This window comes from Lactuca virosa, chromosome 5, assembly GCF_052849685.1.
Source record: "Lactuca virosa cultivar CGN04683 chromosome 5, Lactuca_virosa_CGN04683_v6, whole genome shotgun sequence".
Lineage (NCBI taxonomy): Eukaryota > Viridiplantae > Streptophyta > Magnoliopsida > Asterales > Asteraceae > Lactuca > Lactuca virosa.
Window position 1 is genome coordinate 146,109,967 of NC_136430.1, and position 144,179 is coordinate 146,254,145.

The window sequence follows — 144,179 nt, forward strand, 5'->3', positions numbered from 1 at the left end:
CGTCTATCACGGAGTCATCTTCTCTTGACTGAACTTCTCCAAAAGCAATTCCTTTGCCCTTAGAGGAAGGTGTGACAGCTTGTTCCTGAGCAAGATGCATGGCCAAACGCACAGAGGCTGCATCGAAATCAGTTCTTGGAGGAGAGAATCCTGGTGGAATAGAAGAGCCACCGGCTTCAAAAAATGTGCTAGTGCCTTCACGTACAGGTTCCGTAGTTACAATTGCAGGAGTGGTAGTTGGAGTAAATGGCAAGCCCTGAGACAAGTTAGAATCCAGATGCTCGAATCTAGGATCTCGTCGTCTTCTTTTGAACGGAGGCTGCGAAGTCTGGTTTGTTGAGAAATCACCCTGAAGTGGTTCAGATGTAGGTGAGACAACGTCAAGGGGAGGAATCCCTGATACTGTCACCATTGGAATTGTAGAAACAACCACTTGTTCTGTAGTTATGGGTGTTGATTCGAGAACATCTTCTGTATCCCTACTCTCCGTTGTCGTGTGAGCAACATCACTGAGATTATCTAGCAGCAAGTTGAGGTTGACATTTGACAGAAAGTCATCATTGGTTCCAAAATTAGTTGGGATCTCATCTCTATCGAAACCTGTGAGATCAAGGTCTTCATATTTATTAGGCTCAGTAGTATTCTTGGAAGACCCTTCGTTGTAATCTCCTTCAACTTGGACTGTTTGTAGGTCATGCTCCTCGGCTACTGACACAGCAGGAGCAACAGTCTCTTCTCCTTCTTGATCTGACACAATGATCACATCTCCTTCCGAGATCACTTTTTCTGACGAAGTGGGCTCCGATGATATCTTATCTGAAGATCTGTGTGACTCGGTTGCTTCATTTGGTTCAGCAAATCGTCCGAACTTAACCAAAGGATACAACCCTTGAAAGATCACCTTCCCCCTGCGATTTTGTTTGATGAGCCCAATGGTGTGAGGGCCCAATGACTTCATATCGAGCGTTTCTCCCTCCTTTACCAAGTAAGGAAATTGTTTATTGATGAAGAGCTGAACGAACCGAGGGTACATTAGGGAGGTATCCCGAGTAGTGGCATTAATGTTGACCACAAATTCGTCCAGGATAAACCTAGAAAATTTGAAGCCGATCCCCGTAGCAAGAGAAACTATAGCGCCAGTGTTTCTCAGGGATATTTCATCAGCACCGGACCTTCTGCCGGAGATGCAGCTCACGAACACGTGGGCTAGAAATCTCCAATAGGGCGGCAGAAGCTTCTTCATTGTAGGTGGAGAATCACCTTCGTACCCCATCTTCTTTAATATCTTCTGAGCATCTTCAATACCAATCTCCGTGGGAAAGCTTGGAAGGTCATTGATCAGCAAGGTCTCTCTCACAAAAGGCTCATCGATAACAATCTTGCATCCTTGAACGATCGCATCCACAGTCACAGCTCCATCATCGTCTCTTGTCATTTTGACAGTCTGCCAGAATTCCCGAATGATTTTCTGATAGACAACAATGTTCATAGTGATGGCAGAGGCCAGACAGCATTCTCGTAATCCATGAATCATTGATTTGAAGTCTCCATGAGCCACCGGAGGATCAGCGAGAACCATCGCCAGGTTATGCATATCTGCAAATTTTAATGTTGCCATTTTATCTACACTAAAATACACCAAGTAAGAGAAGAGAAAAATTTGAGCAAATAATATTTTAAATAATTTAATTTCGAGCCCAAAAGTGAAATATTAATTTTTAAAATTAAATTTCAAGTCAATGGGGAGTTTACGGTCAATGAAAGTTTACGGTCAACGGGGAGTTTACGGTCGTAAACTCGTGACCGTAAGCCTGCGGCCGCAAACTGAGTTTACGGTCGTAAGCTCTTAACGACCGTAAGCTTGGGCTGTAAACTCCGACAAACCCATTTTCGTCGATTTTAGGCTCAAAAATCGTTTAATCTCTGAAATAAACACATATCCACGGTCGAAAACATGATACCTTCGAAGCTATCGGAGCAATTTCACGAAAAAACAAATTTTTTTTCGGAGAGAGAGAGAGAGAGGAGGAGAGTTTGCGGCCGGAAATAGGAAAATGATGATGATTCCGGCTGTAAACTCCTTAAATACCCAAGAACCCTTTACCGTTTGGCCACACAGTGTAAGACACAGTCCAAGTTTTTCAAAAATTTTAAAAACAAATCTTTTTGAGGATTAAAATTAAAACTGAAATTAAAAATAAAACAAAATAAAATAAAATACAATTAATCTGCAAAATTTAAAAATTAAAAAATAATCGTTAAATTTTAACAGTTAGTTAAATAAAAATAAAAATAAGATTAAAAATTAAAAAATAAAAATAAAAATAAAAATAAATAAAAGTAACATCAAATAAAATATATAACTTAAAGAATTTAATTACTGAGAATAAATTTGTGACGCTGGGATCAAAGTTGTTGGACAACCCTATTCCACTTGTCGATACCCTTATTTTCATGTCTTCGTCTGATCGATCGCCAGTATTGTGGTCCACTTAAGCACGAAACATTTGTGACATAATTTTGGATAATTTACCAATAACATGACATTTTTAGCCCTTATTCTTAAATAAATTTCCTAGGGACCATTTAGTTGACGACGACCAGGGATATTGTTGTCCACCTAAATTGAGCAGCGAGATCTACAGACAATCTGTATGTGTTCAATTTTAATTGTACTAGAACGTGTTTCCCGCTTCCTGATATGCTCCAGCCATCAAGGACTTCCATAATACTCCTTACACCGGGTGAGCAGACAATTATTAAGAGAGAAAAAAGATTTAGAGTGCATATGTTATACATCCAGGTCGGATCTCTTCCAATCACGCAGAGGATGAAACATATGACTAACTGAAGTTTTAGAGGGATTGAGAAGAGAATGATGCATATACTGTCTACCAGGTCGGATTATGAGTCACGCAGAGGAGACAATATATGGCTAACAGATAGAAAGAATTGCATAGAGAGAAGATGCAGAGATATAGAATTGCATATGTCACAGTCCAGGTCGGAACTCTCGATCACGCAGAGGAGGCAACATATGACTAACAGACAGAAAGCAAGAAAATAACCTTCTACAGACCTAGTTTATCGGAATTCCCCAGTCACCCCATCAAAACCGGAATTAAGGACAGAATCCGCTCATCAAGGAAAAGTGAATCCACAGTTCTAGATACGGGTTCTTTAGTGTGACCAGTAGATTCCCGTGTATATCTCCTTGCTCAACCTATCCGAGCGTCGCAATGTCAGGCTAAACGGATCTAACTAGGTCAATGTTTGTCAAGTCCTAGAATTACTTAAGTTCAACTCTCCCTAGTCAAGTCCATTTAAAATATTTCGTGCCTACTAGCGCATCGAGCATAGAGCGTAGACAATTCAATTTAGGTACGTTACGCAGTTTTAGATTTCCCGTTATCACTTGCTAATATCATTTCCCGTCACAACACCTGCAAACAAGACTATCAGCAATATTTTATATATTCTGATTTTTTTATGTTTATGGATTTTTGAAATTTTTATTGTTTTTGGATTTTGATTATTTCTCCCCCTAAATTTGTGCATGGGTGAGAATAAAAATAAAAGGAAATAAAATGAACAAATTTAAATTATCCAACCTACAGAAACAGAAATAAATTTAAAAAATTAAGAAGAATTAAGAAAACAGGAAAACAAAACAAAAAAAAACTTAATCCTCAAAACGAATCATTTTCAGAAATCCCACAAGCACATCGAAACGAGCTTTGTTAAAAGGCTTAGTGAACAGATCCGCCACATTGTTAGCAGTGGGAACCTGTTCCAGCCGGATTAGAGAACGTTCATAACAATCTCTGATGAAATGGATTTTAATATCGATGTGCTTGGTTTTAGAATGTTGTACTGGATTTTTGGCAATTTGAATTGCGGCCTCATTATCACAGTAAATGGGGGTTTCTAAGTAATTCAAACCGTAGTCCAACAGTTGATGTTGGATCCAGATAACTTGAGAACAACAGGCAGATGCAACAACATATTCCGCCTCCGCTGTTGAGGTTGAGACAGTGTGTTGCTTCTTGCACTGCCAAGAGACTAGTCTGTCACCAAGATATTGACACCCTCCTGAAGTAGATTTCCTGTCAAGCTCACAGCCTCCATAATACTGTCAGCAAAAGCATATAAATCAAATTCAGAATTCTTCGGATACCAAAGACCCAATTTTAGGCTACCTTTGATATACCGAAAAATTCTTTTGACAGCAATAAGATGTGAAAGTTTTGGATTAGCCTCATAACGTGCGCATTGACAAACTGCAAACATAATGTCTGGACGGCTTGCAGTAAGATACATCAACGATCCGATCATCGATCTGTAGAGAGTCTGATCTATGGAGTCGCCATCAGTATCTGGAGTCAGAAGAGGTCTTTCAGCCATTGGCGTCGATGTATATTTAGCGTCGTGAAACCCGAACTTCTCAAGAATATCCTCCACATACTTGGCTTGATGTAGCAGGATGCCGGTTGAATTTTTTTTGACCTGAAGCCCCAAAAACATGGTCATTTCCCCCAATGAACTCATTTCGAACCTCTTTTTCATAACATCTTCGAATTCCTTGCAAAGCTACGGACTGGTCGACCCAAAGATAATGTCGTCAACATAGATTTGAACCAGAATCTGATCACTACCGACATGCTTGATAAACAAAGTTTGATCGATAGTGCCACGAGAGTAACCATGCTCGAGCAAGTGCTTTGTTAGAGTCGCATAGCATGCTCGAGGAGCTTGATGTAACCCATACAATGCCTTGTCCAACTTGTAGACATGATTAGGAAATTTCGAGTCAACGAACCCAGGGGGTTGATCAACGTAGATTTCTTCCTTCACCTTGCCATACAAGAAGGCAGTCTTGACGTCCATTTGGTAAACGGTGAAGTTCATGTAAGAGGCATATGCAAGGAAGATACGAATAGCCTCCAAGCGAGCTACTGGAGCATAAACTTCAGTGTAATCAAGACCCTCGACTTGTCGAAACCCGCGAACCACCAATCTAGCTTTATTTCGCACTATAACCCCTGAATCATCCTGCTTGTTTCGATAGACCCATCGTGTGTCAAGAGACTTTTTGCCCTTTGGCAACTCAACCAACTTCCAAACCCCGAGTTTTTCAAATTGATGTAATTCTTCATGCATTGCATCTACCCAGCTGGGCTCATTCAGAGCCATTTCAACATTATTGGGCTCTATTTGAGAGATAAAGCAAGAGTAAAGACAAGTATTGACATCTCCACTCTGACTTCTGGTTTTAACGCCGTCTCCCAGCTGACCAATGATGTTTTCGATCGGATGATCGCGTTGAATCCTGGAGGGTATCTCTTGGCTGATATCATTAAGCGAGACAGGAAGATTATGAATATTGACACCTCCTTCATTTGCTGATTGAGCTGCGCCAGACGACTCTGCCACAAACTCATTTGAAATATCTTCAGGAAAGAGTAGCTCCATAAAGGTTGAAGTAACAGCGGAAGCATCTCTAGACATGAAGTCTCTTTCTATAGGAGTGAGCGGTGTAGTTTCAGCATTAGGAGTATCACTCTGAACTGGAGATTTTGGACTATCATGATGTACAGATGAGTCCCCCTCAGGCGAAGCAGAGGACTCCCCCTCAGGCGAAGCAGGAGACTCCCCCTCAGGCGAAGCAGAGGACTCCTCCTCAGGTTGTGAAGAGGATACCGTTGGATGTCTGTAGACAACTTCTTCGTCTTCGTCTTCGGAAACATTCTTCGAACCGGAGACAGATCCAGATGAGCTACCTGAAAACACATTTATGTGTTGGATAAGGTGTATAAGTCCATAACTATTTCTGGTATGTACTTGACCCGACCCGGCATGGTCCATTTGGGTTGCATGGCACCATGCAATTGGATAAACTAAAATGAGAGAAATAACACTTATGGTTTATTAATATATTATAAGTTCTAATATATTAATAATATTATTTAATTAGTTTGATCAAGAATTAATTTAGAATTAATTAAGTGATCAAAAGATAACTAATTAAATATATGGGTAGATTATGTAAATCTTCCATATCTTATATAGTGGGCTAAGAGGCTCCATGGATTATCAAGTTGGGTTCCACCCATAGGATGCTCCATGGAGGCTCCATGGGAGTTACAAACCCATGGGTCATGGAAATGAAGAGTCATGCCACATTAGGGTTTACATGGTGTAACCCTAGATGTGACACACTATATAAGCAACATGTTCTCCACCAAAATCGGCAACACTAAGAAACAAGAGGGCTAGAGCCGATTTTGCAAGTGTAAGATTCTCTCAAAGTTTACTCCTTTGCATTTGGTGTTGTGTGAAGCATTTGAGGCATCACACTTGGGGTGCTAGGCTCACAAGGTTTCAAGGATCATAATCAACAACAAGGTAAGTTATTCTATCTTTCATTCAAGTTAAAAATGTTCCCCATGTATGCTAGATAGGAATATAACCTTGGAATTCAACTTTGCATGATTATTAGACAAACATAGATCCAAGGTTATTAGGGTTGCATGTACACTTAGGAAGTGTTAGAATGCTCAAAACCCATCAGTGGTATCAGAGCCTAGGTTTGTTTGTTGTTGTTTTTTTTTTGTGTGCAAACAGCTTGAAAAAAAATCGTTTTTCTGTTTTCTGCTCGTATGAAAGTTTGCACATTTGTTGCTGGAAATGGACTAGAAACATTACCCTAAACTGTTTTGATGTTTTAAAGCTTGTTTTAGATGGTGTAATGTTTATGCTAATCCATTTACAATGGCAATTATTAAAATTACAAGTTTTTTTAAGTGTAATTTTTTATTCTTGAAAGTCTTCATATTCATGTTCTTGAACTTATGAAGATTATATGATCATAGGAATTGTTTGTAACCTTCATGGTAGTTTAATTCATGATCATAATGTGTTTTAATGGAGTCCATAACTTGTCCTCAAGTTATGAAAAACCAAAAGTCTCACTTTTATTAAAGCCATTAAAAGAACACAAGAGTTATAAAAATGAAGAGTCTTCATTTTTATTACTCAATTAATTCATAAGTTATAAGAAATGAAAAGTTTTGGAAGTTTACAAAACTTGCCCTCAAGTTTTGGAACATGTAAAGTCTTGATTAAAACTTTAGTTCCAACCCTTAGAATTTTAAAAGTTAAAATTCAACCCTTATACTTTATAATACTATAAGTTACTAATATATATATGTATAACGTCAAGTCGTCTTACCGCCAGTACGCCTCATTCACGAAGCCGGTCTATAAGGGGGGGTATAAGGTTGTTGCCTATAAAATGGCAACTTAATGGGTGTCCACTCTCACCCACCGCTTCCTTGATCGGTGGAGGGTCGTTAGCCGAACGGGTAAGATAAGGACTTATAAATTCTCATTAAAAGTATGATGAATATTATAAAGTAACTAAATGCTTTTATTAAATTCCCAATCTTAGTTACTTTAGGAAAATGTGAATAAGGTGCTAATCCATGAAATTACACTTTACACTTTGTTTAAGTCGTTGGTGGAGCGTGTGTGGTTAACCGGCACACTAACTTGGACTTAACAAGGTAGGTAAAGGGTGACTTAAAGTTTATTATAGGTCGGTGGAGCTCGTGTGGTTAACCGGCACATCGATTGAGTAATAAACATTGAGTGTACCAAGTGATTTGCATGGTTACTTCACACCTCGTTTTGTGATCCTCGGTATCCCAGTCACAAAACTTGGAGGGCACACTCGAGATTGAAACATGCCTTTGAAAAGTTCATTGAATCTCAAAAGAATCTAGGAATTTCTAAGAACCAATTAAAAACCTAATATTTATATTTCGTTTTTCATGGTGGAAATTGGTGAATCGTCATTCACCTACCTTTCAAATATGTTATAGCTTAGATTACGACATACCTCTTCTAAGTTATAATATATTGTGATTGGATCCTAGCCTTAATATTACATTTGGGTGTTTTATTAAGGACTCTCTTAATATCTAAACTAATCTTGTCCTCTTCTTTCAGATGTCTTCAAACAATGCTGCTTCTGGCTCTAATCCTAATGGCTCCTTTACCCTTATGAACTTGTGTGGGAAAGTCACTTTTGATGGATCCAACTTCAATGAATGGATCAGAAACATCAGGATGATTACCCGCTACGAGGACAAAGAATATGTCCTTGACAAGGAGCTTAAGGAGATTGATGAGACCACTACAACTCCCCAGGAGATCGCTGACTTCCGGGCACATGAAAGGGATGCTACAAAGGTGGCATGCATCATGTTGGCCACCACGACAGCGAAACTCCAAAAGTCCTATGAGGAATTCTACCCTTTTGAAATGCACCAAGATCTGATGGAAAGATACCATCAAAGTGCACGACAAGAGAGGTATGAAATCATATGCTCTATCATAACAACCATGATGAAGGACGGGGAATCCGTCACGAGCCACATGCAGAAAATGCAAAGGTATGTAGATCGGTTGCTGAAGCTTAATGTGAACTTCCCTGAGGAGCTTGCAATAGATATCATTTTGCACTCCTTACCATCGTGCTATGATCAATTCCGCATGACATATCACATGAATAAGGAAGAGGTCACATTCAGCAAACTTCAGGGACTCCTCAAGACCGCAGAAACAGGTCTTAAGGGTAAGTCGGTTGTTAACACTCCTACTCCAAACTCCGCCCCGGTTTTGGCAATCGGGAAAGGTAGAGGGAAGAAGAGGAAGAGCTCTTCGAAGGGTACCAAGGCTAGGACCCTTGATGGCTCTTCTTCAAGTGGAACCAAGAAAGGTTTTGTCACTCCTTCTTCTGACCCTAAAGAGGCTGAATGCTTCTATTGCCATGAAAAGTCACATTGGAAGCGGAACTGCCCAAAGTACCAGCAAGATGTGAAGGATGGGAAAGTTAAACCCAACCATGCAGATATTTACACTATCTTATCTAATAACTCACCCCATTCTAACTCTTGGGTCCTTGATATCGGTTGTGGTATTCATATATGTTCTGATTTGCAGGGACTAAGAAGAAGTGAGAATGTGGAGCATGGAAGAATAAACTTAATCATGGGGAATAGGAAAGCTTTACCTGTCACCAAGATTGGAGTTTATACTTTATCGCTAAGTAGTGAGTTTAGTTTAGATTTGAATAAATGTTGTTATTCGCCAGAAATGGCAAGAAATATTATTTCCTTTCATGCATTGTATAAAGAAGGTTTCACCTTTTCATTTGATAATGAAGTTGGTTCGATTAATGCTTTCTTTAATAATGTTCTTTATTTTAAAGCATTACCTTGTGATGGTGTGTATGAAACTGTATCTGTGGTTGATAACTTAGGAAATAATGTATTGTGTATTGATTCTGTTAATGATAATAACTTGGATAAAGCATCATTACGGCATTGTCGTCTTGGACATATAAGCAAGAAACGCATAGGCCAACTCCAAAAGGATGGAGTATTGGAGTCATTTGACCTAAAGTCAGATGATAGTTGTGAATCATGCTTACTTGGAAAAATGACAAAGTCACCCTTCACAGGTTCTTGTGAGAGGGGTGAAGGTTTGTTGGATCTTATACACACGGATGTGTGTGGGCCCTTCAAACATGCCACAAGGGATGCTAATCGTTATTATTTGACTTTTACTGATGATTACAGTAGATATGGATATGTCTACTTAATCAAGCATAAGTCAGAGACTTTTGGAAGGTTTAAAGAGTTTAAACAGGAAGTCGAGAATCAATTGGGCAGGAACATTAAGATGCTTCGATCCGATCGAGGTGGTGAGTATCTTAGTTCAGAGTTCCTCAACTATCTTAGGGAATGTGGGATTGTCTCACAATTGACACCTCCCAGGACACCGCAGTTGAATGGTGTAGCTGAGAGGCGTAATCGAACCTTGTTGGATATGGTTCGTTCCATGATGAGTCGAGCTTCGCTACCAATCTCATTTTGGGGGTATGCCTTAGAGACTGCCGCCCATATCCTTAATCTAGTTGCCACAAAGAAAGTTGCCAAAACTCCTCATGAGATGTGGACTGGTAAAGTACCCAAACTAGACCACATTAAGATTTGGGGTTGCGAGGCTTTCGTGAGACGCGAGACTCATGATAAGCTTGAACCTCGAAGTGAGAGGTGTATTTTCATCGGCTACCCACATAAATCCTTTGGTTACCTCTTCTACAGACCTAGTGAGAATGTGGTCTTTGTAGCTAGGAGGGCTTTCTTTCGAGAGAGAGAGTTCATAAGCCAAGGAGACAGTGGGAGGCAAGTTGACCTTGAAGAAATTCAAGAGTCAAGTGGTGAAGGAACTTCAAACCCTAGCACTCAACTTGAGGAGGAAACTCCTGTTGAGCCAATTGACAAGTCTGTACCTATGAGGCGTTCCACAAGGGTTAGGAATGCACCTGAGCATTGCTATGGATTCCATATTACTGCGGAAGGTGATACACTTATTAGTGATGAGACACTGATAGGTCTGGATGAACCGACATGGATGGTAATGTACACACTTATAAGGCACGACTGGTTGCAAAGGGTTTCTCACAAACTCCGGGAGTTGATTATGATGAGACCTTTTCTCTAGTTGCCAAGATTAAGTCTATTAGGGTTCTGTTAGCCATAGCCGCATTTCATGACTATGAAATATGGCAAATGGATGTCAAAACCGCTTTCCTTAATGGAATGTTGGCTGAGGATGTTTACATGAGTCAGCCAGAGGGTTTTGTCAACACAGAGTACCTAATAGAGTGTGTAAGCTTGAGAAATCCCATTATGGGTTAAAGCAAGCACCTCACAGATGGAATCTTTGCTTTGATGAGAAAGTCAAGGAATTTGGCTTTTCTAGGAGTATAGTTAGCTTTTTGGTATTGTATGTGGATGACATACTACTCATAGGAAAGGACATCCCAACTCTGCAGGAAGTTAAGTCCTGGCTTGGGAAGTGTTTCTCTATGAAGGACCTAGGAGAAGCTGCCTATATTCTAGGGATAAGGATCTTGAGAGACCGGAGTAAAAGACTAATTGGACTTAGTCAGAGTACTTACTTGGATAAGGTGTTGAAGAGATTCGGCATGCAGGACTCCAAGAAAGGAGAGTTACCCATCCAGAGTAATGCCAGATTGAGTAAGACACAAAGCCATAGTACTGAGGCTGAGATAGCAGAAATGAGTCGAATACCTTATGCTTCGGCTGTAGGATCGATCATGTATGCTATGACGTGTGCTCGACCTGATGTAGCCTTTGCTTTGAGCATGGTTAGCAGGTATCAGGGGAACCCTGGCAAGGCACACTGGACTGCGGTATAGAATATCCTCAAGTACCTACAGAGGACTAAGGACTGGGTCCTTACCCTCGGTGGGAGTGAAGACTTGAGAGTTGTAGGGTATAGTGATGTTAGCTTTCATACTGATAGGGATATTTTCCGCTCTCAGTCAGGCTGGGTCTTTACCTTAAATGGAGGAGCAATTTCTTGGAAGAGTTCCAAGCAAGAGACAGTGGCTGATTCAACTTGCGAATCAGAGTATATAGCAGCTAGCGAGGCAGCAAAGGAGGCGATATGGCTGAAGAACTTCATTGGAGACCTTGGAGTTGTACCAGATATTAAAGAGCCAATGGAAATTTTCTGTGATAGTGAAAGTACAGATGCCTTAGCCAAGGAACCAAGGGATCACGGGAGATCCAGACACATCGACAGAAAATACCATTTCATCAGACATCGAATAGAAGAAGGACTCCTCGTGGCAAAGAGGGTATCATCGGATGAGAATCCAGCAGATCCCCTCACGAAGGGACTGACTCGGGTTAAGCATCTCCAGCATGCTCGGAGCATAGGGCTGAAGGATGATATTAGATTTAGTAGTTAGATAACCTTGAAATTTGTAAAGTGTAATTGACATTAGATGATGAATAAAAGGTGTTTTATTTATGAGTAAAGTGTTGCTATCTCTTGTCGTTCGTTTACTATATTTCTTTTGCATGTTTTGACTTCCAGAATAATTATGTTTGGTATATCATATTATTCAAACCTCCGCAGTCGGTAATATGTCGGAAGTAGGTATGAATCAAGACTGTCATGATTGGTTGCAGAGGTCTAAGTTGTTGGACATGGCTACAACACTCATGAGTGCTCATAAGTTCTGAGCATTGGACTCAACCCACGCTCACTGGAATCACTTCATGGAATTTATCTCGAGTGATCGTGAGACGGTAATATCATATAAGTCTTCAAACCTAGAGATATGATTTGTTACTTATGAGTTGGTTATGCATTGATTGTACGTTAACGCATTGGTAACTCGATGTTATAAAACGTGCTTTTGTGTATAATTCAATGAGTGGTAGAACAAACATATGAGTCGAAGTTTATCTGTTCCTTCTTGGATTAGAAGCTGATATCTGGGCCCCTCGATGATTTTGTTTTGACCTATGTACCGGGCCCAGTCAGAACTAAGTTGATGTGTTCAATTAAGTTCTTTGTCAAACAATTCGGAAATCGGGAAACAAACTGCTGGACAATAAGTAAGACATTGTTCCATGTATTTGTCCGGCTGATATCTAGAACAGAGGATTATATGATCACTTATCTTAAATGGCGTATCATCATCTTCTCAGTTCCGAGAGACCTTGAAAGAGCTACGATTGCCGATCGGTCATGGAAACCCATGGGTCATGGAAATGAAGAGTCATGCCACATTAGGGTTTACATGGTGTAACCCTAGATGTGACACACTATATAAGCAACATGTTCTCCACCAAAATCGGCGACACTAAGAAACAAGAGGGCTAGAGCCGATTTTGCAAGTGTAAGATTCTCTCAAAGTTTACTCCTTTGCATTTGGTGTTGTGTGAAGCATTTCAGGCATCACACTTGGGATGCTAGGATCACAAGGTTTCAAGGATCATAATCAACAACAAGGTAAGTTATTCTATCTTTCATTCAAGTTAAAAATGTTCCCCATGTATGCTAGATAGGAATATAACCTTGGAATTCAACTTTGCATGATTATTAGACAAACATAGATCCAAGGTTATTAGGGTTGCATGTACACTTAGGAAGTGTTAGAATGCTCAAAACCCATCATTATGGACTTGAAAAGAGATGTGTAATCAAACAACCAATCCGGACCTACTCGAGCATCCGTCTCATTTTCTTCCAACCAGCGCACGTCATAAGATTCTACAACCTGCTTTGCCTTCTTATTGTAGACCCTATCAGCGGTGCGAGCAGCATACCCTACGAAGTAACAATCACCGGCTTTGGCATTAAACTTCGGGTTGGTTTCGAAGTGAAGAAGGGTGCAAGGGCAGCCAAATACACGGAAATGACTGACTGAAGGCTTGTGACCATATAGAATCTCATACGGGGTCTTCATCTGAGCTTTGTTGATCAACACGCGATTCTGAACGTAGCAAGCAGTGTTTATCGCCTCGGCCCAAAAGAAAACTGGTAGTTTGGAGTCACACATCATTGTCCTTGCAGCGTCTTTTAAAGTTCTATTTCTCCTCTCAGCAACACCATTTTGTTGAGGTGTGTGAGCGGAGCTGTATTGACGCATGATACCCTTTTCTGCGCAAAATGATCGAGTACAGAGTTCTTGAACTCTGTTCCGTTGTCGGTACGAAGCGCCTTCACCCGGTTGTTAGTTTGGTTCTCAATCAACACAATGAATTTCTTAATTAGATCAGCAACTCCAGCTTTGTTGGACAGAAAGAAAACCCACGTAAAACGAGAGAAATCATCAATCACAACCAGACAATATGAATTTCTGTTAATACTGAGAACGTTGACTGGTCCAAACAGATCCATATGTAGCAATTGAAGCACCTGACTAATTGAGTTGACCTGTTTTGGCAGGTGTGGTTTTCTGTGATGCTTACCTTGGGCACATGACACACACTTTTCAAATGTTATAAAGTCTTTGACAGGCAAACCACAGACCATCTTATTTTTTGCAAGACGATTCAAGTTCTTCGCGTTAGCATGACTGAGTCTTCGGTGCCATAGCATTGCATTTTGTTCTGAGATCTTTGAAAAGAGGCACGTAACTTGTTCTGCAAGATTGCTATTCATATCAATGATGTAAGCATTTCCATCCCTTTTAGATTTTATAAGAATCCACTCTTCTGGGATGACAAATCCTGGCTTGAGAATCATGCATTCCTTTTCAGTGAAATGTGTAGAGTAGCCTTTGTCGCATATCTGAGACACACTCAACAAACTATGCTTCAATTCGGGAGCAAAGTTGACATTCTCGAAACTTAACACCCCATTTGTGACGGTTCCTCTTTGAGTGATTTTGCCACCTTCTCCACCCGCAAAGGAAATATATCCCCCATTAAAAGATTGAATGTTATGCAGTTGGGTGATATCTCCTGTCATATGCCGGGAGCAGCCGCTGTCGACGAACCAAGGTCTGACGACATTCCCCCGCAACTGTCCCTGCAAAATGTGCGGGTTTATTTAGATTTGGGAACCCAGGTCATTATTTTCCAGGGTTGTCCCGATGCCTTTTCAGATCTATCATTATTTAATAACCTTTCAGAGGACACAGATGATGGATTGGAGGCTAATTTGGGCAACCATTGATAATTAGGTTTTCTAACAGTCCCGGGTGGTTTTGAAATTGGATTTTTATCAGTTTGCTTGGAGCACTTGGGTTTTCTACCAGAATTGGTTGAAGACCCATTGCTGCTTCTTGACGAAACCGACCTTGGCTTGGCCATGTTCGGTTTTGGCAAACTGCTTGGGACTTTGTTATGAATAACCTTTATATACTTTTGAAAAACAGCCCGTTTTCTACTCCGATCATCCTTCCAATCATCATTCCGAGAACGATTTCTAGAGGACTTTCTAGTTAAAGACCTTCCTCTGAACGATTTCTATAGGACTCCGATCATCCTTCCACAATTGAAACAAATCTGTTTGTTATTGTTAAAACTTGTACTGCATTGTTAAGATTTGTTTTCCATACCAACACCCTTTCTTCTCTCACATGAACAAGAACAAGAATTAGGTTGTGAGACAAGTGAGGGTGCATTAGATGGAGAAACTTGTGAAACTGGTGGTTTTTCATTATTAACATCACAAACATTAGAATTTCCAACCACATCATCAAACACTTTAAAACCATTCAAAAAGGTATCAGAAGATGTAGAAACATCACAAGAAACATTGTCACTAGCAACATCAGAAAAATTAAAGTCTTTATTTAAAACTAAAACTTCAGGTTCAGACTCAGTTTTATTTTCAGAAACAGATCCTTCAACTTCGTGCTTTGACTGATTTAAGGATTGATCTGTAGGAGACGTAGAAATGTTAGTACTTTCAACATTAATAAATCCTCCCGAAACAAAACCGGATGGCTTGCCATAAACCATTGATGGTTCATTGGCAATCTCTTCCTTGGACAAAGGTTGAAACTGATATGAATGATTGAAAGGAGGAGGCACTTGATTATACCCTAGACCCTTTGACTGATTACGTTTAAATTGCATGCAGTGGTCTATCATATTGGCAACTACCTCACTTGATACATCATATTTTCGAAAATCAAAATCAGCAGTTTCAAATTTGCCCTTTAATGTTTCAATTTCAGTCACTAACTCAGCGTTCTGTTTCTTTATGAAGTCATAATTTTCACATTTATTACTATAGTCTTCCTGAAGTTTCGTAAAGTCCTTTATTTTAGATTCTAACTGGGCCTTAAGAGGTTTTTGTCCTTTTCTAAGTTGGTAACCCTCATACCTAAGGTCCTCTACTTCCCTACGTAGTGTCTCAATTTCCTCATGGAGAATTTTAACATAATCAATACAAGCTTGAGAGCATGAGGGTAGACTTACCTCGTTTTTATTTGGTTCATGAGAAGAAGATAACATCAACGCAAACTGCAGCTCCATAATTTGATCTTCAGCTGCAACAATCTCTGCCGGAGCATCGTCACCAACCTGTGCGAAATGAGCATTTTCAGGTCTTGATATGTTCAGGGCCTGCATCTGATCCTGTGACAACCGTCAAAATTCGAGTTTGTTCTAGATTTGAATAAACTTAGTAGCACATATAGGCACGACACATAATAGACTTAGTAACTAGAAGCTAAGTTATAACCTACTAGAAACTTGGAAACAAGTAGGATCGAATGATAGTGTACTTAGATTTCACATTGATATGTGAATTCTACTACTACTTAACTGTAGTGACTATCCATATTTGGGTCACTCTTTGACTCGAACACCTTTTCATGAATCATATACACACATCAGGCACTTGACCTAGAAGTAGAAATTAGGTCAAAGTCTCATAGAAACTTAAGTCAAAGTTGAAGACTAGGACTAGTATACTTGATTCCTCAATTTCGCTTGAATCTCGGAATCACTACATAGAATGCCAATAAACCGATAAAAATAAATTACAAACATTATTTATAACTATAAAAGAGTTATAATACCATAAGATAATTTAATGTCTCAAATATTCTATTTATTTTGATATCCAAATTTTTACAAACTCTCAAAAACCCTAAAAACCCTAAAACTTAAATTTTATAAAGTTTAACATCAAGAATTCTATAAAAATAGTTATGAAACTTATAATATGATCTTATAATAATTAAAATTATGAAAATGCATTTAAGGAAATGGTATCAGAGCCGAAGGTTATAGAGAATACCGGTTATCCTTTGGAGAACCACAACTATAGCCAAAAAAATTTCAAAATGTTTTTAAAATACCGAACATACTACTAGTATAACTAATTCGAGTACGCATTATTGGACTTTAACTAAGTATAACCTGGCCAACTATGCTTAATTAAGGAAACTTAATGCGAGGCTTGAAATGGTTATAGTAGAATTATGTTCATTGCATATTATAGGCATTCATCTAGATACACTTAGAAACTAAGTTCACTGTTATATCAATGCCCTTATTTAGAAATATTCTTATCCCTTATCAAGTGCTAGGTTAACCACTTAGGTTATATCACTAGCCACTCTAAGAGCAATGCACATAGTACTGATAATGGGTATTCCTCGGTAGCTATTGACTTTAGATATAAGGTTAGTAGTTATATATACACTAGTAATAATCTTAAGTCGAAACCAATACCAATTATTCCTCAATACCTCTTCATCGTCTTTGTACTAGAGTTACAACTAGGAAAGCGTTCCGATACTGACACGGATGAAAATTGGAGCATCGCGTAAGGAGGTAGATGAGTCGTTTCTAAGTAATCACTTGGATACCATTGGTGGGCATTCCGGATTCGACTCACAAGGAGACACGGAGGCCTAACGCATACGTGAGACCTTATTACTATGCTACGATTTAGCTCTACGTTGTTTCCACCTTGAGCTTAAAACTTAACATAGGATGTCCCTTTGACCTCTATAAAAGGTCGTAAACTGCATTGACACCATAAAACGTTTTTCAAACAATTTCTTGCCCTTTATCTTAGGGAAAAAGACATCGGTACTCGTCTTATACTCGCCTTGTACTCGCCTTAGTATTTAGGTACGATCAACTACACTAATATACTTATTCCTTACTTCTTAATCTTCTATCGAAAAATTATTTCGCTTCATCGGTTTTATTTATCATCAATGAAATATTTTATAACCACTTCAATCAACTTAGTAGACATTTGTTAACAATGTAAGCAATATTCTCGCTAAAAATCTTTTGACAACTTGCTTTAACTTAACACTTTTCTTCAAAAACTCAATTTAACCATTATTGGTTTTAACCTCGCTATTTTAATTTTATTTCAAATCCATTTCAATGCATAGATGTGTTTTTAAGGGCATATAAACCATTTTAAACCTTGCTTACCATTTTGACACGTTTTCGAAAAACTTAGAAACATTTTCTTTTATAAAAGTGTTTAAACTCTATTCTATAAAACTTAAACATATAACATTGAAGTCCTATTATATGTAAAAGCGTCCTCGGATTTTCCAAACCACTTTTGCTTTGACACATTTAACCGCTTTCTCATTTAGGAATTGTAATTTACTTTAATGTGTTTTCTCGAAAACACAACATGATATTTATGCAAATGTCTACTTCAAACATGTTTATAAGACATATCTAACGCTTGTAATTCAAAACACACCTTATTTGTTTATTTTATTTCAAATTAGTTTTATAATTTGTGTTTATAAAACTTACAACATTGCAAAACTTAGTGTTCACTTTTAAATTTCCAGTGACACCTTCAACAATGTATAATTACTCTTCTAAATCTATTGAGTCTTTACCTTATATGTTTTAACTATTATTGAACTTCATTCTAAAAAGTCAAATTGTCAGATTTTCAACTACCGTCTGTAGTGCTTCTTCTTTTTCACAAATGGAGTTTAACTTAATAAGGTAACTCGTGATTATTAGCAAACATTCTAAGACTCTCACATGTCTATTTAATCATCAATATACATCAAATATTAAAGTTTGAAATATATCTCAACCTGGTTTTAATCTACCTATAGGTATTGTTCTTATAATTTTAACAATAACAATCATTGCCGCCGCTACCTTCCTTTTTCTTTCCCCCGCACTTGATTTCTTGCTCTCCTTATGACTTTATATCTCGCACACCCATAATAGTAACATAATACATTGTCTAACTTTGTTTCTGTCTATTTTGCTTCTCCTGGTATCATGTTTGTACACATTCATAGACTAGAAGTCTACCCTTTCGTTTTGAGCGATTAATACGTGTATAATCATGAGGCATACTTTAAGTTTAGTCAACTTTGATATGTTCAATTACGCCTTTTATCATATACATCTTGTTTTTATTTTGAAATCTACTATAAACAAGTGATCCTTATTTACATTTGCTCTTTCGTTCTAAATTCAAAAACATGATATAAAATGCAATTTTCATTGTATTTTTCCTTATAATTAATACACAAGATGAATACTCTTATGCTTATAATTTTTCTATATCCGAAAAATATATGTTGAGGATATGTATTCTTATGCTTCTTCTTTTCTTTAAATACATCAAAAGTCTTGAATTTTACTATTACATATTCTCTAAATGATTGTTTTTGTAGAAACACTAAATTAAGAATCCACTATTTTCAATTATCGATATTTTTACACGTTTCTTAAAATAGCATTCTAGTTTGTAATTTTCAGTGAGTTCCTAAATTCTCCACTTTGTTTTCATAAATATTCTGACTCATAAGCTTGAACTTGTCCTAACTTAGACAATTGGACAATTTCCCAAAAGTTTAATATAAATATTTCTATACAAATTCCTTTAATGACGACTTAAACCTTTAACCTTAATTAATCTTTATATTATTTTACTACTTTGTTGGATCGCCACACATGTATCTTCATTATCTTGGAATTATTACACATTTTGATAATAGTAAGATTAATTATCATTTCTAAACACACATTTTGATAACAATGAGATTTTTAATCACTTCTAAACACTTAAAATGCTATATACACAATGTGATTTAATTTATCATAAATTTTCATCGCCTCCATTTGCACCAATGACTCTCTAAATATATTTATTCTTCGAATAAGGTTTTATTATTGTAAGAGTAACCGTAGTAGTAATTATAGCCTCGGAGATCCTCAATCATTTCGTAACTTATTTTGTAGACGACACTTAAAAAGCCTTTACATTCGAGAGGTACCAAAACTTCGTTGCCTACCCTTAGTACGTATCTTTAGGAACTTACCCTTGATCATTTATTTTCATTCGTGCTACCCATTCTTATTTCAAAATATATCTTTCCCAGATGTAGTAGCCAACCCGGAAGTGAACAAATTGTTCCTAATCTCTTCTCTTTTTTTTAAGCGGCGAAGTTACACTTAATGCTAATTTTGAATGCAACTTAAAGATCAATGCGGATTTAATGCTCAGTGCAGTTGGTGCATCATCGAAACTTATACCGCTCTCTTAATTCAGATAATATCTAACTAGATAATCTTTTCAACTAGGTCGCCATGGTCGGATCATGATTTCCATGTTCCTAATTTCTCGCAATCTAGGCTGTAGAACTCGAATTAAGGAAACACTAAATTGTATTCGACTGAGTTCTAATAGAATACGTCACGAATTGAATTTCGGGGCGAAATTCTTTTAACCGGGGGAGAATGTGACAACCGTCAAAATTCGAGTCTGTTCTAGATTTGAATAAACTTAGTAGCACATATAGGCACGACACATAATAGATTTAGTAACTAGAAGCTAAGTTATAACCTACTAGAAACTTGGAAACAAGTAGGATCGAATGATAGTGTACTTAGATTTCACATTGATATGTGAATTCTACTACTACTTAACTGTAGTGACTATCCATATTTGGGTCACTCTTTGACTTGAACACCTTTTCATGAATCATATACACACATCATGCACTTGACCTAGAAGTAGAAATTAGGTCAAAGTCTCATAGAAACTTAAGTCAAAGTTGAAGACTAGGACTAGTATACTTGATTCCTCAATTTCGCTTGAATCTCGGAATCACTACATAGAATGCCAATAAACCGATAAAAATAAATTACAAACATTATTTATAACTATAAAAGAGTTATAATACCATAAGATAATTTAAAGTCTCAAATATTCTATTTATTTTGATATCCAAATTTTTACAAACTCTCAAAAACCCTAAAAACCCTAAAACTTAAATTTTATAAAGTTTAACATCAAGAATTCTATAAAAATAGTTATGAAACTTATAATATTATCTTAAAACAATTAAATTCAGGGAAATATAATCAAGGAAAATAAAAATTTAAGTCATTAACATTCATCCTTAATTTATAATTCAAAAATCAAAGTTTCATGAATAAAAACTTGATTTTAGTGCACATTTTATATAAAATTTAGATATTTTATAAAATAACTTAAATTTTATAAAACAAAATGAATGAGAAAGGGTTATTATACTCAAAATTTCGGACCCCTCTCTTCCCATATCTCTCTCTCACACTCTCATTCTCCAACACACACATCTCTCTTCTTTCTCTCTCTAGAAAACTCTCTCTACCTTCTCTCTAATTTTTTTTTCTCCAAACACCACAACCACAGCCTCTTAACCACGAAATTATGGAGATTCATAAGGGTTTTTCAAGCCACAAATAAATTTAAGGTAAAGAACATACATCTCTTGAAGATCCACAACAATGATTTAAGCCATGCATGTGCATTTTACTTCAAAAACCGACTTCTACTTCTTCATCTTCTTCACACTTGTTTTCTTTTTGTTAAAATGGTTTTTAGAACATCATGGATGTATTTTAACACCATGCATGTATGATAAACAAGGTTGCATGTTCATGATCTTAGTGCAAAAATCGATTTTAAGGATTAAAACATCAAACTCAAGTTAAGAGTTTTTGAGAAACAAAATTTTGTTCATAAATGAATGTATACATTTTGATAAGTTTTAATCTTTTGATCTCTGGAAACATGACTAGAATATAAGTTTATCATGATATCTTTTAAAATATTTCAAAAGATTTACTTAAAGAAATGATGAAAACTCATTTTTCTAACCAATCACCATGCATGCAATCTGCCAGATTTCTTTACCTGACTTTAAACTGTCATATCTCACTCATTTCGTAACCAAAATTCGGGATTCTTTTTCTGAAATATAATATTTTGAGTTAGCTTTCAAACCCATCTGACCTAACTGGAAAATTTAAATATTTCGATTTTTAGCAATTTTTACAAAACTGTTGCTCAATCAGCACCTTTTTGTGAATACTAGTTTTGTATTGCATGTTCAAAGATCTTATTCATCACTACAAATCAAGGAAAAATTAACTTGAGCACTTAACATCATGTATTAAGAGGTATAAAAATATCTTGATTCAAAAGCCTTTGGAACATGTTACAAAAATTCTCAATGTAACATCAATAATTTTTACCAAAATCACAAGAATCAAGTTTTCTCTATAATTGTTTGAGCCTTTAGGCATGTTTTTCGACATCAAAAATAAGAAAACAATTTTTCATTGTTATTAAATTGTTTGAAGTTGCATTCTGGAAATTTTCAGCTCAATATATATTTTCTTTATTTTTACATGAAAATAATAATAAAATAGAGTGTTAAAGCATATAAAATACTTAAACTTGTAAATAAATTCTGGAAATATTTGTAGATGACCCTTTTAGTTAATAAACATCTCTCATAAGGTTTCATCGATTTTTGTTACTGTTTAGTATGGTTTTTAATTTTCTTTTTATTTAGCTCTAATAAATCATAACACCACTTTAGGGAATGTGAAAATATTATTTCTTATTTTTCGCAGCTTGTACCTTATATTTAAGACTCCGAAAAATATTTTGGGAATTTTTGAAAATGTATATCTATTTTTCTTGAATTTTTGTGTTTATAATGGACTAAAAACAGGAAAAATAGTTTTACTCATCCAAAATTCATGAAAATTTACCAGAAACTCTTATAATATGTTAGGATGATACATAAAAATTTTGATGATTTTTATCTTCTGTATGCTATTTTTCTTCTATTTTCCCAAGAATTAATACACTTAAATGTACAAAAATCAGAAAAATTGTGTTAAACTTTTTGAAAACACATATTAATATTTTTCCTAGATTATGTACACTGTAAAATAGTTACACAAAAATTACAAGAATTTTTCATGATAATTTACTATTTTTCCATGATCTTATGGTTATTCAAGAAACTAAAATCGTGAAAAATAGTCAGACAAATCAAAAATTCAAGAAAATTTATCTTGAGGTCTTTGACTTCAATTAAAACTGAAATGCAAACTTTGGGAAATTTTAGAACTAAATTGATTTAGTTTTTGAATATTTAATCATTGGAACGCCTCTTAAAATGTTAAATATTAGCATTTCAATAATGGGAAATTTCCACTTAAATTGTTATATAACAATTGATTCTTTGAAACTAAATTTCCACAGGAAAAATGTTTGTAACTTATAAATATTAAATTTTGACACATTATTGGCATAATTCTATTGTAGTAGTAAGTATACTAGTATTAGATTTCAATTAGAGACTCATTAGTGTGTAACATCGTTGTAGGAAAACGATAGTGGTACGAGTGGAGCGTAGATCAAGGCATCATTTGCATCATCTCAATGCATTGTGAGTATTCACCACTCCCTTATTTTCGGTTTTTACGTTTTGGGGTGGAAAAGCATGTCCTAAACTATTTATGTTCGTTGTATTTATTTGACTCGTATAAACTTGGTTGCTATATTTTGCATATTGTGAGTATTCACCACTCCCCTATTTTCGGTTTTTAAATGTTTTGGGGTGGAAAAGCATGTCCTAAACTATTTATGTTTGTTGCATTTATTTTACTTGTATAAACTTGGTTGCTATATTTTGCATATTGTGAGTATTCACGCACTCCCCTATTTTCAGTTTTTATGTTTTGGGGTGGAAAAGCATGTCCCGAAAAACTATTATCTGAATGTTGTATTTAAATTGATTTGTATCAAACATGATTGCTATTTTATTGCTATGTCTCTCTATGTATGTCTATGCAACACGGAACATAAGAACTTATCGTACTAAGGCCCTTCCCTTATCTCTAACCATTAACTCTTTGAGCCAATGGTCATTATGGATAGCGCTATTAGGAATTGACAACTCCTCACTCGCCCTATTGCTGGAGTGCATGATACCATATTCATCTATGGAACGATAAGCATAGATCTTGATAGGGCTTCAGTCATAGGTTTGGTTGAGACTCATTGTTTGCTCATACACATACAAACTCGTTTCTCGTTATAGCAATAAACTTGTTATTAATTATAGCAATGAACTTTGTTTCTCATTACAACAACGAACTTTTATTACTGAAAACTTATATACATGTTTTAGCAATGAAATTGTTTGCTCCTTGTAGCAACGAAATTGATTGCTCATTTTAGCAATGAAACTTGTTTACTCATTTGAGTAACGAACTTTATCTTCCATGAGAATATGAATGTTGCATCTTATTTGGGCAACATACCTTATCTCTCATGATGACAAAGAACTTTGTTTTTACAAACTTATTTACTCATTTTAACAATATACTTTTATTATTGGAAACTTTTATCAAAACTTTGATTTCAATTCATGGAACCAGTAGTATTTTGTTTATCTGTGAGTACTCACCAACTATTTTTATAGTTGACGCTTGTTTTACATGCTTTTTCAGGAATCATCGAGTAAGTGGCACTTAGGGACACTTCACTTTTAGGAGCATTCGCATGTGTTGTATTTCAATTTACATTGTAATTTCTTTTAAAAGTTGTTCAAACCCATTGTAAAATTGTAATGATTTTTAATACTATGGTTGGTGTTGTCTTTCAACTTTTGCTATGAAACCCTTTATACTGCCACGCCTCGTGTTTCCGCTTTAGCGGGGTGTGACAGATCCTCCCAGTCAAACGATTGCGCAACCATGGCCTTCTCGCTGTTGACCTGAGCACCGCTTCGATTGTTCCCAACTGCAACCATTGTCCGGTCATTATTCAATCTTCTATCCGGCTGCGGAAACTCACGAGCAAAATGCCCTGGTTCGTGGCAGTTGAAACAACGCAGCTTTCCCTTACTGAACCCAACCTTCTTGTCAGCACTCATCCCCTAGTTGTTCTTTCCGGTCTTCATGGCAAACTGTTTCGCCCAGAATACTGCCATGGCAATTTTCCATGTGATATCCATCTCTTCTACGTCTTCATGGTGAATCTGATCGAGATCGGCAAATGACAATTGGGGCGGAAGATCTCCAGCTACAAGTGCATTGTAGCAGTTAACAAGCCCTGTAGCAAGAGCGAGATTTTCATCACCCTCCTTTCCTTTTGATGAGGAAGCCACATTGGAGGAAGAAGCAGCTTAAGCAGCCACGAATGATTGGTTCTGAGCTTGCTGAGCAGCAAAAGGTTGACCTGCAGAAGAAAAAGTGAGAGATGAAAGAGCATTGTTAGAAGAGATCCCAAGGTTTGCAGCTGAGTATGAATTCACATGATTTATCTCCCGCTGCTTGTCATCAATATCACAGGCCTTGATGACTGCCATCACTTCAGCAAGAGAGAGCCGGCTTAGATCCTTAGTCTTCTTTATAACAGCCACATTCATGTCCCATGACTTTGGGAGAGCATTCAGTAGCTTCTTGTTTATCTCAGACTTGGTGTAAAAGATCCCGGCTACAGTCATCTCAGTGGTAAGAGTTGTGAATCGCTGCAGCTGTGCTTCAAGAGTTTCTCCAGGAACGTAGTTGAACAGGTTAAACCGTTGTCGCAGCATATCTTGGCGACCCTCCTTCATGTCTTCATTCCCTTCATAAACCTCGATTAGGGCTTCCCACAAATCCTTAGCAGAAGTGTACTCCCTAAAACCTTGAGCTACATCAGGAGATAGGGCCATAGTCAGAGTGGCGAAAGCCCTTTCTTGCTCTTCAACCTTCTCGAAGTCTTCATCTGTGTAATTCTCAATCTTCTTGTCAACCACTTGCCCTGCAACAGTGGTGGTTATTCTGACAGGATCTTTTATGATGCTTCTCCAAATTTTGAAGTCCTTCATCTTGATATACTTCTCAATCTGTACTTCCATTCAAGGAAACCTTCAGCGGACAGCAGTCTTGGAATTCGAGTGGTTGTGCCCATTACAGAATCCAGCTCGTGGTGGTGTGTTTGACTTTGTGAATCCATTAATATTAAATAGAAATTAAATTATTAAAAATAAATTAAGTTTCCGGTCAGACACAAGTTCACAGTCAAAGGAGAGTTTGCGGCTGTAAACTATGTTCACGGTCAAAAGAGAGTTTGCGGCCATAAACTCTGTTCACGGTCAAAAGATGTTTACGGTCGTAAAGGTGTTTGCGGTCTAAGTTTGCGGTCTAAGAATCCAAGTTTCCGGTTGTTGAAAAATCCTTATTCACGGCCCAATAACCAAATTTACGGTTCAAGAACTTATTTGAGTTTGTGGTCGTAATCTAAGTTTACGGCCGTAAGCTATGGCCGTAATCTCCCAGAAACACAGTTTTTTGAATTAAGCTTGAAACCCTTTCGCAGCAAACACCAACTTCAATCGTAAATAAATAAGAACACGGTCAAAAATTCGATTGTAGGATGCCTTGACACTGGTTTTGCTATGATACCATTTGTAAGGTCCTGAAACGGATCTTACCAGTGATCAAATAGCAAACACAATCAATAACAATAAAGAACAAGTAGAAAGAAGAATGATAACAACCTTGCACACACTTTCTATTAGGAATAACGTCTGGTACAACTTGTGGTAATAGCAGCCGTGAACTCTGTGGCATCAACAACTAACAAAAGACCTAGCACACCTCTATATATACTGGACCTGGGCCGGCGTTGGGTTTACGGCCGTAAACAGGCTTACGGCCGTAAACTCATTGTTGGGCCGTAAACTACACACAATCTACCAAAAACTATAAATTGACTCAAAAGAACCTATTACATAGAAAGCCTAGACCAAACCACTAATTAGACCCTTCATATTGGGAATTTATAAGTGTTTCGTTACTTAGTATTTCGTTATACTTTTAATGAGAATTTAAATGTCCTGTCAAATACGTTCGACTAACGACCCTCCACCAGTCAAGGAAGCGGTGGGTGAGAGTGGACACCCATTAAACTACCATTTTATAGGCAGTAACCTTATACCCCCTTATAGACCGGATTCGTGAATGAGGCCTACTAACGGTAAGACTGACTTTACTCTTATACATATATATATACATATTAAACATATAATATTATAATAGTATAAGGGTTGAATTTTAACTTTTAAAACTCTAAGGTTTGGAACTAAAGTATTCAAAAGGTGAAACTTTACAAATTCCAAAACTTGAGGGGAAGTTTTGAAACTTGTCAAAACTTTTCAAATCCATAACTTATGAGTTTAATATAGGTTTTAATGAAAAGACTCTCGAAAATCCATAACTTGAGGACAAGTTATGGAGTTCATAAAACCATTTATGTGAAAAAGGCTCTTCAAGTTCATAACCTATGATTTTAATGATCTCTTTAAAATAAAAACTTTTCATTTTCCATAACTTGAGGACAAGTTATGGAATTCATCAAAACCATTTAGATAAAAAAATTCTAACAAGAAAATCAATAAATTGTCTATGATCTAAATTAAACTCATAAGAACAAGACAATTCATATCAAACAATATAAACTAATACAAAACATGAAACTTTGAAAATTATCTTTTAAATTGGATTAGCATGATCATTACCACATCAAAAATAGGTTTAAAAGTACAAAAACAATTTAGGGTAATGGTCCTAGTCCAATTCCAGCTTTAAAACTCGAAAATCTGCATCCAGGAGTACCAACTCGTCGAGTGCATGAACTAACTCAGCGAGATGGTCAGATTATGTCACACCCCCAAACCAGAACGACGGAAACGTTCGGGGGCGGAGGACGTCATGGAAGTATCACAACACATGCAATATAGTAATCAAAGTACAAACAACCATTGCATTAATAAGTATAAGTTTTACATAAGTGTTTAAAGATTACATATTCAAACATCAAAGTAGATACAGCAGAGACAAGAGTCGCAGTATGGTACTAGGTAGTTTTCTTAAAAGCTTCGGGAGTGTACCTGTCTACTGGATTCCTGAGAATACAAGTTATTTTGAAAGAGTAGATCAGCATTTAAGCTGGTGAGTTCATAAGTATTTTAGTTATATAAAGTATACTCTAAGTTCTTGGAAAAGTTCGCTAGTTCCTCCAGAAAATCTTATATTTCCTGATGTGATAAAATGATAACCTTAATAATTCCCTCTGCAATTACTTAGTTTATACTAGTTATATATAACCTAATATCGAATGGACAGTTAAATGGGTGAATCTGCCCTAAGCCCACAACCAAACAAGGAACAGGAAGTAAGGCGGAAGTCACACATTTCACTGTCAATCGGATATTACTTATATATATAACTCTGATGTATAAACTAAGGTATTATAGAATTAGCCACTAAAGGTCATTTATGTTATACTAGTTTAAAGAGAGTGAATGACTAAGTTCCATCTGATAAGTAGTTTTAAATCCCCATAAAACCGTTCTGATAAGTTGTTTTAAATCCCCATAAAACCGTTTCTGAATAGTAGTTTTAAATCCCCAAAAAACCGTTTCTGAATAGTAGTTTTAAATCCCCATAAAACCCTTTCTGATTAGTAGTTTTAAATCTCCATAAAATTGTTTTTGAATAATAGTTTTAAATCTCCATAAAACCGGTAAGTTTTATTTATGCAAGGAGATTAATACAGTAGTATTTCTTAAAAATAAACTACCGATGAATAACTACCCTAATATTAACCTAGTTAATTAGAGTTTAAAATGTGATAAAGTTGTAACCATGCTGGACTATAATGAACACGACGACCTACTGGTGTCGAAACTGAATATGTGACATTTTTCACCCCATGGCTGGTCTGTCGGACTATAGCTAGCAGTCGGGATGTGGGATTGTCAGTCCCGTATAGATCTATACACACAATGTCCGCTCATCCTCCAGGAGACTCTGGTTACAAGGATGTAACATAGCAAGTATTGCTATGTCCTGAAATTAAGTCTAAGGCATACTCACGGACGAAGGGAAAAGAGGTAGATACTTATGTTTCTGATGATCCTCATGCTGCCAAGTGAATTCAGGTCCTCGTTATGCATCTTAGTGGATCTTCACCAATGGGGGTAAGGATCTGATTAGTTCTAATGACATTGCTGTCGAGGATTTCCACATATTCATCCACAAAGTTGAGGTTCTCGTTTACCTAAATCTAATCGACTGGGATAACAAGAGTCTCGTCGGGAAAACAGGTTGAAAGATAAGGACATGGAAGATAGGGTGTATGTTACTGAATTTTCGAGGTAGTCAGGGTTTATACCTTACTGAATCAAATCTAGTATGAATCTCGAATGGTCCTATGTACCTCGGATTTAGTCTTCCACACTTTCTTAAGCGTATCTTGCCCTTCCGGGGTGAGACCTTCATATGACAAGGTCACCAACCTGGAATTCCAAGTGTTTTCTTTTATCGAAAGTGTAGCTTTTCTGTCTGACTCTGGGAGTTTCTCGTCGCTCCTGGATTTGTACTCTCTTCTGGGTAGTCTTTTGGAAGAATTCCGGTCCAAGGAAGGTGCTATCTGGAAATTGGACCACTACCTAGTTGTGTGTCACCAACTTTAGTCTAGTGCAGATAAGATTTGCACTTGCGACCACAGAAGGTTTCGAATGGAGCAACTTAAATGCTAGCATGATAATGGACTTGTCTAATTGGTAAATGGGTATCCCAAACTTTACCAAAGTCGATCACCTATGCTCTCAGTATGTATTTTAATGCTTGAATCATTCTCTTATTTTGTCCGTCGGTTTAAGGATGGTATGCTATGCTCATGACAAGTCTAGTTCCTAGAGATTTATGAAGTGACTGCCTGAACTGGGAGATGATTCTATTATCTCAATGGAGATAACATATATTGGAACACCGTGCATTCTGACTAATCTCTCTAACACATGTTCTAGTTATCTTCTCTATTTTCCTGTTTCTTCAAAATTGTAGGAAGTGCGCGGACTTGGCTAATCTGTCGACGATCACCCAAAATGGAATCAAGTCCACCTGTTGCCTTGGTAACTTGATTATAAAGTGCATTGTAATCCGCTACCACTTCCACTCAGGTATCTCCGGTTGTTGTAGTAAGCTTGCGGGCTTTTGCTTTGAAGTTTACGATAAGACTCATACTTGGCTCATCCATCATCACCTCGTGTATACGATTCGTATATAATTTAGATCGACAAAACATTCGGTTGGGTGGCTCTGCCCAAAGTCCACAACCAGACAAGGAACAGGGGATAAGGCAGAATCATACATCCTAAATCTTGTTAAGTCTAAATTATATACCACTCTTACGTATACACCTAACAGCGATAGATTAACCTAATGAGTTCTTAGTCTCTATTCTTGAACTTCACCTGCGGTACAATGATTTTCCTATGAGATCTATTGGGGTACTTCGGTGGTTACTGACTTCTGAGACTACTTCGGTGATTTTCGTTTCAAGTTCCTATCTACTGAGTAGACTAGAAGGGCATGGTACCCCTCGCATGGGTACTTCTGAAATTTTGAAGTGAGAGGTGATATAAGGGTTTTCGTTATGGATTGGAAGAATTTCATCTGACAGTTGGTTAAGGAAGAAATTCTTTTACACAGCATAAGAATTTTGCATGGTAAGGACCAAGCCAAACCATGTCGGATGATGATATCGGAACTTCTCGATGAATTTGATATTAAGTTGATCTGGAAGGAATGATTACTAGGATAATGAGCTATCCTATGTCTTTCGGTTTTATTCTGTTACTATTGCTACGAGCCCCCTTTTTAATTTGAAATTGGCGGGTACTACCAATACGAGGGTTCTGATAATTTGAGATAATGAACTTTCATGAAATGGTCCTTACTAGGTCTCTCTATAATCGCTTGGTGTACACAAGTCGTGTATAATTAAGATTGGTAAGACTGTTGACTGAGAAACCCTGCCCTAAATCCACAACTAAACAAGGAACATGAAATGAGGCGGGATTACTCACTCAGAATCTACAAATCTTAATTATAACCGACCCTAATGTATACTCTAAGCCATCATAGCTTACCTGTTAGGGTTTCAAATTTTATATGAATTTTGTGATTTAATTTGAACGAGAGAGTAATCATAATTATAAATAATTATTGGGGTTTGGAAGCGTACCAAAAATATAGTCGGGTTCTTTGATGCCTTCCCATGCATTGGGGTCAAACTCCTCCCGCTGCCCCGTCGTTCTTCGCTGTTGGACAGTCCCTCTTGTAATGTCCTATTTCACCACAAAGGTGACATATTGGACTGGTTCCAACATTGGTAGTTGAAGTGATGAACTCAACCGGAGTTCTACAGATGCGGGCGGTGTGCCCCTTCATGTCGCATCTATTGCAATGCAGCTCTCGACAAACTCCATGATGATGGTAGTTACACTTGCTGCAGTGTGGAGGGTTTCCTCAGTACGGCGTGGTCGGTGCTGGAATAACAGGGCTGATGGGGGTATTGACTGCCCCAGTTCGTTGCCCTCTGTTAGGTTCTTGAGTTGAACAACTCTCTTTCTCGTTCTCGAACTTTCGTTTCAGGATATTAGGTTTGAGGTTTGAAGTGTCCTTACAAGTAGGCACTCATTTCTGAAATTGGTTATCACCACGATTGGGATTGCCGATAACATTTTCGCTAACCTTTGCGTTATTAGTATTAAGATGGACCATGACAGCTGTTACGACTGTTGTGACTGCAACTTGAAACGTAGTCGCATCTATCATAAGGATTGGTGTTTTGCTGGTGGGTTGCCTACGTTTCTTCGGAGGCATGATTCTGTTATAAGATGAGAACATGAGCTCGTGAGCAACAATGGTTGGCTCTAGATGTATTCTAATCATTTATATGAATATAAATTTTTCATTTTTTTATACTGATCTCAAAGGTTCGACCTACATCCCTATGTTGCAGTCCTAGTAAAGAGTAGAAGTGGTTTCTAGAATAGTTATCAGACGAGCGTTACCCGAACTGAGTTATCTTTGGTTGGTGGATATCATGTTCCGACTTTCGAAAAGATCTGAAAGTAATTCATAATAGAGTCTACATAAAATAGACATATGAATTTGAGAAGTAGTCACACTCAATTGAGATTTCGTGATCCGATTTATTGTTAATAGTCGTGACAGGAAAAGACGATAAGCTCAAAACCTAATGTGAGTAATGTAAATACTAACTCACTAGGTTGAATCGATTTATTAGTTATTAAAGTAACGAAAGGACACTCAAACACTTCGCATGTAATACGCATGGTTTTCTTCTGTTCTTAGTTCTATTCTGGGCGGTAATGATTTGTTTTCTCCTGGTATTTATATGGTGTCCTTCTCCTCCGTAGGTATATGGAATTTTTTTGTTGTCTTACTTCCGATTCTGATACTGATCCCCATTACTTCATAATGGAGAGTTCGAATCCCGAAAATTCATGCGAACCTCCCATAGATGTCCTTAATAAGGCAAAGTCACTTGGTGGTTTCTATAGTTTCTTTTACTCTGCAACTGTTTCTTTCTCGGAATCCTCTTAAAATATCTCTTATGGATCTTCGTTGATTCCTCTGTTGGTGGTTATGGTGAGGTGGCTACATCTATCTAAGTGGTTAACACGAGAATATGAATGTCTAAAGAATCTATGAGATTAATAAAAATTAAATTTTTATGAGGAGGATTCTTTCCGGTCTTTCCATGATCACATAGTATGTACCGGTTATATATAATCCAGATCAAATAGACCTTCGAATAAGTAATCCTACTCTAAAACCACATCCAAACAAGGAAAAGGAAGTAGAGTGAAAATCACATATTCTATGTCTATAAAATCTCAACTATATATAACCTTATCGTATTTACTTAGTAATTATAGACTTACCAGAAAAGATCTTTTTAACATTTCCCAAAAGTTATTTATGGTAACTAAAATACTTTCATGGTATTTTAATTATAAGTTTGATTCTTGGATTTCTAGATATAAGAAGTTGATAACTTTACATTTTTCTTGTTATAGCATCCTCAAATACTCCTATAGTATTTTAATCTTTTAATTTGGTTCTAGAATTCTTCTGGTACCTAGGTAAGTTTTAGATTTGTTGCAACACTACATGTACTTTAGTTGATCATATCTCAAATAAATATAGTTGATCAGGCTATATTGATCCCATATATGATTACGTAACTGTCCAGGTTTAACAGTAATGTCCAACATCCAAATACTTTTGTTTTGTTCTTCTTGTGATACTCATTCTAGCATATATATTCTGCATGTACTTATACTTTTATAAAATATTGTTATATTTTTAAAGTATAACTCTTGGTCAGAGTGTTTTTATCCCAATGGGTTTATAGTTGTACATCTTTTATGAGTGATATACTGAATTCACTATAAACAATACTCTGATACCAATCTGTCACACCCCCTAACCAGAACGGCGGAAACGTTCGGGGGCGGAGGACATCATGTAAGTATCACAACGCATGCAATATAGTAATCAAAGTACAAACAACAATTGCATTAATAAGTATAAGTTTTACATAAGTGTTTAAACATTACATATTCAAACATCAAAGTAGATACAGTAGAGACAAGAGTCACAGTATGGTACTAGGTAGTTTTCTTAAAAGCTTCGGGAGTGTACCTGTCTGCTGGATTCCTGAGAATACAAGTTATTTTGAAAGAGTAGATCAACATTTAAGCTGGTGAGTTCATAAGTATTTTAGTTCCTCCAGAAAATCCTATATTTCCTGATGTGATAAAATGATAACCTTAATAATTCCCTCTGCAATTACTTAGTTTATACTAGTTATATATAACCTAATATCGAATGGACAGTTAAATGGGTGAATCTGCCCTAAGCCCACAACCAAACAAGGAACAGGAAGTAAGGCGGAAGTCACACATTTCACTGTCAATCGGATATTACTTATATATATAACTCTGATGTATAAAGTAAGGTATTATAGAATTAGCCACTAAAGGTCATTTATGTTATACTAGTTTAAAGAGAGTGAATGACTAAGTTCCATCTGATAAGTAGTTTTAAATCCCCATAAAACCGTTCTGATAATTAAATTTAAACCCCATAAAACCGTTTCTGAATAGTAGTTTTAAATCCCCATAAAACCGTTTCTGAATAGTAGTTTTAACTCCCCATAAAAGCGTTTCTGAATAGTAGTTTTAAATCCCCATAAAACCGTTTCTGAATAGTAGTTTTAAATCTCCATAAAACTATTTCTGAATAGTAGCTTTAAATCTCCATAAACCCGTTTAGTTTTATTTATGGAAGGATATTAATATAATAGTATTTCTTAAAAATAAACTATCGATGAATAACTACCCTAATATTAACCTGGTTAATTAGGGTTTAAAATGTGATAAAGTTGTAACCATGGTGGACTAGAATGAACACGACGACCTACTAGTGTCGAAACTGAATATGTGACATTTTTCACCCCATAGCTGGTCTGCCGGACTGTAGCTAGCAGTCGGGATGTGGGATTGTCGGTCCCGAATAGATCTATACACACAATGGCCGCTCTCCCTCCAGGAGAGTCTGGTTACAAGGATGTAACATAACAAGTATTGTTATGTCCTGAAGACGTACCATCACATTTTAGTTTGAGTAAAGATTGAATTATAACCTTTTCTTGAAAAAGTAATTTAGATCTCGTATACTTATCTAGAAAATAGATTTCTCGTGGTTTTCATGAATTATACCTATTATAATTTATACGTTCTATCTGATTAGCATGATCTATCCTGAAAGTACCCCTTTTCTCAGCATGATACAAAGGTAATGATACCGACTGAAGTAAGCTTTTATATTTCCATATGTATAATATATATAATTAAGAAGAAAACGACCTTCGGACAAATAACACCACCTTCAGTCCACATCCAAACAAGGAAAAGGAAATAAGACAACTCATTAGTCCTAAGCCTTTTATGTCTTATATATATACTTATAGAAATATGAACATGCTTTTGACAATTATAAATTTAAAGAGTTATAAACACATTTAAAAGAGTTTATCGGTATTTTAAAAAGAGTCTATGTGATTTTGAAAAGAGTATACATGACTTTAAATATTTTACATGACTTTAAGTCATTTTGGAAGCATTAGGTAATCTTTTATTATAAAATCAATAATTAAAAGCATAAGGAAATCGTTTATGTGATTGATATCACATGTAATTATTAACACAATTAGCTTGTGTTCAACTTGTATTCCCCTCTAAAAACCATTTAAAACCATTAAAAAGGTACATTATAGGGGTATAAACTCACCTGATAAAGTAGTAATGCGGGTAACGTTTCGTTTCTATAAATGATCTTTCTCGAAGAAACTGCGAGTTTTTGATTAAAACCGGGCTTTAAGCGGGCAACACTTCGACTGGAAAGAGGTTAGCTTCTCGAGAATTTCGGGGCTTCGGGGCTTGCTTCGGGTGTTAGATATGATACCAGGGCTTCGGGGGGTTGTAAGGAGTTTTACGGGGGTGAAATATGTGAAAAAGGGTGAAAATGGTGTAAAAATGAGTTAAGAACCGGAGGATCTCGCACCTCCTTTTATACCCTGCGAGGGTCTTCGGCCGAGCGGATAAGAAGGACACGCGGAGGCTTAGGATGCGAGGGGGAGCCCAGGCGTCGGTTTCGGACGCTACACATGCTTCGCATCTCGGACGCTGCCACAGACGCAACACACGTCAAAACCGGGTTGGGCCGCGTCTTCGATCGAATCAGCAACGGACACGAGGCGGACACGGGGAGATCTCGCATGCGAGGTGACGTGTCCGGATCGCAGCCATGTGAAATTTCCCGGTTTTCAAGATTTTTCAAATTTTGTGCGCAAAACTTGAGAAATTCATAACTTTCGCATACGAGCTCCGTTTCCGACGTTCTTTATATGCACGCGTAGGTGAGATTATACTCTACGACTTTCGTTGGCTAATTTTGACTTTATTTTTAATATTATTATTTTTAACAGACCGAGACAGGAAAATCCGTTAAAAATTCATAACTTCTTTATTCGAAGTCCGTTTTCGTCTGTCTTTTTACCGTTGTACTACTATTGACGTGACCTTCGATTATCATTTATGTTGTGTCGGTTAAAAATCATTCGAAATTTATTTCGAGTTTTTAGTTGTATACTGTTATACTGAACTTTAGAAAAATCATAACTTCCTCATACGAAGTCAGATTTTGACGTTCTTTTTATGAAAGTTCTCGGTTTAACATATTCTACAACTTTCATTTAGATTGTTAAGGCTAAAAAGAATTTTATTGAGAACTCACTTTTTAAGCTGAAAAGTGTTTTGTCGGTTTTGTCGCGGTTATTCGATTGATCATAACTTCTTCGTTATAACTCGGATTTTAGTGTTCTTTATATTTTTGGAAACCTTGATAAAATATCTAACACTTTGTTCATACCAATTAATATTATTGAACAATTTATTTTTAAGCTAAATTTGACTGGTGTTATAGATTATAGGGTGGACTCGTCAAGTTCCCCAGTGGACTCGGCGAGTCCACTGTCCAGACAGTAGAAAATCGATTTTTTAGCTTTTGAAAGCAAGTAGCATCAAGTATATTGGAAAACAACCCTAGTCTCTGATACCACTATTGGGTTTTGAGCATTCTAACACTCCTATGGTGTACATGCAACCCGAGATTCTTTGGATCTATGTTTTCTCTAATATACATGTAAATTTTCAATTTCCAAAGCATCATCGTAACTAGCATGCAATGGAGTATAAACAACATGAAATATAAGTTAGATGACATACCTTTTAGTGTAGTTGGAAATCTTGGACCTTTAAGAACTTAGTGCCCCAAGTGTTGCACCTCAAATGGAATCACACAACACCACCAACAATGGAGGAACTTGAGAAGATATTCCTTGCACACACAAAATTCGGCTAGCCTCTTGCAACTCACTTAGGTCCGATTTTGGTAGCTATGAGGCTTCTTATATAGTGTGACACAACTAGGGTTACACCATGTAAATCCTAATGTGCATGACTTTCCATATTCCTTAGGCTCTATGGGTTTTAACCTCCATGGAGTATCCATGGGTCACCTCATGGGTTTAGCCGAACATAAAGAACTATGGATCATAAGCCGACTTTATAAGAATGAATGATTTACACAATCAATCCTCATATATTTAATTAGTCTCTTTTGATCACAAAATTAATTCCAAATTAATTCTTGATCAATACTAATTAAATAATATGATTTCATATTAATATATTAGAACTTATAATATATTAATAAATCATAAATAACCTCTTCTTAGTTATCCATCCTTCAGATTGTTCCCGTGCCATGTGTGACAACCGTCAAAATTCGAATCAGTTCTAGATTTGATAAACTTAGTTGCACATATAGGCACAACACATACTAGACTTAGTGACTAGAAGCTATGTTATAACCTAGTAGAAACTTGGAAACAGATAGAAACAATGGATGGTGTACTTAGATTTCACATTGATATGTGAATTCTGTAACTACTTAACTGTAGAGACTATCCATATTCGGGTCACTCTTTGACTCGAACACCTTTTCATGAATCATATACACACATTGTGCACTTGACTTAGTAGTAGAAATTAGGTCAAACTCTCATAGAAACTTAAGTCAAAGTTGCATACTAGGACTAGTATACTTGATTCCTCAATTTCGCTTGAATCTCGGAATCGCTACATAGAATGCCAATAAACCGGTAAAAATAAATTAGAAGTATTATTTCTAATTTGAATTAAGGGTTATGAAACTCAAAAATAATTTAAAGTCTCAAAGATTCAATTTATTTTGATATCCAAAGACTTACAAACTCTCCAAAACCCTAAATGCCCTAAAAACCTAAATTTATGAAATTTAACCTTAAAATTTCTATAAACATAGTTATGAACCTCATAATATGAACTTATAATAATTAAAATTATAAAAATTCATTCAAGGAAAATAAAATTTAACTCATTAACATTTACCCTTAATTTATAAATCAAAAATCAAGGTTTTATAAATAAAAACTTGATTTTAGTGCACATTTTATATAAAAATTGAGATATTTTATAAAAGAAATTAAATTTTATAAAAGAAAATGAATGAGAAAGGGGTATTATACTAAAAAATTCGGATCCCTCTCTCCCCATATCTCTCTCTCACACTCTCATTCTCCAACACACACACATCTCTCTTCTTTCTCTCTCTAGAAAACTCTCTCTACCTTCTCTATAATTTTTTTCTCCAAACACCACTCCATTCTCTCTTCCTCCCTCTAAGAACCATGAAATTTTCCAGAAAACAAACCCAAGAATACTCCTCAAACTCGAAATCTTCATCATCTTGTGGTGTTCTTGAAGGTAAATCGATTTCTACTTCACTATTCTTTCAAGTTTTGCTATTTTTCTTACACTTTCTCCTTCTTCATCTTCTTCAAACTTGTTTTCTTTTTTGTTAAAATATTTTTTAGAACATCATGGATGTGTTTTAACACCATGCATGTATGATAAACAAGGTTGCATGTTCATGATCTTAGTGCAAAAATCGATTTTAAGGACTAAAACATCAAATTGAAGTTAAGAGTTTTTGAGAAACAAAATTTTGTTCATAAATGCATGTGTACATTTTGATAAGTTTTAATCTTTTGATCTCTGGAAACATGACTAAAATATGAGTTTATCATGATATATTTAAAATATTTCAAAAGATTTACTCAAGGAAATGATGAAAACTCACTTTTCTAACCAATCATCATGCATGCAATCTGCCAGATTTCTTTACTTGACTTTAAACTGCCATATCTCACTCATTTCTTAACCAAAATGCGTGATTCTTTTTCTGAAATAAAATATTTTGAGTTAGCTTTCAAACTCAACGGACCTCACTGGAAAATTCCAATATTTCGATTGTTAACAATTTTTACAAAACTGTTGCTCAAACAGCACTTTCCTTATGAACATTTGTTTTGTGTTGCATGTTCAAAGGACTTATTCATCACTAAAAATCATTCAAAAATTATTTTGAATCCTTAATATCATGTATTAATAGGTACAAAAAGATCTTGATTCAAAAGTCTTTGTAACATGTTGCAAAAATTCTCAAAGTAACATCAATAATCTTTACATACATCACAAGAACCAAGTTTTCTCTATAATTTATTGAGCCTTTAGGCATGTTTTTCAACATCAAAAATAAGAAAACAATTTTTCATTGTTATTAAGTTGTATGAAGATGCATTCTGGAAAATTTTCAGCTTTTCCTTTATTTTTACATGAAAAGAATAAGAAAATAGAATGTTAAATCATATAAAATACTTACGCTAGTAAATAAATTCTGAGAAAATTCTTGGATGATCCATTAAGTTAATAAACATCTCCCATGAAGTTTCAATGACTTTTGTTACTGTTTAATATGGTTTTGAATTTTCTTTTTGTTTATCTCTAATAAATCATAAAACCACATTAGGGAATATAAAAAGGGTATCTAAAAATTTTTGCAGCTTCTACCCTATGAGGAAGACTCAGGAAAATATTTTGGGAATTTTTAAAAATGTATATCTATTTTTCATGATTTTTTGTGTTTATAATGGACTAAAAACAGGAAAAATAGTTTTACTCATCCAAAATTTATGAAAATTTACCAGAAACTCTTATAATATGTTAGAATGATACATAAAAATTTTTATGATTTTTATCTTCTGTATGCTATTTTTCTTCTATTTTCCCAAGATTTAAATACACTTAAATACACAAAATCGGATTCCAATAGATAAAAACCACCTTTGGGATTTTTCCCAGATTACTTACACTGTAAATGAACTTTACAAAAATTTTGGTAATTTACTTTAACTGTTTAATAATTATTCTCCAATTAATGATTATTTAAGAGGATAAAACAAAGAAAAATAGAAAGACTAATTGAAAAATATCTTTTATATTTTTCACAGCTTCTACATGTATAATAAAAGTGTTACAAAAATTTTGGGCAATTTTGGAAACTGTTTCCTATTTATTTTAATTTTTATTAGAATAAATGCTCAAAAATCATAAAATTTCATTAAACAGTTTAGAAATCAATTTTTATATTTTTCCCAGCTTAATAATGTTTAATAACAGTAATACAAAAAGTTTGGGTAATTTTGGAAACTGATTTCTATTTTTCATGAATTTGTATCTATTTAGAGAATTAAATATATGAAAAATGGTTATACATATTCATAATCCATGAAAATTTATCTAGAAGTCTTTTAGTACATTTAGAACCAAAATCTGAAGTTTGGTAATTTTTATTAACTGTTTAGTATTTTTCATGATTTTATGGTTATTCAAGAAGCTAAAATCGTGAAAAATAGTCAGACAAATCAAAAATTCAAGAAAATTTATCTTGAGGTCTTTGACTTCAATTAAAACTGAAATGCAAAGTTTGGGAAATTTTAGAACTAAATTGATTTAGTTTTTGAATATTTAATCATTAGAACACCTCTTAAAATGTTAAATATTAACATTTCAATAATGAGAATTTTCCACTTAAATTGTTATATAACAATTGATCCACTGAAATTTAATTTTCACAGAAAAATGTTTGTAACTTATCAATATTAAATTTTGACACAATATTGGCATAATTCTATTGTAGTAGTAAGTATACTAGTGTTAGATTTCGATTAGAGACTCACTAGCGAATACCATTATTGTAGGAATCGGTAGTGGTACACGTGGAACGTAGTTCAAGGCACCATTTGCATCATCTCAATGCATTGTGAGTATTCACGCACTCCCCTATTTTCGGTTTTTATGTTTTGGGGTGGAAAAGCATGTCCCGAAAAACTATTATTTGAATGTTGTATTTAAATTGATTTGTATCAAACATGATTGCTATTTTATTGCTATGTCTCTCTATGTATGTCTATGCAACACGGAACATGAGAACTTATCGTACTAAGGCCCTTCCCTTATCTCTAACCATTAACTCTTTGAGCCAATGGTCATTATGGATAGCGCTATTAGGAATTGACAACTCCTCACTCGCCCTATTGCTGGAGTGCATGATACCATATTCATCTATGAAACGATAAGCATAGATCTTCATAGGGCTTCAGTCATAGGTTTGGTTGAGACTCATTGTTTGCTCATACACATATAAACTCGTTTCTCGTTATAGCAATAAACTTGTTATTAATTATAGCAATGAACTTTGTTTCTCATTACAACAACGAACTTTTATTACTGAAAACTTATATACATGTTTTAGCAATGAAATTGTTTGCTCCTTGTAGCAACGAAATTGATTGCTCATTTTAGCAATGAAACTTGTTTACTCGTTTGAGTAACGAACTTTATCTTCCATGAGAATATGAATGTTGCATCTTATTTGGGCAACATACTTTATCTCTCATGATGACAAAGAACTTTGTTTTTACAAACTTATTTACTCATTTTAACAATATACTTTTATTATTGGAAACTTTTATCAAAACTTTGATTTCAATTCATGGAACCAATATTATTTTGTTTATCTGTGAGTACTCACCAACTATTTTTATAGTTGACGCTCGTTTTACATGCTTTTTCAGGAATCATCGAGTAAGTGGCACTTAGGGACACTTCACTTTTAGGAGCATTCGCATGTGTTGTATTTCAATTTATGTTGTAATTTCTTTTAAAAGTTGTTCAAACCCATTGTAAATTTGTAATGATTTTTAATACTATGGTTGGTGTTGTCTTTTAACTTTTGCTATGAAACCCTTTATACTGCCACGCCTCATGTTTCCGCTTTAGCGGGGTGTGACACCATGCAACCCAAATGGACCATGCTACTCTCGAGTGAAGTACATACCAATTATAGTTATGGACTTAGACATTAATCCAACAAAACCTCCATTTCCTTTTTGATCTAAACCATAAACACTTCATTTTTGGGAGTATAGGACCGTAAACTCAAGGTCTAAGGCCCACTAAGGCCGAAAACCCTACATATATATAACTGTTTTGGCAGTAAACTCAATTCATTTCTCACTTTTCCAACCGTGAACTCCTTCAATTTGCTCTCAAAAGTCATCCGAAATCCTCTCAAATTTTTAGATTTGGTGTCTAAGCCCATAACTATAACTGGTATGTACTTGACCCGATTGTAGCATGGTCTCTTTTTGGGTTGCATTCACCAGTGCAATTTGATAGGAAAGATTTTTGAGAATAAGGTTATTTGTAATTTATTAATATGTTACAAGTATAATATATTAATATTATTTAATTAGTATTGATCAAGAATTAATTTGGAATTAATTTTGTGATCAACAGAGACTAATTAAATATATGGGGATTGATTATGTAAATCAATGATTCTTATAATATGGCTAATGATCCATGACTATATGATTGGGCTAAACCAACAAGATAATCCATGGAGGTTAACCCATGGAGCATAAGAATTTGAAAAGTCATGGAGCATTAGGGTTTACAAAGTGTGACCCTAGTGTTTGCCACATTATAAATAGTGCCCCAATAAGCCAAAATCGGCTACACACTCTTTGGAGTCAAGCATCTTATTCTCCTAAAACCTCCTCTTGAATTTTGGTGTTTGTGAACAAATAGAGGCATCACACTTGAGGTGCTCAAGCTTTCAAAGGTCAAGAACTCTACTCTACTCAAGAGGTAAGCATCCAAACTATGTTTTATATTAGATAGCTTCAATTGTATACGAGTTAGGGAGAATGCTTTGGAAAAAGAAAATGCATGTATAATTAGAGAAAACATAGATATAAAGCATTTAGGGTTGCCTGTGCACCATAGGAGTGTTATAGTGCTCAAAACACAACAGTGGTATCAGAGCCAAGTTGTTTTCTATTATATTTGATGCTTACTAGCTTTTCAAAGCTGAAAAAGTCTAAATTTTGGCCTCTGACTGGGGAACTCCCCGAGTACATGAACATACTCGACGAGTCCACTCAATAAACAGGGCAACTCGGCGAGTCAGTTCATGTACTCAACGAATTGAAGGCCCTGTTTGTAGAATTTCAAGTTTCTTGGCCTGGTTTGGATTAGGAACACTACCACAAACTGTTTTGGATCATTGGAAATGTTTTTTTTATGATATGACAGTGCTTTTAATCATCAAAACACAAGGTAATTGTCAAAGTTTTAAAATAATTGTTCTTTTTATATGATAAACAAAGTTGCTTTCAAATTGTTGACTTGAAAAATTATCTTGCCTATGAGTTTAGTTAGATCATGAATTATGTGATAATTTGGTTGTTAGAAAAATGATGTAAATGATGTTTAATGACCTCCATAACTTGTCCTCAAGTTATGGAAAATGAAAGGTCTCATACATTAAAATCAATTAAACTCATAAGCTATGAATGTGAATTCAAAACTAACCCTCAAGTTTTGGAATTTGTAGAGTCTCACTAATGAAACTTTAATTCCAAACCCTGGAGTTTTAAAAGTTAAAATTCAATCATTATACTTTATAATATTATAAGTTTACAATATTAGTAGGCCTCATTCACGAAGCCGGTCTCTAAGGGGGGTATAAGGTTACTTATTATAAAATGGTAGTTTAATGGGTGTCCACTCTCACCCACCGCTTCCTTGACTGGTGGAGGGTCGTTCTAACAACCCAATATTTCAAGCCAATATAATTGTCTAAAGTTAATTATTGTAACCTACTTCTGAGATAATACAAATAACGTCAATAATGAAATCTTCAAAAATCTCAATTTGGATGTAATAAGTGGTAGATATCGTAACAAGGTTTTTAAAAATATAAAGAACACTAAAATCCGAGTTATAACGAAGGAGTTATGACCAATTGAAGATCCGCAACAAAACCGATAAAATACAGTTAAGCGTAAAACGTGAAATTTCAATAAAATACTTTTTAGCCTTAAGTATCTAAATGAAAGTCGTAGATATCATTAAACCATAAGCATACATAAAAATAACGTCCAAATCTGACCTCGTATGAGGAAGTTATGATTTTTCTGAGTTTCAGATATAGCAGTAGACAGCTAAAAACTCGAAATAGAGATCGAGCAACTTTTAGCCGACACGACCTAAACAAGAATCGAAGATATTTACAATAGTAGTGCAATGGTAAAAGGTCAGACGAAAGCGGACGTCGGATGAAGAAGGTATGGATTTTTAACAGACTTTTCCAGTCCCGACTTGTTAAAAATATAATATTAAAAATAAATTCAAAATTAGCCGACGGAGTCAAAATGAAAGTTGTAGAGCATAATATCATCTACGCGTGGATATAAAGAATGTAAAAATCGGAACTCGTATGCGAGAGATATGAATTTATGAAGTTCGAGTCACGAAACCCCACACTGTCAGGGAACTCACGATGTGAGCCAGAAGCTCACGACGTAAGCTTGTAACTGATAGGTGCCATAGAATTGCTATTGGACGTCGAGTCTATGGAAGGGATAAGATAAAAACTCACGACGTGAACCACTCCAAGTTCACGACGTGAACCACCCCAAGTTCACGACGTGAACTCCAAAAATTCCCCTATAAATAGAAACTGAAGGTCTCGGGTTTAGGCTGCTCAATTCTACTCTCCTTTCTGCTTTTACTATGTGTTAAGCATCCCGAGACTACCCCAACGCCCCGGTTACGTGTCCAAGGCCTGAAGGAAGCCCGAAGTCTCGAACTTCCTGAGAAACTTGCTTATTTCCAGTCGAAGTGATGCCCGAGTTAAACACCGTCTTCATCAAACCTTCATTCTTACCAAGTGATTTCATACCCCTATCACTACACTTTCAAATGCTTTTAAACACTTTTAGGGGAGGGGGGGGGGATACAAGTAGACACACGGTTAAAATCGTGTGAAAACATCAATCTTTTACTATAAACTCCTTGTTGTTGTTATAACTATCATACGAAAATGTTAGCATGCAAAACATCTTACGACACCATTTTACCCTATCGAGATAAAATGTGTTTATAAATAATAACATGCTTTATTTATATGTTTGCATAACATATCATGACAAGGGTAAACATTTTCAACTATAACATTACGTATATATAAGAAAATAGATATCATTATTATGCCTTTATCAACATAGTAAAAAGGGTAATCATTTCGGACATAAACACATTCATTTCAAAAATACGTGACTTAATTGAGAATATGTGAGTCATTCGTCTTCATCGTACCTATCAAGGTATACAAGAAAGCCCTGTTTTATAACCAGAGTCTCCGTCCGGAGAACGTGATAAGTGTGTATAAATCTATACGGGACTGATGATCCCGCACCCTAGCTGTTAGCTACAGCCGGACCGGCTGGTTAAGGGTGAAATGTGTCATAACATTTCGACGCCTGAAGAACGTCGCTACAGGAAAATCCTGTTCGATTAATGTCTAAGTCCATAACTATAATTGGTAAGACTTGACCCGACCCGACATGGTCCATTTGGGTTGCATGGCATCATGCATTTGGATAGACTATAATGAGAGAAATAACACTTAAGGTTGGTTAATATATTATAAGTTCTAATATATTAATAAGGTTATTTAATTAGTATTGATCAAGAATTAATTTGGAATTAATTAAGTGATCAAAAGGAGACTAATTAAATATATGGGTTGATTGTGTAAATCATTCATTCTTATATATGTGGGCTTGTGATCCAAGATTCCTTATGTTGGACTAAGTCCATGGGGTGACCCATGGATACTCCATGGAGGTTAAAATCCATGGAGCATAAGGAATGGATAAAGTTATGAGTTACATGGTGTAACCCTAATAGCCACCATATAAAAGAATCCCATGGCTCAAGAAATCGTGCACTAATGTGTGAGTGTGAGGGCTAGACGATTTCAAGGAGTGTTTAAGTTTCTCTCAAGTTATTCCAAGTGAATTTGGTGTTGTGTGAACCATTTGAGGTGTCACACTTGGGGCACTAGGCACTCAAGCTTCATGAAGACATTCTACATCAAAGAGGTATGTATTCTATCTTGTTATATTTATTATTTTGTATGCTAGATTAGGATAATACCTTGGATGTTCATAATTGTATGTATAATAGAGAAAACATAGATCCAAGGTATTTAGGGTTGCATGTACACTTAGGAGTGTTAGAATGCTCATAACCCAACAAATCCATCATAGTACGGTTATGAAAACTCACAGGATAGACAATTATTATGGTATTATGTTTTTACGGAAAAAGTAATATTACAGTTATTTTTACGTGAAAATACAAGCTTCCTATAGTTTTCCTCACTAATAAAACTATACATCATCATTTTAAGCATGAAATATTTACTTACAAGTTACAGTCTTGGGCATTTAAGACTGCTTCTCACTTATAGGAAAATATAGGATTTTCCTGGTTCAATACATTTCTTTCATACAAAAAACGATTCATAACTCATTTTATAAGAAAAATATCGGATTTTCTGGAAAATAAACGTGAACTTTCGAATGGCATACATTTACACAAATAACTACTTATGAACTCACCAACTTAATTGTTGACACTTTTTCATTGAAATAACTTGTATTCTCAGGGAATCGCTGAGCACCAAGTTAGCAACTGCTTTTGGGGACTAATGCTCTAGCGTTAGTAACATCTTTTGGAACATCATATTGTATTTGACTTTTGAAACATGTGATACAACAATCATGTAAAGTTTTCAAATATATATTATGGTGGTGTGTACTTTCTTTACTATTTAATTGTTATGATATTGTACATGACGTCCTCTGCCCCCGAATGTTTCCGCTGTTCTGGTTTAGGGGTGTGACATATTGGTATCAGAGCATTGTTTATAGTGAACTAAGTATATCAAAACCATTTTTGATAAACAACTATAAACATGACTGGGGAAAAACACCCTGATTAAGAGTTATACTTTTAAAAATATAGTTTTATTAAAAGTATACATGCATACATTACATAACAGTAACAGTATCATAAGGAAAACAATATAGAAGTATTATAGATGAGTTGTGCACTACAGGTATGCCTTGGAATATGTAATCGGGGTTGGGATAAATATAGCCTGATCAACTATATTTATCCGAGAGCCGACTAACATATGTCAGAGAATATTTGCAGTAGAGGACAAGTCTAAAACTTACCAAACATATAATCTTTAGAATCAAACATAACATTTAGAATACTATAGAGTATTTTGTAAATGCAATAGTTTAACCTTGATGTTCAAATTTATATGCTTTAGTGTTTAGACAATTCTCATATCCCTATGCTCGTACAGACACAATGGGCGGATTTCACTTACCAGGGGACCCGTACTACCCGAACCAAGGTAATGGAGGCTGGGTGGAAGATGATCCAGAAGAGGATCCCGAGGATATTGTGGATGAAGAGGAAGAATAAGAGGAGCCCATGGAAGAAGAAGAAGAATAGTCTGAGGGGACCGATATAGAACCCGAAGTGTACAATCCCCCACCAGCCGTCCGACCTCCTACAACCAAGAGAGGTTTTCAAGGACCGACTCCGATTTGGGGAAACCTCATTCATCACTGGAGCCGACAACAAGGAGTGCGCCCTCCATATGGGATGTGCCGATACTTCTACAATGTTAGTAATGGAGGTTCAGCTGACAGGGCACTCCCTATCATCGTGGAAAAGATAGTTAACCAAATCGATCAGACGAGGATTTCGACAACCCGAATCTGGGAAGTCATTGCAACGGAACTAAGCAATACTGCCGATATTTTTCTCCTGGACGAACTACATGATGAGACCCGAATCCACACCAGGGCACTCTAGGGCCAAATAGATGCAGCCCTCGCTGAAATAGGGAAAATAAGGGAGCAACAAGCCATCCTTGAAAGGAGGCTAATAGGAGCCAAACACTCGGACGCGGAGTCTAGTACTAAGTGCAGTACGTGTCTCAAGTAGTGCTTGCACAACTCCAAATTTTGTTATAGACTAGGACCACGGCTAAATGTTTTACTTTTGTTAACTTTCGGTACTGTAGACCTGTAGATAAGGTGGAATTTTCCCAACATTACAATGTATCCACTATATATATATATATATACATATATATATATATATATATATATATATATATATATATATATATATATATATATATATATATATATATATATATATATATAAAACTCAAATTCATAGGTTTATCTGTTATTATATAAACTACTATTATGAATCGAAGACAAATCACTGTTTAAGTCGAATCTTAATACATGAAGAATCTAAAATAGTTAACTTTTTAACACTCGAATTTCAATCATCAAAGACTTATTGTCTTTCATTGTTAATTCTTTGGCAAAAAGATGCCTCCTCGCAGATCTGGCCCACGCGTCAACAATGCAACAAATACACCACCGCCACCACCTCCACAATATGATCCCATCATGGTACAGGCTGCTATCACTGCAGCAGTAGCAGTTGCTCTTATGCAACTAAACACTAACGGAGCTGGCGGAGCTGGAAGTAGTACCAACCACTTGAATCATGGCACTAACCATGGTCATACGAGGGAATGCACATACAAAGAATTTTCAAATGTGAAGCCAAAGACTTTAAACGGGGTAGGAGGAGTCATTTTCCTTTATGTAATGGTTCGAGAAGACCGAAACGGTCTTCGATATCTGTGCATGACCGGAAACAAGCAAAGTTAAGTTCGCTGCTTGCAGTTTCTCTGATCGAACCCTCACCTGGTGGAAGGGCCATGTTAAAGCCATATCTCTCCCAGTTGCTAATTCCATGAGATGGGAAGATATCAAAATCTTGATGCTGGAAGAATACTGCCCGAGGGGTGAAATCCAAAAGTTAGAGTAGGAGTTATGGAACCTAAGGCTAATTGGATCGGACCTAGCCACTTACACGGCCAGGTTTAGTGATTTGTCAGCCTTGTGGCCAGGTATGGTAAACCCGAAACCGAAGGTGGAAAGGTACACTTGGGGATTGTCACCCCGGATCCAAGGGTATGTCCTGGCTTCTAACCCAATCACGTTTAATGGCACGGAGCGCTTGGCTCAACGATTGATTAATCATGGTGTTAAACAGGGTACTATTACCGCTGTTTCTGAACCACCAAAGGAGATAAAGGACCGAAGGAAACCCTGGAACAAGAGAAAGGGGCAAACCACACAGGAAAACCCTAAGAAACAACAAATAGTGACAGCCCATGCTGTTACTGTCCCGACCACCCCAACACCAACAAAGCCGTACATCGGCAACCTGCCGAAGTGCAATAGATGCAACTTCCATTATCACGGTCCCTGACGTGAAATGTATTGCACTAAGTGCAAAAGGAAGGGACACACTCTCCGCTTCTGCAAGGAACCGACCCAACCGGCCGCTCCAGCCACAAATGTCAGAGTAGGTCGTACATGTTACGAGTCTGGAGCAACGGGGCACTTCCGAAGGGACTGTCCGAAAGCAAACAACAGGAATGCTGGTGGAGGGGGCAGAGTATTCGCAATGGTCCAAGAGGAAGCCGTCGCCGATCCCACGGTGGTTATGGGTACGTTTCTACTCGATAACTCTTATGCATGCATTTTATTTGATAGTGGAGCGGATAGGAGTTTCGTGAGCCATAATTTTAAAAATCTACTCAAATAAACACGCCAATCATTAAGCGAAACATTTATAGTATAAATGGCTAACGGAAAGACAGAAGGCGCTAAAGAAATATACTTAAACAGTACCCTCACATTAAACAATAATTCTTTTCCAATCAACCTCATGCCAGTTTCAATAAAAAGTTTCGACGTTATCATAGGCATGGACTGGCTGAGTTCTCATCGTGCGGACATTTTATGTTATGAAAAGGTCGTCTGCCTTAATCTCCCAAATGGCGAAACCCTCGCTATTTATGGCGATAAACCTAGTATCACTCTTCGTATCATCTCCTGCGTCAAAGTTCAAAAATATTTACACAAGGAACGTCATGCGTTCTTGGCACACGTCGTAGATGTGAAGCGAGGAGTAGAAGACATCAAAAGCATGCCTGACGTCTGTGATATTCCTGATGTCTTTCTCGAAGATCTTCCAGGAGTACCTCCTGTAAGACAATTCGAATTCAGCATCGACTTGATTCCTGGAGCCACCCTTGTAGCCAAAGCACCGTATCGTTTAGCCCCAACAGAGATGCAAGAATTATCCAGTCAACTGAACGAACTGCTCAGCAAAGGATTGATCAGACCAAGCTTCTCACCTTGGGGAGCACCAGTTCTGTTCGTGAAGAAGAAAGACGGATCATTCAAAATGTGTATCGACTACCGAGAGCTAAACAAACTCACCATTAAGAACCGGTATCCCCTGCCGCGAATAGACGATATGTTCGATCAACTCCAAGGGGAAACTTACTTTTCAAAGATCGATCTGAGATCGGGATATCACCAGCTACGAGTCCTGGAAAGTGATATTTCTAAGAGGACTTTCCGAACAAGATACGGTCATTGCGAATTCGTAGTGATGCCTTTCGGACTAACCAATGCACCCGCCATGTTCATGGACTTAATGAATCGGGTATGTTGTTCGTTCTTAGATAAATTTGTGATTGTGTTCATAGATGACATACTTATTTATTCAAAGAGTAAAGAAGAACATGGTCAGCACCTCAGACAAGTCTTGGAGACACTATGAGCAGAGAAGCTTTACGCAAACTTCTCGAAGTGCGAGTTTTGGATTAGGAAAGTGGACTTCCTAAGTCATGTGGTCAGCGAAGAGGGAATGCATGTAGACCCTTCCAAAATCAAGGCAATCAAGAATTGGTCAGCACCGAAGACGCCAACCGAAATTCGCCAATTTCTAGGCCTTGCTGGCTATTACCGCAGATTCATACAGAACTTCTCCTGCATCGCAAAACCCCTTACCGCCCTGACTCAGAAGGGTGTAGCTTTCAGCTGGGGAGAAAAGCAAGATGCTGCATTTCAAACTCTGAAACAAGCCCTATGCAGCGCACCCATGTTGTCTCTTCTAGAAGGGACAGAAGACTTCGTAGTATACTGCGATGCGTACAATCAAGGGCTGGGTTGTGTGCTGATGCAACGAGGAAAGGTTATTGGCTACGCCTCACGACAACTAAAAACACATGAGGTCAACTACACCACTCATGACCTAGAGCTTAGAGCAGTAATGTTCGCTCTGAAGATTTGGAGGCACTACCTATACGGAACAAAGTGCACCATTTTCACGGACCATAAGAGCCTTCAACACATATTCGACTAGAAGGAGCTAAATCTGAGACAATGGCGTTGGGTCGAACTACTCAACGACTACGAATGTGAAATTCGTTATCATCTGGGTAAAGCCAATGTAGTGGAAGATGCCCTAAGTCGAAAGGAGTACTCTGGTCGAAGAGTGAAATCGCTAACCATGACAATCCATTCACACCTGTCAACACAAATCAAGGAAGCCCAACTAGAATCCTTGAAACTAGAAAACATGACAGGTGAAGCACTCACAGGAATCGACAAGAATCTGGAAATCAAGTGTGACGGAGTTCGTTATCTCATGAATCGAATCTGGACACCGAAATTTGGTGGATTCAGAGAGGTGGTCATGAATGAAGCACACAAGACTCGATACTCCATACACCCAGGTTAAAATAAGATGTATCTGGATCTCAAACAACTCTATTGGTGGCCAAACATGAAAGTAGAGATTGCTACCTACGTTGGCAAGTGCTTAACTTGTGCCAAGATCAAGGTAGAACACCAAAAACCCTCAGGTCTACTCCAGCAGCCCGAAATACCTGAGTGGAAGTGGGAGCAGATTGCCATGGATTTCAAAACCAAACTACCCAAGACGCAAGGTGGTCACGATACCATTTGGGTGATCGTTGACAGGTTAACCAAGTATTCCCACTTCTTGCCAATCAAGGAGACCGATAAGATGGAGAAACTGACAAGAACTTATATCCGGGAAATCGTGCGACTTCATTGAGTGCCGATATCTATTATCTCGGACAGAGATATCAGATTCACTTCACGGTTCTGGCAATCACTACAGAAATCCTTGGAAACTAGGCTAGACATGAGTACAACCTATCACCCACAAATTGATGGACAGAGCGAGAGAACTATTCAAACCCTCGAAGACATGTTATGGGATTGTGTAATGGACTTCGGTAAAGCATAGGACACCCACTTACCATTACTTGAATTCTCGTATAAGAACAGTTATCACACTAGCATCAAGACTGCTCCATTTGAAGCCCTTTACAGCCACAAGTGCAGATCACCTCTGTGCTGGGCGGAAGTGGGTGACACGCAGTTGACGAGAGGCCTAGTCCCTGAAAGCACTCTCATTGGTCCGGAAATCATTAGAGAGACGACTGAGAAGATTGTTCAAATCCGTGAACGACTGAAATCCTCACGAGACAGGCAAAAGAGCTACGCCGACAAGAGACGAAAACCCTTGGAATTTCAGGTTGGTGACCGCGTTCTACTAAAGGTCTCTCCCTGGAAGAGCATGATACGCTTTGGGAAGCATGGAAAACCAAATCCAAGGTACATTGGACAATTCGAAGTTACTACAAGGATTGGTCCAGTAGCTTATAGACTCCAACTACCATCGAACATAACAACGTACATCCTGTGTTTCATGTGTCTAATCTGAAAAAGTGTATATCTGATGAAACCCTGGTAATTCCACTCGAGGAAATCAAATTGAATGAAAATCTTAACTTTATGGAAGAACCCGTTGAAATCATGGATATGGAAATCAAACGAACAAAGCAAAGTCGCATACTAATTGTGAAGGTTCGCTGGAATGCTAAGCGGGGACCTGAATACACTTGGGAGCGAGAAGATCAGATGCACCAAAAGTACCTGCATCTCTTCCCTAGTACATAAACACTTACTTTGTAAATAATTTCGGGACGAAATTCCCTCTAACGGGGGGATGATGTAACAACCCGATATTTCAAGTCAATATAATGATCTAAAGTCAAGTATTGTAACAGAGTTCTGAGATAATAAAAATAACGTCAAAATGAAATGTTCAAAAAATCTCAATTTGGATGTACTAAGTGGTAGATATCGTAAGAAGGTTTTCAAAAATATAAAGAACACTAAAATCCGAGTTATAACGAAGGAGTTATGACCAATCGAAGATCCGCAATAAAACCGGTAAAACACATTTAAGCATAAAACGTGAAATTTCAATAAAATACATTTTAGCCTTAAGTATCTAAATTAAAGTCGTAGATATCATTAAACCGTAAGTGTACATAAAAAGAACGTCCAAATCTGACTTCATATGAGGAAGTTATGATTTTTCTATGTTTCGGATATAGCAATAGACAGCTAAAAACTCGAAATAGAGATCGAGCGACTTTTTGCCGACACAACCTAAACGAGAATCGAAGATCTTGACAATAGTAGTGCAATGGTAAAAAGACAGATGAAAGGGGACGTCGGATGAAGAAGTTATGGATTTTTAACGGACTTTTCCACTCCCGGCCTGTTAAAAATATAATATTAAAAATTAATTTAAAATTAGCCGACGGAGTCTAAACGAAAGTTGTAGAGCGTAATCTCACCTACGCGTGGGTATAAAGAACGTAAAAATTGGAACTTGTATGCGAGAGATATGAATTTCTGAAGTTCGAGACACGAAACCCCACATTGTCAGGGAACTCACGACGTGAGCCAGAAGCTCACGACGTGAGCTTGTGATTGATGGGTGCCAGAGACGGGCTATCGCACGTCGAGTCTATGGAAGTGATAAGATCAAAACTCATGACTTGAACCACCCCAAGTTCACGACGTGAACTCGAAAAATGCCCCTATAAATAGAAACCGAACGTGTCGGGTTTAGGCTGCTCAATTCTACTCTCCTTTCTACTTTTACTCTGTGTTAAGCATCCCGAGACTACTCCGACGTCCCGGTTATGTGTCCAAGCCCTGACGGAAGCCCGAAGTCCCGAAGTTCCCTAGAAACTTGCTTATTTCCAGTCGAAGTGATTCCCGAGTTAAACATCGTCTTCATCAAACCTTCACTCTTACCAAGTGAGTTCATACCCCTATCATTACACTTTCAAATGCTTTTAAATGCTTTTAAACACTTTTAGGGGGGGGGGAAATACAAGTAAACACACGGTTAAAATCGTGTGAAAACATCAATCTTTTACTATAAAGTCCTTGTTGTTGTTATAACTATCATACGAAAATGTTAGCATGCAAAACATCTTACGATACCATTTTACCCTCTCGGGATGAAATGTGTTTATAAATAATAACATGCTTTATTTATAAGTTTGCATAACATATCATGACAAGGGTAACCATTTTCAACTATAACATTACGTATATATACGAAAATACATCTCATTATTATGCTTTTATCAACATAGTAAAAAGGGTAATCATTTCGGACATAAACACATTCATTTCAAAAATACATGACTTAATTGAGAATATGTGCGTCATTCGTCTTCATCGTACCTATCAAGGTATACAAGAAAGAACTGTTTTATAACCAGAGTCTCCGTCCGGAGAACGTGATAAGTGTGTATAGATCTATACGGGACTGATAATCCCACACCCTGGTTGTTAGCTACATCCGAACCGACAGGTTAAGGCTGACAAGTGTCATAACATTTCGACGCCTGAAAAACGTCGCTACAGGCAAATCCATCATAGTTCGGTTATGAAAACTCACAGGATAGACAATTATTATGGTATTATGTTTTTACGGGAAAAGTAATATTACAGTTATTTTTACGTGAAAATACTAGCTTCCTATTGTTTTTCTCACTAATAAAACTATACATCATCATTTTAAGCATGACATATTTACTTACAAGTTACAGTCTTGGGCATTTAAGACTGCTTCTCACTTATAGGAAAATATAGGATTTTCCAGGTTCAATACATTCCTTTTATACAAACAACGACTCATAACTCATTTTATAAGAAAATATCGGATTTTCTGGAAAATAAAAGTGAACTTTCGAATGGCATACATTTACACAAATAACTAATTATGAACTCACCAACTTAATTATTGATACTTTTTCTTTGAAATAACTTGTATTCTCAAGGAATCGCTAAACACCAGGTTAGCAACTGCTTTTGGGGACTAATGCTCTGACGTTAGTTACATCTTTTGGAACATCATATTGTATTTGACTTTTGAAACATGTAATACAACAATCATGTAAACTTTTCAAATAGATATTATGGTGGTGTGTACTTTCTTTACTATTCAATTGTTATGATATTGTACATGACGTCCTCCGCCCCCGAATGTTTCCGCCGTTCAGGTTTGGGGGTGTGATAGTCGTTAGCCGAATGGGTAGGATAGGACATTAATTCTCCTTCATTAATGAGTATAATGATAAGTATAAAGTAACTATACTTTTACTAAATTCCCACTCTTAGTTACTTTAGGAAAAATGTGAAATGGTGCTAATCCATGAAATTACACTTTGCACCTTGTTAAGTCGTTAGTGGAGCGTGTGTGGTTAATCGGCACACTAATCCGGGACTGACAATGTGTGGCAAAGGGTAACTTGGTGTGAATCATAGATCAATGGAGCGTGTGTGGTTAACCGGCACACTGATTAGGTTATTTGTAACATTGGGTGTACCAAGTTAATTTGCATGGTTATTCACTCCTTGTTTGTGATCCTCGGCATCCCAGTCACAAACTTGAAGGGCACAATCGAGATTTAAACATGCCATTGCAAAGTTCAATGAATCTCAAAGATCTAGGAATTTCAAATCCAATTAAAACTTAATCTATTTCGTTTTTCATGGTGGAAATTGGTAAATCATCGTTTACCTACTTTCAAATATTCTACAATTGGATTACGACAACCCTCTTCGCAATTGTAGAATATTGTGTTGGGTCCTAGCCTTAATATTTCATATTCGGTGTAATATGAAGGATTATCATCTAATCGAAACATTGTTCTTCTTTTACAGATGTCTATCCCAAACAATGCTTCCAACCCAATCCATTCAGGCTCTTTCCCCCTAATGAATCTATGTGGGAGGGTCATTTTTAATGGCTCGAATTTCAATAACTGAATTCGAAATATCATGATGGATATTCGTTATTAGGAGAAAGAATATGTCCTAGGTAAAGAGCTCAAGGAGATTGATGTCACCAATGCTACTCCTGAACAAATCGTTGAACACACTACTCATGAGAGGGATGCGACAAAGGTGTTGTGTCTTATGATTGCAACCATGACTGCTGAGCTGCAGAAGTCCTATGAGGACTACTATCCTTATGAAATGTATCATGATTTGATGGAAAGAGACCATCAAAGTGCTCGGCAGGAGAGATATGAGATCATTGCCTCCATGATCACAACCAAAATGAAGTATGGTGAACCCATCACGACCCACTTGCGGAGAATACAGAGATTCATGGACCGCTTGCTTAAATTAAATGTTAATTTTGATGAAGAGTTGGCCATAGATATTATTCAACACTCTTTACATTCTTGTTATGATTAGTTTCGTATGACCTGTCATATGAACAAGGAGGAGGTCACTCTTAGCAAGCTTCAAGGTCTTCTTAGGACTGCAGAAAGAAACCTGAAAGGCAAGTCGGTTGTGTATACTCCTACTACTACTTCTACCCATGTTCTGACAATTGAACATGGGAAGGGAAAGAACAGGAAGGCTCCCTACAAGAGCCGCAAGGGAAAGTCTCTTGATGGATCCTCTTCTAGTTGGACCAAAGCTGGTTCTGTTAATCCCTCCTCAAATCCGAAGGATGCTGACTGCTTCCATTGTCATGAAAAAGGGCACTGGAAATGAAGCTGCCCCAAGTACTTGCAGGATATAAAGGATGGCAATATCTAGCCCTCCTTTGCAGGTATTTACGTTATTCAGTCTAATAACTCATCACATGCTAATTCTTGGGTCCTTGATATAGGTTTTGGTATTCACATTTGTTATGATTTGCGGGGACTAAAAAGAAGTAGGGATGTGGAGCACGGCAAAATCAACTTAATCATGGGAAAGAGGAAAGTTTTGCTTGTGACCAAGATTGGAGTTTATTCTTTATTGCTTAGTAATGGTCTTAATATAGATTTGAATAATTGTTACTCGGCCGATATGGCGAGAATTGTTATTTCCTTTCACAGTTTGTATAAACAAGGTTTTAGCTTTTCCTTTAATAATGAAAATGGTGGTATTTATGCTTATTGTAATGGTGTATTTTATTTTGAAGCATTACCTTGCAATGGTATATATGAAACTGTGATGGTTGTATACAACTTAGGAAATAATGTGTTGAATATTGATTCTTCCAATGATTTGGATAAAGCATGCTTGTGGCATTATCGTCTTGGACATGTCAACAAGAAGCGCATAGCCCAATTCCAAAAGGATGGAGTTTTTAGTCATTCGACTTGAAGTCGGATGAAACTTGCGAATCTTGTTTACTTGGAAAAATGACCAAGTCACCCTTCACTGGTACTTGTGATAGGGTGAAGATCTGTTGCATCTCATACACACTGATGTGTGTGGACCATTCAGAACCGCCACAAGGGATGCTAACCGCTTCTATGTGACTTTTACTAATTATTATAGTAGATATGGGTATATTTACTTAATCAAGCCTAAGCCAGAAACTTTGAAAATTCCAAAGAGTTTAAGCAAGAAGTGGAGAATCAATTGGGCAGGAAGATAAAGATGTTGCGATCCGATCGAGGAGGGGAGTATCTTAGTATCGAGTTCCTTGACTATCTTAAGGAATGTGGAATTGTTTCACAATTGACGCCACCTAGGATACCATAGCTTAATGGTGTGGCTGATAGGCGCAATAGAACCTTGCTAGACATGGTTCGTTCGATGATGAGTCGAGCTTCATTACCTATCTCATTATGGGGGTATGCCTTAGAGACTGCGGCCCATATCCTTAATCTAGTCCCTACCAAAAAGGTTTCCAAAACACCTCACGAGATGTGGACAAGGAAAGTTCCCACTTTATACCACGTCAAAGTTTGGGGTTGCGAGGTTTTTGTGAGAAAAGAAACTCACGAGAAGCTCGAACCTCGGAGTAAGGGATGTATTTTCATCAGCTACCGACAGAAATCCTTTGGATATCTCTTCTACAGACCAAGTGACAATGCTGTCTTCATTGTGAGGAGAGGAGTCTTTTGCGAGAGAGAACTAATACGCCAAGGAAACAGCGGGAGGCAATTGACCTTGAAGATCTTCAAGAGTCAAGCGGTGAAGGAACCTCAAACACTAGCAATCAACGTGAGGAGGAAACTCCAGTTGATCCAATTGACGAGTCCTTACCTCTGAGGTGTTCCAGTAGAGTTAGAAATACACCTAAGTATTATGGTTTCCATATTACTACTGAAGGTGATACATTTATCAATGATAGCACACTAGTAAATCTGGATGAACCTAAAAACTACAAGGAAGCCATGGCAGGCCCTAGTTTGTAAAATGGAAAGAGGCTATGGATAGCGAGAGTCAGTCCATGTATGACAATCAAGTTTGGAACTTGGTTAATAATGTACCGAGTCGTAAGACAGTCGGGTGCAAATGGATCTTCAAGAAGAAGACTGACATGGATGGGAATGTACACATATATAAAGCGCGACTGGTTGCGAAGGTATTTACTCAAACTATGATGAGACCTTCTCACTAGTAGCGAAGATTAAATTTATAAGGGTTATGTTGACCATAGCTTCATTTCATGATTATGAGATATGGCAAATTGATGTCAAAAGTGCTTTCCTTAATGGAAAGTTCGCTGAAGATGTTTACATGAGTCAGCCAGAGGGTTTTGTCAATGAAAAGTACCCTAATAGAGTGTGTAAGCTTGAGAAATCCATTTATGGATTGAAACAAGCATCTCGTAGATGGAATCTTTGTTTTGATGAGAAAGTCAAAGAGTTTGGATTTTCGAGAAGCGAGGATGAGTTATGTCGAAGCTAGTGGGACTATAGTTAGCTTTCTGGTATTTTATGTAGATGACATACTACTCATAGGAAACGACATCCCAACCTTGCAGGAGGTTAAGTCCTGTCTTGGGAAGTGTTTCGCTATGAAGGACCTCGGAGAAGTTGCTTATATCCTAGGCATAAGGATATTGAGAGACATGAGTAAAAGGCTAATAGGACTAAGTCAAATTACATACTTGGACAAGGTGTTCAAACGTTTCACCATGGAGAACTCCAAGAAAGGTAACCTACCTATCCTAAGCAATACCAAACTGAGTAAGACTCAGAGTCCGTGTACAGAGGCTGAGATAGCAGAGAAGAGTTAATATGCCATATGCTTCCGCAGTTGGCTCGATCATGTATGCTATGACTTGTACTCGCCCTGAAGTGGCCTTTACTTTGAGCATGGTAAGTAGATATCAAGGGAATCCTAGTAAAGCTCATTAGACTATGGTTATCAACATTATCAAGTACCTGCGGAGGACTAAGGACTGGATCCTTACCCTTGGTGGGAGTGATGATTTGAGAGTGACAGGGTATATCGACGCTAGCTTTCAGACCAACAGAGATAATTTCCAAGCAGGAGACTGTAGCTAACTCAACGTGTGAATCAGAGTAAATAGCAGCAAGTGAAGCATCGAAGGAGGCAATATGGTTGAAAAACTTCATTGGAGACCTCGGAGTCATTCCATGCATAAAGGAGCCTATGGAGATTTTTTGCGATAATGAAGGGGTTGCCTTAACCAACGAACCGAGAGATCATGGTAGATCCAGAAATATCGACAGAAAGTACCACTTCATAAGACATCAAGTAGAAGAAAGGCACCTCGTGGTAAATTGGATATCGTTAGAGGACAACCCAAAAGATCCTCTTACAAAGGGACTGGCTTGGGTTAAGCACTTGCAGCATGCAAGGGGCATTGTGCTAATGGACGATACTAGTTTTAGTGGTTAGATAAATAGAAACTTGTAATAGCTAAATTGTAATTGACATTTGATGATGAAATAAAAGGAGTTTTATTTATAAGTAATGTTATTGTCTTGTGCCAATTATTTACTATTGTTTCACTTTGCATGTTTTGACTTCCAGAATAATAAAATTGTGATTATTATTATTCAAAGTATCCACAGTCGATCATACGTTGGAAGTAAGTCTGAAAGTAATCTGTCATGAGTTGGCTTGTAGATTGTCTAAGGAGTTAGGCATAGCAACAATTTGCTACACCATTCATGAGTACTTCTGAAATAAGATTTGAGTATTGGATCAACCCGCGCTTACCTGAATTGCTTCATGGAATTTATCACGGGTAATTGTGAGACGATAATATCATATAATCTTCAAACCAAGATATATGAGTTGTTGATTATGAGTCGGTTGTGTATTCATGGCACGAAAACACATCAGTAACTAGATGTTATAAGACGTGTCGTTGTGCATGATTTGATGAGTAGTTAGTACAAGCATATAATTTCGAAGTTTATCTGTTCCTTTTATCCTAAGAGGTTTAAAACCGATATCTTGGGTCCCTCGATGATTCTATTTTGACTTATGTGTCGGGCCCGGGCACAACTAAATTGATGTGTTCAGTTATGTTCTATATCAAACGAATCAAAAATCGGTAAAACAAACTGCTGGACAATGAATATGACATTGTTCCATGTATTTTTCTAGCTGAATTCTAGAGAATAGAGGAGTATATGATCACTTATCTAAAGGATGCGTCACTGACTGGGTCAGAGTTGACAGCGGCTTTTGAAAGCTTACGATTGCTAAGTCGGATCCTAAAGTTAAATTGGCAACTATAGTTATTAGACTTATCCAAGTGGGAGACTATTGGATTTGGTGTCTAACCCATAACTATAATTGATATGTACTTGACCCGATTGTAGCATGGTCCCTTTTTGGGTTGCCTTCACCAGTGCAATTTGATAGGAAGGATTTTTGAGAATAAGGTTATTTGTGATTTATTAATATATTACAAGTATAATATATCAATATTATTTAATTAGTATTGATCAAGAATTAATTTGGAATTAATTTTGTGATCAAAAGAGACTAATTAAATATATGGGGATTGATTATGTAAATCAATGAATCTTGTAATGTGGGCTAATGATCCATGACTAAATGGTTGGTCTAAACCAATAAGATAATCCATGGAGGTTAACCCATGGAGCATAAGAATGTGAAAAGTCATGGAGCATTAGGATTTACAAAGTGTAACCCTAGTGTTTGCCACATTATAAATAGTGCCCCCATAAGCCAAAATCGGCTACACACTCCTTGGAGTCAAGCATCTTATTTTCCTAAAACCTCGTCTTGTATTTTGGTGTTTGTGAACCAATAGAGGCATCACACTCGAGGTGCTCAAGCTTTCAAAGGTCAAGAACTCTACTCTGCTCAAGAGGTAAGCATCCAAACGATATTTTATATTATATAGCTTCAATTGTATTCTAGTTAGGGAGAATGCTTTGGAAAAATAAAATGCATCTATAATTAGAGAAAACGTAGATCCAAAGTATTTTGGGTGGCATGTGCACCATAGGAGTGTTATAGTGCTCAAAACCCAACACAAATATCATACGTAATCATCAAATCTTCATAGGATTTTGTCCAGATCTTCATTCAATATTCAAATCTTCATACTTTTCCCTAGAACATTCATAATCCCCTTCATATCTTCAAGTGTTTATCCAAGAGCACAAGAACACACCAAAAACCCTCCCAGGCTCACCGAAAATGCCTTGCAACACTTCAAATAATTCCAAATAATTTTGTAAGTATTCCTTACATAATTAACGTGTTGTCTAACACTTTAATTATTATTTAAATCACTATTTAACCTATTATTTGAATTAATATCTTATTAATTTAAATACGACGTCGAATATAATTATTTTAGGGTAACGCTATTCTCATGTACGCTATGCCGAGGATTGTCTCTACAGTTTGCTATCTGAACGCGATCATACACTAGAGGTTAGTTCGTACCCCTACATTTTCACTATTTTTCCTTGTTTTTAGGGGGGGATACAAGTACAACATAAGGAATTTTTGTATTAACATCCAAATAACTTCAGTTAATTATCTACGTTTTCCATAATTTCAAACTGTAACAAGCTTTTCCTAAACTATTTCAATCGCTTCAACTATTGATTTTTACCAAAACATATTTACATATTTATATATGACTTATGGATATTTGAATACAAAACTATAAACCTTTGTAACATGTTGAGCAAAGGAGGATTTCAGAACTATTTTCATTGCTAACGGAACACATTTATAAACTATAATGGGTATAGTTGATGGAGCATCCTTACCATTATACAAATTCATGAAACAGTACAAGAACACACTTATAAACTATAATAGGTATAGTTTATGGAACGTTTATATCATTACTACTAAGTACAAAGATACCATACAAACGAACATATAAACTATAATTGGTATAGTTGTGGAATATACATACTATCTTACTAATAACACATTTTATTACAGAAAGGGAACATATAAACTATATTAAGTATAGTTTATGGATCATATAAACAGTTTTTTAACACAAAGGATTTTCAATTATTCTACACGTAACCGTTAGTATAACTTTGTGAGACATCCTTAAAGTACTTACCTAAGTACCAACCAAGGCCTGAAATGATAACCAGAGTCCACCTGGAGGGAGATCATGAGTTTGTGTATGGATCTATACGAGACTGACAATCCCGAACCTTAACTGTTAGCTACAGTTAGGCCGACAGGCTTGGGGTGAGAAATGTCATATCGATTCTGACGCCTGAAGAACGTCGTTTCAGGCCACCCTAGGTGATCAAGTATGGTTATAATAACTCACAATTTGGTATTGAACAACATGATTAGTGTATGAATAAGTAAACAACTTCACAGAGTTTTATTATTAATGAAACTACAACATTGTATTTTACAAAACATCTAGTAAATCCAGGTACTTACAGTTACAGAGTTTTTATACAAGTATAAATACAGGATACTATCCTAGCACAGAGAAAACATACTTTTTACGGTTTTATGTGAATTAAAATTGCATTATACTATCTTAAAGTACAGTAACATTACAACAGAAGATATAGGATTTTATGGGAAAACATACTTACACTTTCAAGGAACATCACACAGATTTCAAATATAAACATGCTTATGAACTCACCAAATTAAATGTTGATACACTTTCAAAATCACTTGTATTCTCAAGGAACCAGTAGACAGGTACACCCACAGGTTTTTGAGAAGACAGAGATTCGTAGATTCACATCTTTTATACTTTTTCTATACACCTTTGATGTCATACAAAATATGTATTGAACAGATGTAAATAGCATAATTTATCAATATAATGGTTGTGTTTGCTTTGATTACTATTATGCAATTATTGTGATACTATACATGACGTCCTCCACCCCCGAACGTTTCCGCCATTACGGTTTGGGGGTGTGACACCACCCCCATATAGGAAACGATTAGGAGCAGGGCGTTACAGCTCTCCCCCACTTAAATTAGAATTCGTCCTCGAAATCACTCCTTACCACCCTCTTGAGAAAATGTTTTTAATTTATTATTCAAAATTTTCGAAGAAAATGTTTTTCATTTATTATTCAAAATTTCATTGTCATAACTGATACAAAACATAAGCATAAAAAAAATCATTACAGGCCTTACATTAAGTTATTGTACTAATGGCCTAAACTCCTCGAATCTCTCAGTGGATTGTACTTGCATACCGTTACCTATGATACAAAGAAACTTACTGGGTCAGGCTTGGGAGCCTGGTGAGCACATAGAGTATTCAACCCACAATATTGTAATTATATCTTTTTTACATTAATCAATTAGCCCGATTACACATTCCCGTTATTCTCACTCTCTGATCCCTAAGTCCTAATCTCAGGAGACCTATCCTAAAGGATCTCTGTGAGTAGACAATATTGCATTGGGGAATCCATAGCACTATGTGTCAATAAGGCAACCATCAGGGGGATAGAGTATCCAAATAAACAAATTTCCTTTTCCTGAAAAGTATGATCATTAACCTATAGGTGGCGAACCTACTACTATTCCAACTGACTACCTAGAATAGTCAGTGGTCATCATCTATACTTTGTAAGATTTTTGGTCGCGGTAATATAGATAGTATAATGCATGGCCTCTCACCATTATTTTATTTTCCCATAAACCCTTTACTACCCAATGTAAATTTACATATGATAAAGTAATTTATACAGTAAAATAATATCATATTATTGCATATAGCACAGATTTTAAGAACACAGATAATAAGAACATATAGCGTATAAAGATACTTCATATCTATGTGTAAGTTGAAAGTAACTATGCAGTCCCTGATTTTTTTTCATTTCCGATTCAGCCGTCTGTTACAAGTTGTGGAATTGTGTCAATTTCGTCTACATTTTATTCAAGTGATAAGTCGAGATGAACTCATCATAAGTATGAGGTAAGGAGTTAAGGACCATCTCAATGGGTAACTCCTTATCATACAACACATTGAGCTTTTCCAACCGCTCCACATATCTTGCCATTCTTTGCACATGAGTGCAAACATTTTTCCTTCCTTTAACTTGCATGCCATGAGATACTTCACCACTTCGTAGAGTTCTTCTCTCACTTTCTTGTGAAACATTTCATTAAGATCAAATCACATTTCATATAGCCGGTAGTCTTCATAGAACTTCTGGAGCTCAGGTGCCATGGTTGCAACCATTATGCAAGCGACCTTTGTCGCGTCATCATTATATTTGTTATAGAAAGTTTTTTCGTCTGGAGTAGCAGTCGACTCATCAATTTCAACAAGAGTTTTCTCGAAGACATACTCTTTGTTCTTGTTGCAAAGAGTCATCTTCATATTTCGCATCTAGTCCATGTAGTTTGGACCTATCAGCTTTTCCTTTGACGGAATTTACAAGAGAGTGAAGTTGGAGTTTTGAGAGGAGGTTTAAGCAGTAGGAGTATCACCGTTTCCAGAAATCTATAATAAGAGAGATAGTTTTAGTTAGTTGATATAAACCCTTGATATTTTAACCCAATTTAATATTCAAGGCTAGGATCCAAAATACAATTCAAAATTGAGAAGAGGGATGTCGTAATCTAATTACGATTTTATTAAGGTAGTAAAACAATTTACCAATTTCAATCTAATATGAAATTCCTAGATCATTTGGGATTCATTGAATCATATCAATGACATGTTTAATCTTAGATTATTCTCTTCAATATTGTGACTGGGATACCGATGATCACAAACAAAATGTGAAAAACCATGCAAACCCGCTTGACAACCTCGATGTCATTTATTATCTCAAATTGACGTACTCGTAAACCATACACGCTCCATCAACAATGATAATTTTCGAGTTGTTCCATCAAGTCAACTTTATAATCCCAAATAGTGTACCGGTTAGCCACACACGGTTCACTAACGATTTATAAATAATGATGTGTGTTTTCATGGATAAGTATAAATTTCATATTTTCCCTAAAGTCACTAGAGTGGGATTTAAAAGAAGGTTCTAGTACTTTATATCATTATACCTTTATTGAGATTATGTCCTATCGAACTCTTTAGGCTAACGACCCTACACCACAAAAAGGAGCGGTGGGTGAAAAGGACACCCATTCAACGATCATTTTATAGGTCATTTTCTTATATTCCTTTTATAGAATGGTTTCGTGAATGAGACCTACTGTTTATTCGACTGACCTTTTAGTGACACATATAGTACTAAACGTTTTAATATATATATATATATATATATATATATATATATATATATATAAGGGTGTATTTTAAAACTATTTAAAACACATGTTTAAATATTAATTATCTAAATTAATCATATAACTTATTAATCAATTTAAACCTATCTGGATTTGTAATTATCTTTTAGTTACTCTTATAATTAACTTAATTATTAAATCCATGAGGATAAGTCAATTTAATTAATCTTATAATTAAATATTATCTCATTCAAGATTATCTCTTAATATTTAGGGTTTTTATTTTAATTATCTATGGTATGCAAAATCAGATTTTGGCAGAATTCAAATCAGATAATTATCAAAAATAATCACATAAATCAGATTAGGCAGAAATTTTCAAATATTTTGTTTTGAACTGAACTTACATAGTGATGGAGGCACTATCACGTCGTGAGAAAAGATTTTCGAAAAAAAAATTGTTCGATTCAACATATGCACGTTCAATGTTTAGACAACCAGATAGATCTGATACCACTGATGGAATCTATAGGTTATAACTACATGTCCAATGTGTAAAACACTTAATAATTAAGAAGGACACATTCAAGCTATAAGGTGTTGGATTAAGTGTCTAAGCTCATAACTATAATTGGTATATATTTGAGTTGATAGTAGCACAGTCTTTTTGGGTTGCCCTCAAAGCTAACAATTGGACAAGATTACATTTTGAGAGAGAGATTAACTTATTATGTGATTAATAAATTAATATAAAAAGTTTATTAATGTTATATGAAAATAATATATTAATTAGAAACAATATTATTTAATAATTAATCAAAGTTTAATTGGAATTAATTTCGGGATTAAAAGAATTAATTAAAAGCGCATGGTCTAAAGTGCAATTGTTCAATAGTTGAAAAAAAGTCTCCAGAACCTTCCACATGTAGGCTGGATGGTTTCTTAAGGGATATTCTAGGGTTTCTAGAATATCTTATGTGGATAAATAAGAAGTTGGATAATTACCAATTTGAAATATTATTATTATATTCTAATTAGCGTTATCCAAGGCTTCCTTGCACCACTATATAAAGGACCCTAAGGTCTCTAATTTTCGGCCACTCCATTCCAAAGAGAGATATCCAAAATTTCAAGCCTCCCCCACCTCTCTCCTAACTCATTCTCTTACTAGTTTGGATGTGATTCCAAAGAGGCACGAGAATTGTGGTGCTTCCTTCCAAGAGATCTTCAAGAAGGAATCATTGTTATTTACTACAATATCAATTAAGGTATGCAATCCTAAACCCTAATTTAAGATTTTCGAAAATTACCTAGGGTTCTTAGGGTTTCCTATTTGATGTTAATAGTTATAGGTTCAATAGTGACAATATAGATCCCTTTAGGTTGCATGTGAATTTAAGGGTTTTAAGTTGATTTGTTTTACCTAAATCCCATCAGTGGTGTCAGAGCATTTTGGTTTGTTTGCAATTGAATTTGCAATAATTGTTGAATTTGATCAAATTAGGGTTTATGAAAATTAAATCGTAAAAGGCTTAAAATTTCGACTACGGTTAGGGTTTTTCGAAACCCTAGCCCATCCCTTGAATTTCGAAATTAGGGTTAGGGTTTTGAAACCCTACCCTTCCTCCCTAAGTTTCGAGAATTGTATGTGGTTAGGGTTTCCTATTTTTTTTTATAATTGTTAGTTTAATTTGATTAAAAGGGATAATTATAAATTTGGATAAATTCTATACCCATTATTTTTGAAAATTTAGAGAGTAAGGATTAAGATTAAATTATTTGATTAATGTAATTAGTTAATCCTTAATTTATTTAATATTATTAATTAAATCTTAATTTATAGATAAATATTAAATCATTTGGTTTATTTTTTAAATTTAAATTAATTGTTTATTAATTTCGAAAATTTAAATAGAATAAACCAATTATTTTGAAAAGTTTAAAATACACCTTATATATATATATATATATATATATATATATATACATATATATTATTAATTGTTAATATACTATAGGTATAAGACTAAGTTAGTCAAATTGCTAGTATGCCTCATTCAAAAAGTCGATTTATAAGGGGGTATAAGCAAACTACCTATAAAATGGTAGTTGAATGGGTGTCCCCTCTCACCCACCGCTTCCTTGATTGGTGGAGGGTCGTTAGCAAAACGGACTTGATAGGACATTAATTATCATTAAAAGGATAATGATATTAAAAGTAATAGAACCTTATTTATTAAAATCCCAAATCTAGTTACTTTAGGAAAATGTGAATTTGTATGCTAACCCATGAAATTGCACACTACACTTCATAAGTTGTTAATGGAGCGTATGTGGTTAACCAACACACTAATAGGGACTAATAAAGATTTGTAATGGGTATCTCATAAATTAGCATTGTTGATGGAGAGTGTGTGGTTTACCAGCACATCATTTGGATGCTAAATGACAATGATGTTGACAAGCACATTTGCATGGTTATTCACATCTTGTTTATGATCTTCGGAATCCCAATCACAAATAGAAAAGCATAATCTGATATTAAACATGTCATTGAACAGTTACAATGAATCTCAAAAGACCTAGTAATTTCACTTAACATAATTTCTTTTAAATTTCGTTTTCTGTTGGTGGAATTGGTAAATCGTCATTTACCTACCTTTATAAAATTTACAATTAGTTTAGGACGTCCCTTTTCTAAGTTGTGAATTATATAATTGGATCCTAGCCTTAATATTTTATTTTGGGTTTCTATATTAAGGATTATTGTTATCTAACTAAAACTACCTTCATTTTGAAGATTTCTACTCCAACTAAAGCTTTTGCTTCCTCCTCTTCCAACTACCATAACTTATCCTTGCTTTCTATCTGCTCCAAAGTCATATCATATAGTTCCAATTATAATGATTGGATCCGAAACATTAAGATGGACCTTTAATTTGAGAACAAAGAGTATGTTCTCGAAAAGGAACTCATTGAAGTCGAAGAAGGCAAAGCTACTCCAGAAGAATACGCCTTCTACGAAAAGCAATATGATGATGCAACAAAAGTTGTTTGCATCGTACTAGCAACCATGACCCCTGAGCTGCAAAGGATTTATGAGGATTACTGGTCATACGAGATGAATAAGGACCTTATGGAAAAGCATCATAAGTGAGTTCATCAAGAAAAGTACGAAGTGGTAAAGTCCCTCATGGCGTGCAAGTCCAGTTATGGCCCTAATGGAAAGTCCAGTTCTGATCATCCAGCCTCTTCTGATCCCAAAAAGGTTATTTGCTTTTACTACAACGTCAATGGGCATTAGAAAAGAAGTTGCCCGAAGTACTTGCAAGATATCAAAGATGGAAAAGTAAAGCCAACTTCTGTAGGTATACACACCATTTTATCTAATAACTCATCATCTTCTCGTTCTTGGGTCCTTGATACATGATGTGGATTTCACATTTGTTCTGATTTGCAGGCGCTAAGAAGAAGTGAGGAGGTGGATCATGATAGAATTAACTTGATCATGTGGAATAGGTGATCTTCTCCTGTTACCAAGATTAGAGTTTATAGTCTAGTACTTAGTAATGGTGTTAGTTTAGATTTAATAAATTGTTGCTACTCGTCATAAATGACAAGAAACATTATCTTTTTCCATGCATTGTTCACACAAGGGCTTAGATATTCATTTAATGATTTAAATGGTATTATTTGTGCTTATAAAAATGATGTTTTTTTATTTTGAACCTTTACCTTGTGATGGTGTGTATGAAACTATAACGTGTGTTGATAATTTAGACAATAATGTGTTTCATATTGATTTGTCTAATAGTGTAGACAAAACGTGCTTGTGGCATTATCGTCTTGGACACATTAACAAGAAATGCACCGCCCAACTCCAAACGGATGAAGTGTTGGAATCATTTGACCTAAGGTCAGATGATACATGCGAATCTTGTCTTTTGGGAAATATGACAAAATCACTGTGACAACCGTCAAAATTTAAGGTAGTTCTAGATTTGAGTAAACTTAGTTGCACGTATAGGCACGACACATGCCAGACTTGGTAGCTAGAAACTAAATTATACCCTACTTGAAAATTGGAAACAAGTACAATTGAAGGATAATGTACTTAGCATTCACAATTATACGTGATTTCTATAACTACTTTAACTGTAGTGACTATCCAAAGTCAGGTCATTCCTTGACTTGAGCATCTTTGCATGAATCATGTAGACACATCATGCACTTGACCTAGTAGTAGAAATTCGGTTCTAGACTCGTAGGAACTTAAGTCAAAGTTCAAACTATGACTAGTATACTTGGTTATTCAATTTTACTTGAATCTTGGAACTACTACATAGAAATGCCAATACATCGACAAAAACAAATTACAAACATTACTTATAACTATAAAAGAGTTATAAGAGTCTAAAATAATTTGAAGTCTAAAAAATTCAAATTATTTTGATATCCAAAGATTTATTAAATCCCAATACCGTAAAACCCTAAAAACCTAAATTGTATACATTAAACCTCAAATTCTACAAAAGTAAATATGCACCTTATACTAATATCTTATAATAACAAAAATTATGAAAACATAATCAAACAAAATATAATTTAAAGTATCAACATATATCCTTAATTATTAGTTTAAAAATCAAAGAGTTTTACGAAGGAAAAACTAGGCAAATATATATTTTATAAAAGTTTGGATAACTTTATAAAAAAGGGGGAGCGAGAGGGAGCCTCTTTCATTTAATTTTCGGCCTCCCCTCTCCCAATGCACTCTTCCACTTTCCAAAACACATAATCATTTCTCTCTTCGCCACACTCTTCACCTCTTCATTCTCTCTCACACTCCAACTCTTCCACCACTCAATTCACTCTTCCTATCTCTTCTATCCACGAAATGTTTGAGAAAAATAAGTCTCAAGACACTCTTTAACTCGAAATCTTCATCATCTTGTGGTGTTCTTGAAGGTAAAAATGATTTCTCTTTCACTTTTCCTTCAAGTTTTACTATTTTTTCTTGTATTTTCTCATTCTTATACTCCATTCTAATGAACGTTCATGAACACAGAGACATACACACATACAGTTTTGATGATGATGGTGGTAGGATTTCACCCAAAAACAATGTGCATGTTGCAAATGGTGAAGTCTCATGACCTAAAAAGAAGTCAAATTCAAGGAAATGTACTTTTCTACAAGTTTTGGTGGAAAATGATCACATACACCCTAAGTTTTCTTCAAAAACGACTTTTGAACACTTCTAACACCATGCATGGTCCTTGAACCGACATGCATGTGATGATCTTCAAGCCTAGATGTTAGATGTTCAAAGTTCATTGCTAAAAGCATTCAAATGTGTTCATCAAGGATTTTATGTACATAAAAATACCCAAATCTCATTTTCTGCCCAAATCTGATTTTTCCCAGAATCCCACCAACATAATGAGATGTTCTCGAAATCTTCAGAAAATAACTTACTTTTCTCGACTTATTATAATTATTGAAAGAAAATATAGTAATAATTCACATAAAATACTTTTTATGATCAATAAATTTTGGGAAACTTCTGATATGACCCATACACTGAGTAAAGACGTTCCATTAAGTTATATACATTTTTATGACTGTTTTCTGTTGGTTTCGAATTTATTTTTATTGAAGAGAAATAAATAGTAAAATATAATTATGAATGTGCAAAGCCATATTTAATAATTCTCACATCTTAAGGACATCATATAGACTCCATGCAAAAAGTTAGAGATATTTCCATGATAATTTCTTATTTTTCCCGTTTTAATAAATGTTTAAGGGATTAAATTGATGAAAAATAGCTACACTTACCCAAATATTATAAACCTTTTGCAGATTATCGTATATTATATATGAATCGTAAATACAAAATTTGGTGAGTTTTGCTTACAGTTTGAAAATCACTTTTAATACTTTTCCCAGTATATAAACATTTTATAACAGTTGTATAAAAAGATTGGAAATTTCTCTTAACTTCTTACTATTGTTCCATGAATTTGTGATGATTCAAGTGGTTAAATATGGGAAAAATAGCTATACGTATCTAAAATTCCTGAAACATTTTCTAGAAATCTTTGACTATATGTGGAACATAAATAAAAAGTTTTGTGATTTTTTATTACTATTTTCTATTTAATTAGAATTTCTTGGTGTAAAATACAATTAAATTACAAAAACCAGGTTTTATTGATCAAAAGTGACTTTTAATAATTTTCCCAGTTTAGGAATACTGTGAAACAGTTACACAAAAAATCTAAGAATTATTCATCATGATTTACTATTTTTCTATGATTTTGTGATTATTCAAGAAATTAAAATGGTGAAAAATAGTTAGACAAACCAAAAATTCAGGAAAATTTATATTAAGGTCCTTGACTTTAGTTAAAATTGAAACACAAAGTTTGGGAAATTTAATAACGGTTTTGGATTAGTTTTGAATATTTAATCAATTGAAATACCTTCCAAAATGTTATAGTTACACTTCAATTGACATTGCCAATAATGGGATTTTTCACTTAAATTTTTTATTTAACAAATTGATCCATGGAAATATGAATTTATATAAAAATGTTTGTAACTTATCAATATCAAAAGTTTGACTAAATATTGACATAATTCTATTGTAGTAGTAAGTATACTAGCGTTAGATTTTCGACTAGCGACTTACTAGTGTGTAACATTGTCATAGGGAATTGGTAGTAGGACGTGAGGGGAGTTAGCTCAAGGCATCACAAATACCTTCACGCATTATTGTGAGTATTCACGTTTTCCCCTACTTTCGGTTTTTAAATGTTTTAGGGTGGAAAAGTATGTCCTAACTATTTATATTTGATGTATCTATATTGAAATGTATCAAACTTGATTGTTATATTTTGCTATGTATTTGTATGTAAATTGAAACTTGTGGCCTTATCATCCTAAGTCCCTTCCAGCTTACTCCAACCATTAACTCTTTGAGCCAATGGTCATTATGAATAACGCTATTACGAATTGACAACTCCTCACACGCCAGATTGCTTGAGTGCACTTTACCATATTCATCTGTGGAACGATAAGCACAAATCTTGATAGGGCATTAATCATAGGCTTGTTTGTGAACTCATTGTTGACAATATTGTACACACAACACTTATTATACACATACAAAACTTTTTTACTCATTTTAGCAACGAACTTTGTTTCCCATGAGAATATGAACTTTTCATCTCATTTGGGCAACATACTTTATTTCTCATGATGACAACAAATTTTTTTTATCCAAACTTATTTACTCATTTTAGCAATGTACTTTTATTTATGGAAACTTCTACAAAACTTTAATTACAATTCATGAAACAAATATTTTTGTAAACCTGTGAACTCACCAACTATTTTTATAGTTGATGCTCGTTTTACACGCTTTTTCAGGAATCATCTAGTAAGAGGGACCTAAAGACACATCACTTGTAGGAGCATTCGCATGTGTTGTCTTTCAAGTACATTGTAATTTCTTTTAAAAAGTTGTTCAAACTCATTGTAAATTGTAATGATTTTTAATACTATGGTTGGTGTTGTCTTTTCACTTTTTCTATGAGACCCTTTATACTGTCGCGTCACGTGTTTCAGCTTTAGCGAGGTGTAAAATAATTAGTATCAGAACCACAGGCTATAGAGAATACAATTTTTCCTTTGGAGAACCACAACTATAGCCAAAAAATTTCAAAACGTTTTTAAAATATTGAACATACTACTAGTATAACCAATTCGAGTATGCATTATTGGACTTTAATTAACTATATCATGGTGAACTATGCTTAATTGAGGAAAATTAATGCGAGGCTGGAAACGGTTATAGTAGAATTATGTTCAAAACAAATTTCAACTTAAACTTTTGAAAAACAAAATTTTTCGGTGTGCGTATGGGCATTAAATATTATAGGCATTCATCTAGATACATTTAGAAACTAAGTGCAATTTTATCACAATGTCTTTATTTAGAAATATTATTATCCCTTATCAAGTGCTAGGTTAACCAGTTAGGTTATATCACTAGCCACTCTATGATCAATCCACTTAGTACTGAGAATTAATATTCCTCGGTAGCTATTGACTCTAGACGTACGGTAAGTAGCTAGATAGACAGTTGTAATAATCTGAAGTGAAACCCAACACCAATTATACCTTAATACCTCTTCATTGTCTTTGTACTAGAGTTACAACTTGGAAAAGCATTCTGATACCGACACGGATGACGATTGGAGCATCGCGCTAGAAGGTAGATGAGTCGCTACAAGTAGTCACATCGATACCATTGGAGATCATTCCCAATCCGACTCACGAGGATACATAGAAATTTAACCCATTGCTAGTGATACATGAGGCTTCTTTTCTATGCTACGAATTTAGATTTAGGTTGTCTCCACCTTGAGCTTAAAACTTAACATAAGATATCTCTTTGACCCAAAAGCTTTTCTTTAGGTAGTTGTTACCCTCCCATCTTTACTTCGCATACCCGAATTCAAGCATAAACCATTCCCCCTTATGGAAAAATTTACAAGTCTTAGTTCGAGACACCCAGATGCACTAGTAATCATCCCAAGTATACCATAATCTTACACTTCCAAATTTCTAACATGCTTCATGCCCAACCTTCAACCTTAAATTTTCATGCCTGATCAAACATTATACTACTTTGTTGTATGAATTTCTTCCTATAATTTTATGTAATGCTCAATTCCAAGTATCAAATTAATCCTAATTTGTTTGTGATTTCCCTTTGAACATGACGTGTTGAATCCTCAACACAGCGTGGTGATGACTTTGGCCCGCGAAGTTTAATGGACCAACAAGGCATGTTGTGGTATCTAAACACGACATGTAGGTAGCTAGGGAGGAAACCCTAATTTTTAGGGTGTTGTACCATATATAAAGGCCTTAAGTCCTCATGACGGGCCTCCTTACCAGCCTCCATTACCTCTAAAAACCTAAATTGAACCGTGAGCCTCTTTGTGGTGTTCTTGAGCGATTAAGAAGTCCTTGGTGCCATTTTTGTGCTTTTGTGAAGGAAGTATAGAAGTTGAAGTTGCTTTGCTTGGTGAGAAGGCTTTGGATCCATAACCATCTTCCTTTGTGCAAGTTTTCTGATGTATCAAGTTTAAAACTTGACTTATAAATGTTTAGATCTCCTAATTTTGTGCTATGTTATGCTTTTGGCTCCTTTTTCGTTTGTTTGAGGAGTTAAGTCGTTTTGTGGGATTGCTCTGTTAGATCTGAGCTTCATATGGTCTCCTTTAGCAAAAAGGTGCAAGCTTTATGAGATTCTTGGTCAAATGCATGCATTAAGTTCCTTATTAAGCCCCTCGTACACTTAAGAGCTTCATTTAGGCATGTATGAACGTAAAGTTGGCAACTTTACGTGGTTTTCCAGCTCAAGGGAGTCACATCTATGTTTTGGGGCTATGTCTTTAAAGATTAAGTGCTTATTGGTTAGGCCATCACTCTATTAAGCCCATGGTTTTGGTTTTTGACCCATTTTGGTAGTTCCTATGGGTAAAGTTGGAAACTTTACCGTTCTAAATGTTATTTTGGTTTAGATCTGAGCTTTGGAGCTCTTGGAGTCGAAAAGGTAGCTTAATGTATTAAGTTGTTGGAACTCAGGAAAACACGAGATGTTTGAAAGTCAACATGGCGTGTTGGATGGGATTTTCCCCGACTGCTTGGATGATGGGGAAACACGGCGTGTTGGGTCAACATGGACTGTTGACCTTGACCTTGACTTTTACCTTTAACCAAGTTTGACCCTAGGGGAGGGTGTTTAGGTATTTTGAGTTATATCTAAGGATTTGTCATTGTTTAGGCGTCGGTGCAGCTGATATTCGTAGCCGAAACCTACTTAGCTATCATTTAGATTCAGAGGTGAGTTTCCTCACCATATATAGCGGGTCGAAGGCACCAATGCCGACCCAAGATTTGATATGTTAGAATCCTCATTGTCTGTGTGACATTAGTATGTGTATGTGGCGGAATGCTTGCTGAGCGGGTCCCGATGATTATCTTGTATGCTATTAGTTGTTATGTGTTATGATTTGTATGTGGGCGGGGCCCGTTATGCGAGTTAGGGCGGGGCCCGTTATACCTATTGGGCGGGGCCCGTTATGCGAGTTAGGCTGGGGCCCATTATACTCTTCGGGCCGAGCCCAGTATATGTTATGTATGTATGGTATGCAGTATCTTGGGGGAACTCACTAAGCTTTGTGCTTACGGTTTCAGTTTTTGTTTCAGGTACTTCCGGTTCCAAAGGGAATAGCTTGGGTTGACTGCATCGCACACACCATATGGATTCCGCATTTGAGATTTCACTCTAATTTTTTTATGATGTTTGATACACTTATTTATTCGGGATGTATGGATATTGTTGGAATACTGTTTTTACTTAAATTAAAAATTATTTTTTGGGATCATATTTTAGGGACGTTACAAGTTCTTATCAGAGCCCTGGTTTGAGGGATTTGGGTACACTCTCAGGTGTGTCTGAATTCAAACTGGGGGTTTGGTAAAGTTTTGCTTTCAAGAATAAATTATATTTTAAGAAAAGGGTTTTTCTAAAATACGATGGGGTGTGGAGCATGCAATCAGTCGAGCTCAAGTAAGTTTTCCTAAAATACCCATACATGTTATCTATTATGTTTTTGATTAGTGAATCTGTGAATTGCATGCTACTTAGGGCTAAGGATTTGCTCAGTTTTTTTGCATGTTAGAATGCTAGGAGAGATGCCTTGGCATGCCTATTTGTTGGGACATTAATTTTTGGTTTATACTTTGCTTTTCAAAGCTTTTATAGTTCTCGGTTTTGGACGAAATCTCTATGATCTCGGTGGTGTTTGGACCGAAATCACCATGTGATTTCGGTTAGGTTATTGGGTTGGGCCTTTGTAACTAGGTATTAGGTATTAGGTATAAAATGTTTCCTAATTAAATCTCACTGACACAAGGAATGGTACACTCAGCTGAGATTCAGAAACCGTTGAACGTATCGCTAAGGGCCAAGCTAACTTGTTAACTTGAAAAAATGTATTGAGATCTTTGATCTAGGATATGCAGGGGATAACATCAAAAATAGGCACGTGTAGTTCTTTGATACTCAACAAATTACAGTGCGTTCCTCCGTGTTCACACAAATACTGCGAGTAGTCTCCTTCTAAGCCAAGGTTGGGTCCTTGTGACAACTCGTTATCTCTTTTTAATAAAAACTCTAAACTACTAAGTGTGATTATTTAACATATATGCAAGATTATGGAGAAACCATGTTGTAATAGGGTAGTATAAACTTCATACATAACATAGACTTATACTAAAAAAATCAAATGTACACTAGTGCAAGTTAAGGGGGGTTAAACTTAACATTTAAAGGAAATTATGATATATATATATATATATATATATATATATATATATATATATATATATATATATATATATATTTAGAAATCGGTTTTTGGAATCAAAATTCAATCCAAAACCGAATTCCCTTAAATGATATAAGGCATGATCAAATTCCCACCATCTTTGACCAAGGAAACCGAATTCTCTTTTGGCCATTGACTAGAAACCGAACACTCTACTGTTTGATGACTTTAGGACCGATTTCATGAAGGAATTCGGTCTTAAAGGACCGAACAACCATCACTTAAGGCCCAATAAGGTCGAACACCCCCTATATATATGTGTGTTAGGCCGATTTCCCAATTCAGTTCCCTCTTTTTTACCGAACTCTTGCAAAAAATTTCTCTCAAAAGTCCTAAGAACTTTACCCAGATCTTCATATCATCTTCAAATATTCCACTGAGTTCATCAACTGATTTCATCAAACCACATTTAAATCTTCAAATATTCAAAGTCTCACCAAGAACACCATCACACAGAGTTCATCCAATTTCCCCACCGAAAACTCCAATTCCACCGAAAACACCCTTCCCCTTTATTTCAAATATTCCCAAATTAATTTGTAAGTATTATTTACTTAATTAATTATTCAATTCACTATTTAAATTAATTTATTATTAATTTAAATATGACAACGAATACAATTATATTTAGGGTAACGTTATTAGCGCGTACGCTTACCCGAGGATCATTTCTACAACACGTTAAATTCTGACGCCAACGCACATTCAAGGTGAGTTCATAACACTACATTTTTAACGTTTTTAATATTTTTAGGGGGGGGGGACAAAAGTAAAAGACAATGTCTATTGTGTTACACAAATATTTTTTAATATTTTAAAAACCTTTGAAATTGTTTCATAACAAGTATTCACTACATTTTATAAAATACATTATATATTTAACCCTTTTGTAGTATGTTGAGTATAAGGGTATTTCAAATTCATACAATTTAATTGCAAACGTTTTCAGTACACTACAGAACAAAACGAATAAACTATAATTAGTATAGTTTGGAATTCACTACGCTACTTTACTAAGGATAATGCACAAAAACAAAACATCTATTCAAACTATAATAGGTATAGTTTGGGAAACACTACTCTATTTCATTACTACAAAGATACACTACTAAAATAATTATTTAAGTATAATTATTTTACACTACAAGGTACTACATACAGTTTCTAATACAAAAGAGCAATAAAACACTACATCACTACACGTAAACTAGTTAATACAGGGTTTTGAGGCACTACTTCGCTAGTATCCATTAGGATACAGAACTAAGTCCTATAAATTATGACCAGAGTCTCCTAGATGGAGAGCGTGAGATTTGTGTATAGATCTATACGGGACTGACAATCCCACAACCAAACTGCTAGCTATAGTTAGGCATGCATGCATGGAGGTGACAAATGTCATAAATACCGACGCCCGAAGAACGTCGTAGAGGCCACTAGGTCATGTTAGCATGGTTATATGAAACTCACAACAGTATCACTAAAAGATTTGTTTACGAGATTAACACTACTTCAATGTTTTATTTTCATTAATAAAACTATGGTTCACTACTTTAATCTACAGCTGGTAATAACCAGGCATGCATACATGGTTTTCATGCAAACACTATTACATTACACTACTTTCACTACAACTGGTGGTATCCAGGAATACATACAAGGGTTTTTCATACAAATACATATACAATACACTGTTTTCTAACACAGAGTACAATAATATAGTATACAAATACTAGAAATATACATGACAACACTATATTCACTATAGAAAATATTATATTTTCTTGAGTAACACACTAACATTTTCGAAGTTAAAAGACAAGTTTTCCATCACTAAAACATACTTATGAACTCACCAACTTAAATGTTGATACACTTTCAAAATCACTTGTATTCTCAGGGAACCGATAAGACAAGTACACCCGTAGGATTTTGAGAAGACAGAGCATTTTAGAGTCACGTCTTTTATATTTTTGTTATACATTTTGATATCATACAAACTATGTATTAAACAGATGTAAATACTCTACTTTATCAATGTAATGGTTATGTTTGCTTTGATTCCTCTTATAGAATTGTTGTGGTATTGTACATGACGTCCTCCGCCCCCGAACGTTTCTGTCGTTTCTGTTCGGGGGGGGGGGGTGTGACAGTCCTTGAACAACTGTGGTGAAGGGTCTTTATGACTCTATGATCCACATGGACTTTTTAGTCATGGTTACTTTTAAGACACATCTATGATCGAAGAAGAATATTCATTCAAAGGAACAAGAAGTGAAGATTATTTTTCAACACACAATCTTTCAACCCCAGGAGCAAGGTGAAGCTGTTTTTGAAGTTATGTGACTAATTGCATTGAAGCCTCCTCAATCAATTTGCTGCTATCTATGAACTTGCTTAAGTGATCCAGAAGAATCAGTTTCTCTGTTTTTATCTCTGATGTTTCTAAAAGCTGAAAGCGTTGATTTACAAGAAGCCTATATACCCAATGTGCGTTCAAAGTCAAATTTGAAGGAAGTCCAACTACTGAAGATGAAGTTCTTCATGTAGAAGATTCATATGTACATCTTGTAGTCAAGTCATGAAGAGATCGAGGAAAGATCTGAAAGTCAAGATCAAGGAAGACTCAAAAGAAAAGAAAGCTATAAACCAAGGGGGAGATTGTTGGGACATAAATTTGTGGTTTATACTTTGCTTTTCAAGGGTTTTATAGTTCTCGGTTTTCGACCGAAATCTCTATGATCTCGGTGGTGTTTGGACCGAAATCACAATATGATTTCAGTTGGGTTATAGGGCTGGGCCTTTGTAACTAGGTATTCGGTATAAAATGTTTGTTATCAGCCTGTTATAGAAGGTTATTTTTCGAGAACTGACAGAGAAAGAGAGAACTGAGAGAAAAAGAGAGAACCGAGAGAGTAATTGTGAATCTTATGTACTAGACTATTATAAATATAGTGTGCATTGAAGATTCATCATTGTGTTCTTATTTCATATTTATGATTTTATGGCATTCAATTGATTGGGATTCCCCACCAATTATAGTGATTTCAATTTGATACGTTGAGATAGGGTCTTACACTATTGTATTAGCTTGTAGAATTGCATGCTAGTGTTGATCAGTCGGTGATAGGATGGCCTGGTTAGGTGATGATTGGTTCTGATTACTTGATGCTTGAATGCTGCCTGATTTGTTCTTTTAGGAGTTCTAACTAACTTTAGCTAACTAGTCAGAGAATATGCTAAGTTACATATTATGGGAACTAGATAATTTTAGAAGGTTAGGCTTTAACTCTATTGTGCAACTCTTTTTTGAGTCCAACCGTTGTAGTGTGAGACCTCTCATTAGAAGAATTATCTGGTCTTTGTAATATGTAATTGTATTCGTGAGATAGTTAGAGGAAGTTATTGGAAGTTCCTTCTACAGCTGATGGCGGAGAGTAGTGAGAAGTTTGCCCTAGGAAAACCTAGGATGAGATCTAGTGCTGGGAGCCTTATCTGCGAGGGGAATTGTATGGATATAAAGTGACATGGTAGAGTCAAGGCGATACTTGAGGAAAGTACGGATAGATGTGGAAGGTAGTATGTGAAGGTATTGAGCACTCTAATAACCTTATGGTGCACATGTAACCCTAGATGCTTTGGATCTATGTTTTCTCAAACTATACATGCGTTTCATTTTCCAAAGCATACATATTCTAGCTAGCATGCAATTAACAATTGAACAATACAAATGGTTTGAAACTTTACCTCTTGTTGTAGCTAGTTAACTTTGGCCTTTAAAAGCTTAGCACCTCAAATGTGATGCCTCAAATGCTTCACAAAACACCACCAACAATGGAGGACTTGAGAGAGAGTTTCTTGCACACAAAAATCGGCTTCTATGAACTTAGTACATCATGTATCATAAGCCCAAACCATATATATAACTAATTTATACAATTAGTCCCCATTAATTTAATTAGCCTCTTGTGCTCACTAAATTAATTCCAAATTAATTCTTGATAAATACTAATTAAATTATATGATTTCTCAATATATCATACTTATAATATATTAGCAAATCATAAACAACCTCTCAAACGTCCATTCTTACATATTCTTTTGGTGAAATGCAACCCAAATGGACCATGCTACTCTCGGGTCAAGTATAAACCAATTATAGTTATGGGCTTAGACATCTAATCCAACAGTCTCCCACTTAGATAAGTCTAATAACTATAACTGCAAGTACAACTTAATAAACCGAGTAGCAATCGTAGCTTTTAAAAGCCTTTGTCTAAGTTTGACATGCCATTTACATAAGTGATCATATAATCCTCTGTTCTTCAAAATATCAGCCGGACAATTACATGGAACGTACTCATACTTATTGTCCAACAGTTTGTTTCCAGATTCTGATTTGTTTGACATAGAACTTAATCGAACACATCAATTTAGTTCTGACCGGGCCCGGCATGGCACATAAGTCAAAGAAAAATCATCGAGCGGCCTAAGATATCAATTTTAATCCTCCAAGAAATAAAAGGAACAGAGAAACTTCGACATTATATTCTTGTACTAACCACTTGTTAAATCATACACAACAGTGTGTTTTATAACATCAAGTTACTAATGCGTTTTTGCACTATCAATGTACAACCAAATGATAGTCAACAACTCATATATCTTGGTTTGAAGACTTATATGATATTATCGTCTCACGATCACTCGTGATAGATTCCATGAAGTGATTCAAGTGAGTGTGGTTTTAATCCAATAGTCAGACCTTATGAGCACTCATGAATGTTGTAGCAATCTCTTGCTATGTCTAAAACACACTCAGACAATCTACAACCCAAATTCATGACAGTCTTGCCTCAATACCTACTTCCAAAGTATGATCGATTGTGGACAGTTTGAATAATATAATTATTATGGAAGTCAAAACATGCAAAATGAAACAATAGTAAACAATTGACACAAGATAGTAACTTTACTTATAAATAAAACACCTTTTATTTAATCATAAAATGTCAATTACATATTATCTATTACAAGTTTCTAAATAGCTATCTAATCATTAAAACTAATATCATCCTTCAGCCCAATGCTCCTCGCATGCTGCAAATGCTTAACCCTACTCAGTCCCTTAGTGAGGGGATCTGTTGGGTTCTCATCTAATGATACCCTCTTTACCACGAGGAGTCCTTCTTCTATCCGATGCCTTATGAAGTGATATTTTCTGTCGATGTGCCTGGATCTACCATGATCCCTTGGTTCCTTGGCTAAGGTGACCGCACTCTCGTTGTCACATAAAATTTCCATTGGCTCTTTCATAGTTGGTACAACTCTAAGGTCTCCGATGAAGTTCTTCAGCCAATATCGCCTCCTTCGATGCTTTGCTTGTTGCTATGTACTTTTATTCGCATGTTGAATCAGCTACAGTCTCCTGTTTGGAACTTTTCCAAGTTATTGCTCCTCCATTTAAGGTAAATACCCAGCCCGAATGAGAGCGGAAATTGTCTCTGTCGGCCTAAAAACTGGCGTCACTATACCCCATCACTCTTAAGTTATCACTCCCACCAAGGGTAAGGACCCAGTCCTTAGTCCTGCGTAGGTACTTAAGAATGTTCTTTACCACAGTCCAGTGAGCTTTACCAGGGTTTCCTTGATATCTGCTGACCATGCTCAAAGCAAAGGCCTCATCAGGGCGAGTACAAGTCATAACATACATGATCGAGCCAACTGCGGAAACATATGGTACTCAACTCATCTCAGCTATCTCAGCCTCTATACTCGAAATCTAAGTCTTACTCAGTTTGGTATTGCTTTGGATAGGTAAGTCACCTTTCTTGTAATTCTCCATGCTGAACCTCTTCAACACCTTGTCCAAGTAGGTACTTTGACTAAGTCCAATTAGTCTTTTACTCCTCTTTCTCAATATCCTTATCCCTAGGATGTAAGCAGCTTCTCCAAGGTCCTTCATAGTGAAACACTTCCCAAGCCAGGACTTAACCTCCTACAAGCTTGGAATGTTATTTCCTACGAATAGTATGCCATCCACATACAGCACCAGAAATCTAACTGTGCTCCCACTAGCTTTACATATACACAAGACTCATCCTCGCTTCTCGAAAATCCAAACTCCTTGACTTTCTCATCGAAACAAAGATTCCATCTGCGAGATACTTGTTTCAATCCATTAATGGATTTATCAAGCTTACACACTCTATTAGGGTACTTTGCATTGAAAAAACCCTCTGGCTGAATCATGTGAACATCTTCAGCCAACTTCCCATTAAGGAAAGCGGTTTTGACATCCATGTGCCATATTTCATAGTCATGAAATGCAGATATGGCTAGCGTAACCTTTATAGATTTAATCTTCGCTACTGGTGAGAAGGTCTCATCATAGTCAACTCCATGAGTTTGAGTAAAGCCCTTTGCAACCAGTCGCGCTTTGTATGTGTATACTTTCCCATCCATGTCGGTCTTCTTCTTGAAGATCTATTTGCACCCGATTGTCTTACGACACGGCACATTGTCAACCAAGTTCCAAACTTGATTGTCATACATGGACTGAATGTTGCTGTCCATAGCCTCTTTCCACTTTGCAGACTCGGGGCCTGCCATGGCTTCCTTGTAATTGTTAGGTTCATCGAAATTTACCAGTATGCTATCATTGATAAATGTATCACCCTCAGATGTTATATGGAAACCATATAACAGAGGTGGAACACAAACTCTACTGGAACGCCTCAGAGGTACGAACTCATCAATTGGTTCAACATGAGTTTCCTCCTTAGGTTGATCGCTAGTGTTTGAGGTTCCTTCACTGCTTGACTCTTGAAGCTCTTCAAGGTCAAATTGCCTCCCATTGTAACCTTGGCCTATGAGTTCTCTATCGCGAAAGACTCCTCTCCTTGCAACAAAGACAACATTGTCACTCGGTCTATAGAAGAGATATCCAAAGGATTTCTGTGGGTAGCCGATGAAAATACACCGCTCACTACGAGGTTCGAGCTTGTCGTGAGTCTCGCGTCTCACGAAAGCCTCGCAACCCCAAACCTTGATGTGTGCTAACGAAAGAACCTTCCCTGTCCACATCTCGTGAGGTGTTTTGGCAACCTTCTTAGTTGGGACTAGATTAAGGATATGGGCGGCAGTCTCTAAGGTATACCCCCAGAATGAGATAGGTAACGAAGCTCGACTAATCATGGAATGAACCATGCCTAGCAAGGTTTGATTCCGCCTCTCAGCGACACCATTACGCTGTGGGGTCATAGGTGGCATCACTTGTGAAACAATTCCACATTCCTTAAGATAGTTTAGGAACTCGATACTAAGATCATCGCTATATTTAGGATGAGGGCGCTTCTGGTTCTGCAGTATATGGTGGATGAGGAAATGAAGAAGGCCTAGTACCATGAGATGTTGAGGAATGGCATTTGGCAGTTTGTGAGCCGATCCAGTTGCAAGACACTTGAAGACATGATGACAAGGGCTAGAGAGAACATATATTTATCTAGAGATGGATATGAAGAGGATGCCGAATGAGGTTCAGGTATCAGGAGGTTCGGGCAAGAGGCCCAAGGTTGTTGATACAAGGGGGAAGGGACAGTAGGGCCGAGGCCGCTGCGGCAAGTGCGGAAGGTCGCACTACGGGGCATGCAGGGTGGGTGGTTTTGGCTGCTTCAAGTGCGGCCGGACTGGTCATTTCAGTAGGGATTGTACTGCTACCATCACCATCACCCCGGTATCTGATCTGATTTTCTTTCAATGCAATATTAGGGGCCACAAAAAGGCCCATTGTTCGATTTTGGATGTAGTAGGACCGGTGTCAGCACCTGTCCCTGTGACTCTTCAGATTACTTACGGCCGCTAGGGCTGGGAAGACACGCCTGTGGAGAAGAGCAGGGCTTTCCAGTTGACGGCTGAGGAGGAGCGTGCAACTCTCGATGTGGTGACGGGTATGTATCTTCTCCTTATCTCTTTATTTATATTGAATTTGTTGCTTATATTTATGTTTTTTATTTTAGGATCGTTCCTTGTGAACAATATTTCGGCATTGGTATTGTTTGATTTGGGGGCTACCCGATCGTTTGTATCGCTTGCACTTAGCAAGAGATTTGTTGGTGCTCCGAGGGAGCTGTATTGTCCTCTCGACATCGAGATTGCTGATGATAGGTATGTTCTCGTTGCGAGTGTCCATCGGGGTTCTACTCTCAAGTTATTCAACGAGAAGTATCCGGTTGATTTGGTTCCCATTCGTCTACGTGGGAACAAGGTTATTGTGGGCATGGATTGCTTCAGCCCTAACAGAGCAATGATCGACTGCAAGTAGCAGTTAGTTTGGGTTCAGACCCCAAGTAGGGGAGAGTTTGTGATTCATGGTGACAGACTACAATATGGGCCGATTATGTGTTCTACACTAAGGGCGAGACACTATCTTTAGCAGGATTGTGTGGGTTATGTCACTTATGTGATGGATACATGGGATAAGGGTAAGGCGACCCTGGATGATGTGCCGATTATGTCGGATTACCCAGATGTATTCCCGGAGGATTTGCCTGGGGTGCCTCCGAAGAGGTAGGTTGACTTCAGGATTGATCTAGTTCCAGGTGCAGCTCCAATAGCCAAAGCATCGTATCGGTTGGTTCCTCCCAAGATGCAGGAGTTTTCTACACGGCTGCAGGAGCTGTTAGACATGGGATTTATTCGACCGACCAGTTTTCCCTGGGGAGCACTGATTCTGTTTGTGAAGAATAAGGACGGATCTCATCGCATGTGTATATATTATCGGGAGCTGAATATGGTAACGGTGATGAACCGTTATCCAATCCTGAGGATTGATGATTTTTTGCAACCATCTTTAGGGTGCATCTTGGTTGTCCAAGATTTGTTTACGCTCTGGTTATCATCAAATGCGGGTCAGGGATGAGGATGTGCAGAAGACAGCTATTCGGACTCGATATGGTCACTATGAGTTTGTGGTGATGCCTTTTGAGCTCACCAACTGCTCCAGCCACATTCATGGATCTCATGAACCGCATGTGCAGACTCATGCTGGATCGGTCTATGATAGTATTTATTGATGATATCTTGGTTTATTCTAAGACTCAGGAGCAGCATGAGGAGCACTTGAGGAAAGTGTTGGAGACTTTGAGGAGGGAGATACTTTTCGTAAAGGTCTCCAATTATGTGTTTTGGTTGCACGAGGTGAAGTTTCTAGGGAACCTTGTCAACCAGAAGGGTATTCTGGTCGATCCGGCCAAGGTCGAGGCCGTGATGCAGTGGGAGGTTCTGAGGCCTCCATCTTAGATTTGGAGCTTTCGTGAGTTGGTTGGTTATTATCGGAGATTAATCCAGAATTTCTCCAAGATCGCTGTTCCTTTGACCCGACTGACCAAGAAGTCAGTGACATTTCATTGGGGGCCTGAGCAACAAGCAGCTTTTGAGACTCTTAGGCAGCGGTTGTGTGAGATGGCGATTCTGACCCTACCAGAGGGTGATGATGATTTTTTGGTTGATTGTGATGCTTCGATCTCTGGTTTAGGTGCAGTGTTGATGCAGAGGGGTCGCGTGCTGGCTTACGCTTCGAGGAAGCTGAAGCCTAATGAGGCGAATTAACCGACACATGATTTTGAGTTAGGAGCCATTGTTTTTCCCTCAAATTTTGGCGGCATTACCTCTATGGGGTCCGTTGTACTATTTGCACGGATCACAAGAGCCTGAGGTACTTGATGGATTAGCCAAATCTGAATATGAGGCAACGTCGATGGCTATATGTGGTAAAGGATTATGATTACGAGATCCTTTATCACCCGGGGAAGTCCTATGTGGTGGCCGATGCTCTCATCCGCAAGGCGGTCGTGGCTCCGATCAGAGGCATATGTTTGAGAATGACCGTGATTGCTCCATTGTTGTAGTGGATTTGTGAGCTCAGGCTGAGACCATTAAGGAAGAGTACTAGAAGAGCGAATGAATTTTGGGTCACATAGCTTCCTTCGATTATGATAGTCGTGGATTACTGACTCTGCGTCGATGAATTTGGGTCCCATATTTGGGCGGTGTACGCCAGATTCTGATGGAGGAGGCTCACAATTTGAGGTTCTCCATTCATCCCGGAGTGACGAAGATGTGTTGGGATCTTCGTCCTGATTATTGGTGGCCCTGCATGAAGCGGGATGTGGCCTGATACGTGGAGCGGTGCTTGACTTGTAGGAAAGTCAAGACCGAGCATCAGCGACCTCACAGAAAGATGCAACTGTTGGAGATTCCCGTATGGAAAAGGGAAGACATCACTATGGATTTTATCATGAAGCTTCCTAAGATTGCGTGCGGAGTGGATTCGATTAGGGTCATCGTGGATCGATTGACCAAGAGCGTGCATTTCATTCCGATTCAGGCGAGTATTTCCGCAGAGAAGTTGGCTGAGATTTCTATTCGGGAGGTTGTGACACATCATGGGGTGTCGATATCAGTTGTTTCCGACAGAGATGTCCGGTTCACTTCCAGGTTTTAGATGAGGTTCCATGACGAGATGGGTACTCGTCTCCATTTTAGTACAATATTTCATCCACAGACCGATGGTCAGAGTGAGCGGACTATCCTGACTCTTGAGGATATGTTGCGTGCGTTCGTGTGGGATTTTGGTGGGAGTTCAGATAGGTATCTTCCATTAGCGGAATTGTCACAACTAGCATTTTAGGGCTAGAAATCCCTATCCATATACAACTAGCATCCTTTGTGTAACTATGTAACACTATGTGCAGTATAAGTCAATTTCAATACAATATGAATTTATACATCCAGAAATTGTTTTAAGTTGAAACCTTCTTCGTGTAAACCCAAAATATAACTCAATGAGCAATGATCACTCAACTTTGAGCCTTAACCCAAATACTCTTGGTCCAAACTCCTTATTGGACCAAAATTCTCTTATTGGGCCTCTTGGGCCAAAAACCCTAGTCAACCATGTTATGGGTCGAGAGGCTTTATTTGGGCCATAGTTAGGCCGAAAACTCTTCATCAACATAGTATTGGGCCGTAAACCTCCTAATGGGCCTTATTGGGCCATGAGGGATTATTTAAGACTAAATGGGCCCTATTTGGGCCGAGAACCCTTTCACTTACCCCTTTTGGGCCGCAAACTCGTATGTGGGCCCTCATGGCTGAAAAATATTAATTGGGCCATGGTGTTCACGGTTTCACTTCAAATCCAAGCCCAAACTTTCCTTCTTTCTCCTCTCTCCAACTCTGATCGTTCCATCTATAAAAAAAGAACAAATGAGGGGTTGACTTTTGGCTTGACACCTCATTATTGTATGGCATATATCCATGCAATTATTTATCATGTAACTATGCAAAAACCTAATTTCCAACATATATCTATTGAAACCTCTCTCCTCTCCATCTCTAAGATCGACCGAGACCACCCATCTCTCTCACTTCTCATTCCAACTCTCACTCACATCTTCCTTTCTCTTTAAACTTTCAAGAGCTCTCTCATTTTCCTCCAAGAAACTATGAGATTGTGTGTGTTTTCAAGAGGTTTTTAACAAGTTTCATCAAGTTTCATCATTTTGGTAAGACGATAACTATACTCGAGTTGTTACATTCCATTTTATGCTAAGATTATCCCTCATAATCACCTTATTTTCGTGATCATACTTCTAGAACCGTCTAAGTTTCGAAAACTCTTCCCAAAGGAGCATTCAAGGCCGAAAACTTCCTTCCTCTTTCTCTTCAAAACCGATCAAGCCCAAGGAGAGCTTCATACCCCTTGTATCGTGATTTTCCATCTTTAGGGGGGGGGGATATACAAGCTTGGTTTTGTGTTAAATCTTAATATTTATGCTTGCATGTGTATGTTTGTATGATATATGTATTAATATGTGTGATATTATGCTAAAAGCCCCAAAGATTTTGAGATTTACTCAAACCTTGAAGTTGTTCGAATAACTTACATTATATAACTTATTATGTTTGGTTAAAAATGCTAAGTAAGCTTGAATATTCACTATAAAACTAAAGAAAACATACAAAGGGACCATATTTGTCAATAGAGTAAAAGTGAGCCTCTTATGACATTCACGATTTTATTGGGCCAAAAGTGTCATTTTTGATAAAAATGGGCTTTATTTAACATTCACGGTTTTATTAGGCCAAAAGTGTCATTTTTTATAAGAATGGGCTTTATTTGACATTCACAGTTTTATTGGGCAAAAAGTGTCATTTTTTATAAAAATGGGCTTTTATTGTCATTTCAGTATTTAAGTGCTAAAATGGTCATTTTTGGTAAAAATGGGCTTTTTATGACATTTTCATTTACAATGGGCCAAAAATGAACTATTTAACAAACTTGGGCCAAAAATGATTTTTTATATAAAATGGTCCAAAATTGGATGAATTAGTAAAATGGGCCACCTATAACAATGTGGACCAAAAATTGTGCCTTATATGACCCTTCTATCCTAATTGCGCCTTATATGCCACCTTTTATGTTAATTGAGCCTTAGCACCAAATTTATGTAAATGTGGCGTCTCGTGAACTTACCATTAACAATCGACTATTTTGATAACAACGATGAAACAACTAACTATTCTGACACTCTCGATAAAAATGATTACATTTTTACTATTTATGAGTTATATTCAAAAATATACACTTGTAACATTATTTTAATGCTAAAATAATGACATATTTCATTTACAATGGGCCAAAAATGAACTATTTAACAAACTTGGGCCAAAAATGACTTTTTATATAAAATGGGCCAAAATTGGATCAATTAGTAAAATGGGCCACCTATAACAATGTGGACCAAAAATTGGGCCTTATTTGGCCCTTCTATCCTAATTGGGCCTTATATGCGACATTTTTTGTTAATTGGGCCTTAGCACCAATTTTATGTAAATTGGGACTCTCGTGAACTTATCGTTAACAATCGACTATTTTGATAAGAACGATGAAACAACGAACTATTCTGACACTCTCAATAAAAATGATTACATTTGTACTATTTATGAGTTATATTCAAAAATATACAATTGTAACATTATTTTAATGCTAAAATAATGAAACACACTATTCGCGTAGAAATTTCATTAAGGCTCTTGTGAGACGCACCTTCACCGTACCTACCTTAGTGTACACCGTAAGTCCTGTAGTTATAACAGAGTCTCCTCGATGGAGAACGGGAATTTGTGTATAGATCTATACGGGGTTGACACCCTACACCTAAGTTGCTCGCTATAACTAGACAGGCCAGTCTAGGGTGACAAATGTCTTCTCAGAAACCGACGCCTGAAGAACGTTAAGACAGACACTCCGTCATATTAGTATGGTTATAACGACTCACATAGAGAATAACAAAACTATTATAAGTTTTACGCTGAATATAAATACCACTAAGTTTTGCAAAGGATAAACATTGTGTTGATTATTTGTACTATCCACCTCACTCCGGTCTTTGGGTTTAAGACCACAATTTCTCATGACACAGAAAATACAGGATTTACTGAGATCACTCTCTTTACATTTTTCAAAGAAGATAAAACAAGGATACACATGCTATAATACAAGATTTGCAGCAAAACTCACAAACTATTTTTTTTTTTGAGAAAATATCGGATTTTCTGGAGTTTTCAAACCAATGTAAAGTTTTCATACAAACATGCTTATGAACTCATCAACATTTTATATGTTGACGCTTTTCAAAATAACTAGTATTCTCAGGAACTCCTTAAGCAGTTTGTCAGCTTTGGACTTTTGGGAATATGTTGTATTTTTGTTTTCACCATACACTTATTATTTTTGGGATGTAATTTATGGATGGATACAATGATGCAAACCATGTATGTTGTGATATTTTATGTATGGTGATGATGATTGTCTATTTTTCATTTATATACACTTGTTATGATATTACAAGATGAAGTCATTCGCCCTCGGACGTTTCCGCCGTTCCGGTTCGGGGGTGTGACAGATTGGTATCAGAGCAACGTTTATAGTGAACTAGCATATCTAATCATTCAAGATATGCAACTATAAATACATTTGGACTAAAATATTCTGAACAAAAATGAAATACATACCTATGTGTGCATACTAGAGTATTGTCAAGATAAAAAACTATAAAAGTCTTTAGAGGAATTGAACGTCGCAGTTAAACACGGGCAGTTATGTAATCGTATTAGGGATAAACATAGCTTGATCAACTCTAGTTATCAAAATATGACCAACATATGCTTGGGAATGATCGTGGTGGGCAATGAATCTAAAACTTACCAACCTTGTATCCAAAGGTTTTAAGGAATCAAACCTAAGTAATTAAAATACTATAGGAGTATTTTAATTACTTCCCTAACCAGGGGAACAGAGGATGGCTCGAGCCTGATCCAAAAGAGGATCCGTAAGAGGAACCAATGGAAGACCCCAAAGAATAGGAAGAGGGACCCGGAGAACCAGTGATAGACTTCGAGGAGGAGGAGTTCGATGAGACTGATGAGGATGACTCGGACGCGGAGTTCGAAGTTATAAACCCACCATACATGGCACGGGTGCCAGTGTACAGGATGAGCCCCCATGGCCCGATGTACCCATGGGCCCACAAAATTTGAAGATGGAGCAGACAGCAAGGGGTGCGACCACCCTGTGGCATGGACCAGGAAATGTTCGTTCTCCGACATGGAGGGTCGGCCGACCGCGCCCTTCCCATTATTGTCAGGAGGACACGAGACATTGGGGAGTAGGCCCAGACGAATGTTGCTCAGATGGGGGCAATGAGAGTTGCGGTGGAGCACGCCGAGAGACTGACTCTGGAGGTTGTGAGGGACTACCGGGAGAGGCAGTCAGCGTTGGAGGCCCGACTACATACCACTGAGCGCCATTTGGCCAGACTTCAGGGAACATCCACTTCGTCATCAGCACCACCGGATACCTCCTACCGCGAGTAGAATGCATCCTACCCCCACATGCTCTTGATGTTATCCATTTTTCCTTTTGTTTGTGTATGTAGGGTTAACCCCTCGATTAAGTGACTACACTACTCGATGGGGTTGTTATGTTGTTTTACTATTATCCCATGTACTGTAGGCTTTATAAAGGCCAAATTTTCACGTAACATGTACCAAACCTTTATCAATAATGAAACAAGTGTGTGTTTTATTTGTTATGTTGTTATCTGCTATGAGTTTTATTTTTATTATTTCTTGACACTGTATGATTTCCCTTATTAGTACAAACCGAATCGCCGAAACAACTGTTAAGTACTCATCATCCTTCTATTCCATGACAGAAGATGCCTCGAAGGTACATTCGTAGAAACAACAACACACCTCCACCACCACCGCCTCCGCCAGAGATAAACTCTGTTGCTTTTCAGGAAGCATTCTCGGCTGCAGTTACTGCAACGTTGGCTCACATCCACAATGGAAACAATGGAGGCAGAAATGGTCAGGGAAAAGGCAGCTCCAATCATGGAATGAATCAAGGGCCCACGAAAGCATTCACTTATAAAGATTTATCTAATACAAAACCCCGAACATTCAACTGAACCGGTGAGGTGATAACTTTGAAACGCTGGATCGAGAAGATCAAGTTAGTCTTCGAGATATGTGAATGCCCTGAAGATAGTAAAGTAAAGTTCGAGGCCTATACGTTTTTTGACCAAGCAATATCATGGTGGAATGGCCATGTTGAGGCTTTAATACTTCCAGTTGCAAATGTCATGTCGTGGGAGGAACTCAAGGAGAAGTTGTTGGCTGAATACTGTCCCCATGGGGAAATACAGAAGCTGGAACAGGAGTTATGGAATCTCACGGTGCAAAACTCAGACATTGAAGCTTATATCGCTAGGTTTAGCGAGCTGGCACTTCTATGCCCTGGGATGATAACCTCGGAGGGAAAGTAAATCGAACGTTTCATTTGGGGGTTAACTCCCCCAATTCAGGGGAACGTAATTGCAGAAAACCCTAAAACTTTTGATAGTGCAAAGCGGCTAGCTCAGAAGCTCTATGATCATGGAAACAAGAAAGGAACCAAGACTACTGAGACAGAAGCCAATAAGGAAGGAGGCAACAAGAAGAATTCGGGAAATAAAAGGAAAGGGGGACAGTGTTCAGGATCTTCCAAGAAACAGCAAACGGTAGCAGTTCATGCTGCTATCGCTCAAACCTCATCAACTCTGAATTGCAACCACTATAACTGTACCAACACCCGCGAAACCCTACGTAAGTTCCCACCCAAAGTGTGAGAAGTGTAGTTTCCATCATGTTAGGGCATGCAAGGACTTCCAATGCACAAACTGCAATAGAAAAGGGCACACTGGCCGATATTGCAGGTCCCAACCACAGCAAAACAACACTCAATCCAACAATGTCGGGGCCAGTCGCACGTGTTACGGATGCGGAGAGGCTGGCCACTTCAAGCAAAACTGCCCCAAAGCCAACAACCAGCTTATGGGCGGATCAGTCAGAGTACTAACATTGGGGCACGGTGAAGCAGTTCGAGATCCGGCTGTTGTCACTGGTACGTTTCCCCTCAACCGCACTTATGCATGCATTTTATTCGATAGTGGGGCTGAGCGGAGTTTTGTGAGTCATAAATTCAAACACCTACTAAATCAACAGCCCCAAAACTTTACGATGGAGATGGCTAATGGGAAGAATGAAACAACCAAAGATATTTACGTAGGATGCACGTTAACACTAAATAACCACTCAATTTCAATCGACTTAATGTCGGTTAATATTCGAAGTTTTGATGTGATCATTCGCATGGATTGGTGAAGTCCCTACCATGCCGATATTATGTGCCATGTGAAGGCCGTTCACCTTCACTTACCCACCAACGAAACTCTAATCATTTGCAGCGATAAACCTAGTGTAAATCTTCGTCTTATCTCGTGCATCAAGGCACAAAAGTGCCTGCACAAGAAAAATCATGCCTTTCTAGCCCACGTGGTGGACAAATAGAAAGGGGAAAAGAACATTAATGATATTTTCGGATGTGCGCGGCTTTCCAAACGTATTCCCGGAAGATCTCCCGGGGATACCTCATGAGAGATAGGTCGAATTTCGAATTGACCTGATACTTGGAGCCACATCAATTGCCAAATCACCCTATAGGTTAGCCCCTGCGGAAATGCAGGGGTTATCGAGCCAACTAAGAGAACTCCTCGACAAAGGGTTTATAAGACGAAGCTTCTTGCCTGGGGAGCTCCGGTCTTGTTTGTCAAGAAGAATGACGAATCTTTCAGAATGTGCATTGATTATCTGGAGTTAAACAAACTCACTATCAAGAACCGATACCCTCTCCCTCGGATTGATGATCTATTCAACCAGCTTCAAGGAGTTAGTTACTTTTCCAAAATAGATCTACGATCCGGATATCACCAACTACGGGTCCGAGAAGAAGATATCCCCAAAACTGTCTTCCGAACCCGCTATGCACATTTCGACTTCGTTGTAATGCCCTTCGGTCTGACAAATGCACCTACAACATTTATGGACCTCATGAATCGAGTTTGCCGACCATTCGTCGACAACTTTATAATCGTATTCATTGACGACATACTCGTTTATTCACGAAGAAAGGAAGAACACAGTTGTCACACCCCAAAACCGGAACGGCAGAAACATTCTGGGGTGGGGGACGTCATGTTTAGTATCACAAGACATGCATCATAGTAGGCAAAGTAATAAACAACCATTTCATTAGAAAGAAAGTGTTTACAAAGTATGTGATTCGCATAATATAGAATACATAGCAAATAACAAAAGACATGAAGCTATACTGCTCCATCTTCTGAATCCCAGTGCGCGAACCTGTCTACTAGTCTCCTGAGAATACAAGTTATTTTGAAAGCGTAGATCAGCATTTAAACTGGTGAGTTCATAAGATTTTGGTGATGTAATGTAAGTTGGAAGAAAATTGTAGAAAGTTGTAGTAAGTTGTAGTAAGTTCTGTTTAGAAAAGTTTGCCTGTTCCTCCAGGAAATCCTATATTCCCTACTTTGATGCATGATAAGTAAAAATGACTCTATAGTCCTTTCTATGAGTATTAAATGGATATAAGTTATATAAAACCCAGAGTAAACAAACAATTGGTTGTGTGTATCTGCACTAAGCCGACAACCAAACAAGGAACAAGAAATGAGGCGGAAGACACACATCCAATTGTTTGTTAGGTCATCGTTGTATATAACCCTGGCGTATTCACTTGGTACTCACGGAGTTAACTGTAATAGTTCATTTATATTTGATGAAAAGATTCTTTAAGAAAACCCTTATTTGTTATAATAAAAATGGTAACCACAGTGGTTCCTTCTATAATCACTTAGTTTATACTAGCTATATATAATCTAATATCAAACAGATAGTTAATTGTGTGAATCTGCCCTAAGCCCACAACCAAACAAGGAACAGGAAATGAGTCGGAAAACACACATCCAACTACTTATCGGATATTAATTATATATAACCTTGATGTATAAACTAAGGTATTATAGGATTAACCACCTAAGGTCTTTTAAGTTATATTGGTTTAATAAAAATGGATTAAACCCTTTACTGGTAGGTTTCTCGTTTCGTATTCAAAAGTTCTTTATTTGAAAAGTATGTTTTGTACTAGAAAACGGTGCATTGAATTAGTGTCCTATGACCTGGCCCATACCTGGTACCCCTTATGATTTCTTGGTGTATACGGAACATATATATATATATATATATATATATATATATATATATATATATATATATATATATATATATATATATATATATATATATATAGCTAAAATCGGATAGATAGTAGGCTGGGTGAATCTGCTCCAAGCCCACAACCAAACAAGGAACAGGAAATGAAGCGGAAAGCACACATCCTAGTACCTGTCGGATCCGATTAATATATATCCCTGGATGCATACACTAAGGAATCATAAAGTTAGCATTATAGTCCCCCTTCTACTGAATGTACTAGACTCGACTGTTCTGTTTGTCATTTGTAAAATATAACTTTTCCCTAGTTTATAACTATTTTGACTCGAAAATATCTTGCATTAACTTTCAAGTGGAACTGTCACAAAATGAAAGTAATGGGAAATTATAAGTACATATTTGTCTTTTGAATTGACATCCTGACGTACTGATTACCTTAAAACATGTTTGTTTTATTAAGGTCATAATGTGATGAATAGTACCCATACTATACGCTCTCCCTACAAGAGATTCTGGGGACCAAACGCGACTTCAGCAAACCAGTTGCTGAGTCGTGAAGTTGGCTCACATTAAAGTTATATGATCGTGTATACCCAATTTTACTATCACCTTTTGTTTAGAACAATGAGTTAGTGATTCATTGGTATAATTAGATCTTTTAGTTGTTCTATGCTATAACATCTTAGTATGTTTGTTCTGTTATAGTATCTTAGTATGTTCTCTTTATCTTATCGTGTATTGTATCTACCTCCCTGTTTCTCTTTATGTTATCATGTATTGTATCTACCTCCCTGTTTCTCTTTATAGTATGTTCTAGCATCTAGTATGAACCGAACCCCTAAACTACAGTCCTTATAGTTTACTAGTATTTTACTTGAACTGTTATTGAAAAGACTCATTTTACTACCAAGCTATGCTTGTACTTTAAAAACGGAGTTTGGTTAAACTATGAAGTAACATAACTTTAAAAGAGTTTTTGAAATGTTTTGACTGGTTATAAATGACATAAGCAATCTTTTGAAAAATGTTTATAACAAACAATTACACAATTATCATTGTGTTCAACTTGTATTCCCCCCTTCAAAGTATTTAAAACAATTTAAAAGAATGATTACGGGGTATGAACTCACCTTATGTGGGTGATTCAACGAATATACGCGTAAGGATGAGAAGTTCCACGAATCAAGTCCCGAGACACAACAAGTCCTAAATAACATATAATGACATGTATTAGCATGAATATAGTGTTTATAAGCAACTATATGAAAGGAAACACCTTTAGGGACTAGGAAACACTTGGACCAAGTGTTAGAATCACATGTGATTCATCTAAGGGGAGTGTACGGCCACAAAGAGGAGTTTACGGCCCAAGTGGTATGTCTATTGGAGTTTACAGCCATAGGGTTTACGGCCGTATGAGTTTACGGCCGTAAACTCAAGGAATCTTGTACCCAAGTGTGTGATAAGGTCCTATTTGCATCAAGTAAGTGTTCTAGGTCACAAGCTTAGCTTCTAGAAGGGTTTATGGCCAAATTGGCACCTTTATAAGGGTTTACGGCCAAGGGAGATGCTCTTGGACGTAAACTCCTATTGCTCTTGAGAAATGGATGATTTCAAAGGGTAAATCAAGTGTTTCTAGCATACAACAAGTTAATGAAGGAGTACCCACGATATTGAAGCTTGAAAGGGTTTATTTCGGCCCAAAAACACTAGTGTGTGTTCTTGGTGAAAGTTGAAGATTATGAAGATGTATACAAAATGGATGTTTTCATGGATGAATCAAAGAATGATACATGTTTAAGAAGGATAACAACAACTAGAGGGAATAACACTTATGTTTTTGGAGGATTTGGATGAAGAACTTGATGATACTTGAGATAGTTTGAGGAGATTTCGGCCAAGGAAGGAAAAGAATGAGGAAAATGAAGTGTTCTCATATATATAGGAGAGAGTTTACGGCCAGCCAAGAGTTTACGGCCATAAACTCCCAGTTTGCGGCCGTAAACTCCTTGTGTTGGAGTTTATGGCTTCGTTTGATGGTTTTGAACTTCAGTAGCTATATCTTAACACTCGTTCCTTGAATGTATGAGGCTTAGAACACTCGGACAATCCCTTAATAAGGCCAAAAGATAGCAGAAATGAGTCTGACTCTCGTTTGACTGGATTTATAAAGCAAAAAAAATTTGGCTTGTCACATCATCCCCCTGTTAGATGGAATTTCATCCCGAAATTAGCTTTCTTAGCAGTACTACTAGGGTCGCACTCCTCTGATTGGCAGAAGACCCACTCTTAGACCTGGCACTTTTCCTTACTGTTCATGATAAGATTCATACTCGGTCCATCTATCATTACTTCGTGTATACAATTCGTATATAGTTAGGATTAGTAAGACGGTCGAATGTGCTACTCTGTCGTAGGTCCACAACCAAAGAAGGTACAGGGGATAGGGCAGAAACACACATACTAGATCTGCGAAATCATAATCATATACCACCCTTGGGTATACTCTAAGTAGTGATAGGTGAGCGGTATTCGTCCTTTAGCCTCTGTGCGTGAACTTGGTCTGCGGGACGGGTGGTATTTCGGAAAGGTCTGCGAACATATGACGACAAGTCTTCGGAGGACAAAGTACTCTTCGCATGAGTACTTCGGGGTTTAGAATACGAAAGAAAAAACTGAGGTTTAGGTCAGACTGTTGTTACGAATAACGAAGGTTTCGTGAACTTGACGGTCGAGGCGGTAGAAACATATTAACTTAGTATGGTGAGGACCATGCCAACTCATGACGAATGATAGAAACGGACTCTTTACTGAACAAAGTTTGGCCGATTTGAAAGAAATATTTGTTATACGATGATGTACTTCCCTAGTGTGCTCGAAAATGTACTCTTTGTAATTGTTCTAATGCTTTCTGTTTTCCTCTTGTTGTTAACACTTCTTTGTATCGTACCGCGATGTGCGTGTACATACCGCGAAAGTGCTTTGTTATCTAGTATCGATATTTAAACTACGATCCTCCTTGGTACCACTACGATCGCCCATAATATACAAGTTATGAATAATTAAGATGAATTGGACGGTCGACTGAGTAACTCTGCCTCAAATCCACAACCAAACAAGGAACATGAATTAAGGCGGAATTACTCATTCTAAGTCTGTAAAATCTTAGCTATGCACAACCCTTAATCTGTATACTAGCCATCATAGCTTCTCAGAACGGACCTCTTAGTTCTTTTGAATACTGTGACTTATTTGAATAAGTGAGTTATTATAATTACTTTTAAGTGTTATCCCCAAGTTTTAATCTTATATAAATATAAATTAATTTTCAAAGCAATTACTATTTTGAAAACGTACCGCTACTCGATGGCGACTCCGAGGTTGATTCTCCTGCGGTGATCATCACAATTCGTCCATCCGCTCCTGAGTTCTTTGTTATCGGGCAGTCCTCCTGGTAGTGTCCAGTCTCACCATAGCCATAGCAGGCTTGGTTTTCTTCAACTCCGGGGACTTGGGAGATCGGTTGAGCCGGTGCCCTGCAGAAACGGACTGTGTGTCCCTTTCTGTGGTAGTTCAGACACTGCATTTCCCGACATACTCCAGTGTGGTGATAGTTGCACTTTCCACACTTCGGGAGGGTTCCAACATATCGACTGGCAGGTGCTGGAGTAGCAGGTGTTGTGGCGGCATACATAGTACTTGTTTGTTCCTCCTGCGGGGTGTCCTGTGTTGTTCGCTACTTCTTCCTCTTGTTCCCCGACTTCTGACTATTGTCCTCTTCCCTCGATGGCTCGAGAATAGGGACTTCCACGCCATGGCGGACTCCGTGGTCGATGAGCCACTGAGCCAGGCGTTTAGCACTATCGAATGTGGCTGGGTTAGAAGACAGCACATCTCCTTGGATCGGGGCAGTTAGACCCCAGATGTATCTTTCTATCTTCTTGCTCTCCGGGGTAACCATCCCGGGGCATTGAGCTGCTAGGTCACTGAACCGGTCAGTGTAGGCCGCTATGTCTGAGCCAACCATCGTGAGCTCCCGCAGTTCTTGGTCCAGCTTTTGAACTTCGCCCAATGGGCAATATTCTTCCAGCATTAACTCTTTTAGGTTCTCCCAACCTATTGAGTTAGCCACTGATAGGGTCAGTGACTTAACATGGCTGTTCCACCATGTCAGGGCTCTGTCAGAGAAGGTGCAGGCAGCAAACTTCATTTTGCTCCCTTCAGGGCACAAACAAATTTCGAAGACCCAATTTGTTTTCTCGAACCATCGCATCAGAGTGATGACTCCACCATTTCCACCGCAGGAATTTGGTTTGCAGTTCATGAAGTCTTTATACGAACACTCGCTTGGGTGTCCGTGAGTAGCTCTGGGGTTGGTTAAGTGGGTACCGCTACCAGATCCGAGGGTACCACTTTCATCGAAGTGAGCTAGAGCAGTTGCCACTGTGGATGATATCGTTGCTTGGAGATCAGCAGGATCGAATTGCGGCGGTGGAGTTGGAGTTACAAGAGTAGTGCGTCTGTTTGATCTGCGAGGAGGCATCTTTGCTAAAAGAATACAAAGATGAGACGGGATAAGTCTAAAGCAATGGACACAAGCCGAAAGCTGAAAAGACAAGGTTATCCTAGCTCTGAGTGTGTCGGGTCCTGACTTCCATAGGGTTCTGGAATCAATTCATAAAAGAGTCTATAACTAATAAACTTTATGAATTTGGAATGGTTATCCTCGAATGAATATCTGAATAACTGTTACCAGCTGCATGTAGGAAACTAATCCTAACACATAATGTCAGCAGTGTTTCCACTAAGTCATTAACAAGATTATTATTTATTAGTGTGACGCATAAGACGTTTTGGGTTACTTCGGTTGATCCTTCTTGGAAAACTTCTCATGAACTTGCTCTTGTTCCTCTTGGACTCATCTGTTGTCTACTATGAGGAAGTGGTTACATCTATCTTGGTTTGCCGTGTGAGAATGGAACTGACTAAAGAATCTATAAGGTTTAAGTGAAACATTATGGGGTGATCCTTACAGAGTCCTCCTATAATTGCATAATGTACACAAGTTTTATATAATTCAAGATTAAATAGACCTTCGAATAAGTGATCCTACTCCAAAACCACAACCAAACAAGGAACAGGTAGTGAAGCATAGATCACAAATTCTAAGTCTATAAAATCTCAATTATATATAACCTTGGGAGTATACACTGCAAGATTATAGACCTATCCGTAAGGGTATTTTAAGTTATCACATAAGTTATTTATATGGTGCCTAAAATACTCCTATAGTATTTTAATGTAATGAACTTGGTATGTTTTAAACTTGTTATCGCGTTATAGTATCATAGAATACTCCTATAGTATTCTAACTCTAATGTACTTGATCTAGTATTCTCTTGACTTAGTATTAGGTAAGTTTTAAGACCGTTGCAACACCACATCACTCCCAAACACATGTCGGTCACATCTCGAATGAATATAGTTGATCAGGCTATATTGATTCTAGCTATGATTCCAGGTTTGACCATAGTGTTCAACCTTTAACTTCTTCTGTTCTGTTCTTCTCGTGATACTTGTTCTAGTATGTATATATGTATACGAAAGTATGTATACTTTTATAAGGTATCATTATATATTTAAAATATATTCTTATCCAGAGCACTTCGGCCCCATTGTATTTATAGTTGTATATCTTTTATCGGTTGATATACTTAGTTCACTATAAACAATGCTCTAATACCAATCTGTCACACCCCAAAACCGGAACGGCGGAAATGTTCTGGGGTGGGGGACGTCATGTTTAGTATCACAAGACATGCATCATAGTAAGCAAAGTAATAAACAACCATTTGATTAGAAAGAAAGTGTTTACAAAGTATGTGATTCACATAATATAGAATACATAGCAAATAACAAAAGACATGAAGCTATACTGCTCCATCTTCTGAATCCCAGTGCGCGAACCTGTCTACTAGTCTCCTGAGAATACAAGTTATTTTGAAAGCGTAGATCAGCATTTAAGCTGGTGAGTTCATAAGATTTTAGTGATGTAATGTAAGTTGTAGGAAAATTGTAGAAAGTTGTAGTAAGTTATGTTTAGAAAAGTTTGCCTGTTCCTCCAGGAAATCCTATATTCCCTGCTTTGATGCATGATAAGTAAAAATCACTCTAAAGTCCTTTCTATGAGTATTAGATGGATACAAGTTATATAAAACCCAGAGTAAACAAACAATCGGTTGTGTGTATCTGCCCTAAGCCCAAAACCAAACAAGGAACAGGAAATGAGGCGGAAGACACACATCTCATTGTTTGTTAGGTCATCGTTGTATATAACCCTAGCGTGTTCACTTGGTACTCACGGAGTTAACTGTAATAGTTCCTTTATATTTGATGAAAATATTCTTTAAGAAAACCCTTATTTCTTATAATAAAAATGGTAACCACAGTGGTTCCTTCTATATTAACTTAGTTTATACTAGCTATATATAAACTAATATCGAACAGATAGTTAATTGTGTGAATCTGCCTTAAGCCCACAACCAAACAAGGAACAGGAAATGAGGCGGAAAGTACACATCCAACTACTTATCAGATATTAATTATATATAACCTTGATGTATAAACTAATGTATTATAGTTTTGTACTAGATAACGGTGCATTGAATTAGTGTCCTATGACCTGACCCATACCTGGTACCCCTTATGATTTCTTGGTGTATACGGAACATATATATAGCTAAGATGGGATAGATAATAGGCTGGGTGAATCTGCTCTAAGCCCACAACCAAACAAGGAACAGGAAATGAAGCGGAAAGCACACATCCTACTACCTGTCGGATCCGATTAATATATATCCCTGGATGCATACACTAAGGAATCATAAAGTTAGCATTATAGGCCCCTTCTACTGAATGTACTAGACTTGACTGTTCTGTTTGTCGTTTGTAAAATGTAAATTTTCCCTAGTTTACAACTATTTTGACTCGAAAATAGCTTGCATTAACTTTCAAGTGGAACTTTCACAAAATGAAAGTAATGGGAAATTATAAGTACACAGTTGTCTTTTGAATTGACATCCTGGCATACTGATTACCTTAAAACATGTTTGTTTTAATAAGGTCATACTGTGATGAATAGTACCCATACTATACGCTCTCCCTGCAAGAGATTCTGGGGACCAAACGCGACTTCAGCAAACCCGTTGCTGAGTCGTGAAGTAGGCTCACATTAAAGTTATAGGATCATGTATACCCAATTTTACTATCACCTTTTGTTTAGAACAATGAGTTAGTAATTCATTTGTATAATTAGATCCTGTAGTTGTTCTATGCTATAGCATCTTAGTATGTTCGTTCTGTTATAGTATCTTAGTATGTTCTCTTTATGTTATCGTGTATTGTATCTACCTCCCTGTTTCTCTTTATGTTATCGTGTATTGTATCTACCTCCCTGTTTCTCTTTATAAACTGAACCTGTAAACTATACTCCTTATAGTTTACTAGTAGTTTACTTGAACTATTATTGAAAAGACTCATTTTACTACCAAGCTATGCTTGTACTTTAAAAACGGAGTTTGGTTAAACTATAAAGTAACATAACTTTAAAAGAGTTTTTGAAATGTTTTGACTGCTTATAAATGACTTAAGCAATCTTTTGAAAAATGTTTATAACAAACAATTACACAATTATCATTGTGTTCAACTTGTATTCCCCCCCCCCTAAAAGCATTTAAAATAGTTTAAAAGATTGATTACGGGGTACGAACTCACCTTATGTGGGTGATTCAACGAATATGCGCGTAAGGATGAGAAGTTCCACGAATGAAGTCCCGAGACACAACAAGTCCTAAATGACAGATAATGACATGTATTGGCATGAATATAGTGTTTATAAGCAACTATATGAAAGGAAACACCTTTATGGACTAGGAAACACTTGGACCAAGTGTTAGAATCACATGTGATTCGTATAAGGGGAGTGTACGGCTACAAAGAGGAGTTTACGACCCAAGTGGTATGTCTATTGGAGTTTACGGCCATAGGGTTTACGGCCCTATGAGTTTACGGCCGTAAACTCAAGGTATCTTGTACCCAAGTGTGTGATAAGGTCCTATTTGCATCAAGGAAGTGTTCTAGGTCACAAGTTTAGCTTCTAGAAGGGTTTATGGCCAAATTGGCACCTTTATAAGGGTTTACGGCCAAGGGAGATGCTGTTGGCCGTAAACTCCTATTGTTCTTGAGAAATGGATGATTTCAAACGGTAAATCAAGTGTTTCTAGCATACAACAAGTTAAGGAAGGAGTACCCACGATATTGAAGCTTGAAAGGGTTGATTTCGGCCCAAAAACACTAGCGTGTGTTCTTGGTGTTCTTGGTGAAAGTTGAAGATTATGAAGATCTAGACAAAATGGATGTTTTCATGGATGAATCGAAGAATGATACATGTTTAAGAAGGATAACAAGAACTAGAGGGAAGAACACTTACGTTTTTGGAGGATTTGGATGAAGAACTTGATGATACTTGAGAGAGTTTGAGGAGATTTAAGCCAAGGAAGGAAAAGAATGAGGAAAATGAAGTGTTCTCATATATATAGGAGAGAGTTTACGGCCAGCCAAGAGTTTACGGCCATAAACTCCCAGTTTGTGGCCGTAAACTCCTTGTGTTGGAGATTATGGCTTCGTTTGACGGTTTTGAACTTCAGTAGCTATATCCTAACACTCCTTCCTTGAATGTATGAGGCTTAGAACACTCGGACAGTCCCTTAATAAGGCCAAAAGATAGCAGAAACGAGTCTGACTCTCGTTTGACTGGACCTATAAAGCAAAAAAAATTCGGGTTGTCACAACAGTCGACATCTAATGCAGGTCTTGGAAACTCTAACAGGGAAGAAGTTGTACACAAAATTCCCCAAATGCGAGTTCTGGATTTGCAGGGTGGATTTCTTAGGGCACGTAGTCAGTGAGGAAGGGATACGTGTGGACCCTTCTAAGATCAAGTCTATTGAGGATTAGGCAACTCCGATGACGCCAACGGAGATCAGGCAATTCTTGGGCCTTGCTGGTTATTATAGAATGTTCATTCAAAATTTCTCCAAAATCGCCAAGCCTCTCACCACTCTCACCCAAAAACGCGTACCCTTCAACTGGGATGCAAAACAAGAAGCTGCTTTCCAAACTCTGAAGCAGGCCCTCTACAGTGCGCTGGTCTTGACTCTACCAGAGGGAACGGAAGATTTCGTAGTGTATTGCGACGCTTCCAACTAGGAGGTGAATTATACCACTCATGACCTCGAGTTAGGAGTTGTGGTCTTCGCCCTAACAATTTGGAGGCACTACATTTACGGTACAAAGTACACCATCTTCACGAACCACAAAAGCCTCCAACATATCTTGAATCAGAAAGAGCTAAACATGAGGCAGCGGCGATGGGTCGAGCTACTAAACGACTACGAATTTGAGCTCAAGTATCATCCCGGCAAGGATAACGTGGTGGCCGATGCCTTAAGCAGGAAGGAATACTCGGGCCGCCAAGTAAAAACACTGACAATGACCATCCATTCCCACTTGTCTTCACAGATCAAAGAGGCTCAGTTGGAAGCCTTGAAGCCGGAGAACGCTGCGAGTGAATCACTGCATGGGATGGAAAAAAATCTTGAAATTAAAGAAGACGGAGTTTACTATTTCGTGAATCGAATCTATATCCCAAAATTTGGAGGGTTTAGAGACGTAGTCATGAATGAAGCACATAAGACACGATACTCCGTCCATCCGGGTTCGGATAAGATGTTCTTGGATATCAAACAACATTATTTGTGGCCGAACATGAAAGCGGATATTACTACCTACGTGAGCAAGTGCCTGACTTGCGCAAAGGTTAAGGTCGAATATCAGAAGCCCTCGGGATTATTACAACAACCAGTAATACCCGAGTGGAAATGGGAACGAATAACGATGGATTTTATAACCAATTTGCCTAAATCGACTGATGGACTAGATGCCATTTGGGTGATTGTTGATCGGTTGACTAAATTCGTCCATTTCCTACCAATAAAAGAAACATACAAAATGGAGAGATTAACTCGGATCTACATAAAGGAGGTGGTGAGACTTCATGGAGTGCTGATATCTATCATCTCTGACCGAGATAGTAGATTCACCTCACGATTCTGGCAGTCACTCCAGAAAGCAATAGGGACCCAACTTGATATGAGTACTGCCTACCACCCCCAGACCGACGGCCAAAATGAGAGAACCATTCAGACACTGGAAGATATGCTCCCAGCTTGTGTGATAGATTTTGGCAAGGCATGGAATACCCACTTGCCACTAATCGAGTTCTCCTACAACAACATCTACCACACAAGCATTAAAGTCGCTCGCTTCGAGGCCTTGTATGGTCGGAAATGCATATCACCTCTCTCTTGGGCTGAGGTGGGAGACATGCAGCTAGCAAGAGGAAAAACACCTAATAGCACTCTCACCGGACCCGAGATCATTTGAGAAACAACTGAGAAGATCGTCAAAATCAGGGCACGACTCCAAGCGTCTAGGGATAGGCAAAAAAGCTACGCAGACAAGAGACGAAAACCGCTGGAGTTCCAAGTAGGTGATCGCGTGCTACTAAAAGTGTCTCCCTAGAAAGGGATGATATGGTTTGGAAAGCGAGGAAAGCTAAACCGACGATACATCGGACAATTCGAGATCCTTTCCAGGATCGGTCCGGTAGCCTACAAGCTACAGCTACCATCAGAGCTCAACAACGTACACCCTGTCTTCCACGTGTCAAATCTCAAGAAATGCTTATCGGATGAAACCCTCATTGTTCCACTCGATGAGATTCAGGTGAATGAGGATCTCCACTTCATTAAGGAACCAATTGAAATCATGGATAGGGAAGTGAAGCTTACGAAACATAGCCACATTCTGTCACACCTCCAAACCGGAACGACGGAAATGTTCGGGGGGGGGGGGGGGGGAGGACGTCATGTTCAATATCACAAGACATGCATCATAGTAATCAAAGTAATACACAACCACTACATTAATATTAAAGTGTTTACAAAGTATGTAATTCACATAAGATAGACTCCAAAAGTAAATAACAAAACAAGACTTGAAGCTACTATGCTCCATCTTCTGAATCCCAGTGCGCGTACCTGTCTACTGGTTTCGTGAGAATACAAGTTATTTTGAAAGAGTACATTAGAATTTAAGCTAGTGAGTTCATAAGTATTTTAGTGATGTAAAGAAATTTGAAAGTTCTTTTAGAAAAGTTAGCCTGTTCCTCCAGAAGATCCTCTATCTTCTGATATGATGAAAGATAAGTAAAAATGGCTCTATAATCTCTTCTATGAGTACTAAATGGATACAAGTTATATAAAACCCAGAGTAAACAAACAATCGATTGTGTGAATCTGCCCTAAGCCCACAACCAAACAAGGAACGGGAAATGAGGCGGAAGTCACACGTCTCAATGTTTGTTAGATCTTCGTTGTATATAACCCTTGCACATTCATTTGGTACTCACGGAGTTAACTGTGATAGTTCCTTTATATTTGATGTAAACATTCTTTAAGGAAAAAACCTTATTTCCTTTAGTATAAATGGTAACCACAATAGTTCCTTCTATAATCACTTACTTTATACTAGCTATATGTAATCTAATACCAAACAAATAGTTAATTGTGTGAATCTGCCCTAAGCCCACAACCAATCAAGGAACAGGAAGTAAGGAGGAAAGCACACATCCAACTACCTATCGGGTATTAATTATATAAAACCCTGTTGTGTAAACTATGTGTCACACCCCAAAACCGGAACGGCGGAAACGTTTAGGGGTGGACGACGTCATGTACAGTACCACAACAAAGCATAGTAGTAAACAAGCAACAACATCATCCATTGCATTAATAATATAATTTCATACAAGTGTGTTCTTTGAAGTTTATAAGACACCAGAAATGTAAATAAAAAATAAGAAATGAGTCTTGAACGAGCTCCATCTTCTCAAAACCTGGAATCGGTACCTGTCTCCTGAAGTACCAATTTAAAACATTTTATTTCATTCAAAAACCATTAAGTTCATACATCTTGTTTCCAAAATAGTTTAGACATCAGAGTATCCCCCAGAACCATATCACATAAATCATAAAACATGAGGAGCGGTACGATCACGCCTTCGCCTTGCCACGGGCTCCTGAAGTACCTGAAACAATACACTGAAACTGTAAGCCCGAAAGATTAGTGAGTTACCCCCAAAATACCAACCACATAGAACCATACTCATATCATATCACAATACAGAACAGCCATGCCTTTCAAGCCTACAGTATGACTGGTCCGCCCGCACCGGGCTTTCAGCCTACCTGGTCCACTCTCTGAGTCTAACCATGTACATCGAGTCTACAGTGTGATTGGTCCGCCCGCACCGGCCTTCAATCCACCTGGTCCACTCTCTGAGTCTACAGTATGACTGGTCCGCCTGCACCGGGGCTTCAGTCTACCTGGTCCACTCTCCGAGCCTCGGCACATCTGGACCGCCCTCTTGGGGCCTTCAGCCTATCCGGACCGCTTGCTGGGCCTTCGGTCTATCCGGTCAGCCCTGGGTTTGTTGGCTTACAGCACAAAGCAGGACCCGCCTCAACCCAACCCCATTTAAACAACCATGTGCACATAAAACAGTTAATCACATAACAATCCTCAGCCAAACAAACGAATCTATCAGATCATGCAGCATAACAACATCCTAACCAGGATACCGACCTAACCGGTCACTAACATAACACCATCCTAAAACCAGGATGTAGATCTAGCAACTCAAAACATATCAAACAAATACCCGGATTCCCATCCGATAAAGGGTCGGCCTTGGTGCCGTAGACCCTGTTGATATAGTGAGGATAACTCACCTGTAATTGCCGACTGAAGAGATAAGATCCAGCTGTTCCGACCACCGACACGATCTTCACCACAGAACACTACCAAATAACCAATTCCATAATTACCAATATCACCAAAATACCCTTGGAGGTCAAACTGGTCAACTCCTGGTCAAAGTCAAAGTCCTTAGTCAAAGTCAACCTTCCTGGTTGATCCTAGTCGCCGAGTCAGCCTAGTGACTCGCCGAGTTCCTGCACTCAGAATCCCATCATTCCCGACTCAACTCGCCGAGTCACCCCATGACTCGTCGAGTCCTTCCATCCGAGTCTTATCCTGTCCAACTCACTGAGTCCACTCGACCACTGATCCGCATCACAACCTGATGAGTTAGGGTTTGCAACCCAACTCGTCGAGTCCAAGAACAGACTCGCCGAGTCCATTCAAGACATATCTATTCAAAAGATTTCAGGCCATTTCACTGCTTCGAACTCATAGATCTGGACTTCTAGGGCTGGATTCACACGTAAAGTTTCCAACTTTACGTGCATGCAAGGCACAATGGGCTCCAAACAAGCTAGAAGAAGGTTTTAGGACAAGGATACTCTCCATTAAGCCCCATGGACGATGCTTTATGCTCTCATGGCTCAAAACTAACCTAGATCTGAAGTTGCAACCTCAGATCTAGCCTCTAAACCCGAAATGGATTCTCAAACAAGCTAAGGAACTCCAAATCAACCACCAAGGATGAATCAAGAAGGAAATAGCTTAAGATAATGGCTTCTTACCTCTGAGATGTGCCCAAACTGATGTAGATCCCAGATCTACACAAGCCCCTTGATGCTAGCCTCTAATTCCTCAAGCTCCTTACACCAAATTTCCTCTTCCATGCTCCAATCTCCTCAACAATGAAGTCTCACATGGAATTAGGGTTTTCTGGAACTCTCTGGGGGAATAGGGGGCCGAAATGAGGACATAAGGTCCTTTAAATAGGGTGCAAACCCTAAAATTTAGGGTTTCTCATCCCAGCACTGACTCGTCGAGTCCAGCCACCGACTCGGCGAGTCAGGCCACTTAATCACGTGATCTACACACGCTCCGACTTGACGAGTTACAGCTCCAACTCGCCGAGTCCACCCTTTCCAAGTTACACTTTACACCCCCGGACTCTTGCTTCTGAACTTGGGATGTTACAATTCTCCCCCACTTAAATTAGGCTTCATCCTCGAAGCCTGCCGCAACATACAATTTCGGACAATACTCCTACAATACGACTTCTGATCTCGAACCAACCCAGGTTCCTCCAAATGCTACTATCCACCCCTATAAGATCCCACTCTTCTCCTGCAGAGTCCTGACAACTGATTCAAGTCGGCCACCGACTTCTTTTATCTGATGACAATACTCATCAACTAAGTACCACTCGATGATACTACCATATTTCCGAATTACATATTCGTTTTCCGCTTGCGAAACTGGATACCATACAAACCACCGGGCCCTGCCCCAGTACAATTCTGCTATCCCTTGCCAAACTGGCGCTACTTCTATCGAATCACCCTTGATGGGAACTCCTTCCGTTCCCTTCCAGAACCCAAACCCCTTCCACGCTGACAAGATAATGCATCCTTCAGCTTCTGAGCAACTCCCATGGACACCCGTCTATACGCACATACACACCATACCTGGCCCAATCAGCCTCGGGCTGGAATACCAGGCACGCCTCCAATGGGTTCAGCCATCCCTCAGATGGAACACCACCGCATACATAACTCATGACCACATCCATACTTGGATCCCAAGAATCTACCCTTGCATCACTTTCGAACTCCTCTGATTCGACATCAGCGCTAACCGTTCCACAACCTCAACGAACATCCAACCCGGATGTGCTTCCATACAACTGGTACAATCTCAGTGCTCACTATCAATAAATAAAATACTTTCGATCATCCATTTACACTACTGCCTTCCCTTCAGATGACCAACACTCCTTCCCGGAGCCACATACCTTTCCCTTCCATTCTTCAAGGAAGTCTACCCAACGACCTTTACCCCATCAACAAGTGCCATGGTGCTAAAACTCCACTTTACACCACCCATGCAGAGCAACTGCTACTCCTTAACTCCCATATACTCCGAATCCGATCACACAGCTAACGAAGCCCATACACGGCCTTTAGCTAACTCCATCATCATGATCAATACTTGGGGCCAGACCTTATCGATTGCTATTTCACAGCGACATACTCACTCATTCTCCGCATACAGGTCTACTAACACATACAGAGTCTTCAGCATGACTGGACCGCCTCACCAGGCCTTCAGTCTATCTGGACCACTCTTCGAACCTTCAGCACGTCTAGACCGCCCTTCTGGGCCTTCACCCTGTCTGGACCGTTCTTCAAACCTTCAGCACGTCTGGACCGCCCTTCTGGACCTTCAGCCTGTCTGGACCGTTCTTCGAGCCTTCGGCCTGATTGGTACGCCCACCGGCCTTCAGTCTATCCGGACCGCTCAAAACTGTTGTACACCATCCTGAACCATTCTTCCTGGGAATCTCTCCCATGCATACTGTTCTAGCCCTCTTGGGGTTCCGAACTCCAGCTCCATTCCATATACTCAATTTCCGGCCTAACCCTAGGCCTTACAACAATCAGTCACCTTTTCCGAAAACCATGGTCTGTGCTCCGCCCCACTTGTCTACCACTTGCTCTCACCGATCCACACCCTCAGCAAAACACTGCTGAAATCCAAACAGCTAACCATCCTTGGATGCATGCTGTTTTATCGGAGAATTTTCCAATTCTCCCCCACTTAGTGCACCGACTACTAACCATCGATGCCCATAGCTCAATCGCCCTTACTCCATATATTCGCTCTTAACCATGAACTGACTCCCTCGGGAGTGAGTAACCTTCACCGAATAACCCTTCCGCCATCGCACACCCGAACTCCACGGAAGTCGAATCTTAGCTGAACACTTCTCGCATCGCAGGTGCCATACCTAGCAAAGATATCATATATCCGACCTTCCGATCATCTATCCTCTTGGATGCTAACCAACTACAATTCCTAACTACTAAGATCCTCAATCATACCGCAGTTGCATCCAGCTCTGCCCTGACCTCCTCTGCTGTAAGCTGGAATGCGCGTCCTTGAGCCCTCGGAGGCTCCGCTCCACTCTGACCCCCGCCAGTAATCCTCAAAGTGGCCGGTGCTGGAGCCTGCACCGGTCTTGCAACATATTGTGGACAATTGACCCTCAAGTGTCCAACCTGATGGCAATGATAACAAATCCCCATATCCTGCACCGGGGCCGACTGACGACAATCCCTCGCATAATGACCCTCTCTCCCGCACTTGCGACACGCACCACCGGATCGGCAAACTCCGGCATGACCCTTCCCACACTTCTCACAAGTGTGGCTGCCCTAACCTCCAACCCTAGAGTCAATGGTTTTGGACCGTTTCGGCGCCGGCTGCGACTGCATTGGGGGCTGCCTCTGCTCTCGCAACTGCAACTCAATCTCCAACTCGCGCCGCCTGGCGGCCTCCTGCATCTCCAACAAGGTATCACATCTCTGTGTGGACACAAACCGTCTGATGTCCCTCTTGAGCATGCTCAGATACCGGGTCATCTGAGCCTGCTCCGAAGCAAACTCAGGGCATAACATCTCCCTCTCCGTAAACATCCCGGTGATCTCCGTCACCGACTCTGAATCCTGTCTAAGCTCCAAAAACTCCTGAGCAAATCTCTCCTGCTCTAACCGCGGAACATAACGAGTACTAAACATATCCCAAAACTGATCCCAAGTCACCGCAGCTCGCTGCGCGTCAGAGTATGATCCCGTAGTCAACCTCCACCAATCCTTCGCCCCGAGCCTCAAAAGGTTCATAGCACACCTCACCCTCTGCTCAGCAGGGCATGAACACGTGAAGAAACAACCCTCCACATCTGACAACCATCTCATAGCAATGATAGGATCCTGAACTCCATCAAAGGTAGGGGGCTTCGTATTATCGAAGTCCCGATACTGAAAACCTCGACCGGTTCCTCCTCCTGCCGCAGCTACAGCTGTTGTAGCTGCCGCGGCAGCCGTCTCCGCAAGAGCTGCATAGCGCTCATCAAAGTACTCAGCCATGGCGGTCTTGATCGACCCAAACATCTCTGGCAACTCAGCCCTGAACATGGAAGCAACCTCACCATGCAGGATCTCATGAATCCTGGCATCCAACTCATCCGTACTCATCTGACCAATGACCTCGGGTGGTACTGGTCCATCCCGACCACCTTCTCCTGATCCCGATCCCGAACCGGATCCTACCCCGAAATGTCTCGTAATCGCCATACTGTAATTTACCAACAACACCCTTAGACACATTACATACCCGCCCGGGGAACTATCTCATAACTGATACCGTAGAGAGTTGTGACTTCCTTGATACGCGTGTGGGTCCTGTGCTTTCAGTAGTACGGGCCCATACTACCTTCCACACCTACCCATATTTGTCTCAAGTATCACCACAACACTCTAACCATATATACACACACACGCTTAATCCTCACTCCTAGAGGAAAGCTGAATATCTCATATAAGGAAAATTCTAGGCTAGTAGGCATCACATAGTCATGCAATTCTATCATGCAATTCCTGAAATTCCCTAGCCTAGTACTAGCATGCTTTTCTAACATATCACATAATCAAATAACTCATATGGTATTTTGGGGTCTACTTACTGGCTCTGGCTGATCGTACCCTCTGCATCCTCCTTTACTTATTTCGAAAACCTTTTGAAAACCATTTTGAAAATCCCTCCTTGATTTGAGACTGGATTCACACGAATGTTCCTCCAATTCACTCAAACCAAGGCTCTGATACCAACTTGTAACGACCAAAAATTCCAACCAATTTAAAACATTTTATTTCATTCAAAAACCATTAAGTTCATACATCTTGTTTCCAAAATAGCTTAGACATCAGAGTATCCCCCAGAGCCATATCACATAAATCATAAAACATGAGGAGCGGTACGATCACGCCTTCGCCTTTCCACGGTCTCCTGAAGTACCTAAAACAATACACTGAAACTGTAAGACCGAAAGCTTAGTGAGTTACCCCCAAAATACCAACCACATAGAACCATACTCATATCATATCACAATACAGAACAGCCATGCCTTTCGAGCCTACAGTATGACTGGTCCGCCCGCACCGGGCCTTCAGCCTACCTGGTCCACTCTCCGAGTCTAACCATGTACATCGAGTCTACAGTGTGATTGGTCCGCCCGCACCGGCCTTTAATCCAGCTGGTCCATTCTCTGAGTCTACAGTATGACTGGTCCGCCCGCACCGGGCCTTCAGTCTACCTGGTCCATTCTCCGAGCCTCGGCATGTCTGGACTGCCCTCTTGGGGCCTGCAGCCTATCCGGACCGCTCGCTGGACCTTCGGTCTATCCGGTTCGCCCTGGGTTTGTTGGCCTACAGCACAAACCAGGACCCGCCTCAACCCAACCCCATTCAAACAACCATGTGCACATAAAACACTTAATCACATAACAATCCTCGGCCAAACAAACGAATCTATCAGATCATGTAGCATAACAACATCCTAACCAGGATACCGACCTAACCGGTCACTAACATAACACCATCCTAAAACCAGGATGTAGATCTAGCAACTCAAAACATATCAAACAAATACCCGGATTACCATCCGATAAAGGGCCGTCCTTGGTGCCTTAGACCCTGTTGATATAGTGAGGATAACTCACCTGCAATTGCCGACTGAAGAGATAAGATCCAGCTATTCCGACCACCGACACGATCTTCACCATAGAACACTACCAAAGAACCAATTCCATAATTACCAATATCACCAAAATAACCTTGGAGGTCAAACTGGTCAACTCATGGTCAAAGTCAAACTCCTCAGTCAAAGTCAACCTTCCTGGTTGATCCTACTCGACGAGTCAGCCTAGTGACTCGCCGAGTTCCTGCACTCAGAATCCCATCATTCCCGACTCAACTTGCCGAGTCACCCCATGACTCGTCGAGTCCTTCCATCCGAGTCTTATCTTGTCTAACTCACTGAGTCCACTCGACTTACTAATCCGCATCACAACCTGATGAGTTAGGGTTTGCGACCCAACTCGTCGAGTCCAAGAACAGACTCGCCGAGTCCATTCAAGACATACCTATTCAGAATATTCCAGGCCATTTCACTGCTTCCAACTCATAGATCTGGACTTCTAGGGCTGGATTCACACGTAAAGTTTCCAACTTTACGTGCATGCAAGGCACATTGGGCTCCAAACAAGCTAGAAGAAGGTTTTAGGACAAGGATACTCTCCATTCAGCCCCATGGACAATGCTTTATGCTTTCATGGCTCAAAACTAACCTAGATCTGAAGTTGCAACCTCAGATCTAGCCTCTAAACCGGAAATGGATTCTCAAACAAGCTAAGGAACTCCAAATCAACCACCAAGGATGAATCAAGAAGGAAATAGCTTAAGATAATGGCTTCTTACCTCTGAGATGTGCCCAAACTGATGTAGATCCCATATCTACACAAGCCCCTTGATGCTAGCCTCTAATTCCTCAAGCTCCTTACACCAAATTTCCTCTTCCAAGCTCCAATCTCCTCAACAATGAAGTCTCACACGAAATTAGGGTTTTCTGGTACTCTCTAGGGGAATAGGGGGGCGAAATGAGGACATAAGGTCCTTTAAATAGGGTGCAAACCCTAAAATTTAGGGTTTCTCATCCCAGCACTGACTCATCGAGTCCAGCTACCGACTCGGCGAGTCAGGCCACTTAATCACGTGATCTACACACGCTCCGACTCGACGAGTTACAACTCCAACTCGCCGAGTCCACCCTTTCCAAGTTACACTTTACACCCCTGGACTCTTGCTTCTGAACTTGGGATGTTACAAAGTTATTTTGAAAGAGTTTATCAGCTTTAAAGCTGCTGAGTTCATAAGCATTTTAGTGTCATTGTTTGTATGAAAGTGTTGGTAAGTACCTGATGGATAAGTTTGTAAATGTTTGTAAATGTTTGTAAATGTTTGTAAATGTTTGTATCTCCTAGAAAATCCTATATTTTCTACTAAACGTAGCCTTCTACCAAGGCATCAAATGAAATTTATGTTCGTTTCTTGTAAAAGTGTGTATTTTACCAAGTATGACTATCATTAACCAAAAATATAGTTTTACATTATCTTTTTTGTGAAAAGATCACAATGTGAATGCAATGGGGAAATAATAAAGTACTGTAGTGTTGTATTATAGTAACTACTTCTGTACTAATTACCTTAAACTAATTGTTATTTAAAGTAACATGTGATATGCCTATACCATACTACCGACTAAAAACACGACGATGAAAGACGTAAGAAGAAATGACATTTGGCACCCGTAGATTTGCAAGTCCCACTGTAGCGAGCAGCAAGGTGTAGGATAGTCAATCCAGTATAGATCTATACACAAATTCAACGCTCTCCTTCTAGGAGACTCTGGATACAAAACGAGCCATGACAGGTGATGCCATGCCCCGTTACGTGGCTCACATTTCTGTTGTAATGTTCTTGTATATGTAATGTATGTACTAGTGTAATGTATGTTCTCACTGTCTAGTATGTTATGTTTGTTTCTCATCATAGTATTGTCTATCTATATGTTATTGTTTGTTTCTCATCATAGTATTCTCTATCTGTATGTTATTGTTTGTTTCTCATCATAGTATTCTCTATCTGTATGTTATTGTTTGTTTCTCATCATAGTATTCTCTATCTGTATGTTATTGTTTGTTTCTCATCATAGTATTCTCCATCTGTATGTTATTGTTTCTTTCTCATCATAGTATTCTCTATCTGTATGTTATTGTATTGACTCATGTATGAACTGACTCATTGTATGTTTCATTGTTCTAGTAATAGCATTAGTGACTTCCTAAACTATACCTATTATAGTTTACTAGTAATGTTGTTTGCATGGATGAACATGATGGTGGACCTTTGCTACTCAAAGGCACTGAACTGAATGAAGGAACTTTTATATCTATACACATATACATAATATATAACTAAGATTCAAACGACCTTCGGACAAATAACCGATACCCTAAGTCCACAACCAAACAAGGAACAGGAAGCAAGACGAGCTATCAGTCCTAAGTCCTTTCAATCCTACTTATATAACCATACCTATATAGATATGCATTTGACAAAATATAAGTTTAAATGAGTTTGAATATAAAGTATTTAACATGTAAAAGTATGTGATAAACATTTTGAAGTAGTTTGTTTGATAAAACAGCTAATTGAATAGCAAATCCTTTGGTTGATAGTTAATAATCACATGTGATTGATATAATAACTATATTGTTTCAACTTGTATTCCCCCCCCCCATAAAATCATTTAAAAGGTATATTAAGGGGTATGAACTCACCAGCAGTGAGTGGTTTGGATGAACGGATGGTATAGGATGCAAAGTGTCAAGTGAAGACTTGAGCACACATACAGATCCTATTTAACATATAATGACACATATATGTATCTAATTAGTCAATTAACAGCTAATTAAGCAAGTACAGACACCCTAGGACATGGAAAACACCTACTTCAAGTGCTAGGAGTACCGAAGGGTTGCACCTAAGGGGAGTATGGCCTCTCATTGGAGTTTATGGCCAATATGGGTGCATCACATGAGTTTACGGCCCATGGTAATTTCCCCATGAGTTTACGACCGTAAACTCATGGTATTTTGTACCATTTTGTGTTTTAAGGTCTTACAAGTCATTTAGAAGTGTTCTAAGTTTAATTCTAAGCCTTAGGAAGGAAGGGTGGCACATATGCACCATTAACTAGTGTTTACGGCCCAAGGTGATTGCCTTGGCCGTAAACACCATTTGTTCTTGGTTCTTTTGATGTTTAAGATCCTATACTCTTCTTGGAAGTGTTCATGACTTAGTTCCAAGGCATTGGGAAGGGACTAGGGCTCATTTGCACCCTTAAATAGTGTTTACGGCCCAAGGAGATTGTCTTGGCTGTAAACACCTTTTGATCTTGTGTTCTTGATGTTTTCTACATGTAAGCGAAGTGATTCAAGCATATAACAAGCTAAGGTAAGAGTGCTTACAAGGTAGAAGCATGAAAAGGTGTTTAAGGTCCAAGAACACTAGTATGTGTTCTTGGTGTTCTTGGTGAAATGAAGAACACTTGAAGATCTATCAAAATGGAATGATTTCATGGATGAAATCAAAGGGTTGTACTAGATAAGGTGTTTTAACAACAAATGAAGGGAAGAAATTCTTACATTTTTGGAAGATTAAGATGAAGATCTTGATGATAGTTGAGAGAGAATGGGTGTTCTTGAGCTTGTAAGGGAAGAAATGATGAAAAATGGGATAAACTCATGCATATAGCATGAGTTCACGGCCTTGGATGAGTTTACGGCCCAAACTCATAAAGTTTGGTCATAAACACCTTTTTAATGGGGTTTAAGGCTTGATTTTTCCATATTTACCCTAGAAGATACTTCCTAACATTTGATTCTTGAATATACAAGGCTTAGAACCCTCAAACGGACTGTAAACAGTGCTAACGATAGAAGAAAAAGTCTGAACTGGATTGAATTTATTGATTGAACAAGGTAGAAATTTCGGGTTGTCACATCATCCCCCCGTTAGAGAGAATTTCGTCCCGAAATTAGAGTTGAAGCAACTATGTAGTTATAACTAACTAAGTAAAAACATGATGATATTTCAAATTCATTTGATCCTCCCGCTCCCAAGTGAATTCAAGTCCTCGCTTGGCGTTCCAACGAACTTTCACTATCGGGATACGACTTTGCTTCGTTTGATTGACCTCTCGGTCTATGATCTCTACAGGTTCTTCCACGCAATTGAGGCTCTCGTTGATCTTGATCGCGTCGAGTGGGATTACAAGAGTCTCGTCGAATAGACACTTTTTCAAGTTTGAGACGTGGAAAGTAGAATGTACGTTACTAAGTTCGCAAGGTAGGTTGAGTTTGTAAGCTACAGGGCCAATTCTAGAGAGAATCTCGAAAGGCCCTACGTATCTTGGATTGAGCTTCCCACGCTTTTCGAAGCGTATCAAGCCCTTCCAGGGTGAGAGTTTTAAAAGAACTCGGTCCCCCACCTGGAATTCCAAAGGTTTCCTTCTTTTGTCTACGTAGCTTTTTTGTCGATCTCTAGAGGCTTTCAATCGTTCACGAATCTGAACGATTCTCTCTATCGTTTTTCGAAAGATCTCCGAACCTTCGGAGTAATTACTACTATCTCTTACTCTAGATCGTGTGTTGTAGGGTTGGGTTCGAGTGTATTGAGTTGACAGAAGGCATAGACGATGACCTTACCTCGTTGCATCAAAATCCAACCGAGCCCTGGATTTGGATGCATCGCAATAGACCAAACAGTCTTCTATTCCTTCTAGGAGGGATAGTATTGTGCGGTGCATAAGGCTTGCTTCCGCGTTTGGGACGCTTTCTCTTGCTCCCCTTCCCAGTCCAGAGCCACGCCCTTCTGGGTCAAAGTCACCTGAGGCTTCGCGAATCGAGAGAAGTTCTGAAAGAACCTACGGTAGCAACCTGCGATACTTAGAAATTTACGAATTTCTGTAGGTGTCTTCGGATCTGAAAGTTCCCAATGGCCTGGATTTTGGAAGTGTCTTCATGAATTCCCTCTTTACTAACGACGTGACCCAGACATTTGACTCTTTGAATCCAAAACTCCCATTTAAGAGAACTTCGCGTAGAGCTTCTCTGCTTGTAATGTTTCCTTTATCTGACGTAGATGCTTACTATGCTCTTCCTTACTGCGAGAGTAGATAAGTATGTCATCTATGAAGACAAGGACGAACTGATCCCAGTAAGGACGGCATACCCTATTCATTTAAGTCCATGAATACCACGGCGCATTGGTCAATCCGAATGGCATCACTACTACCTCGTAGTGTCCATCACGAGTTCGGAAGGCTGTTTATGGAACATCCTCCCCTTGGCACTCGTAATTGGTGATATTCGGATCTCAGATCTATCTTTGAAAAGTAATTCGCCCCTTGCTGTTGGTCGAGCAAATCGTCTATACGAGGCAGAGGGTAACGATTCTTGATGGTCAGCTTGTTGAGCTCTCTGTAGTCGATGCATATACGAAACGTTCTGTCTTTCTTCTTGACGAACTAGACTGGAGCTCCCCAAGGTGAGAATATTGGTCTTATGAAGCCCTTGCTGAGTGGTTCGTTAAGTTGACCGGACAGTTCTTGCATCTCTGCAGGTGCTAGACGATAGGGCGATTTGGCTACTGGGATAGCCCCTGAAACTAAATCGATTCTGAACTCGACTTGGCGTTGTGGAGGTAATCTTGGGAGTTCTTCTGGAAAGATGTTGGAAAGATCCAAAAGAATTTATGATTACTCATAAAGTAAGGAAAAGGGATAGGTACTTCTGTTCTATCTGAATCTCTTGTCTCGATGGGCAGGAAAGGCATTTGATTGGCTCCTAAGTTTATTCGCATAGCAGTGCGATCACTCGTATTCTTGAGCAGTCTTCATCCCGAAGTTCATTTTAGAAGTCATATTTGGTTCATCCATCACAGCTTCGCGTATACGAGTCGTATATAATTAAGATTGAAAAGGTCGTCGAATAAATGCACATCCAAACAAGGAAAAGAAGTTAAAGCGGAACCATCAATTCTAAACCTGTAGAACCTTGATTATATACCACCCTTGCGTATACATTCCTCAGCGATAGATTAACCGTATGGGTCTTCGAATGGAACTTGACGTACTGTACGAGTGCTATTCCGGGGATGTTTCTTCGGGAAGGATATGAAACATAAGATACCCTTCGCATGAGTATCTCGGAGTTCTGGAATGACGGCTTCGTTGTAAAGGCGACTAAGGGGAAAGAACTTTCGCACGAGACTGGCATTGTGAGGATCGAATTGACTTATGTTACATGATAATGTCGGACTACTCGGAATAAAAGGTGTTAGACTAGATCATGAAGGTGTTACAAAACATAATGGTGCGACTTGGCAGAGTTTCAGTACTTTAGTTTTATCTTACAAGACTGCTGCTGCGAGCAAGGTATACTACAAAAGCAAGTACACGCAGCACGAGAGTCCCTCGACTGACGGGATCTCGCAAAAGATATGACTCGAGTTGCACTAGTTTTTAACAGTTTATAAGTCTATTATAACGAAATGCCCTAGAATTTCAACGTGGGTCCTGAGTAGTCTCTCATTCAGCAGTGATCCTTAGTATCCTCCCGTCTGCGCCAGAGTTCTTTGATATTGGACAATCCCTCTTAAGATGTCCTATCTCACCGCATAAATGGAAAATCTGGCTTGCACTAGCATCGGTGGTGGAAGTGAAGTGTCGGGTCGGAGTTATGTGGACGCGAGCGCTTTCGTTGTTTCTCTCTTTTGGCCAATTCCTTTTATAGTGTCCGGTTTCACCACAACCATAGCAAGCCGGGCTGACCCTGATGCTAATGGCTTGGTAGATGGCTCGTGTCGGCGCCCTACAGACACAAGTAGTGTTCCCCATTCGATTGCAATTCATGCATTGCGAATCACGGCAAACTCCGTTATGATGAAAAGTACACTTTTTACAATTCGGAAGTGTTCCCTCATAAGGTCTGAACGGTGTTGAAGTGGCAGGGGTCGCCACTTGTTGTTGTTGCTTGGCAAGTTTTTGAGATCGCTTGCGCTCCTTTTGGGCTTGACGCCTTCGTTTCTTACCCTCAGATTTGTGGCTTTAGGTGTTTGTAACAGTTACCCTTTGTTGATTTCCCGGATGGTTACAACATTTTGAACTGCCAACCCCTTTTTCAGCATTGATCGCGTTACCGGCGTTGAAGTGTGCAAGGACAGCTGCCACGGCGGCTGTTACCGCTGCTTGGAAGGTGGCAGCGTCTATATGAAGGATCGGGGTTTTGTCGTTCGGCTGACTATTTCTAGATGACGACATGATTCTGTTATTTGACAAGAAAAGGAGTTCGTAAGTGATTATGGTCGGTCCTAGATGTATTCTACTCATTTATGTAAGGATAAAGTTTTCGTTTTGTTAAACTGTTCTCGATGGCTTTAACCTACATCCCTATGAGGCAGTACTGGTAAGGAGTTGAAGTAAGTTCGTAGAATGGTCACTAGACGATTGCTATTTCGAACTAAGCTATCATTGGTTGGTGGATAACATGATCCAACCTTCGACAAGAATTGGAAGTGATTCTTGAGCTAATTCACCATAGCTCAATAATTTGACGAAAGTGAGGTTTAGATAGAATTCTAACGATAGCAGAATGAAAGTATTTGAACAAGGATTGGCACAGAAATTAGCCGACTGTCAATATCATTGATATTTTAAGATGTAATAAGTTTGGACAAAATGACCTTGTAATAGGTCTTACATCATATCCGAAGTAGAAAAGTTTTGACGGCATAAAGGCCTAACTAGAAAGTGCTTACAGTACAGGGTTGGTTACATAGAAAAGTGTTAATTAGAGCATAGATAGGAAGACTATTCTTTAAACCAGAGAAAGAAAGGTAGAATATCTCCTACTGGTGACTGTTATCCCTCGGGTGAGCCCTTAGTTCAGCCAGCTGACGCTCCACATCAAGTAGGTGCCTTTCATACACCCTTTGGCGTACTCGGAGCTCTATGACTTCAGCTCGAGTTTCAGCTAGCTCCTGCTGTAGGGCCTCGTGGTCTCCCCTAGATCTCTCACGAGCATCTTCCATATGAATGGTGCCGATGGTATGCATTCTTGCATTGGCATCAACTTTCGTGATTCGATGGAGAGCTGTCCTACCTTAAATTTCGTTTCGGGCAACTCTGCGGACCAGGATTGGCAAGACTCTGTCTGCTGAGCCTCCTTCGCTCAGGTCATAAAAGCTTCGGTCTCCGTTGAATGGTATGGGCTGATTCTGATCTTGGCTCCATGTTTCCAAGCTTTCCACCCAAGGAGGCGGCAGGCCTTGAAAATCCGGACGAGGGTTAGGATTTGGGACAGGAGCCACCAGGGTTAGGTTCTCAACTTCTGGCTCGGAGCCAGAACCATCCGAAAATCCTTCAGCTTGGTGATCATCCACAGGGATTGGGTGATCATCTTCTGGCTCTGCTTCAAACCCTCCTCCATTACCTTGGTTAGGGAAGTACGGGTCGCCGTGGGGATGGAATCCAGCCATGTTATCTACGTGAGAAAAGGGGTATAAGAAATAACTAAATAGACGTACTAATTAGATAATTATAAGATGATCTTTATCAGTTACTTCAATACTTGTTTAGTGCATACCAGTTATATGAAATCAAAACAGGATAGACCTTCGAATAAGTGACCCTAACTTGAAACCCACAACCAAAAAAGGAACAGGGAGTAAAGCAAAGATTACAGATTCTAAGTCTATGACATCCTAGTTACATATAACCTTAGCGTATGCACTTAGCAACTACTGACCTACTGATAAAGACCTTTTAAGTTCGCACATAAGTAATTTATAGTAACACAAAATACTCCTATAGTATTTTAGGTTTAGGTTCTGTTCTAAGGCTTTCATTGTAGTATTGTTGGTAAGCTTTTAGACTTGTTTCAACCTCACAACCACTCTTAGGCACATGCTAGTCACTCCTCGGAAAATATAGTTGATCAGGCTATATCCTTCCCAGAGTTGACTATATGTCTCTAAGTCTAATTGTGTTGCCCAACAATCGTAATACTTTTGTTCTGTCCTAGTGACACTGAGTTTAGTTTGAATGCATGTATGTATACTTAGTTAAATATTTTATTATTTAAAAGTATAAACTCTTGGTCAGAGTATTTTAATCCTGCTGTGTTTATAGTTCGTATATCTTTTATGGGTTGATATACTTGATTCACTATAAATGATGCTCTGATACCAATCTGTCACACCCCAAAACCAAAACGGTGGAAACGTTCAGGGGTGGAGGACGTCATGTACAGTACCACAACAAAGCATAGTAGTAAAGAAGCAACAACATCATCCATTTTATTAATAATATAATTTCATACAAGTGTGTTCTGTGAAGTTTGTAAGACACCAAAAATGTAAATCAAAAATAAGAGATGAGTATTGAACGAGCTCCATCTTCTCAAAACCTGGCATCGGTACCTGTCTACTGATGACCTGAGAATACAAGTTATTTTGAAAGAGTTTATCAACTTTAAAGTTGGTGAGTTCATAAGCATTTTAGTGTCATTGTTTGTATGAAAGTGTTGGTAAGTACTTGATGTATAAGTTTGTAAATGTTTGTAAATGTTTGTATCTCCTAGAAAATCCTATATTTTCTACTAAACGTAGCCTTCTACCAAGGCATCAAATGAAATGGATGTTCGTTTCTTGTAAAAGTGTGTATTTTCCCATGTATGACTATCATTAACCAAAAATATAGTTTTACATTATCTTTTATGTGAAAAGATCACAATGTGAATGCAATGGGGAAATAATAAAGTACTGTAGTGTTGTATTATAGTAACTACTTCTGTACTAAATACCTTAAACTAATTGTTATTTAAAGTAACATGTGATATGCCTGTACCATACTACCGACTAAAAACGCGACGATGAAAGACGTCGGAAGAAATGACATTTGGCACCCGTAGACTTGCAAGTACCACTGTAGCGAGCAACAAGGTGTAGGATAGTCAATCCAGTATAGATCTATACACAAATTGAACGCTCTCCTTCTAGGAGACTCTGCATACAAAACGAGCTATGACAGGTGATGCCATGCCCCGTTACGTGGCTCACATTTCTTATGTAATGTTCTTGTATATGTAATGTATGTACTAGTGTAATGTATGTTCTCTCTGTCTAGTATGTTATGTTTGTTTCTCATCATAGTATTCTCTATCTGTATGTTATTGTTTGTTTCTCATCATAGTATTCTCTATCTATATTTTTTGTTTCTCATCATAGTATTCTCTATCTGTATGTTATTGTTTGTTTCTCATCATAGTATTCTCTATCTGTATGTTATTGTTTGTTTCTCATCATAGTATTCTCTATCTGTATGTTATTGTTTGTTTCTCATCATAGTATTCTCTATCTGTATGTTATTGTTTGTTTCTCATCATAGTATTCTCCATCTGTATGTTATTGTTTCTTTCTCATCATAGTATTCTCTATCTGTATGTTATTGTATTGACTCATGTATGAACTGACTCATTGTATGTTTCATTGTTCTAGTAATAGCATTAGTGACTTCCTAAACTATACCTATTATAGTTTACTAGTAATGTTGTTTGCATGGATGAACATGATGGTGGACCTTTGCTACTCAAAGGCACTGAACTGAATGAAGGAACTTTTATATCTATACACATATACATAATATATAACTAAGATTCAAACAACCTTCGGACAAATAACCGATACCCTAAGTCCACAACCAAACAAGGAACAAGAAGCAAGGTGAGCTATCAGTCCTAAGTTCGTTCAATCCTACTTATATAACCATACCTATATAGATATGAATTTGACAAAATATAAGTTTAAACGAGTTTGAATAGAAAGTATTTAACATGTAAAAGTATTTGATAAACATTTTGAAGTAGTTTGTTTGATAAAACAGCTAATTGAATAGCAAATCCTTTGGTTGATAGTTAATAATCACATGTGATTGATATAATAACTATAATGTTTCAACTTGTATTCCCCCCCCCCCCCCTAAAATCATTTAAAATCATTTAAAAGGTATATTAAGGGGTATGAACTCACCTGCAGTGTGTGGTTTGGATGAACGGATGGTATAGGATGCTAAGTGTCAAGTGAAGACTTGAGCACACATACGGATCCTATTTAACATATAATGACACATATATGTATCTAATTAGTCAATTAACAGTTAATTAAGCAAGTACAAACACCCTAGGACATGGAAAACACCTGCTTCAAGTGCTAGGAGTACCAAAGGGTTGGGCCTAAGGGGAGTATGGCCTCTCATTGGAGTTTATGGATAATATGGGTGCATCACATGAGTTTACGGCCCATGGTAATTTCCCCATGAGTTTACGGCCGTAAACTCATGGTATTTTGTACCATTTTGTGTTTTAAGGTCTTACAAGTCATTTAGAAGTGTTCTAAGTTTAATTCTAAGCCTTAGGAAGGAAGGGTGGCACATATGCACCATTAACTAGTGTTTACGGCCCAAGGTGATTGCCTTGGCCGTAAACACCATTTGTTCTTGGTTCTTTTGATGTTTAAGGTCCTATACTCTTCTTGGAAGTGTTCATGACTTAGTTCCAAGGCATTGGGAAGGGACTAGGGCTCATTTGCACCCTTAAATAGTGTTTACGGCCAAAGGAGATTGCCTTGGCTGTAAACACCTTTTGATCTTGTGTCCTTGATGTTTTCTATGTGTAAGCTAAGTGATTCAAGCATATAACAAGCTAAGGTAAGAGTACTTACAAGGTAGAAGCTTGAAAAGTTGTTTAAGGTCCAAGAACACTAGTGTGTGTTCTTGGTGTTCTTGGTGAAATGAAGAACACTTGAAGATCTATCAAAATGGAATGATTTCATGGATGAAATCAAAGGGTTGTACTAGATAAGGTGTTTTAACAACAAATGAAGGGAAGAAATTCTTACATTTTTGGAAGATTAAGATGAAGATCTTGATGATAGTTGAGAGAGAATGGGTGTTCTTGAGCTTGAAAGGGAAGAAATGATGAAAAATGGGATAAACTCATGCATATAGCATGAGTTCACGGCCTTGGATGAGTTTACAGCCCAAACTCATAAAGTTTGGTCGTAAACACCTTTTTAATGGGGTTTAAGGCTTGATTTTTCCATATTTACCCTAGAAGATACTTCCTAACATTTGATTCTTGAATATACTAGGCTTAGAACCCTCAAACGGACTGTAAACAGTGCTAACGATAGAAGAAAAAGTCTGAACTTGATTGAATTTGTGGGATGTCAATCCCGTATAGATCTATACACAGACTTATGCTCTCCCTCCAGGAGACTCTAGTTATAAAACGCGACCTAACAAGTATATTGTTAAGCTGTGAAGTAGTCTCACATTATTGTAATCTTGTCCTTGTTATCGTATGTTCCTCCCTGTTTCTCGTTATAGTATGTCCTGAACCCCTAGACTATAACTATTATAGTTTACTAGTATGTTTACTTGAACTGTATCTGATTTGTAGAAAAGACTCAGTTATCTATCGAGTTATGCTCGTACTTTAAAAACGGAGTTTTATAAACTATAAAGTAACATAACTTAAAAGAGTTTTTGAAATAATTTTGATAACTTATCAAAGCATAATAAATCCTTTAACGTGATGGTTATCACAAATAACATTTACACAATTATCATTGTGTTCAACTTGTATTCCCCCCCCCCCCCTAAAAGCATTTAAAACATTAAAAAGATTGATTGTAGGGGTATGAACTCATCTTATGTGGGTGATTCACTTGAAGGTTCGTGTAAGGATGAGAAGTTCCACAAATGAATTCCTGAGACACAAACGAGTCCTAAGTGACATATAATGGCATATATAGGCATGTAATTAGTGTTTATCATAACTAACATGCAAGGAAATAACCTTAGGGACTAGGAAACACTTGGAATGAAGTGTTACAATCACATGTGATTGATCAAAGGGAGTTTATGGCTCAAGGGAAGTATTCACGGCCCAAATGGATGATTGGTTCACGGCCCATTGGAGTTCACGACCCAAGCATGATGAGTTCTTGAACGGTTCACGGCCCATGAAGGGTTCACGGCCGTGAACACCTCAAACTCATGAAGATGGTGATAAATTTACGTAGAATAAAGGCTAGGATCAAGCAGTCTTTCAAGTATAACAAGGTACATGATGAAACACTTACGAGTTGGGGTTCCTTGGGAGTTCACGACCACCAAGAAGAAGTGTGTGTTCTTGGTGTTCTTGGTGAAAGATGATGCTCTTGAAGATCTAGACAAAAGTGGTGAATTCACGGATGAAATCATCGGGTTGTACTTGATCAAGAAGGATCTCAAGGAATAAAAGGAAGAATCTCTTACGATTTGGATGAGAAATGGAGTAATTCTTGATGATACTTGAGAGAGAATGGAAGTTTTTCAGTTGGTTTTGTGAGAAATGATGAAGAAATGAGGGAAATCTATTGTAAGGTCCTCAATACAAGGATCTTAACCAGTGATCAATCACATAATCAAATAAAATAAGAAATGAGTAGAAGAAGAGTAATGATCAAGCTTGCACACGTTAATAACTGAAAAACGTCAGGTACAACTTGATGACCGTAAACTGAACTGACTGACAACCGACTGACAACAGCCACTCTGACAGACTCTGACAAGCTATATATAGGAAGATAGATTGTAAACCTGATTACGGTCAGGCAGACCGTAAACAGGTTTACCGTCACAACAAACCGTAAACACACTTCTTGACCATAAACAATCGAATCAACATAAACAAAAGCCCTATAACATCTATACATTCAATTTCCTAGCCCAAACCACAAAATAAGACCTTTCAATCTCACCCTTGGTTTGGGACTAGCTTGACTTAGTCCTTGTCAAGAAGAAGAACATCTGATTTGCCCATCGCCCCGTTCCACATCCTTTTGTTGATGATATCAGCAACCATGGAAGTATATTCTTTTGCAGCTGGCTCAAAAATGTCTTCTGCAACCTTGATCTGATGAAGGTTCAACTGATGAATATCCCATCTCCCAAACTGAAACAGATCTCTTTTGTCATATAATCGAATGCATCCATCTTGAAGTTTTATGACGGCAGAGGCTGTAGTTTCATCAAAAACCCAGTAAAGCATGGACTTCAATGATCTATCTGGATAATTCTGAAGCACATGAATCTGTTTTACTTGACCGGTAGCAGGCCACATCACATTTGGAACAGGAAGTTTAGATTTGGAATTAAGTACACTTGGGTATAGTTTAATGATTGACTCTAAAGTCTTCATTGAAGGAAAACCCTTTTTCACTTGATCTTCCAGAAAGAGCTTGAATTGTGTTGCCTTGGGATTTTGTGAAGGATTTGCAAAAGGAGCTTTTGATAATTCTGAAAGATCAACCCTGGTCCAGGAATAGAAATCATAAGAATCTTTATAGTATTCAATGTTGCCACTCTTGCGTCTCATGAGCCACATGTCTAGCGTATCATGAAAGCCCCATGAGACGATTCCTGACCTATCACCATATATGTCTGTAAAACGTTTTTCTTGAAGGTCTGTGACGGTGATTTTTGGCTGATCTCCAGGAGCATTTTGATCTGAGCTCCTTTTAAACAAGAGTTGACTTTTCTCAGCTGCTTTGGCCAATTTGGCACGTTTCAGAGCTACGACATTCGGAGCTTGAGCTGGTTCTCTTTCAAAACGATCTACAATTCGAGATGTTTGAACAGGTGGTGGCACAACCGTGGGAGCTTGGGAAGGAAGATGTATCCTTGACTCATCAACAGAGGACTTAAACTTATCTCTTAATTCCTCTTCTAACTGTTTCTTTAGGTCAAAGTAGCTGGCAGTGAGGAGAACAAAGTGAGTCTGAAGATCGGAAATTTGCTTTGTCTTCAATTATTTATCAGCTTCAAGATCATCAATTTGAATAACAAGCAGAGCATTGTTGGCCTACAGATCAGCTATCCGAGTGGCGTGCTGGCTGATTACAAGATCTTTTTCAATAATCTTCTGGTACAGGACACCAATTTCTTTTCTAAGCTCGGGCACATACGGATCATCATCTCCAGAGTAGCTTTCCTCTAAAGATATACCTTTTCCATGAGAGGAAGGCATTGAACTTAGTTGCTGAGCCATATGCATTGCCAACCTCTCAGAGGCAGCATCGTGCGAAGGCCTGGTAGGCAATGATCTCTGACCGGCAGATGAACTGCCAACTTCATGAATTGAGCTTGGATCTTCTTGTGTTGGAATGGATGATGCAGAGACAAGAGTAGTTGAAAGAGGAATCACAGGTGCTTGAGCTTGTTCAGGAGTGAGCACTCCCGGCCTTGGATCATGTCTTCTTCATTTCAAAGGAGGCTGGGAGGTCAGAGTCGTCAGTGAATTACTCATGAGAGGCTCAGTGGTAGGAATAACATTATCAAGGGGAGGAATCCCTGATGATGTATCCATTGGAATTGAAGTATCGGCCATCTGGATGGAAGTAGGAGGCGTCGTTTCTTGAACATCTTCTTTCTCTCGTATCTTCGTTGCTTGATGAGCAACATCATCGATATTGTCAAAAAAATTGTCGAGATCATCATTTGGAAAAGGGTTGTCATTGACTCCAAAATTCATAGGAATATCATCTTTGTCAAAACCCGATAAATCAATATTTTCAAGAGAATCATCTTCTCCTTCTTCAGTTTTAGTCAAAACCTCCATTGTTCCTTCACTGTAGTCACTATCAATCCGCACAGATTGTAAATCATGTTCTTCGGCCACAATAGCATTAGGAGTGACCACATTCTCTTCATTATCAGAGACCGGAATCACATCATCTTCCGGAATGACACTATCTTCAGATGAAATACGCTCTGATGATCCATGAGATTCATAAGCCTCACCAGAGTCAGCGAACATACCAAACTTTTCAAGAGGGTACGTTCCTTGAAAGTTGATCTTTCCTTTCCTGTTTTGCATGATAAGACCTACTGTGTTCGGTCCAAGGGACTTCATGTCAAGAGTGTCTCCAGCCTTGATAATCTCCAGAAATTATTCATCAATAAACGCTTGAACAAATCTTGGATACAACAAGAATTTCTCCCTGACCTTTCCGTTGGCATTGGCAGACATCTCTTCAAATATAAACCTTGAGAAATTAAAGTTAATCCCAGCAGCCAGAGCAATGATGGATTGAGTGATACGAGAGCAAATCTCATCAAATCCTGACTTTCTCCCAGATATGCAGCTCACAAACACATGAGCCAGAAATCTCCAATAGGGTGGAAGCAGCTTCTTGATTGTTGGTGGAAAGTCGCCTTCATAACCCATCTTGATCAAAAATATTTCAATCTGGCAGGCCTCAATCTCAGTAGGAAAGGATGATTGATCATCAATCTTGAGAGCATCCCAGATGAACTGCTCAGTAATTATCACCTTGCACTTTTTTACAGTGGCTTGAATAGAAATCACACCATCATCTCCTTTCATCACTTTTGCAGAACTCTAAAATTCTTTTATAAATTCTTGAAAGATGGTTGGGTTTACAGTGAGTGCATTAGCCAGGCAGCACTTCCTTAATCCATGCATCATTGATCCAAAGTCTGCATGAGAAGCAGGAGGGTCAGCCAAGATGATAGCCACATTGTGACTGTCTGCGAACTTCATGCTTGCCATCTTATCCTGCACAAACCAAGCCAAGTGAGAAAACCTTTGATTTAACAATTAAATTTTTGTTTTTCTCATTGAAACAAATTAAATTGGCCCTGGAAATGATAAAAATCAAATTTTATTTGTTAAAGGAAAGTTTACGGTCAAAATGGTCAAGACCGTAAGCTCAGACTGTAAGCTCATGACCGTAAGCTCAGGACCATAAGCTCAGGACCGTGAGCTCAGACCGTAAGCCGTTTGGACCGTAAGCTGACCATAAGCCGATTTGGACCGAAAGTCGACCGTAAGCCGTTTTTGGACCGTAAGCTCTGTTCTGACCGTAAACTCGCCGACAGTTCGATTTTTAGCGATTAAACCCTGAAAACTCAACGATTTGATGTGAGATATGCTTTGCTAAGATCGAAATCATCATACCTTTGAGATAAACAGATCAATTTTACAAAAAAATCGAAATTTTTTTGAGAGAGTGAGAGCAGTTTACGATTGGAGTTCAGAAAACTGAGGAGGAGTAGTTTTCGGATGAAACAATTTTCTTTATATACCTGGCCCAAAGACCAATGGGCCGCAAACCTTAATGTTTAAAAAATAGAGTCCAAAATAAAACTAAAGGCTATTTAAAAATAATTCATTTTGAGGACTAATAAAATAAAACTAAAATAAAATAAACATAAAATAAAATGAATGAAAAATAAAATGATTTCTAACAAAAATTTAATTTTATCATCCTAAAAATAAAAAATAAAATGAAACAGAATAAAATTGAAAATTAAATCTAATTTCACCTTCACTACTGTTAAAAATAATTTTATGATGTGGGATCAAAGTTGTTAGACAGCTTTTATCCGTTTATCAGTACCTTTAATTTCATGTCGATGTCTGGTCGATCGTTCGTATTGTGGTCTACTTAAGCACGAAAGAAGGTGACAAAATTAGGATATATTATAAGTGACAAGGCATTAGATCCTATGAACTTAAATAATATTCCTAAATGACCATTCAGCTGACGACGACCAAGAATATTGTTGTGCACCTAAGTTGAGCAGCGAGATCTACAGACAACCTATAATTGTTCAATTTTAGTTATACTAGAACGTGTTTCCCGCTTCCTAATATACCCCAATAATCAAGGACTTCTGAGATACTCCTTACTTTAGGTGAGCAGACAATTATTCGTAGAGAGGATAGATTTAGAATGCATATGTTGTACACCCAGGTCGGATCTCTTCCAATCACGTAGAGGGTGAAACATATGAATAACCAGATTCAGAGGGATTGAGAAGTAGAATGGTGCATATGCTGTGTACCAGGTCGGATTCTTAATCACGCAAAGGAGACAACATATGGCTAACAGATAGAAAGAATTGCATAGATAAGAAGATGCAGAGAGATAGAATTGCATATGTTACAGTCCAGGTCGGATCTTTCGATCACAGAGAGGAAGCAACATATGACTAACAGAAAGAAAGAAAGAAAACAATTTTCTATAGACCTAATTTATCGGAATTCCCCAGTTGCCCCGTCAAAACCGGAATTAAGGACAAAGTCCGCACATCGAGGAAAAGTTAATCCACAGTTCTAGATACAGGTCATTTAATGTATCCGCAGATTCCATGTATATCTCCCTGCTCAACCTATCCGAGCGTCGTATTGTCAGGCTAAATAGAGTTATTTAGGTCAGGATTTGTCAAGTCTCTAGATTCCTTAAGTTCATCTGATCCTAGTCAAGTCCATATAAATCTTTCGTGCCTACCAGCGCATCGAACACAGAGCCTATACAATTCAACTTTGGTACCTTACACAGATCCAGATTGCCTGTTATCACTTAGATGATATCAATTCCCAAATCATCACCTACAAAAAGAAACTATCATAAATAATTTTTTTTTGTTTTTTTGAAATTTTTAATGTTTTTGGATTTTTGAGTTTTTAATATTTTTGTTTGGTTTTTGTTTATTTCTCCCCCTAAATTTCTGCATGGGTGAGAATGAAAATAACATGCGCAAGTTTAAACTAACCTAACAAAATTTTAATCCTCAAAACGAATCATTTTCAAAAATGCTACAAGAACATCAAATCGAGCTTTGTTAAACGGCTTTGTGAACAGATCCACCACATTCTTAGCAGTGGAAACCTGTGCTAGCCGAATGAACGATCGCTCATAACAATCTCTGATAAAATGAATTTTGATGTCAATGTGCTTGGTTTTTGAATGTTGGACTAGATTTTTAGCAATCTGAATCGCATCCTCATTGTCACAAAAAATTGGGGTTTCTTGATAATTCAAACCGTAATCCAACACCTGATGTTGGATCCATATGACTTGAGAGCAACAAGCAGATGCAGCAACATATTCCGCTTCTGCTGTTGAGGTTGAGATAGTGTGTTGTTTCTTGCACTGCCATGACACCAGCCGATCACCAAGGAATTGACAACCTCCTAAAGTTGATTTTCTGTCAAGCTCACAGCCTCCATAATTACTGTCAGCAAAAGCATATAAATCAAATTCAGAATTTTTCGGATACCAAAGTCCCAATTTTGGGCTACCTCTAAGATACTGAAAAATTCTTTTGACAGCAATAAGATGTGAAAGTTTAGGATTAGCCTGATAACGCGCGCATTGACAAACTGCAAACATAATGTCTGATCGACTTGCAGTTAAATACATCAACGAACCGATCATCGATCTATAGTGAGTTTGATCTACAGATTCGCCATCAGTCTCTGGAGTCAGCAGGGGTCTCTCCGCCATCGGTGTCTGGGCAGGTTTTGCATCTCTAAACCCAAACTTCTCAAGCATATCCTCCACATACTTTGCTTGATGGACCAGGATCCCGGTTGATCTTTGTTGGACCTGAAGCCCCATAAACATGTTCATTTCTCCCAACGAACTCATCTCAAACCTCTTCTTCATAACGCCTTCAAACACTTTGCACAGCTGTGGACACGTAGACCCGAAGATGATATCGTCAACATAGATTTGCACCAAGATTTGATCCGCACCAACATGCTTTATGAATAAGGTTTGGTCGATTTTTCCTCGCAGGTAGCAATGTTCGAGCAAATGCTTTATGAGAGTCACATACCATGCTCTAAGAGCTTGATGCAATCCATACAGAGCCTTGTCTAACTTGTAGACATGGTTGGGAAACTTCGAGTTAACAAACCCTGGGGGTTGATCAACATAGATTTCTTCCTTCACCTTGTCATACAGGAAAGCTGTCTTGACGTCCATCTGATATAGTGTGAAGTTCATGTAGGAAGCATCAGCAAGGAAGATACGGATAGCCTCCAAGCGAGCTACTGGAGGATAGACTTCAGTGTAATCAAGACCTTCGATCTGTCTGAACCCACGAACAACCAACCTAGCCTTATTTCGTACAATTATCCCTGAATCATCCTGCTTATTACGAAAAACCCAACGTGTGTCAAGAGATTTCTTGCCCTTGGTTAACTGAACCAGCATCCAAACCCCAAGCTTTTCAAATTGATTCAGATCTTCATACATAGCATATACCCAGCTGGGCTCATTCAAAGCCATTTCTACATTCTTTGGCTCAATTTGAGAGATAAACCAAGAATAGAGACATGTATTGACATCTCCACTCTGACTTCTTGTTTTCACACCATCGCCCAGCTGGCCAATGACATTCTCGATCGGATGATCGCATTGACTACGAGAGGGGATCTCCTGGCTGATATCATTGAGTGAAACAGGAAGATTATGAATGTTGATAGCTCCATCATTTGCTGAGGAATCCATTGCAGATGAATCAGTCTCATTAGCTGGATTTGCCACAAACTCATCAGCAATTTGTTCAGGAAAGAGTAGTTCCATAAGTGTTTGAGTGACAGCGGAAGCATCTCGTGACATGAACTCTCTTTCATCAGGAGTAAGAGGAATGGCATCAGCATCTGGATTTTGTTGTGGACTAGGAGATTCTGGATTAGGAATTGGAACAGAGGACTCCACCGAAGGAATTGCAGTAGAAACTATCGGTGGTCTGTAGACAACTTCTTCGTCTTCATCTTCAGGTACAAACTTCGAACCAGAAGTAGAACCAGATACACTATCTGAACACATATTGAACGATTTGAACAAAGATGTGTAATCAAACAGCCAATCAGGACCCACTCTAACATCCGTTTCATTCTCCTCCAGCCAGCGCACATCGAAGGATCCTATAATTTGCTTTGTTCTTTTGTTGTAGACCCTGTATGTATTGCGAGCAACATACCCCATGAAATAACAGTCATCAGCTTTGGCATTAAATTTAGGGTTGGACTCCAGGTGAAGAAGGGTGCAAGGACAACCAAATACGCGGAAGTGTGTGACTAATGGCTTGTATCCATATAGAATTTCATACGGAATCTTCATCTGGGCTTTGTTGATCAAGACACGATTTTGAACATAACATGTAGTGTTGATCGCCTCAGCCCAAAAGAAGACAGGAAGATTGCAATCACAGAGCATCGTTCTTGCAGCATCCTGAAGCGTTCGATTTCTCCGCTCAGCAACACCATTTTGTTGGGGTGTGCGAATGGAACTATATTGATGCAAAATTCCCTTTTCTGCACAAAAGTGATCAAGTACTACATTCTTGAATTCTGTTCCATTATCAGTTCGTAGCGCCTTCACCCGGTGGTTTGTTTGATTCTCAATCATCACAATAAACTTCTTGATCGGATTAGCAATCCCAGATTTGTTGGATAAAAAGAAGACCCAAGTAATACGCGAGAAGTCATCTATCACAACCAGACAGTATGAATTTCTATTGATGATTAGAACATCGACTGGACCAAATAAGTTCATGTGCAACAATTGGAGCACTTAACTAATTGAGTTAACCTGTTTTGGCAGATGTGGTTTTCGATGATGTTTACCCTGAGCACATGACACACATTTCTCAAATGTTATGAAGTCTCTGACTGGAAGACCACAGACCATTTTGTTTTTCGCAAGACGATTCAGGTTCTTTGCATTGGCATGCCCGAGTCTTCGATGCCACAGCATAGCATTTTGTTCGGAGACCTTTGAAAAGAGGCAAGTGACTTGATCAGGGACGTTGCTATTCATGTCAATTATGTAGGCATTTCCATCTCGCTTTGATTTAACAAGAATCCATTCTTCCGGGATGATAATGCCAGGCTTTAAGATCAGACATTCCTTATCAGTGAAGTGGGTTGAATAACCTTTGTCGCATATCTGAGAAACGCTCAACAAGCTATGTTTTAACTTGGGAGCATAGTTGACCTTCTCGAAACTAAGCACTCCATTAGACACGGTTCCTTTTTGAGTGATTTTACCACCTTCTCCGCCCGCAAAGGAAACAAACCCCCCATTAAAAGTCTGAATTTTGTTCAATTGGGAGATGTCTCCTGTCATATGTCGGGAACAGCCGTTGTCGACATACCAAGGTCTGACGACATTCCTCTGCAACTGTCCCTGCAAAATGAGTTGGATTATTGAGATTTGGGGACCTAGGTAATTACAACCCTGGGTTTACCCTTGACAATCACAGATTTATCTTTTGAGACTTTTGTTTTTGAATTTTCACTTAAAACACTTTTAGAGGTTGATGATGATCGGCGGGAAACAGATTTGGGCACCCATTGAAATTTAGGTTTTTGAAAAGACTAAGGTGATTTTGAAATGTTTTTCTTTCCTTTTTTATCTGAGCATCTGTACTTTTGATCATTACTGGTTGAAAATCCAGATTCTCCTTTTGACGAAACCGATCTCGGCTTAGCTTTGTTCGATTTCGGCAACTTATTTGTGACTTTATATTTAAAAACGTGTCTGTTTGGTTGAAAAACTGCCCTTTTCATGTTATTATTTTCCTTCAATTCATCATCTCGAGGACGAGATCTCGAGGATTTCCTAGTTAAAGACCTTCCACGAGATTCGTTCTCTCCTCTTGGGGACAAGAAATGCACAAACATTCGATTGAAACAGTTTCGAGCAATATGACCTGAAGTACCACAATTAAAGCAGATTTGATTATTATTACTAGACTTGGTACCATTCTTATCAGGTTTCAGGCTTTTATTATCTTTTCTAACATTTCCACATTTGCAAGTGCACGTATTAGATTGTGTAGCAAATGTAGAAGATGTAGATGCATTCGAATCAGATTTAGAATTTGACACAGACTCATCATAAACATTAGTCTGAGACATCACATCATCACAAACAAAATCAGTAGTTTTAGAATTTGACACAGACTCATCACACATTTGAACACCAAACTTAGACACCAAATTATTTGACTCAAACTTCTCAGCCTCTTGCTCCCCCTGGATTACTGACATATCTTCACTTGAAGTAGAAATGTTAGTATCCAAAACCCTAACCCTAGGTCTTGTAGCCTGTTCAGCAGCAGGTTTGCCATAGACCATATAAGGTTCTTTGTCGATCTCTTCTTTTGTTAAAGGAGTAACAGAATATGAATGATTAAATGGAGGGGGGACACTCTCATATCCTATTCCTATTTGTCTTTGGTCCCTCCACTGCATTTGTTCCTCGATTATTTTTGCAACCCTTTCGTTTGACACATCGAATTTTCTAAAATTAAAATCAGCATTTTCAAAACGGATTTTCAATGTGTCAAGTTCAGCGGTTACAGCAGCAAGTTTTCTTTTAATATGATCATAATTCTCACACTTGTTGCTGTAATCTTCTTGCAATTTCTTGAAATCTTTTATTTGTTTTCAGGGGTTTCTGACTTTTCGTGAGGGTATAGCCTTCATACTTAAGGTCCTCATTCTCTCTCTTAATTATCTCAATTTGGTCACGTAAAAATTGAACAGTTTTAATACAATATTGAGAGCAACCTATTTCACTGACCTCTGTTTTAGCAGAATCTGGTGTAGACTGAACCATAAATGCAAATTGAAGATTCATCATTTCCGCCTCAGGATCCGTTTCAGCTTCTTCTTCCGCACCATCATTGATCTGGGCAAGATGAGCATTTTCAGGTCCTGAAATGTTCAGGGCTTGAATTTGATCTTCCCAATCAAATGATTGAGCCACCATAGCAAGATTTGTTGTCTGATTGTTGACAGTAGATCCCCTGTTGTTGTTTACCGGCACCAGAGTTCGTTCAGTATTTTCTCTTCTATCTGGTTTTGGACATTCTCTGGCGAAATGCCCAGGTTCATGACAGTTATAGCACCACAGATTTCCCTTATTAAATCCCACATTCTTGTCAGAATTCACTCGCCAGTTCTTCTTTCCGGTTTTCTTTGCAAACTGTTTTCTTCTAAATACTACCATTTCCATTTGCCACGTGATATCCATTTCTTCAACATCTTCTGGATGAATTTGATCCAGATCAGCAAACGACAATTGAGGGGAGAGTTCTCCAGCTACAAAAGCATTATAACAATTCACAAGTCCAGTAGCAAGAGCCAGATTTTCATCATTTTCTTTAGATGTCGGAGCTTGAGAAGTATTTCTAGGAGTATGAACAAATACAATTGAAGACGAACCAGCTTGTTGAAAAGAAGTTGGAGTTTGAGAAACTTGAACGTTTTGCACAGATGGAATGACATATGATGTGGGCTGATGAGCAGGGAAGGGCTGAACTTGAGGAGTAGCGAAGGATGAAAATGCATTGTTGGATTGAATGCCAAGATTAGTAGAAGAATATGAATTAACGTGATTAATTTCTCTCTGCTTGTCATCTAGATCACAAGCTTTAATAATCGCCATTGTCTCAGCTAGGCTCAACCGATTCAGATCTTTAGTCTTCTTTATTACAGCTACATTCATATCCCAAGATTTTGGCAACGAATTCAGCAATTTCTTGTTGATTTCAGATTTTGTAACCAGAACGCCAGCAGAACTCATCTTAGTGGTGAGAGTGATGAACCTTTGCAGTTGAGTTTCAAGAGATTCCCCAAGACATAATTGAACATGTTGAACTTTTGTCTCAACATGTCTTGACGACTTTGCTTCATATCTTCATTCCCTTCATATACTTCAATCAACGCTTCCCATAATGCTTTTGCAGAAGCGTACTCACGAAAGCCCTGTGCAATTTCTGGGGACAGAGCCATGGTAACAGTGGCAAGTGCTTTTTCTTATTCTTCAACTTTTTCAAAATCATCATCAATATAATTTTCAACTTGCTTGTATGTAACAGTTCCATCTTCAAGTGTTGTGGTGATGCGAATTGGTCCTCTCAAGATGCTTCTCCAAATCTTGAAATCTTTCATCTTAATGTATTTTTCAATGCGATACTTGCACTCAGGAAAACCTTCAGCGGATAACAATCTAGGAATGCGTGAGGTGGTACCCATGATGGCATCCAATTCATGATGAGCAGATATAGTTTGAGATTCCATTTTTTTGTTTTTTTTTAGTTGAAAATCTAAAAAAAATTAATCAAAAGCTAGATTACGGTTGAAGAACTGTTGACCGTAAACACAGTTTATGGTCGAGAATACGGTTGTGAATACGGTTGAGAATACGGTTGAGAATACAGTTGAGAATACGGTTGAAGTTTACGGTTGATGAAGATTGTCTATTTACGGTTGATGAAGATTGTCTGTTTACGGTTTCTGAAGATCTTGAGATTACGATTGAAGAAGAGTTCACGGTTGTAACTAATTTGACAGTAAACACCCAGATTTCAATGAAAACACAGATTTTAAAGCTGAATTGATTCCACACGCTATGAAAACACTAAACCAAGCTTCAAATGCAAACGAACACAAACTTATTGAGACCGTAAATGTGAAAAGAAGTGAGTTGACACCGGTTTAAGCTCTGATACCAATTGTAAGGTCCTCAATACAAGGATCTTAACCAGCGATCAATCACACAATCAAATAAAATAAGAAATGAGTAGAAGAAGAGTAATGATCAAGCTTGCACACGTTAATAACTGAAAAACGTCAGGTACAACTTGATGACCGTAAACTGAACTGACTAACAACCGACTGACAACAACCACTCTGACAGAATCTGACAAGCTATATATAGGAAGACAGACCGTAAATGTGATTATGGTCAGGCAGACCGTAAACAGGTTTACGGTCACAACAAACCATAAACACACTTCTTGACCATAAACACTCCAATCAACATGAGCAAAAGCCCTATAACATCTATACATTCAATTGCCTAGCCCAAACCACAAAATAAGACCTTTCATCTATACATATGGGGGATAGATCACGACCACAAGAGTATTCACGGCCGTGAAATAGGTTTGCGGCCGTGAACTTCAAAGGTTGGGTTCCCTGGTTCGGGTGCAGCCCTCTGTTCTCGAGCTATTACTTCCTAAAACTCAATCCTTAAGTGTGCTAGGCTTAGAACTCCTTAGAATGACCCTTAACTAGGCTAGAAGGCAATGAAATCTAGTATGACTTTTGGTTGATTGGTTGGACCTACAAGATAAAAATTTCCGGGTTGTCACATCATTCCCCCGTTAGATGGAATTTCATCCCGTAATTAGCTTTCCTAGCAGTACTCCTGGGGTTGTGCTCCTCTGAATGGTAGAATACCCACTCGTAGACGTGGGCAACTTTGCCCTAATGCTCATGAGAGGATTCATACATGGTCCATCTATAATCACCCCGTCTATACAAGCCGTATATAATTAAGATTAGTAAGACGGTCGGATGTGCGACTCTGGCCCAGGTCCACAACCAAACAAGGAACATGAGATAGGGCGGAAACACACATACTAAATCTGCGTAATCATAATTATATACTACCCTCGCATATACACTTAATAGTGATTGGTGGGATGTATTCGTCCTTAGCCTCTGTTCTTGAACTTGATCTGCTGGACGAGTGGTAGTTCCGGAACGTCTACTTAGTATACGGCGTGAAGGTTTCCGAGGGCAAGGTACTCCTCGCATGAGTACTTCAGGGTTTAGAATATAAGGTAGACGATTCTAAGGTCTGGGTCGGGTTGTCATTACGAATGACGAGGGTTCCGTGAATTTGACGGTTAAGGCGGTGGAAACATATGAACATAGTATGGTGAGGACCACGCCAATCCATGACGAATGATGACAACGGACTCTTTACAGAAACGAAGGTTAGGCCGATTTGACAGAAACGTTTGTTATACAATGGTGTATCCTGAGTGTGCTCGATGATGTACTATGTGTAAACGTTCTAGTGCTTTCTATTTTCTCTTTGATATTACCACTGCCACAAATCGAACCGCGGTGATCGATTACTAATAGTGCAAGTGTTTTGATAACTAGTGTCGATACTCTATATTATGATCCTCTTCGGTACCTCTATAAGACGGTCGAATGAGTCGCTCTGCCCTAAATCCACAACCAAACAAGGAACAAGAATTAAGGCGGAATCACTCACTCTAAGCCTACAACATCTTAGCTATGCACAACCCTGATGTACATACTAAGCCACCATAGCTTCCCTGAACGAATCTTTAGTTGTCTCACGAATGCTGTGACTTGTTCATATGAGTGAGTTATTATAATTACTTTTAAATGTTTTCCCCAAGTTTTAATCTTATATTGATATAATTTAAATTTTAAAGCATTTCATAATTCGAAGACGTACCGCTGGTCTTTGGGGACTCCGGGGTAGATTCTCCTGCGGTGATCATCAGAATTCGTCTATCCGCGACTGAGTTCTTCGTTATCGGGTAGTCTCTCTTGTAGTGCCCTGTCTCACCACAACCATAACAGGCCTGGTTTACTTCTACTCTGGGGACTTGGGAGATCGGTTGTGCCGGTCTCCTACAAAATCGGGTAGTGTGCCCCTTCATGTGGCAATTCAGGAATTGCATTTCCCAACATACTCCGGTGTGGTGATAGTTACACTTTCCGCATGTCGGGAGAGTTCCAGCATAACGACTGGCCGGTGCTGGAGTAGAAGGTGTTGTGGCGGCGTATATTGTACCCATTTGTTGCTCCTTCGGGGTTTCCTGTGTTGTTCACTCCTTCCTCCTTTTCCCCGACTTTCGTTTATAGTCCCCTCCCTTTATTGGCTCGGGAACAGGGACCACCACGCCATGGCAATCTCCATGGTCAATGAGTCGCTGGGCCAGGTGTTTGGCACTATCGAATGTGGTTGGGTTAGAAGACAGTACATCTCCTTGAATCGGGGCGGATAAACCCCAGATGTATCTTTCTATCTTCTTACTGTCCGGGGTAACCATCCCGGGGCATAGTGCCGCTAGGTGGCTAAACCTGTCAGTGTAGGTCACTATGTCTGAGCCGACCATGGTGTGCTCCCATAGTTCTTGTTCCAGCTTTTGTACTTCGCCCCTCGGGCAATATTTATCCAACATCATCTCTTTTAGGTTCTCCTAACCTATTGATTTAGCCACTGATAGGGTCAGTGACTTAACATGGCTATTCCACCATGTTAGGGCTTTGTCGGAGAAGGTACAGTCAGCAAACTCAACTTTGCTCCCTTCTGGGCACGAACAAATTGCGAAGACCGAATCTGTTTTCTCCAACCATTGCATCAGAGCAATGACTCCTCCATTTCCATTAAAGGATTTGGGTTTGTAGTTCATGAAGTCCTTGTACGAACATTCCCCTGGGTAGCTCCGGGATTGGTTAAGTGGGTACCGCTACCAGATCCGTAGGTACCACTTTTGCTGATGTGAGTTAGAGGAGTTGTCTCTACGACTGATATCGCTCATTGGAGAGCAGCAGGATTGAATTGTGGAGGAGGTAGTGGAGTTTGAGTTGGAGTTATCGGAGTACTGTGTCTCGCTGATCGACGTGGAGCCATCTTGCTAAAAAGAATACAAAGATGAGATGGAAATAAGTCTATAACAGTGGATGTAAGCCGAAAGCTGAAAGAGTAAGTTATCCTAGTTCTGAGTGTATCTGGTTCTGACTTTCATAGGGTTCCGGAAGCAATTCATAAGGGAGTCTATATAAGATACACTTTATGAATCAGAAGTGGCTATCCTCGAATGAATATCTGTGAATTGAATAACTGTTACCAGTTGCATGAAAAGAAGAAAATAATCCTAACACATAGTGTGAGTAGTGTATTCACTAGCTCACTAAGTCATTCATGGGTATTATTTATTAGTGTGACGCATAAGACGTTTTAGTTTCTCTGGCTGATCACTTCTTGAAAAACTCTCATGAACCTGCTCTTGTTCCTCTTTGACTCTTCTGCTGACTACTATGAGGAAGTGGTTACATCTATCTGGGTTTGTCGTACGAGAATGGAAGTGTCTAAACAATCTTTGAGAATAAGTGAAACATTATGGGGTGATCCTTACTGGGTCCTCCTATAATTGCGCAATGTATACAAGTTGTATATAATTTAAGATTAAATAGACCTTCGAATAAGTAATCCTACTCCAAAACCACAACAAAACAAGGAACATGTAGTGAACAATACATCATAAACTCTACGTCTATAAAATCTCAATTATATAAAACCTTGGAAGTATACACTCCGGAATCATAGACCTACCGGAAGGGTCTTTAAATTATCACATAAGTTATTTATAGTGCCTAAAGTACTCCTATAGTATTTTAATGTAATGAACTTGCTATGTTTTAAACTTGTTGTTGTCTTATAGTATCATAACTCCCATAGTATTTTAACTTTATGTTCTGATCTAGAAATCCCTTGTATAGAGTTAGGTAAGTTTTAAGACTGTTGCAACACCGCATCACTCCCAAACACATGTCGGTCACATCTTAAATAAATATAGTTGATCGGTCTATATTGATCCCATATATGATTACATAACTGTCCAGGTTTGACCGCAATGTTTAACCTTTAAATACTTATGTTCTATTCTTCTTGTAATACTTGTTCTAGTATGTATATATGTATAAGCATGTAGGTATACATTTATAAAGTATTGTTATATTTTTAAAATATATTATTATCCAGAGCACTTCGGCCCCATTGCATTTATAGTTGTATATCTTTTATAGGTTGATATACTTAGCTCACTATAAACAATGCTCTAATACCAATCTGTCACACCCCCAAACCGGAATGACGAAAACGTTCGGGGACGGAGGACGTCATGTTCAGTATCACAAGACATGCATCATAGTAATCAAAGTAACACACAACCATTGCGTTAATATTAAAGTGTTTACAAAGTATGGGATTCACATAAGATAGACTCCAAAAGTAAATAAAAAAACAAGACTTGAAGCTATTATGCTCCATCTTCTGAATCCCAGTGCGCGTACCTGTCTACTGGTTTCCTGAGAATACAAGTTATTTTGAAAGCGTAGATCAGCATTTAAGCTGGTGAGTTCATAAGTATTTTAGTGATGTAAAGTTGTTGAATCATAAAAGTGACCCTCTTGAACTTTGCTACCGCAGCCACTTCAGCACCCGCAGTCAGTCTCTTTATCAGCATCAGCAACCGGAGTCAGCTACCGCAGTCAACTTAGCTAGATTACTTTACTTGTCTTTTTTGTAATACACTCTATTGTCCAGTATGCCTTGCACGGCTGCTTATAGAGATGTAATCTAGTGCATTTCTGAGTCTCTATAAATAGAGACTTATTCTCCTGTATTGAATATACTCTAT